General features: G+C 47.6%; 4 protein-coding genes and 1 long non-coding RNA gene across 12 annotated transcripts in view; 3 read left to right on the top strand and 2 right to left on the bottom strand.

Moving 5' to 3' along the window:
- Window positions 1–19,474, bottom strand: part of LOC144094114 (uncharacterized) — a 39,193-nt gene extending 19,719 nt beyond the window's left edge. The window contains exons 1-3 of one of the 2 annotated variants that reach the window (XM_077628032.1): window positions 17,771–19,474; window positions 13,030–13,151; window positions 4,754–4,940 (exon numbers count right to left, since the gene is read on the bottom strand). In XM_077628032.1, the coding sequence (XP_077484158.1) occupies window positions 4,754–4,940; window positions 13,030–13,151; window positions 17,771–19,117 (1,656 nt within the window). In that variant the 5' untranslated portion in view covers window positions 19,118–19,474. The remainder of the gene's footprint in view (window positions 1–4,753; window positions 4,941–13,029; window positions 13,152–17,770) is intronic. The other variant, XM_077628031.1, reaches the window with a different exon arrangement.
- Window positions 19,475–27,311: 7,837 nt separating this feature from the next.
- Window positions 27,312–35,005, top strand: LOC144094113 (E3 ubiquitin-protein ligase RNF180-like). 3 transcript variants are annotated; one of them, XM_077628029.1, is made up of 3 exons: window positions 27,312–27,453; window positions 27,682–27,889; window positions 34,684–35,005. In XM_077628029.1, exons 2-3 carry the CDS (start codon window positions 27,698–27,700, stop codon window positions 34,918–34,920), a joined length of 429 nt encoding a protein of 142 aa, XP_077484155.1. In that variant the 5' UTR covers window positions 27,312–27,453; window positions 27,682–27,697; the 3' UTR covers window positions 34,921–35,005. The 3 variants fall into 3 exon arrangements, with proteins under 3 accessions (XP_077484155.1, XP_077484156.1, XP_077484154.1); XM_077628030.1 differs by having other exon boundaries at window positions 27,358–27,525; XM_077628028.1 differs by having other exon boundaries at window positions 27,358–27,529.
- A 3,214-nt stretch (window positions 35,006–38,219) lies between these two features.
- On the bottom strand, window positions 38,220–54,607 carry LOC144094112 (non-homologous end-joining factor 1-like). Of its 2 annotated transcripts, XM_077628027.1 has the most exons (7): window positions 54,278–54,607; window positions 53,957–54,166; window positions 53,710–53,848; window positions 53,590–53,651; window positions 53,392–53,503; window positions 43,472–43,566; window positions 38,745–38,881 (listed from the first exon to the last, which is right to left on the bottom strand). In XM_077628027.1, the coding sequence occupies exons 1-6, from the start codon at window positions 54,473–54,475 to the stop codon at window positions 43,496–43,498; spliced, it is 792 nt and encodes a 263-aa protein (XP_077484153.1). In that variant the 5' UTR covers window positions 54,476–54,607; the 3' UTR covers window positions 38,745–38,881; window positions 43,472–43,495. The 2 variants fall into 2 exon arrangements, with proteins under 2 accessions (XP_077484152.1, XP_077484153.1); XM_077628026.1 differs by lacking the exon at window positions 43,472–43,566 and having other exon boundaries at window positions 38,220–38,881.
- A 149-nt stretch (window positions 54,608–54,756) lies between these two features.
- Window positions 54,757–89,791, top strand: LOC144094111 (protein Spindly-A-like). Of its 2 annotated transcripts, none has more exons than XM_077628024.1 (9): window positions 54,757–55,071; window positions 55,125–55,204; window positions 60,796–60,966; window positions 69,537–69,776; window positions 74,003–74,158; window positions 77,096–77,317; window positions 86,743–87,064; window positions 89,036–89,346; window positions 89,688–89,791. In XM_077628024.1, the coding sequence occupies exons 1-9, from the start codon at window positions 55,005–55,007 to the stop codon at window positions 89,718–89,720; spliced, it is 1,602 nt and encodes a 533-aa protein (XP_077484150.1). In that variant the 5' UTR covers window positions 54,757–55,004; the 3' UTR covers window positions 89,721–89,791. The 2 variants fall into 2 exon arrangements, with proteins under 2 accessions (XP_077484150.1, XP_077484149.1); XM_077628023.1 differs by having other exon boundaries at window positions 89,036–89,408; window positions 89,688–89,718.
- A 47,090-nt stretch (window positions 89,792–136,881) lies between these two features.
- On the top strand, window positions 136,882–140,370 carry LOC144094110 (uncharacterized). Of its 3 annotated transcripts, none has more exons than XR_013306408.1 (4): window positions 136,882–137,161; window positions 137,951–138,012; window positions 138,366–138,583; window positions 139,944–140,370. It is a non-coding gene; the product is annotated as an uncharacterized LOC144094110 (long non-coding RNA). The 3 variants fall into 3 exon arrangements; XR_013306407.1 differs by having other exon boundaries at window positions 138,857–140,370; XR_013306406.1 differs by having other exon boundaries at window positions 138,366–140,370.
- Window positions 140,371–143,296: the final 2,926 nt, after the last annotated feature.

Genomic DNA, 143,296 nt, shown 5'->3' with positions numbered 1-143,296 from the left:
TGTATTACCGCATGCATGCAGGTATTACCGCCACTGACGTTCCTCTCAAGGGCACACAGCATCTTGGCGCTCTGCCAAGTTTGCCGAGCGAGCCACCCCCACCCTTTCTGGAGCTCCCATCAAAAGATACACGTCGCGATGTTATCAGTGCACAGCTTCTTGGCACGATGACAAGGCCAGCGCTGTGGACAGCGCAGAACGGGGGAACGCATAAAGAAAAGCTAGCGCTTCAAAAAGAAAGTAAATTCTCAACCATCTCAACGATGAAAATGGATCAAGGGGAAGGGGGCTCAGGGTTATCGCCTTGCATTTAGTTGGGGTGAACTTTTTACCCAGTTCACGAACGCACAAATGGGCGGAAACTATGTGCGACAAGGTTGCGCGGCAGCCGCCAAGCAAGCTCCTACCTCCAGCAATTGTGACGACGATAGCGCTTGGTTCCTAAGGCCGTAGGCAACGCTCCCCGCAGATTTAATTGCGCTGTTCTGTTCGCGGTGTTTTAATGCCATTCACTTACAGAGTATTTTATTTTTATCAAAGTCTCGGGCAAATTTTGGTCATAAACACCTTCCGTGCGGCCATAATCCTATTGCTGTATCCGTTAATTCGCCAATAATTGTATGTATGTTTACATTGGGGCAATGGAAGAATTGATAAATCTGAAAAATTTGATTGTTATAAGAGATATATCGTTATAAGTAAATTCCACTGTATAGCAGGAGGTATTTTTCCAGATTTTAGCATGTCAAATTTCCATCTTGTATTATATGCAGATTTAAACAATTTTCAGCCATAATCCGCAGTTCCAGTTTCGTTATTATAGAGCGTCATCACCATCACGTAGGAACTACCTAGCGGTGGCGTAGATCGGTAGTTTCGATTTCGACGACATTTAACAACGCTGACCCGACCTCGCGATGCCCAGGACGATCGAGCCTCCCACGTTACCGGGAAAGCGAAAGTAGTACTCCGCTGCTTTTCAAAGGAAAGTAATCGTAGCTGCCAAAAACATCAGTCTGCCTGTATTGATATGCCATCTAGTTATAAGGCTAAAAATACTACTCTCACCGAAAATGGAGCTTTTATAAGCTAGAATAGTTCAAGACATGAAATACAAATGTTACCACTATGACCCATTTTTGAAAGCAAGCTACGGTACTTCAAAACAGTTTTTTGTCAGTGGATCCAAAAGGCTAGGCAACACCACCATTCACTTTAAAAGAGTAATCGCTGAGTCCTTTTTGATCTCGATGGCACAAGTTTGAACCAACAGGTGCGAAAACTTTTAAATGTAATCTCCTCATCAATATTGCTGTGATTGCCACCAGTGTTTGTGTTTCCTCTTACTAGAGGGCGCTAACGGCGCCCCTCAAAAGGTATATATTCTGCCTGCAGGCAGTAATAAAGGTTTCTTGTTTGGGCCTCCCATGTAGTCAGAAGCAGGATATGACTAACACGGCGGTTGTGGTTGGTATGAATGCCGAGCAGTCCCAAGTCAATGTTATGCATGTCGGAACGCCCAGACTTCAGTCTCCACCACCGTTCACGTTCACAAGCCTAGGAGAATGACCGACACAGATAGCGAAGGCGCAGTCATTCGTATGTTGCTATCTATGTCCGCCGCCGACAAAGTACAGGTGCAGACGTTTTTGTATTGCATGGGGCCTCAAGCACGCAGCCTCTTGTCACTGGGAGCGTCGACATCTGAAACTCTCTTGTTCTCGGAGGTCAAAACTAAGCTAGCGTCTCATTTTGTGCACCCTGTCAATAAAATTTATGAGTCAACGGTTTCACCGCAGAATGCAGCAGTAGGGCGAGTCAATCGATTACTTCTTCACGGAACTTCGTAATCTTGACAAATGCTGGAGGTACAAAAGCCTCGAAGCGGAAGACCGTCTTGTTCGCGATAAGTTTGTCGTTGGATTGCGGGACGAAAAACTGCCAGACCAGTTCTGCCGCTGCACGAAACTCTCGGCGGAAGAAGCCCTATGTCAAGCGCGTCTGCTTGACGCTGCCGAAAAAGAGCGTCTCTCTCCCCCTAGCGTTCGCGAGGGTATAGCGTTCTGACAGCTTGAACGTTGACGCGTCGTGTCGCAGCAAGGTAGCGTCAAGCTCGTCACGCTGTAGCAAACCAATGCGACCAGCTGGGTCAAATTGCACCTACTGTGGCCGCGGTTTCTACCCACGGAAAGAATGCCCCGCACGCAAATAAACGTGCCATTTCTGCAAGAAACAGCGTCACTTCGCAGAAGTTTGCAAGGCCAAGCCCTAGAAAGAGCTTCCGGGTTGTATCGAACTTCACGCGCTCAGTAGGCATCGGGCAAGATACTGACGTACGCGTGAATGGCCACCTTGCGAAATTAAAGATTGATTCGGGAGCAGAAGTTACTGTAGTTTCGCCATCTTTCCCGAGACTGCCACGTGTGTTGGATGAAGCCGGAGACGAGGTATCGGGACCTGGGAATCTCAAGCTATGCATACCGGGATCTTTCTCTGCTACTTTGGAATGGCGCAATAACATGTCTGTCCAGACCTTGTATGTCGTCGAGAACCAGGCAACTCATCTTTTGGGATTATCGGCAATCAAAAACTTGGGCGTCATTCAGTTCTTGGATTTGGTCAAGAGCGTCTCAGAGTCAGCTGTCAGCATTCCCAGTGCCCCAGCGTCAGCGTCTACTTTCCCGGCGTCAGCGTTCCGTCAGCGTTCCCTCGTGAAGATTTTTCGCGGACTTGGGAAAGTGCAAGATGAGTAATACATCCGTCTATATCCTGATGCTTGTCCTTTTTCACCGAGTGTTCCAACGTGAATACCTCTCCTTCTGCTCGAGCACGTCAAGAAGGAGCTGGATGACATGGAAGCTCAGGGGGTCATCCGAAAAGTCAACATGCCAACTGCATGGTGCTCAGGCCTTGTCGTTGTGCCGAAGCCGTCGGGTGAGTGCAGGCTCTGCGTTGACTTGACAAAACTTAACAAGGTCATCCAGCGAGAGCGCTACATTTTGCCGACAGTTGGAAGACACGCAAGATCCACTTCCATCAAATCAAATTAAGTCGTGAGAGTGAAGAACTGACAACGTTCATAACTCCTTTTGGTCGATATTGCTACAGATGCATTCTTTTTGGCATCGCGACAGCGCCTGAGTACAGTAAAACCTCATTGACATGTTCCCGGTCCCATAGAGTTACACTATATTTTTCCCGGTTAATACGTTCCCGGAAAACACAATTTCCCGGCCACTAAGTTAAATTTCGACAAATCGTGGTCGTATAATACGTTTATTTACCAACCGCACATGTGTAAACATACAAGTAGGCCGAACGAGAGGGCACGCGACACGTTTTTTGCGGCAGTCACCCGCCGTGATGGCTTCTCTGCAGTGCCTCTATGCAACGAGGCGAAGCACCACAACACCCCACCCGTTCACTCTTGAACAAGACCAGCGGTCTTGCAAAAACAAGAAGCTGGTCTTGCGTCCTGAACAAGACTCAAGACCAGCGGCGCGTTGCACTACATCCACCCGCGTCCACTGTCTGCAAGGCATCCCCACTTCACATGGGACGCTCAGTACCTGGTGAACCTTTTCCTTTATTCTGTAGTGTTTTTCTTGTTTTCGTTTCCGTTTCTTATTGGCCCTTTTCCAAGTGGTCACACTTGGGACTAGGTCAGCGCCATCGGTCATCGCTGCGGTGAAGAGGTGCTTGCTTCACTTCGGGATTCCAGCCGTCGTGCACACAGACAACGAACCTCAGTTCGTATCCAAAGATTTCACAGAGTTCGCTCGATCTTATGAATTCCGCCGCCATGACACAAGCTGCCCTCGATTCCCTCAAAGTAACGGAGAGGCCGAACGTATGATGCAGACCGTGAAGGACCTGCTTGAAAAAAGCTCCGATCCGTACCTAGCCCTCCTCGCTTATACAGACGCATTTGGCCTTTCGGGCGTCTCTCCAGCACAGTTACTGATGGGACGAAAACTACAAACTCGCCTTCCGGGATAACCTGAACGACTTCTACCGGCATTGCCCAGTCACAAAGAGTTCAAGGCACAGGATTCTACAACCAAGGTGCAGCAGGTGAAGAACTACAACCGCCGTCACAGTGGGAGCCCCCCCCCCCTTGAGTCCGTTAAAACAGGGGGACGATATGTGGATCAAAGGACATCGGTTGCAGTGGTCATGTTCTGAGCCCTGCTCAGCTACCTTGATCGCATGTGGTTGAGACATCTAGCAGCGTCCTAGAGAGGAATCGTCGCCATCTAGTGCCTTTTGCAACTAGCCAGAACATTCCAGAACAGGCAGCAACCTCCACATCGCAGCCTGAGGAGTCTTAGCAAACTTGTGGCATGTCACCTGTGCGATCCTTGCCCGCCCCTTCATTGCCTGAAATCCAGGAGCCGCCTGTTGAACCAAGTTCGCCTCGACCTCAAGAACTGGTGCAAGCGTGATTCAGTCATGTAGTGAGACCACCGCGGCAGTTGCAATTGTAACTATCTCGGGAGAGATGTTGTGGTTGCTGCCTGGGTTTGTGTTTCCTCTTACTAGAGGACGCTAACGGAGCTCCTCAAAAGCTACATATTCTGCCTGCGGGCAGTAATAAAGGCTTCTTGTTTGGGCCTCCCATGTGGTCGCTGTCTTGTCACTCTGCACTCTTGAACAAATACATCCGTCTCCCGAACAGACGTCAACACAGCCAAAAGAACCCAAGAACGGACCGTTAACACTCTGACCCAGTCTACCACTGAATTGGGCTTACCACAGCAGGGGCAGCCACCAGATAAGAGCCGTACTCTGTGCCGCAGTCAGGGTAGAAGTGGACCCAGTTGCCCTTGTTGTCCTTGTAGAATGGATGCTCCTTGGTGGGCAGCAGCACCGATGGGTCTCCGTAGAACAGGTACAACAGTGTGCCGGGGAGGAACGGCTGCTTGGCTTCATCGAAGAAGCTGCACAGAACCAGCAGCTCAACAACATGCACTGAGCCCACCTACCCCAACCTGTCAGCGTATGCAATGCATTTCTCTCTTCAGTGAAACCTGTAAAAAAAAAAATGGCCAATAATTCTGACAGATGCCCTCCAATGACCTTGATGCGCTGCTTAGCCCATGGATAGCGGTGCGCAGTGAGCAAAATGTAAACTTTTGACTGTTACAGGCTGTTTGGAGGAAAAGAAAGGCACAATTAACTGCCTTACTCTAGGCAAACATCTGAACCATGCCATGAGAGATGGACTGAAGGAGGGAGTGAAATGAGGTAGATAGGGGGACACAACATCCTTAGTAGAGAGCGGCCGAAGAATTTTGACCATCTGGGGTACTTTAATGCCCACTGACAGCACACGGGCACATTTTGCATAGGAAACCACTACAGGAGAGGTCTCAAACACACAGCTCACTAGACCATCTCACTCAATGGCCCCGAAGATTTCGACCTTTACTTTCAGAAGCACCTTGGAAGTAACATCTCAATTACTGGTGCATCCACACTGCACCGCTTTCTGACGTGGGCAGGTTGCTGCTTTACTTGCAAACCACCAGATCGACACACTTGCTGAGCAAATTGCACAGCAGTAATCGAACTTCCAACTTTCCCCACCTAGGCTGAACTTTGCTACATGTGAAGTGGCGGAAGAATTGAAATTCTTGCAGGCAGCATGAACGGGATGCTGTCTTCTCACTGCTTTCCATATACTGGCCGGCCCACGGATGTTCGCCAATGGGGTGCACATGGTAAGCTCGGTTTGGGATCTGTGCACTAAAGAATTGAAATACAGAGTGCCCCCTCTACCCCTCCGTTCCCCCGTTTAAGAGGGCCCACTCCATTGCTCGCATGGGCCTGGCACAGCTCATCACATGACCACATATCACCTTTTTGAGTGAGAAAAGCAGGGAACAAAAGCTTCTCCAAGCTCCAATCCAAGCTCACCATTCACAAGTTGTTCTCCAAAGAGGACAAACTGCAAAGTGCTCCTGCAATTGAAAGAGTTGGTGATATGTGGAGTTGACACAAAGGCTATGAGGGGCCCCCTAATTAACAGCTCCGTATTACCATTTCTAGGCATCCTATTAACATGCACTTGCATTGCACAGCACGGCTGGGCTCAAACCTGCAGCTTTGGGGTCACCAGTCAAATGCCAAAGCCACCGAGCGACTACAGCGGGTTGCAATCGAAAGAGCTTTCTTTTTTATTTCGACAGTGTGCCTGCTGGCATAAAGTTTAGAAGACCGAGTTGACGGGCTAGTTGGTATTGCATGGTGAAGGAACAGTGCTAAGTACGGGACAGGAGACAAACATGGTCAGCGCCTGTGCTTGTGCTTCCATGTTTGTCTCCTGTCCCGTACTTACGCTGTTCCTTCACCATGGCATAAAGTATTATTTTCGAATATAGGTACACACTGGGCTCTCGAAGAAAGAGCTGCTCAACTGTCTCAGTGGAGCTACTGTAAGAAGATCGGATAATTGGAGAAAAAAAAAAACCTGGAATTTGACATTTCAAAAAAATCTTTCCCACCGAAGAATCATTGTGGACGTTTTTAGTCCATCATCTGCTGAACCTCAGCTGACAGTTAGTAATCCATGACGGCACACACATCCCCATTTCTTTGGGAGCAGCATGCAAGGCAGGGCACAGATGAGAACAGAGATAGAACACATTTTACTGTTCACATGGCCTCTTTAGGCTGCAGACTAATATAACAAAGGAAAACAGACAATACAGTCAAAACTCGATTTAACGAAACCCGATTTAACGAAAATCTCGATTTAACGAAGGTATCCTAATTCCCCCTCAGACGCCCATAGGGTTCAATGCTTTGACTAACCCGAAATAACGAAACCGATTCCGTGATCTGTCCCGATTTAACGAACCTTTTTTCGAGAAATAAAGGTGAAAAAGTGTTAATTTTTGGTCTATTTTGTAGACAGCACCCCAAAATTTATTGATTGCGAGTCAGCGGTAACAGCGCGGAGCATCTTCATCCCGTCGCTTTTTTCAAACTGTGCGGCGCAAAACGAGTTTTAATTTTGAGTCGAGCTCACGAGATGGCGCCAGCAGTAAAAAAGTTTCGTGCTACATTTCATAGATGGCGCTGTTGCAGGGCGGCGAGCATAGAATACAGGAGTTCGTACTAAATGTAGTGAATGAGTACAAGTATCCTGGGGTGTGGATAAATAACAATGTTGAGTATCTGACAGAGCATGAAAAATATGTAATGAATAAAGCTAGTAGGAATGCAGCTGTCATGAAAAATAGGGCACTGTGGAATTACAATAGGTATGAGGTGGTAAGAGGGATCTGGAAAGGGGTGATGGTCCCTAGCCTGACCTTCGGGAATGCGGTCCTGTGTATGAGGCCAGATGTTCAAGCAAGGCTGGAAATTAGGCAACGGGGAGTAGGGAGGTTAGCTTTGGGAGCACATAGCAATACACCAAATCAGGGGGTACAGGGTGATATGGGATGGGCGTCTTTCGAGAGCAGAGAGGCTAGCAGTAAGATAGCATTTGAGGAACGATTGAGAGGGATGGAGGAAAAGCGGTGGGCTAGGAAAGTTTTCAGATACCTGTATATAAAGAATGTTGATACGAAATGGAGAAAGCGAAATAGAAAATTGACAAGCAAATATCTGGACAGCAGTAAGGGGGCAAATCAGCAATTATCGGTTAAGAAAAAGGTTAAAGGAACAGAGAGAGCTTTGTGGAAAACAGGGATGCTGACGAAATCGGCACTAGAAACATACCGGACCTTTAAACAGGAAATTGTCAAAGAAAATATCTATGATAATTGTAGGGGAAGTTCTTTGTTGTTCGAGGCCAGGACTGGAGTTTTGCGGACTAAGACGTATAGAGTCAGGTACCAGGAGATAGACACTTTGTGCATTGCGCGCGGAGAGGAGGAGGAAACAGCTGAACACTTGATACTTTTCTGTAAAGGGCTTCACCCTACAGTGGAAGGCAGCGGGGCTGACTTACCCAAGGCATTGGGGTTTAGGGATAGTGAAGGGAAAGTGGATTTTAAGAGGTTAGAAGTAACCAAGCGAAGGTTATCTGATTGGTGGCTAAAAGCAAGACAGGAGTAAAATTTCACAAGACATGGCTAGGTGGCTTACATGGCTAGGTGGCTTGAGCCACCGCCCGATGTAAAGGGTTCAGCCGTATCCATCCATCCATCCATGTTTTTTTTTGTGTGTGTTTGTGTGTTGTGCTCTGTGTTCGCTCTTGTGCAGATTTCCCCGTGCCTTCGAACGCACGTCTTTGTCAAGCTCAGCATGTTAGGCCTCCATCAGTCTAGCCTTGCTATCGTGAACGCGGACGTGGTGTGTGCGAGCAAGCGCGCCGCTAACCCTCCTGACTAGCAGATGGAGCCCTGCAAGAAACGAAAAAGGCTTACCCTGGACGAGAAAGCGGACATAATTTGTGCTGTGACAAGTGGACAGAAGAAATGTGACGTGGCTGCATCACATGGCATTCCAGCGAGTACTCTCTCCACAATATTGAAAGGGAAAGATGGCATCCTCCGCGCCACTTCGTCGGGGAATCTCTCGCGCAAAAAAACGCTGAAGACCACTCCTCAAAGCAAAATGGAAGAGGCCCTCTTCGCCTGGTTTATGGATTTGCGGGCGAAGAATAGTATTCCCATGAGTGGAGACCTGCTCCAACAAAAAGCTCGCTCCTTCGCGTGCTTGCTGGGCGACAACGAGTTCAAGGCAAGTCCCGGCTGGCTGTCGCACTTCAAAGATTGACACGGCATCGTCGGGAAAGTGCTTAGCGGTGAAGCGAGCAGCGTAAGCATGGCTGTAGTCGGCGACTGGCAGTCTGAAAACGTGCCCGACATTCTGGGAAAATATGCCCCCAGCGACGTCTACAACGCCGACGAGAGCGGTCTATTCTACCAAATGCTGCCTAAAAAAACACTCGCCCTGAAGGGGCAGGCGTGCCACGGCGGCAAACACAGCAAACAAAGGCTGACTCTTTTGCTGTGCGTCAACATGGACGGCACCGACAAACGAGACCCGCTTGTCATCGGAAAGAGTGCGAGGCCGCGCTGTTTTAAAGGCACCAAAAAGCTTCCTGTGAAGTACGTTGTCAATTCAAAGGCGTGGATGTCGCGTGCCATTTTCGCTACATGGCTGAAGGAATTTGACAGCGACATGTGTCGCCAGAAAAGGAAAGTGTGCCTGTTGCTGGATAACTGCACGGCCCACTACGCTGCAGAGGTCGAGCTGACCAGCGTGGAGCTCCGCTACTTCCCCCCAAACGCAACGTCCGTGGTTCAGCCCTTGGATCAAGGGATAATTAATAGCGTGAAGTGCGCATACAAGCGTCGAGTCGTCGACAGAGTTCTCCTCAACCTGGAGCTGAAGCGCGAGACGAAAATAGATATTTTTATGGCGGTTGAGATGGTGGCGGCGGCTTGGAGAGCATTGAGGCCGTCGATAATTGTCAACTGCTTCAGGACTGCCGGTTTCGGTACACTAGGCCCTGAAACTGCCGAAGCTGGTCCAGACTGCGCGAGCGCCGTGCACGAGGATGAAGATGCCTGGGAACACCTTCGCTCAGTGGATGAAGTGCCCACAGGCATAAGTTTCTCAGACTACGTGAACGCCGACGCAAACGCAGTCACAACGGAAGTTTTGACTGATGCCGATATGTTGCGGCTTGTAGGAAGCGTGGAGGGAGTGACGGCTGAAGACGCTGCCGACGACCCTGCAGGTGCCGACACCAGGTCAGGTGATGGATGCTCTCGATCTGCTGCGACATTTTGCCGGCGCACACGAGGGGATGGAAGACGCGCTGGACGCACTTCAGACCTACGAGAAATCGGTGCGGCCGTTGCTCACAAAGCGCACGCAGGCAAAGATCACCGACTTCTTTGGCGGAAAATAAATTTGTAGTCCCCTCGGGCCTTTCTTGTCGAGTAAGAATTTTTGTTGTTTCTTTTCATACGCGCTAGCGGCACCGGTCGTGGTGTTGGCGCTACCCACTCGAAAGTAGCGCGGGGGGTCATGACGATGACCATACGGACCCCCAAAGATTGCGCTAGTTGTATGATTATCAACTTTGGCGCCAATTAGTCATTAGCTGTGTGGCTTGCCGTCCCGTCGGCGGTATTTAGGGAAGATTGTTGCGCCGCTAGCCGAACCGTCCTTTGGGTCGGTGCTACCGGCGTGAATTCGTCACGCGCGAGTGCGACGAAAAGTGAAAATGGTACGTGCCAACCGATACGACCGCGATAAGCTGGTACGGTTTATGCGGATGCAAAATGCATTATGTTCAATGGGTGCTCAGTCAGGGACTTGACTTTACTACTTTTAAAACGAAAGTACTGTTTAAGCGGGTACGTTTTAACGAGGTTTTACTGTAATCGAATGTATTGAATTATGTGCCCAAGAAATGCCTCATTCAATTTAACGAAATAATTCACGGCTCCCCTCAACTTCGTTAAATCGAGTTTTAACTGTATATTTCATGACTCAAGTATGAATCTTCTTTTCCTGGTAAAGACACAGACAGTGTGCTAACACAGGCATCCGCTTATCTGTTGACGTGGAAAGCTTCGCATATCTCCCCCGCGAGGGATTTGTCCTGACATCTGGGTGAAACTGAGGCTTCTTCAAGGCAAAGTTTGCATCTGCAGATGCAACCGTGGCTGAACCAACTAGCTTCCTGTTTTTCCTTGAAGTGTGTAGGCATGCTCTTGCAGCCACTCTTTGGTACAGCTTCATGCCTGATCTAGTAATTATAACAAGGTCGCAGAATATCAAAGATAACCAATGAACTTTATGCCCGTTTCTTCAGAGGACCAAACTCTTTCAAAAATCCTTTTTTCCACATGCCATTGAGCAATAGAACTGTCTGCCGTTATCTGCTGTTGAATGCACTGATACTGCTACGTTTGAGCACTCAGCAAGGCGCTCCTCCTGTCTCCTGCTTGGGCAGCGGCGCTGCCTGCAGAACTGTGAAATAAATAAATAGATAAAATAAAAACACAATCCTTTCACTTGACAGATTGCTTAGTGCATCCCTTTTGGTAGACGGACTTGCTGTGCTGCCCTGATTGTTCTTTGCATACAGGCTGCTCAGCTTTGTCAGAGCACTAGCATAGGAAACTTGATGCTTCCACTGGCTGCTATCTTCTTGCTTTTGCACGATGTCACACACAAATGGGCTGGTCTTCCAGTTGTTGCAGTTTTTCTTTCCCTGTTGACCTCGATTTCTAGAACTGGAAATTCATCTATGCCCACAAGGAGTCTGGGTGGAAACTGTGCCAGGTCCAGTCGGTGCATTTCATTGGTGAAGCTTTTCTCAGCAAATGGTGGCATAAATGTAGCAGCACTGTGTTCAGGCAATCCTTGGTAATGACACCTTTTTGATTGATTTGGAGTGGTCCGATGTGAAGAACAGAGAGGTCTGTTGGAGCATGGGGCCCACGTCAACAAGCACAATGCTTGGATCATGTCAGCCTTAAACCCAAGGACTATAACGCATGGCTGAGCAGAATTTTCATGCTACTTGGAATTCTCCCAGTGCTTCTTGAAACAAGTCAAATATTCTTCCCGTTTTCACTTGTTCTCCTTCTCATACTGTTTTCAGAAAGCTGCTGCCTTCATACCAGCCAGCCCTTTTACTTACACCTCTCCTCTAGTCTATGCTCAGAAATGAAATTGAAACAAACAAAAAAGTGTGCATCCAGCATGCAGCCACATTCTTGATGGTCATTGAGATCACAATCACCGTAGCCATAGGCTGTGCACTGCTGTGAAGTTCCGAAAAATGTCCCAAACGCACAGGGACGTGCACTGACCACTAACGTCCAGCAGCCCTCTCTTGAGACCTGAATATACGACTTAGGTTAGAAAATAATTGATTTCAATACAAAGAAAAAATGGTGCCTGAAAGGGATATATGCATTGCACAAGGGATGAATCACTGAAAGTGGGCTGGTTGGTGCATGTTCGCAGAAAGGATGCAACTGCCCTAGGACGGGGCAAAGGGAACGAGACACACGTTCCCTTTGTCCTGTCCTAGTGCAGTAACATGATTTCCAATGAACAAGTAGTTAGTCACAACACATCACAAAAAAATTCCAGACAACGCATGGGGCTCAGGGCCTAACAATCTATGTGATGAAAAGGTGGCACCTAAACAGGAAGTCACAGCTGCCAAGGTTATTTTTTGGTTTGCTCTTTCTTTGGTGGTGGCTTTGCATAGACATGTGCAAAGGCTTCTTGCAACTCTATGCAAGCTTTTCTGTTGCATATTTTCCTATTTTCTCGCCCCATTACTTGGGCAGACTTAAGTCATGTTAGCACTGCATGCAGAGCTCAGTACAGAGCTAAATGTTGACCCTTTGCTGTTCTGGCAACAGTGGGCCATACCAGCCTTATTCCTTCCATGTGTGGTGGCGTTAAGAAAGTATGGCGATCCGAAAACTTATTCAGTGACTCCAGCGCTGCGACGCATGGCATCAGCTCAAGTTTGCATCACCGTGCACAGATGCCGCTGGCTCTAGTTACCATTACTATGCACCGAAGGCGCAATGAGCTAATACTAAAACATTTGCTTTACAGACTTGTAATTGTGCAGAAGTTTGTTTGTTCTGGTCAAAGATCATTGATTTCCATGGAAATGGATGTGAGCTGCTCATCAGGCAATACTATAAATCAGGTTAAATTGCACTCCTCTTGCAGCCCACAGTCTAAACTTGCTGGAAGGCATCCCTATATGCCGAGGAGGCGGATCATGTCATTGTTAGTCATCAAAATATCATGTCTGTAGTTCAAGGGCACGCCCAGTTTGTGAAAATGAGCAATCGGACTTGGGCAAGAAATGCAGGGCGCAGAAGAGGTAGGTGACCAATCAGAGCACCGTGACGGGCACCAAAGGGACAGAAACATAGCCAACGGCGAAGAAGAACCAAGGCAGGGCATTGAGGCAAGGAAGAAGAGGCTGTCATTACAAGTCAAAAAGAGAGGCCTTTGTCCAGCAGTGGACTTAATCGAACTGATGACGATGGGAGTTGATGAAGCAGCACTTGCCTCCTTCTGTCAATGTCGAGGAAAATGACGTAGCTCACAGCTTCTGGACTGACATCTGGAGGCCAAAGCCGGCTCTCATCGACTTCATGTACATCAGAAGTGTGGGAAGGGGCAGGGTCATTCTGAAATTGAAGACAGGAGAAAGTGAAACTTAGACATAGAAAAGAGGCCCCAACAAATGCAAGTTGCACTGCTGGCAATGTCCCTTCTTTCACTTGTTGTGCACTGCTCGGCACCAACGTAGTAGCACTTACTAAATGTGTGACAGAGTCAAAAACCCTACAAATTATATTTTTGGTGCAGCCATCTAAAATTATATTGATTTTCACGTACCAAACTTCACCACCCCATCATAAATATCTAGTACACAGAGTGCCAAAAACATAGCATAACAGGTTATCAGCGCACTACAGTAGAATCTCTATACCATCATAGTTGACACGAATTTGTAGAGCTCCATGGCCAGAGTGCACTGTGTACAATGTGCAGAATTCTGGATCTTCCGAACATTCTCTCGTGCCACTACTGCCGATACGAATGCATAAGCTGTGACCGCACCCGCAAGCACTAAGCACTACCTGCGTATCGCTGATGTGGCGACCGCCAGCCGTGCGGTACACATTGTGAGCAGTGAACCACTCCCGTCAGCCAATAAACAGATCTGCTTGAATGCATTTCCACTGCTTCTGTTAACAGATTTTAAGGCGAAACCTTTAATGGCTCATGCTCGCGTCCATCCGTTACGCTCTTCAACTCGATAAGAAAAAAAAATCTGTGCACGATGGGATTCGAGCCACCATCCTTTCGTTTCGCAGCGGAGCATGCTAATGACTACGCTGCTTCCTGCCAACGACCAAGTGCCCTGCGCGGAAAAAGATGAGGCGCGAGGAGCACGCGAAGGAGCGAGCGCAGACAAGGATAAAGACTGGGGGCCGCCGCCGGTGTTCCTTCGGCTCTCCGACTTTGTGTGCTTTCCCTTGGGCGGGACCGCCGTCTTGTTGCAATATGTTTAGGATGCTGGAGTGTTTGCAGAAAGGCATCGAATCAGACGGATGCCTACCAAACGCCCTCCAGTGCCTCCAGCATTTAAGATTGTTACATTCGGGCGCCCGCCCCTCTGCATTAGTAGCGTTGTCGGCAAGGCTCACCTGCCAGAAGTCAGCACTAAGCTTCTTCGGGGTGGTTCCGATCCCTGCGAAAAGGGTCGCTCGCACGCTAACCCCCCTGAGTACCCCGATAAGCGTCGCCTGGATGGATTCTGAGAACCAAGTAAGGGGAGCGAAGGCCCGAGGAACGCCGCAACAGCGAGCGCTGAGCATCTGACGATCGCTCCCAGGCCTAACCGAGTGCGGCTGCACTGGATGGACTCTTGGCGGAGCTAAGAGGCCGCCGCAGTGATCGAGCGGCAGCTAATCCCCAATGGTCGTGTCTAAGTTGGAGAACTAATACGGCCTGGTTCCCGGTAGAAGACGGTCTGCGTGGGAAAACGGCGGCGGATTAGCGGTCATCGTCTGCCAGCCTTCGCAGGCGTCGCCAGGAATGAAGCGACCCTTTCGGCTACTGGAGCTGTCCGTGCGATCTTGTCCAGTGCGTCGGCTGACATCTAAAGAACAGGTGTCAACCCCACGTGGGGACTTTCGGCCCGTTAGAAAACATCTCCCTCCGCCGTCAACGTGGACACGAGGGCAGTGGTGCGTGTTTGTGCGTGATAATACAAGTTTTAGGCCAGTCCCACCCTGGCGGAGACATCCTCAACCAGAGGAATCTGGGGACCAAGAACTGTATAAAACTGGACAGCGAGTGCAGTGAAAATCATGCTCCTCTTGTGTGCTCCATTTTGGGGATGCTCCATTTAGGGATCATCCTCGATGCTCCTTAACCCTCTTTTTGCATCCTCCATTGTGATCATTCCTCCTGTAAATATGTAAATAAACCCACTAGTAACCTTCCTCCCATCATCCAACTCCTTCAACTCGTCAGCCGTCCTGTCCTGGTGGCGGTGGTCGGAGCAAGCGTCGTTCCTGACCTGTGGTCCCATCCAGAGCGACTCCGAGCCCCACATCCAACAAGATTCACATGAGTACTTAATTAACATCTTAACCACACATCAGTGACACAAGCAGCAACACCGCGCTAAAGGCTTTCGCCTCACTGCACTTGAGGTCAACAAAGTGCCCCGCTGAGTTTGTTTTTGTTCGTTTTGGATGGTACGAATTTTGGAATGCACAAATATTTTTCGTGACGAAACATTCGTACATAGAAATTCTACTGTATTCGAATTACATATCTTAGAAAAGATGGCAGTCACCTAGCATTTTCAATCCTTCACTGCCAGACTTCTGTCTCTTGTTTGTCCTCACATAAGTTTCACATTTCAAGTACAACATACACGTATACTGTCCCAAACTCTACCTCACATTTCATAGGATGGCACTTGCTTTCTAAGATATTTCAAGAGATCGGGGGATAGGTATCAAAGTTCTTATATCCCCAAAGTTCCACACAAGCATGGGCTGAAAGGAATAAGCATACACTAGAGTTATAAAGATTCAAAGCTGACAGTGAGATATCATGTGCAGCAACATTATCTGTCAGTAACGTCTCAGCTGTCAAGATGCTTTAAAAAGATACCAAGGCCAAGTACATCCATTTTACATTAGTAAAACTTGACTGTCTGGATTTTGTGGCAAAAGTGATGTTTGCTTAAAAAGGTGCATTTATTGCTGGAAAATAATTTTTTTCCCTCTCTGCTACTCAATTCAAACTCGCGACTTTACGACCAGTAACCACTCTGTATCAGCATTTGAAGTTTGTTTGCAAAAACGGTTGCTGACAGTGACACCTGCATTTCATTTTCCGGTCTTTCATAGCTGATAAAAGCCCAGTTTTTGTAGCAATAGGTACATTACGGTAACATTTCGAGCCTTCAGCATGGTGGCGCCACCACGCTGTCACGTGGTGCGGAGCAGCTGCCGGCGGCGCAGCGCCCCGGCTGATCATGTGGTTGGTAACGTGAACAAGTTCCATTCGGCCAGTTGTAGCTATCGCGTCACTCCAGGTTTAACCAAAGCTAAACCACTGCCAATTTTTTGTGATAGTAGCCCCTTGTCATTGCACTCTAAACATGAATATGCCTATATGGGAGCCTGCCACATGGCAGCTACAGCACAAAACACGAAGCGTTACCTGCTGTCGTGTAGATTTCAGCGCCACTTTCTTGCAAAACTACACCGATCCCGTCGATGACAGGGAAGCCTAACTCAATTCACCATCAATATTTACAAGCATGTTAGCATTGCCTACATGTAGTCTGCTGAAAGCAGCCTGCACGCGCACAACTTTTTTTGCACCTTCTTGGCGGCTGGCGTTGCAGTTCCTTGCACCACAGCGGCACCATGGCTGCACCTGAATCAATCGTCGATGGCGGTGCAGGGGGCACCGTGAATCGAGGGCTTTGGTGCAGTGCACCATGAACCGGTGCAGTGAACCACAGCTGAATTGAATGCAGCTAGTATTACCTGATGAAGATGGCGATGTGCAATGCACAGTGTGGGAGTGCGTTGCAGTTTAACAACAAGCGTGATTGGCTGCGGCGATAGCATAGTGTTCTCGTGCAGTGGCCAGCGAAGCTCACCTGCTCTCGCCGCTGCGTGTTCGAATCCCAGGTGCGGAAATATTTATTTTATTTATTTATGGTTTGTCCAAGGTCACCATCGTGGTCAAGCTTCACACGAACTCGGTGAGCTGGTCTGACCTCACAAAGTAGTGTAAATAGTGAACTGGGACTTATACTCTGTTGCATAGCCAAAGGCACTGCTTCATCAATAATGCCTGTAATGCAGCACGACATGCATTACCAGCAACACTCTTGTACGCATGCTGAATAGTGAAATAGCAAACTCATGTGATGGCTAATACCCCTATTACACGGGCACTTTCAAAGGCTATTGAGTCGAGAGCTTTTGAGATTCTCAATTGCTATCGAATTAGAAGTTGTGCTGCTGCTACAGGGCAAACTCATTCTGTAGGCATGCTAGCAATCAACCAACAAATTTGGCCTGAAAAGGTAAAAACAAAATCTTCAATCGTTAAAGTAATATTAGCTACTCTTGAAATGAGCTTCATTGTCTAGGACATGCACTTTTGAAGAAGCTGGTGTCGGTTGTGTTTGTGTTGCTGGCAACAATGGTACTATGCGTGCTGCAGTGTTTTGTTGCCCAGGCTCTCTTCTTTTCTGCAAAATAAGTTGTATATTTTGAAGTTCCATATTTTTCAAAAATGATACTGCTCCAGTTTTATTCCACTGCACATTGCAGCGGTCGCTCGACGCCCGAGAGTGCATGCAGCCACAGCTCGAAACCTCGATAGAGCTCTGCACCACTATTCCGACTCAGTATACACAGTATGCATTGACGTCACAATGGCTGCCATCTTTGGGTCCAGAAAGCATGGCGGAAGCCTAGTGATTTTCCTAATCCGCTTATTGCCGACTGGTTACTTTTTAAGGCAATGCAGCCCAGGCTAGGCAGGAAGGGGAGACGGTGCTTTGTCTGGGTGCTGTAGGAAGTGGGGGGGGGGGGGGCTTTGAACTGCCTGGTCATGAAGACAACCAGCTTTAAAACTGAATTGTGCAGGAACAAAATGGGCATGCTTTTTTGCTTGAAGCTTTCTTATCCTAAGTAGGAACTGAGTGCAACAAATGCTGCATGATATAGCATGTTATGTAAACTGTTAGTATTACCTCGGAGAAGTGGTCTTCAATCCAGCGCTTTGTGTCATGCTGCGTTCTGTCAATCAGGGCCATTTTGCTTGACAGCTGTGTGCACCCAGATGTGCTGACAGTGGGTTGGTCTTCATGAGGTGGTGGCAAACTCTCCTCACTGTCTTCCTCGGAGGCGCACCTTCTCTTCCTTTCAATGAGAAGACGGGCGTCATTAACACCGCGGCGAGTCTTGCGACTGCCGGCACTCTCGGGTCCTCTCTCTGCACTAGTGCCATTTGGACGACGATGTGGCTGAGAGCCTGGTGTGTGCTGACAGCCACTTCGGGCGCCCCTCCATCTGTTCGACAACCTGCCCCTTTCCGCACCTCTTCCTCTCCATGTCCCCTGGAAACGGGGATGTGGGCCATCTACAGGGCCAGTGGCATTCTGAGATGCCTGGGTGTCAGAGTCTCTCTTGCCATAGTTACTGAACGTGGGTCCATTGCTGGAGCTTGAAAATGCTAGCGTCTGAGATGACGCTCCGACTGGCGGCTGCTCCCGCTGGAAAGTGCTCTGTGGCCCGTGGCTCTTGCCGAACATGTTCCTCTCTTGTTCGCGCTGTCGCAGCGCCTCGAAGTAGCCACGATTTCCATGCGCGCGGTAAGGCGGCGTGTCCCAGACGGGAATCGAGTCAGGGCACGAGTTCTTCGATGGGGTCCGGGGTCGCGCGAGGTTGGGCAAGGGAAGCAGTCCTCCCGAGGGCGGACTCGCTGCATTCGGGGCGCGTTGAAACGGCCCAGAGTGGGCACTGCCGCTATTCGGATTCTGGGGGTGCGCAGGACCGAGGTCGCGACGGGTCGGGTCGTTGTCGCCACTTGCCGCCTTCCAGGGGTTGGAAGTTGTCTTCTTCAGAATAGGCACAAGCTGCCTCTGTTCTTGCGCTGTAGCAGGCACTGCCCTGTAAGGGTTGCGGTCAGGAAACTGCCTCCGCTCTTCCTCAGTGCGATGCAAGCTCGACGAGAAACGAAAATCAGTGTCTGAAGCAGCTTTCACTAAATCGTGAATTTCATAGTCCATATCGACGCTGTGCCTGGCATTACTAGGTGGGCAATAATGCCCAATGTCTCCGGAGTCGGAATCGTAAGATTTCTGGCTCTGAAAATCACCCCGTGGCGGTCGGCGAAAGTAAGTGTCGCTGTAGCTCTCACCGTATGCTGGAGCCTCCTCGGAGGTGTTCTCCCTGAACGTGCTCGTCGAAGGCTTTTCGGCCAATTCATGACGGCGGTAGCCGAAACTGGAAACGTTTGAACGAGGCTGCCAACGCTCATTATTGTTATTGTGAGACCACGGAGAGCGCCTAGTGCTTCTGTACCTGCTGCCCATCATGTCTACGGCAGCTGTCAGTCGCAAGAGCCAGCAGGCCCCAGAACACCGTCCCTGTAGTTGGCTCCGTCGAACACGTTTTTCAAAGAGCGCCTAAACAACCATGTTTTCTTTCTGTCGCTTGGTGCCGTGATGATGGCCGCAGTTGCGTCTCCTGAATACCGTACGTCGCGAAATTAATAAACTATTTAGCTTATCTAGTCTAATATTTATTATTTCAAATTATTGAACAACAAAATGAATTTAGCTAACAGCAAAATGCGACGTTACTGATATAATTTTAAGATTTGAAACTGGTTATCACAAACTATCCAAGCTAGATCGCAAACTAGCGGGCAGTGGGCTTACTCGCCGGCAGGTGCTATGCGAAGCGGTGGCTCCGCGAACGTCGACGATATGTGCTTCTCCAAGAGGCCGAGCGGCGGCGCTAGTGTCGGCTTCAATGTAGCAGCAAGGTAGATGGTAGCAGCAGCGGCCCGCGCGCGCATTTGCCTCTCAGCGGAGCTGCGTTTGTTTGCTGTGGACGTCGTCGCGTGTGTTTTTTCGTGCAGTGTTTTTGTCACGCACAGCATGAAGACATAAGTGTGCTTTTACTGGGACTGAGATATGCCGCGACATCGGCAAAACCACTGTTACGCGCCCGGGTGCCAAACGGGCTACGTGTATGTGAAGGGTGGACAGAAGTTGTCTCTGTTTGGCGTCCCGAAGGACGAAAACAGGCGGAAAGAATGGGAAAAGAACCTCCACAGAGCTGACAAGCCCTTGGACGACACGAGCGCAGTGTGCGAGCTCCATTTCGAGCCGCGTTATGTGCTCAGGGATTATGTGCACGTAATCCAAGGCAAAGAGGTGAGGATAGCTCGTGGGAAGCCGATCCTCCGCGCCGATGCCGTGCCAACCATACTACCCAATTTGCCGACCTACCTAACTAAGAAGCCGACACAAGAGAGGACCGCTCGAAAGAGGAAAAGGTCAGAAACGTCCGACGGACAACCAAAGCCCGCTTTCTGCCCGTTCGATAATGCTGTGGCCGTGCCGTCTTCTCCTACCGAGGACGCAGTTGATACGCAGGAGAACAGCATCGAGCACCAATTCCTGTCGCGAACAAGCCCTCAAAAGTGCCCATCAGCGTTGAAGAATGGTTTCAACACCCCAGCTGGCCATGTAAGTTGCCCCCTATGTGTACTATGTGTTGTGTGCCAAAAGCAGCGGCGTACCGTGCGTGTGTTGGCAACTGTGGACACAAGCTGCATGCGCGCGTATTGACGCTGTGTGTGTGTGTGGGTGCCGGCGGCATGGCTTCAATGTTGTGTGTCAGTATTGTATCATGTTCTTAGTTGTGCAATAAATGAAGTGCAGACACAACAAATGGCGTCGAGGACCGGATTAAGAACGCTCCAAGAACGGCCTGAAGATCACCACATCAAGCGACAGTAACTGGCAGCCCCAAGAAGAGCATTGACAAACACGAAGTGTCAGGCCTAACTCTGCGAGCCCTACGCTGGGCGGGAGAACAATGGCGGCTCAAGCAGCGCTAATCGGTAAGCTCGACAGTTTCGATGACACTGTTGAAGACTGGTCGTCGTATATAGAAAGGGCGGACGAATACTTCGCGCTCAACAGCTTACCGGAAGAGAAGAAGGTAGCGGCTATAATTACAAGCATGGGAGCGAAAACTTACGCTATCCTTCGCAAGCTGACCACGCCGAACAAACCCTCAGAGAAAACGTACGCAGACATTAAAAAGTACCTGGGAGACTACTTTTCACCTGTGCCTCTTGAAATGTCCGAGCGACATCGGTTCTACAAGAGACTTCAGAGAGAAGGCGAGTCTGCTAACGAATATATGGCAGAACTGCGGCGGCTTTCACAGAACTGCAACTTTGGGTCATTTTTGGACCAGGCACTGCGGGATAAATTTGTGTGCGGTCTTCGCTACGTGCAAGTCCAGCAGAGATTGCTAACCGCAAAAAAGGTTACGCTAGAGCACGCCCTTGACGAAGCAGTAGCACATGAACTTGCCGTGAAGGACATCGCCGAATTCAAAAGCAGGGAAGAAGTGCCGGCTTCCGTGGCTCATGTCGAGAAGGAAGCACGACGATGTTACAGGTGTGACCGCAAGGGGCATCCACCGTCGAAATGCAAGTTTCTCACAAGTGCTTGCCACAAGTGCAATAAAGTTGGCCACATTAGTACCGCGTGCAAAAGCAAGTCAAGCGACGCCAATAGAGCACCACGCCGGTCAAGCCTTACTTACAAGAATAGGCAGGCTTCAAAAAGTCAAGTGCATGCCATTGAACAAGACAGTGATGCATTTGAACTTCTGGCACATGTCGACGATGGGAACAAAAGCAGTCCGATCTGGCTGAAGCCACAGATCGATGGGCACACATTGGAAATGGAGATGGACACTGGATCCAAGTATTCTCTTGTGCCAAGAACCACGTACGAAGCGCATCTCTCTCATCTGCCTCTGGAGGGAACTTCAGTACGGTTCAAGACGCTGACTGGTCAAGCTTTCAGCCCTAACGGTGTGGCAACAGCCAATGTCACGTTTGGGAAGTCAACGCAACGCGTGCAGTTCTTTGTAGTCGACACTCCAGGACCTCCGCTCTTTGGAAGAGACTGGATTAATCGTTTCAACCTTCTCGAGCTGAGCAGTGTATTGAGGATCGACAACCAACTGGGGCCACGTGCAGATCAACTGAACAAGATCCTCGCAGAACACAGGGACGTCTTCGATGATAGCATTGGAAAACTCAAGCACATCAAACTGAAACTGCGTCTTCAAAGTGGTGCACAACCGAAGTTCTGCAGGCCACGACAGGTGCCCTATGCCTTGAAGGAGAAAGTGAACACTGAGCTTGAACGGTTGGAAGCAGTCGGCATCGTGACAAAAGTGAATCACAGTGATTGGGCCACGCCCATAGTGCCTGTAGTGAAAGCAAATGGAACTGTCCGCATATGTGGAGACTTCAAAGCCACAATCAACCCTCACTTGGTGGTGGACCAGTATCCCTTACCCCGCATTGAGGACATCTTTGCAAAGTTAGCAGGAGGACAGAAGTTTTCAAAGATAGATCTGAGACAAGCCTACCTACAAATGGAAGTAGACGATGAGTCCAAGCCGCTCTTGACCATCAACACAGAAAAAGGGCTGTATCAGTACAACAGAATGATTTTTGGCATCTCTTCTGTGCCAGCTGTGTGGCAGAGAACAATAGATCAAATCCTGCAGGGAATCCCAATGTGCCATGCTACTCAAGATGACATTCTTGTCACTGGTGAGTCGGAAGATTCTCATCTCAAGAACCTAGAGCTAGTGCTCAGAAGACTGCAAGAGTATGGGCTCAGAGCTAACCTCCAGAAATGTTCGTTCTTTGAAGACTCCGTAACATACTGTGGTTACAAGCTTGATGGAACCGGGTTACACAAGACAGAGGACAAGATCAAGGCAGTGATACGTGCCCCTACACCCAAGTCCACGTCTGAGTTGAGGTCATTCCTTGGCCTTGTGAACTATTACGGGAAGTTTATTCCAGACAGTGCTAATCTTCTCAGACCACTGCATGCACTTCTGGAGAAATCATCACCATGGAAGTGGACAAAAGAATGTGAGGTGGCATTTCAGCAAGCAAAGAAGATTATAGCCTCAGAAACTGTCCTTGTGTACTACAACCCGAACCTGGAAGTACGTCTAGCATGTGATGCTGGCCCCCACGGACTCGGAGCAGTCCTTTCGCACAAAATGCCTAATGGGAGTGAAAGACCCATCGCATTTGCATCTCGAACCTTGAAGGCTTCGGAAAAGCAGTACTCTCAGATAGATAAAGAAGCACTAGCCATTGTCTGGGGTATACAAAAGTTCTATGCATACCTGTATGGAAGACACTTCAAGCTGATCACAGATCATCAGCCCCTGACACGTATCTTTGGCCCAACCAGCAGTGTTCCTGCGATGCAAGCTGCACGCATTCAACGTTATGCCTTGTTTCTAGCTGGGCTCGACTACGAGATACAGTACCGCAAGTCATCGGATAATGCCAATGCAGATACATTGTCACGCCTTCCTCTTCCAGACAGTCCTGAAGATAAACCAGATGAAGCCGAACTTTTCTACCTGAACCAAATGGAGCAACTACCTGTAACAGCTCATCAAGTCAGACAAGCCACAGAGCGTGACCGTCTGCTATCGAGAGTCCGCTACCATGTTTTGAACGGGTGGGACTCGTGCAAACAAGACAACGAAATCCTTCCATTCTACAGGCGTAAAGATGAACTCTCTTTACACCACGGCATCATTGTTTGGGGCATAAGAACAGTCATTCCAGCTGTATTGCGAGAAACAGTCCTCAACGACCTGCACTCTGGACATCAAGGCACTGTGAAAATGAAAGCGCTTGCACGTTCGTTTGTGTGGTGGCCATCTGTTGACACCGATATCGAAGCCATCACTAAGAAATGTGCAGGGTGCTCCAGCGAGAGCAACATGCCACCAAAGGTCTCTCTGCACCCGTGGGAAGTGCCGAGTGGACCATGGCGCAGAGTTCATTTAGACTTTGCAGGGCCATTCCTGGGCAAAATGTTTCTTATCGCTGTTGACTCATTCTCAAAATGGCCTGAAATACATGTGATGAGTTCAACTACGGCAGAGTGCACCGTGGATGCACTGCGCGTTATGTTTGCATCTCACGGCATTCCAGAACGCATTGTCACGGACAATGGTCCTCAATTCACATCGGAAGAGCTTCGGACCTTTCTCATGCAGAATGGTGTGCGACACACATTTAGCGCGCCATATCACCCGGCGACGAACGGTCTCGCTGAAAGGTTCGTGCAGTCCTTCAGGCACAGTATGAAGGCCATGAAAGGAGAGGGATCCATCATCAAGAAGTTGACAAACTTCCTTCTGGCATACCGTACGACACCCCACTGTGCTACTGGTGAGACACCAGCAAACCTTTATCTCGGGCGCGAGCTACGCACTCGACTGGCACTATTACGCCCACAACCCGGTGGACGTACGTATGAGAAACAAGGGTCATCTCAACCAAGTAAGCCTCAGCGCTTCTTTTCTGAGGGGGAAGAAGTTTCTGTGCGCTCCTATAGGGGTACAAGTAAATGGGTGCCCGGAACAATCGCAACCAGAACAGGGCCTCTATCATATGAAGTGGAAGTTGGGGGAACAACCTGGAAACGTCACACTGATCAACTGCGCAAGGGTCACACCGACGACAAACGCCATCTGGATCCGGAACCTGAATTCCTACCCAGTACGCAATCCTCCCCGGACAGCGAGACATTACCTGCTTGCGTTCCAGATGAAAACAAATCTGCATCACCTCGACGTGATCCATGTGTGAGTGCACCAGAAGACAAACTTAATACTCCTCGGGTAGCAGTTCCCGTGAGCCTCCCTGATCCTATCACAGGTCGCCCAGTGAGGGTACGTCGACCACCATCGAAACTGGACTTGTAAAAAAAATTACAAGGGAGGAAGTGTTGTGTGCCAAAAGCAGCGGCGTACCGTGCGTGTGTTGGCAACTGTGGACACAAGCTGCATGCGCGCGTATTGACGCTGTGTGTGTGTGTGTGGGTGCCGGCGGCATGGCTTCAATGTTGTGTGTCAGTATTGTATCATGTTCTTAGTTGTGCAATAAATGAAGTGCAGACACAACACTATGTACTTTCTATTCTCAAATTGCAGCACATTACACCTAGTTTCTTAGTGTTGAACTCTTAATTTTACTGTGCAGCACAGTATGTTTTATTCAACTCTTTCGAATATGTCATGCATGAGTGACTATAGGACTAAATTTGTCTAAAGGGCAGCTGCTTTTCTGCTGTTGGTCTATCATCTTAGGGTTTACGTGGAACATAGGACTTGATTTAGTTGGAGAACATTTAACTGGACGGCATCTGACTTAGCTGAATGATTTCCATCCTTGCTACAACCAGCATGCACTGCTCTGAATGACCTGTTTTGTCTTGGAATTATTCTGCAGGTCACCATGCGGCCGGTAAGGGAAGCCCACAAAATTGATGCTAATAATGTGACACTCAAAGCCATGCCTGGAATCACAGAGTGTCATCTGAACCCAAATGGCTTTGAAAAAATGCGAGTGAGCTACGCTTTTCAACTGTTTGGCCCGAAAGTCCTCCGAGCTTTCCACCTCTACAGGAACGAGCTGGACACGATATTTGGAACCATAAGCGCCACTTGGGAATTCTTCAGGTAACCATACTACCACAAGTTTTTCAGTAGGCATTCCTTAAAGCGAGGATTTGTTAATTTTACCATTTTTGAAGTTTTTGCCTAGCTACATAGCCTTGGCTGCAATTTGAAAGGCCATGTCAACAATACTTAAAGCAATATTGTTTTATGCTCTTTTTTTTTTCAGCAAGATCAGCCAGCTAATATCAGTCATGACGTCACGGTATGCTGCTGAAGCTCTTCGGCCAGACTCCCTGAAGACAAGAACTCTCAAGGAATTCCTATCTTACCTTGACCAGTGGGAAAAACACGTCAAAGGAACAGGAGGGTTTTTAAGTGACTCCACAGCAGTTGGCCTGCGTGTCACTATTTCAAGTACTCTTGAATTGCTTGCGTATTTAACTAAAGTTGGGTACAGGTTTATGATGACGTCAAGGACCAGCCAGGACCCGCTCGAGAATTTCTTTGGAATTGTGAGGCAGGCTTCGGGCAACAATGACCACCCAACTCCAACACAGTTCCTGATCACTGTAAATTGCCTTTCTTTTTACGGTCTAGTTAGGTCAGTCAGTGAAGGAAACTGCGAGGAAGGTACACTGGCCTCCTTACTGGAAGCTGATTCTCTTGAAGCATCAGGCGACAGAAATGAGTGCAGCCAAAGTGTAGCTAGCACTACAGCCACAGAGGCCACAAACGCAGTGCCGCAGCATGGCACGGACCTGCAGCTTTCAAACGACCACAACCAGCACGTGGCCAGAAGCGACTCAAGGCTTACTTACCACATTGCGGGCTATGTTGCGCGGAAGTGTGCTGTCAATGCAAGTACAAAATGCCAAGAATGTATCAAGCTGCTCACTATGACTCCACCAGGCGAAAGTTTCCAACTTGCCCGACTGACGAACTACTGTGACCGAGGAGGTCTCCTCCATCCCTCCAGTCATTTGTACAGGTTTGTGAAGAAGCTGGAGGATCTCTTCACCGAATGTTTCAGTCAGAGCGAGCTACATTCTGATAGCATAATGGATATGCTGGCAGTTGTTCAGAACAGACTTTCGCTCGAAGTCGGTTGCAGTGCACATGCTCCTTCCCTCACAGCAAAAATAATTAGTTTTTATGTTGTCACACGTCTGCATTTCTATGTGAAAGACATTAACAGCGACAAGGCAGGAAAGCGGCAGAGGGCCAAACAGCTCAAGTTGAGCCGTTGCACATAAGATGCTGCGTGACTCATTAGCTGGGTGTTGAACTTTACTTATTTGAAATAAAAGCTTTGTGTGAGCAACAAACAGCCTTATCTTTATTTTATTTACTCTTATATTGCTGTAGACAAGCATGGCACGATTGTTACTGCATGGTGGGTAACATTCTACTGTCACACGTGAAACAACCAACCTAGGTGAAAAAAGAAAATATTTAAGCCATATATGCAATTTCATTTTGGCAAAGCAATTGCAGAAACCTCATAGCATGCCTGCTTTTTTTTTTAGCTTGGCTAGGAGGTATGGGCGCACTGTTTTCTAATTCACGCGGGGATTACCAGACAATCTTCATAAAAATCATTTTGGGTTAGTGCAACACCATATGAAACGGTATATTTGGTCCCCGACACTGTAATTCAAGATTTTTTACTATATATATCTTTTAACGGTTGCTTGATAATTTGGAACATTTTAAGCCCTTTCTGCATAGGCAAAATCCGTTGTCAACGACTTATTTGGTTAAAATGCCTCGCGGTTAGGATAAGTAGCAAGTTGCTGGAGTTGCCCTCGCCTTTTACTCAATGTACTATGGTGGGAAATATGTGGCGTAAAAAAAAACACGCCGATTGCTAAAGAAATGTAAAGACTCTCAAGTGTTTTAAAATTAAAGCCAATAAGTCTGTCGACGGCGTCGAAATGAAATAAACAGAACCGCCAGGAAATAAAAGCTCCAGGCAAAGTTTACATTGAAGTTGCCTGTGGCGCCACCTCTCGGATGCGACGCGGACTGCGTCAGAGGAGCGGGGGAGTAAGCCCACTGCCCCCTTGTAGTACACTGTACCATGGAGCCATGAGTTCTGCGGTCGCCTCTAGAAGGCATTGGTCGCTATTGCCATAGTTGCTGTGGTTGCAATCTGCACCAACAGGTAGTGTAACAGATAGCGTTTTAATGTATATTCGCATTTTCCGTGCCAGTTGTGCATTCATTTAACACCTTGGTGGGTGAGTTTTCTGTTCTTTCAACCAAAACCGGTAATGGGGCTGACCGGGCTGTCATGAGCAGTCGAACGCGGTGGTTCTTGACCAGGGGCCTTTATGTTTCTTTGTGTGCATACGTAATGCATAAAATGAGCTTGCGCGTTGTTTGATTCCAGATGAGACGGCGATGCGATGAGTGACGAGGCAGGCTTTCGCTGCAAGAAATGCCGCCGCTCGCTGTTTAGCAGTAGCCACATGGTTTCGTCCCACGGTGAACCGTGGTCGGGGCATGTGGGCTTTACGTGTCCGATCAACCGAGTCGACACTGTCTGGTATGTTCGAGACGAAAACCTTCCTGACTGGCTGCTGGCGCAACTTGACAACGTGAGTGCAATGGGCCTAACGTCTGCTTGTCATGCCCCTTTGTAGCCGCGTCAGCGCTGAACTTGACCCATTGGCGTCTGGCAAGGCGGAAATTAGGGCGAGTTGGTAAGTGTTCATTTTCGCTCTCAGCGCAACACGAACGGGACACAAGACGAAGGACTAGCACAAACAGGCGCTGACTATCAACTGGTTTTTTATTGAAGAACGAAAAGCGTATAAATACAAACACTGAACTACTTATCAATCAACAAAAGTTATCTGGAAGGCACGTGGGAGGTTAGATAGCTCAATTCCCTCTCGGATAACGTTATGGAAGGGCTGCTGATACATTTTGCGCCGTTGTGGTAAATACAAAAAGCTTCCATAACTTCGCGTGTTAATTTATTATGTCGGAACAGGATGCGCGTGGGGAACACATTGGCATTTTTTGCACCCCCCCCCTTCCACCCCCCTTGCCAAGCCTTTCCAGTGCAAAAAATGCCAATGTGTTCCCGATTACAAGAACACGCGCATCCTGTTCCGACATAACAATAAATTAACACGCGAAGTTATGGAAGCTTTTTATATTTTCCACAACGGCGCAAAATGTATCGGCAGCCCTTCCACAACGTTATCCGAGAGGGAATTGAGCTATCTAACCTCCCACGTGCCTTCCAGATAACTTTTGTTGATTGATAAGTAGTTCAGTGTTTGTATTTATACGCTTTTCGTTCTTCAATAAAAAACCAGTTGATAGTCAGCGCCTGTTTGTGCTAGTCCTTCGTGTTGCGCTGAGAGCGAAAATGAACCATTGGCGTCTGCTGTACACAATACTGCACATCACTGTTTACATTTTTTTTTCTCTCTTAGGCTGAATCTGCTATATTTTCGCAGCTGCAAATACATTGCGGGAAACTTGCTTTTTCTTACTTTTGCTGCTGCTGCTTGTTATTGGGAAGTGGGCCGATATAATTAATTCAACACTGATTGATTTATGTATTAAACCGTAGGTGAGGTTTCAGCACAGCTTGGGCACTACTGTATAGTTCTGTAGGAAGCCTTCTTTATTTCCTTATGCATTCTAATGCAGAAAATTGCATGCTTCAAAAGCTGGTGGCAGCTGAAATATAGTTAAATTGCTTCTGCAACAGTGGTGCAGTAAAGTCTGAGGTAGCTGACCACTATAGGCCAAACAAATCGAGCATGGGACGCCGCGTCCCAAACTACAGAGACAGGCACGCCTTGCACCAGCTCCCAAAACCTAATAATCGTGGTCGGCCAGTCCTATACGTGTGACAGCAATAAGGAGAGAGCTGTGAAGATGTGCAGTATAAAGCTTAAATATCCCCGCCAGCCTCAGGAATGAAAAATGACAACACTAGCAAAGCTGTCATCACTTTTCTCTAAGGTCCAAAGTGATATCATGACACCAAGGTGGCATCACAACCATCAGCCAACGAGGGAAAGTTGCCTCTTCTGACCTTGCTTTCCCTGCTCGTATCTTTTGAGGAAAAAAGGAGGATGTGGGAAAGCATGTAGGTGGGCAGTTATCCGAGCGTGTGGAAACCTTTCGGGCTGACTCACAAAAGGTGTGCACGACTCGCCCACATGAGTGCGAAAAGAGTGAATAAACAAGACTAGCGATGTGCCCAGCAATACACTGTGGCTATACGTGGCCATCCTTACAGGTGTTGTTTGCATAAAGTAGTGACGCTAGTGTTCCAGAGGAGGGTGATCTTACTGCTGTGTTTTGTTCCTTGAATATAGAGCAAAAATAGCTGTCAGGAAATGAAAACAAAATAAGGATAACTGTGACAATTGGGTGAAGCAGCACTAGCACTCGAAGCTAAAAGTTGCTTTAAGCTTCAACAAGGCTGTTTGTTGGGTTACTTGATGTGTCATGACTTTCTTACTGCACTGAAAACATACATGGTTAAGGAAAACATACACAGGGCTGGTGCCAGTCTCGTGCCTGTGTATGTGTTTCCTTATTCTTCTTGTCTCTTAACAAACTATGTTTTCAGTGCGGTCACAAAATAATGCTTTTAGCTATGTTCACCTGGGCCATAGCAGTGGTGCAGTAAAAAATTGGGTGATTTGCTTGCTGTCATATGATAGCCGTGTTGATCTTATTTGTAGCTTCTCATACGTAGCATATTTTTGTTCACTTAGTGCCAGTATAGGTAAACTTGAAAAGGTGGAGCTCAAATTCTTTGAGCATAAGGCAGTTGGGAGTGTTATCCACATACACAAGAAAAAGGAAAACAGAGCAAGTGCCTTCAGTTTTAACTGCATCCTGTCTGACCATTTTACACTAATAAATCAGAAGATGTATGTTTATGCACTAAATTTTAAAATTGCTGATGACATCTCCAAATTTCAGTCAAAAAGATTTAGAGCTAAAATAGGACTTAATAATGGTATAATATTTGTTATAGTAGCTTTAACATGGGAGCGTAACCAGGCATGGGGTGCGGCCTGATCTCGGTAACGGGAACCAACAACGCACTCCTTCACCAGAACAGGATTTGGCCACCCTGGTGTAGTACTTGACCACAACCGCCTATATGATTAACCCAATTAACCCTCGGCCCTCAGTCCCAGCGATGCTGGAGCAACTGACCAAGGCGGCGGTCAGATCTGCTACGCAGCAGTGGGGGATAGGGTGGCTGCAGCTGGCACATGACAAGGTTAATTGGACATATATGGGAGAGGCCTTTGCCGTGCATTAGGAGCTGTCAGGCTGATGATGATGATGACAGTGCCAGTACTTCCCTCTTGGCCATCAAAGTGGTACGTCCCCAGTTCATGTAGCTGTGGCTGCCGTCGGTGCACATTAGAAGCTGCAGTCTATTGCACCTTTGGCATTTTGCGTGCATTCTTTAGAGGTGAGCAGAAGTGTTGAGAGTAAAATGTACTGCTCGATGTGTACCTAATTTGTGCTTTTTGTCTGTCTGCAGTCATTTAACATGCCACTTTTTAAGTATTATTGCTTTATGAAACAAATCGGAAATAAACTTGAGAATAGGACAGCTGTTGTTTTTCCTGCATGGCTGTTGGCAGTGCTGCTTCACTTTAGTCCCGCCATCATGTATCAGTCCTCACTGAGCCTTTGCTTTGCGTAACATATCGTGCCCTCTTATCATGGCATTCCTGGGCACCTTGGAGGTTTTGAATTTAAATAAAATCTGTTTTGTCCCATTTGGAACACTGCCACAAAGCTCGAAAAACTGTAGCAGTTTGTTATGGGTCTGTAGTACACTAGTTACCATCTCATATCATCTGTAATACTCATTCTGTTAGCAGGTTGTGATAATCTCGCACAGCGTTACATGATGCATGTATGTTTCTATCATGTCGAGAGGTTTAGTGCCCCCGGATGATTCTGAACTGTAGCCTCCTTGAACAAAATTCTGAAATATCAAGGTCAGGAAAAAAGTTGTGGTGACCAATCTTAGATGGAGACAAACAAAAAATGTCTACAAGAATGGTGTAAACGCAGTTCTTAATGGCATCATTGTTGCCTGCTGACACTGGAAAAGTGCCAGATTTTTATTCTTAAGATTCCTAAGTATGCAATCATTCCAGTTATTTTTGAGCAGATGGCTCTATTTTTGACATTTTGTGAGCAGCCACTGGGCCGCATTGAATGCCCGCATGCCCGACTACGAGCTGGCAGGCATGATGCCAAGCCTACCCTCAGCAGCAACATAGGCAGGCCGGCTTGCATTTCAGAATCCCCACCCACTCGTTACTTTGCTACTTTGGCGGGCGTGAGATGGTGCTACCGGTACCATCACTGTGAAATGTTGCTTTTTTGGTTCGCCGTCGCTGCAGATGATGGGGATTTCCAGTTAATCCTGACCGAATCGGGCAAGTAGTTGCCAAAAGTACACAACCGCGAGATACAGGCAGAGAATCTTGGACATGACATGAGCATAGCCATGAGGAAACCAAACAAAATAGGCAGTGCAATGAAGCGAAAGCATGCCAAACACGTTCACTTTCATGCGGTCTGTGCTGGTGATAGCTTGCGACAGGCAATGTTGATGTCACATACCGTATTGTGGGAGCTTTCACAGGTGGCCGGTAGGTGCAGCAGGTTAAGAAATTTAAAAGAACGTCTTGCTGGGCAAGTTAGTAACTGTGCATCTTTGGTTACAGGCGCGTAAACAGACATAACACAAGGCAAAACAACGGGACGGAGTGCCACTCACAACTGATTTATTTGAAGGCAACACGGACAAATATATACCATCTTACACGCAAGGAATACTATCATCTTCAAAGTTGATGTGATAGCAAACGAGCGAAAAAATTGTTCTCAGCCTTATACAAAGATATGGACGTGTCACTGATGCACATGCTTCCTTTCTTTGCAATAAAAAAAACTTCGATTAGTTCGCTGGCTTTTGTATATTTGCTTTTTGAAAGAATTCGCGCACCGGAAAAACATGGCTCGCAAGAGCGTGACGGGCAGGACCTTATATGCTTAGGCATATTTGGGCCTTCTTTTTTTCAGCCCCAGAAAAACTCGGAAGCCTTTGCTCTCGTATTGAAAGAGAACAAAAAGAAGAGAGAGGGTGTGGCACCAAACATGGGCGATAGTTCATGAAGTGCGCTGAAGGTGTCGTCGACGAAATTCCCCTCTCGTGCGGCCGCTCTTATATAGGGAAAACTGGGGGCTGCGTTAACGAGTGAATCAGGGAACATGAAAGAAACGTAGAGCAAGATAGAAGGCCCAAATATGCCTAAGCATATAAGGTCCTGTCCGTCACGTTCATGTGATCCATGTTTTTCCGGTGCGTGAATTCTTCCAAAAAGCAAAGATACAAAAGCCAGGGTATTAATCGAAGCATTTTTTATTGCAAAGAAAGGAAGCATGTGCATCAGTGACATGTCCATATCTTTGTATAAGGCTGAGAACAATTTTTTCACTCGTTCGCTATCACATCAACTTTGAAGATGATAGTATTCCTTGCGTGTAAGATGGTATATATTTGTCCGTGTTGTCTTCAAATAAATCAGTTGAGTGGCGCTCCGTCCCGTCATTCTGCCTTGTGTTGTGTCTGTTTTCGCACCTGTAACCAAAGAGGAAGGTTAAGAAACATTCGTTAAAACAACTATGTTCAGCTCATTTCTGTTTCAAGAGAGTCTTGTTTTGGTCACTCTCAGTGCCACAGCTATCATTCGGGCCAGACATTTCAATGGCAAATTTTTTGTTCACTGTCGGTGGTTGTGGTGCTGTGCTGACATGGCAGAGAAGAGTGAGAATGGACTTGGTGCATGTCGGCAATAAAAGATGCTCTAAGTCAGTGGAGCGTTTCTGACTATTCCATGTAAACAGTAGGTATGAGAGCACACACTTTGTGGGATAATTGATAGTGGCTAACTCTTTATTTTTCAAATGTTCTCTTGCAGCACTGCACGAATGGCGTTAAGCGCTGGATGTCATCTTGTGCATGCGTGCCGCAGGTGTAATGCCATTAAGCTTGAAATGTTTGTGTTCTCAATCTTGTGTTCTAAATTATGCTGTTAAACGTGATTTTATAAAGCTCTGTTAGATCAAGAAAGCTCTGCGAGCCAACATAAAGGGCTCACTCTCAGCTCATGTAAGGGCTTTACTAGTTTGCTGAGTTCTCACCAGACACTGGGTGCAGTGGTTATGCTAGCATGGACGGGAGTGCATCGATAGCTCTAAACAGTGAAGCAGTTGTAGAGGTCATTACTGCCAAAGTGTCGCATGGTAATACAGACACTGTGTGTGGTGGCATGCTGATGATCAGCCTATTATGAATGCAGCCAATGTTCTTCTTGATCTGCTGGCTCACACCAGAAACGTAAAAAGCACCGACGGCCTTGGTAAAGTGAGAGACTTGCATAGTGTCACTATTGCGAAACGGGATTGAAAGCAAAGCAGCAAACCTTTCTGTGTGGATATAAATTTTTCATCTACTTGGTGCGTCCTTGCATTTTTTCATTTTTACCAAGCTTCTGATTTAACGAATGCATTTGAAGACCCTCATCTAATGCCTAAAATTGGTTTCAGTCAAGTCAGTTCCTTTGCAAAGCAGCAACTGGTGTAGGTTATGCTGATCATTCTTCAGTTTCTGACTGAAAAAAACAATGACCTTATATGCAGCATACACTTTTGTATACATTTCCTCTTGACTTTAGAAGAGAAAGTTGCAACTGTATCCATGCTAATCCAAGGCTGCGTCAGTATTCATTTGAGTGGATCAGTAAATTATTTTCAAACAACAAAACAATTGCTTTTTCACTGTGTGAATTCTAGTCTACTTGGAATAAGACTAAGGTAAAAACCATAAAACCATTACTGAACAGAAAGGCAGTAGGAAAGTGCTGTCTTTTTCATGAAAAACTTAAGTAAAAGCTGTTGTCTGGCTTCATAATGCTCCATAATATCGCAAGATTTTGCACCCATGCTGTTCTTATCTTGTTCATATTTTCATGTTACATATTTGACTTACTCGACCACATGTGTCATGGCTGTTTGTCTTGGCGGTTGTCCACTAGAACATGCGGTAAACCAGCTGGCCTGATACATAATCTTGTGTCGCTTCTCTGCCTCAGTGGTGTCTAGAATGTAATTTTGCTCTCAAGAAATTAAGTTTGTGGTAGGGAATTTTAAGGACTCATTGTTAGCTAAAGAAATACTCATGAGCTATTGCAGACTTCGAGAACATCATGCACCTAAATAATAAAAAAAAAGCCTCCGAAATGGCTGGGCTGTTCGTGTTTTTTTTTTTTTGTAGCTGTAGACAGCCATTATATTGTTTACTTTTTCTTTCCAGGGCGAGTGGGTCAAAGGGAAGCTCTACTGTCCCAGCTGCACCGCTAGGCTTGGATCGTTTGACTTTGTGACTGGTGCAAAGTGTGACTGTGATGAGTTTGTTCTGCCCCCCATACACATATCCAAGAGCCGCATAGACTGTGAACAGACGCGCAAAGTGGCATCCATTCTGCAGCACATAGTGAAGCCACCGGACAATGTGCTGTTGAGCCACTCTGGTGAACCAAGTGCAAGCTGAGGAATGTGCTAAAGGAACTGGTACTCTCCGATATTACAGCTGTTGTACGGCATGGTGTATTTAATAAAGCTTGTTGATGTTATGATATCTTAAAACAATGACATTTCTTGGAGATGATGTTTCTGAGCGTTGTTATCGGCTGTCACTGATTGGTCTCATCTGAGCTGAGCATTGTTCAAGACCATGCATGCAATTCACCACTTTCAAAATTTGTAGACCCTTCAAAAATATATATTTAGTGGGGTTGTTTGGATGGTAATGTATATATTAAAAGAAAAAAAAGTGCATTGGCAGAACTGTGGTAGAATGGAAGGACAAGTTTAGACAAACTTCCAAGTGTATGTAAATCGTCCAATTAGATTTCTAATCTTTGTGTGCATGATGCGATCGGCTGTCCCTGGGCAAGATAAGAGCCAACACCATGGCAGCAGAAATTTGAGGAAAATAGTTTTTTTTTCGAATTAAGAAGTGCCTTGGCAAGTGTAAATCTCTATTAGTAATCTGTAATGTATGATCTAGTTGTTAATGTATTGAACAATGGATTTTGTTCTCTATTCACCCATGAGCCTCTTCAGAATCTTCCAGAGGCATCTGCTTATAATTATCCTCAGCTGGCAGACATTATCGTCAATCCCAGTGGTATCATTAAGATTGATGACTCATTAAAAAATTCATCAGCTGGGGCTTACGGTATCAATGCTAAAGTTTTAAAGAACACTAAACGCATATGCAGTTTAATTTTGTAACTCATATTTAAGCTGTCACTAACTACTGGATATGTTGCAGCAGACTTGCAGATTGGTGAAATAATTCCTGTAGTATTTAAGAAAGGCAAAAGATCCTAACCAAAAAGTAGCCGGGGCTTAACTCCGCTTAAACTGATGTGTGACTCGAAAGTGCAGTGATGTAAATAGTGACGCCACAAGCATCGCAATGAAATGCAATGAGATGGCCCAAATCTCAAGGCTGTGAAATATTTTTTTGGGGGTGGCCCGGGCCAAATTTTTGGAAATGACCCGGGTCAAATTTGGAGGTCGCCATCGTGTCAGACACGATCAATTACGGTTGGACATCAGTTTTGGTTCAAATCGGCCAAGGTCAAATTTCGGTGGTGGCCTGAGCCAAATATGGAGGGCGCCATCATGCCGGGCATGCTCATTATGGTTGGACTTCAATTTTGGTCCAAATCGTCCAAGGTCAAATTTTTGGGGTTGCCCGAATTTGTAGCTCGCCATCGTGTCGGGCAGGGTCAGTTATGGCTGGTCATTTATTTTGGTCCAGATCGGCTAAGATTAAATTTCGGGGTCGGTCAGGCCAAATCTGGAGGTTACCATCGTGTCGGGCATGCTCAGTTATGATTGGACATCGATTTTGGTCCATGTCCTCCGAGGTCAAATTTCGGGGCTGCCCCGGGCCAAATTCTTGTCACTTGGTGTCACAGTTGCTATGGCAAGGAGCGATGCACAAGCAAAATTTTTTTCTCGGCTCTGACAATTGTATCAGTGCTTTCGCACTAATAATTATCAACCAATTTCCATCTCTTGCATTTGCTCCAAAATCATGGAACATGTTCTCTACTCTAACATAGCTAATTTTTTATCTGTTAATTCCTTTCATCGCAATTGCCATGGTTTTCGCAAAGGATGTTCATGCAGTGCTGTTGTCCTTCCTCACTTGCAATCTTTTGCATACAAGAACATTCCTGTTGATGCTGTGTTTTTGAACTGGGAAAAATCATTTGATGAGGTCCCTCATGGGCACTTAATACTTAAACTTTTAAATTTTAATCTTCATCCATCAGTGTTAGAATGGATTAGGGGGTTCCTTACTAACTTCCAACAATATGTGTACGTAAACTCGCATTCATCCCCAATTTGTCCCGTCCATTCTGGTGTGCCCCATGGAACTATCCCTGGTACTTGTGATCTTCCTAATCTGTATTAAAGACCTACCTCATAGCATTCTGAAAGTCGCCTCTTCGCTGACGATTGTGTCAGTTATCACCCAATAACTAATCACATAGATGCTTCCAGCCTGCAAGAGGGTCTTGACGAAGCAGCAGCATGGTGGCTCATGACGCTCAACGTAAGTAAGGGTTCCCTGCTATCATTCCACTGGTGCCCAACTATGTCGTTCCTATTTATTTTATTAACAATAATCTCGTCACCTTTGCTGACTCCTACAAATGCTTAGGTGTCCATAATTGTAATGATTTAACTTGGACATGCCATGTAAACAATTGCCAACTGAGCTAACTGGTTATTGGTTAACTGTTGTGATGCCTCATTTCTGCAATTGAAGCCCATCGTCCAAGCCTTCTCACCTAGCAGCATCTCAGCCATGCTCTGCCCACCTCTCATGTAATGTGCTGGCTAGGTACCTTCTAGGTGCACTAACTAAATAAATAAATAAATTCATTTTTTCCTTTGTACTCTGAAATTATATGAAATTTCGAACTTCCCTGATCCTGGGGCATTCATTATGATATTCAGCCTGTTTGATATGTGGTATTTGCTTCTCGCCTATTATGGACTGCTGAACAAAAGGCTTGAAGAATTGGACTCTCCAGGGTCGAAGTAAACATTATTATATTATTATTACTTGCGACAAATGACAGCATCAAAGTTAAAATTGTGGTCAGCAGTGATTTGTCGTGGAGCCATGTTTGTCGCTGCCGTCCCCATCTACGAGTCATGTTGGGCCAGCACCAGCAGCTAGAGACTATCAGGGTGAGGTCGAAGATATTTTAGCAGTTACCTTTCTTGCAAAGCGCAAACCACTGCTTACTTTGCAAGTTGACATGGATGTTGTTCTACCCATGCAAGACCACGGCGTAGTAAGAAGTTTGTTTTGACCTCGAAGGAGTGGCATGTGGTGTCATGCATTACTGTCTTGATTGTATGGATTGTGCAGATAAAGTGAGCTGAGAGTGCATGGATACACATTTATCCCCCATCCCAAGTTCACTAGCCGCCGCGGTGGCTGAGTGGTTATGGCGCTCGGCTGCTGGCCCGAAAGACGCGGGTTCGATCCCGGCCGCGGCGGTCGAATTTCGATGGAGGCGAAATTCTAGAGGCCCGTGTACTGTGCGATGTCAGTGCACGGTAAAGAACCCCAGGTGGTCGAAATTTCCGGAGCCCTTCACTACGGCATCTCTCATAGCCTGAGTCGCTTTGGGACGTTAAACCCATATAAACCAAACCAAACCAAGTTCACTGTTTCTGTAGCTGTGCTCATGACTAAGTGGTGATGCTGGAGACATAGGAATGACCAATTATATACTGAAAGCACAAGTCAAGTAGACATCACTTAACTATTTTATTGCAGCACACACACAATGTATATCCCATAATATATATTAAAACATTAAAAAGCTAAAAATTCAGGAATACCAAACTTCACACAACAATACCACAAGGTAAATAAAAGGAATTCATGCATGTTAAGACCATGTTGGCAAGATAAATATTGCATTAGAAGTATAAAAAAAATGCTTCATTGGAAAATTATAGAGAAGCTTCAGGAAAACCGGGACAGTCCATTGAAATGTCCTGAAAAATAGGCTGCCCATTGCCTCGACAGCATAAGCTTCATTAATGCGCTCTCATGTTTGGAGACATCTCTGTATCCAAAATGGGAGACTATAAAGGAAGTATGTGTTGACTCGTCATTCTCCCTGCTCAATGTAGGCTATCATGCACAGCGAAAACAGTATAGATGAAAGTCCACCAAAGGAGATCGATCACTTTCTTGACTCTGACTATAATGTTTGCATACCAATTGCCTTATATGATTTCTTACAGCCTTAGACGCTTTTTGACTTTCTTGATCTTGGGCTCTTCGGGAATGGCTTCTGGAGATGAGGCTTTGCTGTGCAACTGCTGGCGGTTATGTGCTTTGGCTGTCACTGCTGTCGTTTCTTCACCCACACTGTGTGCTGCCTGTTTTTCAGATGCATCAGCTGCAATTAGAACAGTGCACAAAGGGTAACATTAGTAAACCCTGCCTGGAACTCTTACAACAACAGTAAATACTATAAAATTAACACTAGTGCCAGGCAAGGGAGTCAATACAGCGATGTAAAATTTCCCTCCTACTTAGCTGAAAGTTTCCATCTTGCCATTTTTCTAACTGAAATATTGCTACTAGATAAAAAAAAAAAGTGTTTCTTTTGTAAAATCAACATGCTCCACCGGCAGTCACATACATTTCAAAGACTAGAGGTCCTTTAAACTCTCTTATTCCAAAGGAGAATTGGTATTGTCAAATGGAAGCACCGAAAAGTGCCCAGTTGAAAACCTTCAGATCCAAGAGCGGTCATGTTTGTCCCGACTTTAGTGGAGTATCCCTTCAGCTTGAGGTGCTCAACTCATATTGAAATAAATTCACAAAAATGGCACAGTTCCTTAAACACAGTGAAACAACTACTATTTAGTGTCGGCCGCACTAGTGTCTACACATCTTAGTGCTATGCACAGTTTGACAGTTTGGCTGCGTCTTCCTGCTGTAACCGTGCTTTCTTCATTGTTTCAATTTTCCTTTGTGTTGCCTGTCTTTTGTACTATAATGCTTTGTAAATTAAATTGTGAATTGCAAGGTTTCAAGTCTCCGAGGGGCACATGGGCTATGAGGGACACCATAGCGGAGGGCTCTGAATTAATTTCGGCCACCTGTGGTTCTTTAACGTGCACCGAGATCACACAGCACGCAGGTGTGTTAACATTTTGCCTCCACTGAAATATGGCTGCCATGGATAGGATTGAACCTGCAACCTTGAGATCGGCAACTGGATGCCAAAGCCACTGGGCCACCGTGGACATCACTCAAGTTGTGAACTCGCACTTTTTATTCGGCACATTTTCTGATTTCAGGCATATGTACGTACGTCCCTGAAGCCTGCTTTGTGGCAGGCGGCCCACCTGCCCACGGGGTTGTGGGCAACCTGCCAGGTGTGTACACCTAACAGGCCTTCACCAGGGTGAAGGCCTTCAAGATAAATGCTTTCAAGGTAAAGGCCTCCATTGTAAATGCCTTCTGGGTAAAGCCCTTTAGGTACAAGGCCATTAGTGTAAAGGCCTTTAGGTCGAAGGATGCTTTTGCATTCACAGCACGTGAGGACCTTAAGTGCCCACCGTAACTAGTGTTGCTACACGACATTCTGTGCCTAGTCATGCTACAACTGTCTGCAATTTTTTTTATTCAGTAGTGTACGGAACCACGAAATGAGCCAAATTACAAGAGCACAGCTGATATTTCTAGAAATGTTAAAATACTGACAAAAGCACCCAGGAATCCTGGTGGATCTTGTTAAAAGTTTCAGAGAGCATGGATGCAATTTCCTAACTGAACGAACACTTGTTTGAAAGTGTCATTCTCAGAGTTCAAAGGAGCTTTGGTATGCCTGTCTGGAATAGTTGTTCCAGCTGAACAGAGCTTCAAAATTTTGTTGCCCTGTTCACAAGCAGCGCAATACAGTAGACTTGTAATAATTCAAACTCGTATAATTCATACTTCCGATTAATGCAAACAAATTTCAAAATTTTGGTAGGCTGGCTATACTTTCAATGTATTTCAAGCGGCTTAATTCGTACCAAGATTTCCCTTAAATTCAGCTAATCCAAACTTTTTATTTTGCTCTCGCGGCACGTAAAGGAGCGGTGACTGAGGCCAAATACGTCAGGTTTGCAGCATTGCGTGAGTTGAAAATTCGGCCCCTTCGAGCGGTTAACCCGGAAGGGGAGGGGGGGCGTGTTGATCAGAGTGACCCCGTCGCCGCGTAGTTTCGTTTTCTGAGCTTCGCTACCAGCCTGACCAGCCTGTGATGATTGCGGTTATGCTTCAGTAAGCCAAGCCCAGCTGTGGGCTGGTCTGGATGCTAATTGGCGCAAATTTGCGTTCCCTTTGCTTCCGTCCGCATGGTCCTGTGTGTCCATAATGCGTGCTGTAATCATGAGCTGCTTGTTGTGTGGTGAAGCCTCCTTACATGGCCACCATCACTGGCAAGGCAACTCCACCGCTACTGTGTCGCACCTGTGGAAGAGGCCGGAGCAGTTCTGCTTTGCTATTCCTGACAGTGGGCACGTCCGACTTGCGAGAAATAGTCGCTGCTGCGCAGTTTTCTCAAGCAGACGACCAGTACCTATTTTTTTCAATAAAATTTGCTGCAGTGCGAAATTGTCTATGAAAGCCATTTGTAGCCATTCAACTGTTCGACCTGGGATAATTCGGACCTTGTTTCCAGTCCTTTGAGATCTTGATTAATGTGGTTTTACTCTATTAGGAAACGAGTGCATTACTGATAACTTTTTTCAACCATACTTGAGTAAACACACCACTGCCTTTTACCCGTATTTAATTGTTGTGCAATAGGTTTTAGCTACATTTGCTTAGAGAAATAGATCCAAAATACTATTTGTATACACGGATATCCATAAAGCAAATCGCATTTAGTTTTGGACCACATAAAGGTGCACTTCTTGTAATTCCAACAAAAAACTCTGGTCCCTTGCAGTTCAAATCAACAAGAGTCCACTGTATAAGTAATGCCATACTCTTACAGTGTTGGTCAGGAACAAAGGGTTGGTTTCAGACATTTAGCATACACTGCACAGCCATACACCATCTGCAACTTTGCATGACATATTGGTATGGTGGCTCAATAACTATGAGCCCAAACAATACTTCATCCACTGAGGAAAAAAAACCTCACTTATTAACCCTGAACAGTTAATAAGGCCAATGTAAAGTTCTGTTGCAGGCAGCCTGCGGCCCAGAGCTTGACTTTGCATCTGTTTTGCATGCAGTAAACCGATCAAACTCCTTTTGCTTTGGCTGCTATGTTCCCTTGTCTTCATATTGTTGACGAGACAGAAGACTGCTTCGACTGTTGCATGCGAATGAAGGAAAGAAAGAAGCCCTCGATCAAGTGCCAATAAAACAGGAAGCATAACTGCATTGTGTGATTTCGTCAAGTGACACCAGAAATCAGCACAGTTGTCCACAGCCCACAAACTGGGCTGCCACACACTGCAACCGTTATTAACCGTTCAGGGCAAAGTTAGGCTTTGCCCAGTGGGTGAGGTATTGTTTGGGCTCACAGTTATTGAGCCTCCATACCAATATGGCATGCGAGTTTGCAGATGGTGTGCGGCTATGTAGTGTATGCTGAATGCTTGAAACCAATCTTTGTTCTTGAGAACATGATGGCAAGACATCTCAGTGGCGAGGCTAGTTTGCCAAGCTGTCTTTGGCGCTGCCTCGCTTACCCACTCCTGTGCCATGTTCTACGCAGAGGCTTCTTTACATCTGGAAAGTGCTTTTCATAGGGAAGTTAAGTCAGTCGAAATGTTTTGGTTTAACACTCCAGTCTGCCACTTCTTGCTATAGTTGCTGCTACTAGACCTGCCTAGTAAGTAGGTATCACGAAAATGCAATAGGTCGTGTAGGTAGGTGTCTGCACTTGGTGCACATGACTCTTTGTGGATACTATGATCAACATAAAAACTAAGGTTGTCTGGCTGCATGCCTGAACACATGACAGCATTAAGACACTATATGCATTGGTCAACACGCAAGTGTATTTCTGTAATTATTAGCACTGACACTTAATACCTGTGAAGAAAAAGAAGCTTTTACATAAGATACTTTCCGCCATATTCATCTTGGCACTTCAAAGAGCTGATCGTTGCTACCTTTCTTTTCGATGTCATATGCCTTTTGCACTGTGTCTGCTTTTGTATTACATGTGTGTTCTATATGAACACACATGTAATGAATGTATGAACGGCAGATGGCTTATATGAATTTAACGTTATGCCATTCGGCTTGTGCAATGCTCCGGCCACGTTCGAATGCATGATTGACACCGTACTCCGCGGGTTGAAATGGAAAACTTGCCTCTGCTACCTGGACGACATCGTAATTTTCTCCTCGAGTTTTTCTGAGCACCTCGCCCGCCTCGATGAAGTTCTAAGTGCTCTTTCCGCGGCCGGACTTCAGTTAAACACAAAGAAGTGTTGCTTTGCTTCCACTTCTATCAAAGTTCTCGGACACGTTGTTAGTTGCAGAGGCATAAAACCAGATCCTGATAAAGTTGCAGCAGTACTGCATTTTCCCCACCCCACACGGATTAAAGACCTGTGCAGTTTTCTAGGACTCGCCTCATACTTTCATCGTTTCATCCGAGGTTTCGCATCCATTGCCGCACCTTTGCATCAGCTTCTTGGAGTCAGCACGCCCTTCGTTTGGTCTGAGGCCTGCGAGGCCGCCTTTACTTCTCTAAAGCAGGCTCTCACATCTGATACGATACTGGCTCATTTTGATGACCGCTTCAACGATTTTGCACACTGACGCCAGTGGACACGACATTGGTGCCGTTCTTCTGCAGCGCCAGCAATCTTCAACTGAGCGCGTGATTGCTTACGCAAGTCGTACCCTGACTGCAGCGGAGCAGAACTACACGATCACTGAACAAGAGTGTCTTGCAGTTGTCTGGGCCGTTCAGAAATTTCGCCCCTATTTGTACGGTCGTCAGTTCACCATTGTAACTGACCATCATGCGCTGTGCTGGTTGTCGTCACAGAAGAACTTGTCTGGGCGCCTCGGCCGCTGGATTCTCCGCCTCCAGGAGTATGATTTCACAGTCACCTACAAATCGGGAAAAAAACACAAAGACGCCGATGCGCTCTCTCGTTGCCCCCTCGCCTCCGCAGAACCTCTGTGCTCTCCTCCTGTTGCTTCATCGCTCCCAACTACTAATTCCATCGATACCCACGCCTCGACGGCCGCAGCCATTGATCTGGTGCCTGCTCCCGCTCTTGGCGATCTCGCTTCAGCACAGCGGGCCGACCCTTACTGCCGGACTCTCAATGAATGCCTGAGTGGTGCTATGCAGCCTCCAAATGCCCGCCTCCGACGCCAACTCAACTGTTTCAAGCTGGTTGACGGCACCCTTCTTTGGCACAATCATAGCCCCCTGGGTCACGCCTGGGTGCCTGTCATTCCCCATTCTCTTCGCCGTGAGGTTTTGCAGGCGCTTCATGACGACCCCGTGGCCGGCCACTTGGGATTCCAGAAAACATATGACCGTATAAAGCGCCGTTTCTTTTGGCCTGGTCTCTCCACCTCTGTCGCCAAATATATTGCATCTTGCATCCCTTGCCAACGGCGCAAACGCTCCACGTCTCCTCCTGCTGGCCTTCTACAACCTCTTCCCTGTCCTTTCTCACCCTTCGAAGTCGTTGGTATCGACCTGTACGGTCCCTTGCCACTAACCTCATCGGGCAACTGCTGGATCGTCACAGCCGTTGACCACTTAACACGGTACGCTGAAACAGCCCCCGTTCCGTCTGGCTCTGCCTCCGAAATCGCCCATTTCTTCCTCAACGCCATTCTTCTGCGCCATGGAGCCCCACGTGTCCTTATCAGTGACCGCGGCAAGTCATTCCTCTCCAGCATCCTTGCCGAAGTTCTTCATGCTTCCCGGACCGCCCATAAAACAACTTCAGCCTATCACCCCCAGACCAATGGGCTCACCGAACGGTTTCACCGCACCTTGTCAGATATGCTGTATATGTACATTCACCCCGCCCACACCAACTGGGACGCCATGCTCCCCTCTGTAACCTTTGCCTACAATACCCCGCTTTTTCTTGTGTTCGGTCGCCCCCCTACCTTCACTCTCGAAGCATCTTTCTTCTCTGCCCCCACAACCTCTTCCGGCCTTTCCTATGACGAATTTACTTCCTGTCTTGCCTACTGTTGCACCATTGCCCGCCTGAACACTGACGCCTGCCAAGCCTCCCGGAAAACAACCTATGACTTCAAACACCGTGGAGTGCGTTTCTTCCCTGGTACTGAAGTGTTGCTGTGGACTCCTATGCGTACTCCCGGATTGTGCGAAAAATTTCTCAGCCGCTTTATTGGTCCGTACACTGTACTCGAACAAACGTCCCCCGTGAACTATCGCGTTGCTCCTGTCCATCCTGCCCATGACCGGCGTTGTCGCGGTGAAGAGATTGTTCATGTGTCGCGCTTAAGCCCTTCACCCGTCGCCCTACTTCCCTCTAACGTGCGCCCGGGACGGTCGCTTTCGCCCATAGGGGGAGAAAGTGTGAGCACAGTGCGTGACCCTCGTCTTCATCTGTGAATATTCCTCATCATCTCGCATCTTCGTCTTTTGAGGAGTGGCCGCCATATTTGCCAGCGGGAATAAAGAGCTCGCTTGGTCCACAGTCTCACAATATACATTTCCCATGCATTTCACTTAGCTTTGTATACCCCTCACATCAATTAACTACTGTATGTTATTATTTTTTCCCATTGTTTTCATTTATGCAATTATTCTTTCTTTGTTTTGATGTGTTCTTGTTGTTGGCACAAATATCTTGATTTTGCTACCCCTTACATAACGCCCTTCGGGCCTTTAAGGGAAAAATAATTGAAATGAAATAAATCGGCTATCTATATTCTTTAAATTACAATTGCCTTTGAGCTGGCAGACCCGCTGACAAGTAGTTTGCAATATGGAATTTCAACGTAATTTCAAATTGGATGACTGGTTCTTGATTTAAAAAAAATGTTCGCACTGCATGCAAAGCGTTTGTAGAAATTGGCTTGGTTGAGTGCTTATGCTTGTATTCCATATTTTGTTGTTAAAGCAAATTTTTTTTCTGGATTGTTTTATTATTTCCTGCACTACCATTTTGTTGTATAATGCCATGTTTGTGTACATGTTCTCATCTTCACCCTCTTTTTTTGCCCCAATGTATGTTTTTATAGCTCTAGCGCTCCCTTTGTAATGCCCTCTGTGCCAAGAGTTGGAATAAATAAGTAAATTAAGGGGACACTGCGGACTGTATATAAAGCCGGCCTATATTGTTAGAATAGTGCCTTGGCCTAATGACAAAGATGCTACTTTCACTGAAAACAGAGCTTTTATAAGCTAGAAAAGGCCGAAATATGAAATACTAGTGTTTCCAACCACTGCAAGTTTTCAAAAGCAAACTGTGGTGCACAAAGGAGTTTTTTTTTTTGCGTGGATTTCTGGGTCTAGCCTACGTCATTCTCTTTGAAACTGTGATCACAGAGTCCTTTTTGAGTCTTGACATCACGAGTTTGATTTGAGTGGCAGAATTTGGATTTTCTCAGCAATAAATGCGTCTTTTACTGAAAGGCAAACATCAACGAAGCCAAAAATAACCACAGAATCTATAACTTCTGTTGGATGGAGTTGTCCATACTGTCTTTGCAAGGAACATGCAAACATCTTACAGGACTGAGCAGATGCACAAAACGACCACTGGCTTCAACAAGAACAGCTGAAGAATTATTTTATACTGAAGACAGTTTCTGGAGGTACCTCTGGAGATGGTAACATCAAATCAGCTAACTCTCTTAACCTATACGAATTTCAGCCTCCAGACATGCACAGATTTAAGTGAGCCTTTGTAACTTCTTTGCAGACATCCACAGTAAATTATCTTTTTTTTTTCCCTTCAAGGAAGAGTGCTTTCATTTTTATGAGTCTGTACTACAGAGTATGTGCAATGTAGCTTAAGAGAACTTGTTGGGCTAGTCGGTAATTAATCATTGTAATTTAAAGGCGCTAAAAACCACACACACACACGATGCACTCTATCCCGTTTTCTTCTCTCTCTCGTGTGTTTCTGTGGTTTCTGGCACCTTTAAATTACAATGCACAATGTGTGTGATACAATGTCACACAATGATGTCATGCTCAAAAGGGGATCCTAGACCCAATGTCAGAATATAAAATCAAGATATTAGTGATGGATTGGTTTTTCTTTTTTTAAAGGGGCACCAATAAATTTGCAGTATGCCTGGGATGTTAAAGCACGCCGATTCACGGATGTTGTCCGGCAAGAATTTTTTTAATGCGCTTTGTAGAAGCCGAGTTATCTGTAGTCAAAGTTTGAATTTCAGCGTCTTCGCGCCTTTCCTTCTCCTCTCGTCAGTTTTTGCACACTGAAAAGTTGGCGCTCCTTTGCCGGCCCCATCTCTGGAGGCAGGGCTTCCTGAACTACCGGATCTACGCGGCTTATTGGACGCGGCCACGGTTGCTGCCCGACGTCTGAAGGAATCTAACCAGTAACCAGCTTTGAACTGGTATACGTAGTAGTGGTGCGACGAAGGAGTGTGTGAGCGAGAAATAGTCGCCAAAAAGGGCTCGCCAACTTTCGCATGATTGTGGGTTCTCTGCTGCGAGTAGAAGTACATAGGGAAGTGCACCTAAAGTTTGCACTAGCACCGCCTCTCCTCTGGCGGTCATTTCCGAACTTCTCTCCGGGCACGTCGCTGGCGGAGTGCATTGAGTGAACAACATCTCGACTGGTACGACCGACGTGTGCTGCTTGCAGCTGCTCGCAGCTGCTGGCACTCTCTCTTTCATCGTGAGCGGGAGCTGCCCTGCTCGCAGGTGCACAAAAGAGGGGTTGCCACTCTTTGTGAGTCATGGCTGGAATTCCGCCACGCCACGTTGAAAGAGTGGAGAAACTTATTGTTGTGTCGAGGGCTGCCACAATAGTTCTCTGAACACCAATGGCCAAGAGCTGCCAGTGGAATTCTACTGACTTCCTGGCTATGTCCTAGATTCTTGGAAAAAAAATTAATATTGGTAAATTGTAAGGTACTGTAATAAAAATATTGAAGGTAATGGTTCATCCTTTTATTGTGCAGCAAAGTCTTTTAAAAGTTTTCCATCGCTCGCATAGAGCAGTTGACGATACCAAAAACATTAATAATAAAAGAAAATGCAAGCCTGTAGATGCGAGATTGTTATAGTCAAATCTTGCAATATATGAAGAAATGCGTTCATACACTATTTCCAGTTCAAAAATGCTTTTGTCTGGAGTTGATGAGTTGCACTAACGAAACTATTTTTTTTTTTTGCCAGTAAAGCCCTCCGCCCGTCAGGTAACGCAAAAAATTATTTTGGAGACTGACATCAACAGCCGCGTTATGCAGATGTGTGTGAGACAAGGTATTGTTCCGACGCGTGATGCCCGGCTCAATTTCCGAAGTTACTTTACTATCTTTAAAAAATTTCTAAAAATAAAAGCAGTCAAAATGTTTGCTTGCGCATGAATGAGCATTTGCATATGAGCGACGGCTCTTAATATACATTGTTTGGGGATGTGAGTGCGCTGTGATCAGCATTAAATAAATATACCAACCGTTCATCTCAGTGGTAGTGATTAACCAAACTAGAGCATTTTTCCGTTAGCCATAAGCGAGCAGCTGGTAGGTGCATTTTGTGCGTGTTTTCGTTTTTCTCTTCAGCCTCGCGTATTGCCATATGGGCACAGTTGACCGGGCACCGGTCTGCCCGGTCAACCGCGAGGAGTCAGCTGGATAGGGCGCTTTTCACAGGACGGTCGGGGAACATGGTCGTTGGAGGTCGACGCTTTTCTGGGAGCTGCAGCGACTACGTCCGAAGCTAAGTGCTTTTGGTATTTGCGCTAGTATACATGCGTTCGGGCGGTAGTTTTAGACCGAGTTAAGGGTAGGGAGGCCAGTGGAGGTGTGTGAGAATAATTTTTGGCGAGCTTTTGCGTTGCGCAGTGCCGAGGGCTATCAGCATAGGAATTTTGGCGGGCTTTCACAAGGTGTAGTCGGCCGGACGATGGGTCGGCAAGCTAGGAAAGTTAAGGTGGACGGGGACGGGGAGTTAGTACAGTGCCAGGAGTGCGACCGTTGGTGTCATTTAGATGAGACTGGGTTCAGGAGCTTAGCCGAGGCGGATGAGGCTAGCTTCATGTGTAAGATGTGTAAGCGGTTTGAGGACGCTGTTCATACGTTAAAAGGGGAATGGGAAGCTGGGTTTAATGCACTTAGTGCGGACCTGAAGGTAGAACGAGAGGCACGGATTAAGCTGGAAGCTCAGGTCGCCGATTTGATTAAAAAGGAGGAGGATAATGCCGCCCTGTTGAAGCGAATTGTGGGCGAGATGAAAGAAGAGCGGGAAAAGTGGACCCAGCTAGAAAAACAGGTTGAAGCGCTCAGGTCGCGGCCGGCTGGGCACCCCAGTTCGGAGAAGTGTCAGGTGGGGGGCGAGGCTCGTCGATCCTATAGTGCTTTAGCGCAGCGAGCATTGAGTGAGAAAAATGAGAAAGAGATGAAAGAGGTTAAAGCGGGCATGGAGACTCGCGACAATAGTACAGCGGCAGGAGAGTTAGCTAGAGCGACCCGGAGGCCAACAGATGGAGTTAGGAAGCGAACGGTTAGGGCGCAGGAGGGTTCTGGTGGTCAGGGACTCGAACGTAGCGAAGGTTGAGGGAGGTTCTGACGGCAGTGAAGGCAGACAGGTGGGTGCAGGTGGAGGCTCAGTCGGGGAAGTGCATGGTGGATGCAATGGCCAGAGCCCGGGAGGTGGTGGTGGGCAGCATGGATGGCGAACACCTTGTCGTCATCCATGCTGGTCTCAATGATGTGCTGCAGGGGAGGAGCCAGAATCTTGAGACGCAGTTGGAGGTGGGGATGCGTAGGCTTAGAGAGGCCTCTGAGAGTGTGCATGTGACCATATGCACAATCCCAGAGGTCCAGAGGTCCAGAGGCAGGCTCGCGAAACGGAAAGGAGGGTCGTTGAGGCGAACCGTGTAATTAGGCTATTGAGTCGACGACTAAGATACGGGGTGATGGAAGTCAACAGGGAAGTGTACGAGGTTAGGCCCCACCCTTCTACACAGGATGGCATCCACTACGGTGGTGCCACTGGCAAGAGGGTGGGTAGTAGGATAGGTCGCCAGGCAACAGCTTTTTTGGGGGGACCCAGAGCTCTGAAGGAACCAGTGTAGAGAAGGAAGAATTAAGATCAAAGGGACAATGGAACCATAGGGGAAGAAAGAGACGCAAGCGCCAGGGCCAAGTTAATTCAGATATAGGTTTCATTAACATGCAAGGTGGCAGGAATAGACTGAAATGGGAGGAAATAGAAGAACAGTTAAGGCAGGAGGAATTAATGGTATATGGTTTAGTGGAAACACATCTTAGAGACATGGAGCAACCACCCTGTAACCCAGACTACGCATGGGAATATTGCAATAGAACAGAGGGTAGCAGAAAGGGAGGTGGAATTGGGGCATTCATTCATAAAAGTATGAATTTTCAAAGGGTTAGACTGGGATGCAGGGAACATTTATGGCTAAAAGGAACAGTGGCAGGCAAGCAAACACTCCTTGGCTTTGTATACCTGTGGACAGGGGCTAATGCCAAAGAGGAAAACAGGAAAATGTTAGAATGTATTGCAAGTGACATTGATGAGCTAGGAGGACAGGGCGAGATAATTATATTAGGCGACATAAATGCACACATAGAAGACCTGGATGGGTACACGGATTCGAGGGAAAGAATACTGCAGGACATGTGTGACAGGCTTGATTTAGTTGTATGCAACAGCACCGAGAAGTGTGAAGGGCTCATAACATGGGAGGCGGGGAGTCTGCACTCGACGATAGATTATGCACTAATGTCACAGAGGATGTATAATTGATTAGGGGTAATGAACATAGATGAAGATGGTTCCAGAAGTCTAGGTAGTGACCACAAGCGTATCAAGTAGAGCTTCAGAAGAAAAAGCAATATAGGACTGAAGCGAGATAAACAATCAGGGGGGAATTTTTACTCAGAAAAGCAATTGGAAGCAGCAGCCAAACAAATCGAGAAAGTAATTTTTGAGGATAGTGAAACAGAATGGACATATACCAAATTAACTCGATTACTGGAGCTAGAGCTAGCTAAGGTGCGAGTAAAGCTAAAAGGGAAAAGATGCAAACCCAAAAGTTGGTGGGATGAGGAGGTCAAGAGGGCAATAGAGAAGCGCCAGGAAGCGTCCAGGGAACACAGATATTCTAAGAAGAGGGGGGAACCAAAACCCGAAGTAGACAGAAAATGGGATACCTTCATAAAGTGTAGAAGGGAATCATCCTATTTGATTAATGAGAAAATTAGAAGAAAGGGTGCCCAATGGATGTCAAAAGTAAATAAAAAAGATAGAAAAGCAGCTCAAAAATTCTGGAAGCATCTAAATGCAATGAGTAATAAGACTAGGCTAGAACAAAGGTTTATTGCTACAGATCAGGGTATTCGACTAGAAGGCGATGAAGCGATAAAACACATAGGAACAGGGATGACAGAAAAATTTAAACAAAGAAATGTTGCACATAATTTATCGAAGGAGGATAGACCGGTTACTGCAATAGCTTCATTTGAGCAAAGAGAGTGGAAAAGGGCAGAGAAGAAGGTTCCTAGTGGCACATCAACAGGACCAGATGGTATTCCGATTATGTTAATAAAGAAGCTAGGACCAAAATCCAATCAAACAATAATACAGGTAGTGAATAGAATGATAGTGAATGGGAAAGTCCCCGATGAATGGCGATTAGGTAGAATGAACATGATATATAAGGGAAAGGGGGACAAAGCAGACGTAAGTAACTATCGTCCCATAACAGTGACATCTGTGGTTTACAGGGTGGTGATGCAGATTATAAAGGATAGACTGCAGGCTTGGGTGGAGAACGAGGGGGTGTTAGGGGAACTACAGAACGGGTTCTGGAAACAAAGGAGGTTGGAGGACAATCTATTTTCATTGACACAGTGTATAGAAATTGCGGAAAAGGAACATAAGCCCTTGTGGCTAGCATTTCTGGATATTAGGGGAGCCTATGACAACGTTACTCAGGAGCATTTGTGGGACATACTGGGCAAATTGGATGTGGAAAATGGAGTAATTAATCTTTTAAAAGATATATATAGAGGTAACAGAGTGCTCATAAAATGGGAAAAAAATGTATCAGGGCCTGTAGAGATACAGCGGGGGCTTAGGCAAGGATGTCCTCTGTTCCATTTGTTGTTCATGTTGTACCTGCAAGGGTTGGAGACCAAGCTAGAGGGGAGCGGACTAGGCTTCAACCTATCTTTTCTCAAGCAAGGGGAATGGATTAAACAGACATTACCGGGACTAATATACGCGGACGATATAGTGATAATGGCTGACAACAAGGAAGACCTGCAGAAGTTGTTAGACATATGCAGTACAGAGGGAGATAGATTAGGCTTCAAGTATAGTAAGGAAAAATCTGCAGTCATGATATTTAATGAAGAGGGCGGCGAGCATAGAATACAGGAGTTCATGCTAAAAGTAGTGAATGAGTACAAGTATCTTGGGGTGTGGATAAATAACAGTGCTGAGTATCTGACAGAGCATGAAAAATATGTAATGAATAAAGCTAGTAGGAATGCAGCTGTCATGAAAAATAGGGCACTGTGGAATTACAATAGCTATGAGGTGGTAAGAGGGATCTGGAAAGGGGTGATGGTCCCTAGCCTGACCTTCGGTAATGCAGTCCTGTGTATGAGGCCAGATGTTCAAGCAAGGCTAGAAATTAAACAACAGGGAGTAGGGAGGTTAGCTTTGGGAGCACATGGCAATATACCAAATCAGGGGGTACAGGGTGATATGGGATGGGCGTCTTTCGAGAGCAGAGAGGCTAGCTGTAAGATAGCATTTGAGGAACGATTGAGAAAGATGGAGGAAAAGCAGTGGGCTAGGAAAGTTTTCAGATACACGTATATAAAGAATGTTGACACGAAATGGAGAAAGCGAACTAGAAAATTGACAAGCAAATATCTGGACAGCAGTAAGGGGGCAAATCAGCAATTATCGGTTAAGAAAAAGGTTGAAGAAACAGAGAGAGCTCTGTGGAAAACAGGGATGCTGACGAAATCGGCACTGGGAACATACCGGACCTTTAAACAGGAAATTGTCAAAGAAAATATTTATGATAACTGTAGGGGAAGCTCTTTGTTGTTTGAGGCCAGGACTGGAGTTTTGCGGACTAAGACATATAGAGTCAGGTACCATGAGATAGACCCTTTGTGCTTTGCGTGCGGAAAGGAGGAGGAAACGGCTGAACACTTGATACTTTTCTGTAAAGGGCTTCACCCTACAGTGGAAAGCAGCGGGGCTGACTTACCCAAGGCATTGGGGTTTAGGGATAGTGAAGGGAAAGTGGATTTTAAGAGGTTAGAAATAACCAAGCGAAGGTTATCTGATTGGTGGCTAAAAGCAAGACAGGAGTAAAATTTCACAAGACATTGCTAGGTGGCTTGAGTCACCGCTCGATTTAAAGGGTTCAGCCGTATCCATCCATCCATCCATCCATCCATCCATCCATCCATCCATCCATCCATCCATCCATCCATCCATCCATCCATCCATCCATCCATCCATGCAGCGCCCTCCTGCGAAGCTGTGGTACCCTATTATTTGGCTCGTGTGTTCATGATAACACAATGCAGTGATTGAGCGAGTTGGTGTGCTCTCCTCGGAAGGTGTCACCGAGCCCCTTTAAGAGACAATTTTTCAAGAACAATTGTGGGCCATTTTATTTCCTGAGCAACGAACTGCACCGATTGAGTACTTGGGGAATGATATGACAATGGCTGACGTACGTGATTTTTGTTGGCTCGAAGCAGATACATCTTGGTATACCTTCATTATTTTTTCAACTTCAGCACCAGAAAATGCATTGATATGCAGACTGCTGAAACGTTTCTTCAAAACCTGAAAATCAAAGCATTACGATAGTATTTAAAAACCTTACAGCATATACATGTATGCTCAAACGAGTCCGTATTGTATCTCTATACCTCAGTCAGCTCTGTGTCCTCCATAAATCCGTCCTCATCGAAAGGCGACGTACGAAGATTTTCTGAAATTTTCAAAACGCCGAGTCAGACATATTTATAGCATGTCAATTGATCGCTTACTTTTGGACAATCTTGCGCCTGATGCATTCAGGTCCGATATTTCGGCATCTTTCTTGCTGAGCAAAGCGAACAGGCGTTCTCTTTGTTCTTGTAAAGCCGCTAGCATGACCAGCATTGGCAGCGTGACGTGCGAATAAAACTAGAGAAAGAAGTCACGGGCGCAGAAGAAGAGGCGCCATTTATCCGCTGACAGTAACAACAAAATACACGCTTTGACCTCGGATAAGAATGCACATCTCGAGCTCACCTGATCACTACCAAGTGCAGTCATCCTGAAGGTCCAGCGGAATCTCACTTCACCTATTGACATATTCAAGGAGATCTCCAAAGAAGCCGAATCAACGACCGCTGTCAGCTCAGGCGAGTTTTTCGAACTGCCATCTATCGCGGCTGACAGCCCCTGAGAGAGCTGCCGCACAAGGCTTTCCGTTACAACCTCGATAGATGGGTTCAGGTCCTAAAAGGGAAACAAAAACAGGTCAATATAATTTATTTTTCTGCTCGCGCAATTAAAACGGTTGCCGATCAAATGCAAACGCAGCGCATCGCAGCGATATAACCGACTTGCCTTGCACCTGCCTTGAAGAACGTCTTCTTCGAGAATTTCTTGATACAGACACATGAAATCAGTCACCATAATTCTGACAGATGTTGGCGTTGTAATGAGCTTGATGTGACCAGAAAAACTATCACAGCAGAAACTTCTCCATGGTTTTGAAAACGCTTCGTCTAGACTAGCAGCAGCAGACGCTCCCGTCACATCCATCTTTGTGGATTTGGATTCACAGAGCCGCCTGTGCAATCCACCACAGTCATGCTAAAGTTGGAAAGATGCTAGAGTCACGGCGTTACTCGTGCTCTAAGGGCTCAGTGCAAACAGCCCGAGTATCCCTGGATTTAAATTTAAAGAAAAAAATGAGGCAATATGGTCGATAACGGTGGTTATCGCAGCACGCCGCAGCATGCAAGCGCAGCGTCGGTTACACAAGACTTGGCTTGTTCTTTGTACAGTAAGACAAGGCGTAGCCATTCGTAGTCGCGACCGCACGATTTAAATGCTAAACGTCGCTGCGCCGTCGATACCGCTACGTTTGTTACCAGCAGTTGACGGACGTGTGGCGAAAGCATTGAACAACAGGCATACTTATTTTGTGATCGGTTAGTCACGGACGACGAGGATGGCATCGATCTATTAGCTGTCACGGATCTGACATTATCACCTTGTGTTTCGTCATATTCATACTGTTTCTACATAGTTCCGCATACCCATTTGAAAAAAAAAAAAAGGACTCAAAATGGACGAGGACTTGCACCTTAAAGTCTTGAAACTGGAGAAAGACTTGGAGCAGGCTATCAAAATAGGTAGCAGAATGACCTTCTTTTGGGCTTGAACTAATGCTGTGCGTTTGTTGCAGGCAATGACTTCCTAGTCAACAACGCGCAGCTGGAAGCAGAGCTAGACGACACGCATAAACGATATGTCGTCAGGGTTGAGGTATGTCCAATTTTTTCTCTGCCGCAGGTTTGCAATTCTATTAGTGGCCTCTGGGCTTATTACAGAAATTGGACAAGATACCTAAGCACCGCCTCAAGGGTATGGCACGACAGCGTTAATGGGTCAGTGCTCATATACGCGGAATTGGTCACTCTCAACTTTGCCTTCATAGATCCCTGGCAGTCCTCAGACCAACCCTTGCGCAGTGGTGCAGTGTTGAACGATGCGCTACTGCCTTTCGATGGCAGGTGCTGCCACCGGTGCGGCTTGTACAAGCCAGGTTGCGCTTCTCAAGCAACCGCTCGCGACCAGTCATTAATTTATCTGCCACCTGCCACGGTAGGTAGTTTGCTTACAATCCGATGGACGGTTTGTGATGTCGCCACAAGGTAACGTGACCTAGGTGGCCCACCTGCCTCCTAGGTGGGCCATCTAGGTTGCTTCTCTCAGGATTTTTCATGGAATTTTCGCTCACGGTCAACGATGCCATCAACGGACACCGACTTTTCGGCGGCACGAGCTCCTTAACACTATCGCCTTAAAATGTTGCCTCTACAAATGTGTGATGCACATTATAAAAAGCGTTATATTAAAAATGTGGAGCAGCACCTTCTTGACTAGGGCTGAGAATGGTTGTCGTTACCTATGATAATTCTACTTCTTCCCCCATTGCTTTCCCATGCGGTGCACCTGCAGTGCGACATTTTGTGTGAGGATTTTACTTCGGACAGAGCGAAGTTGGACCCTGGCACCCTGCCATGGTAGAAGCGAAAGGGGACGAAAGGGCTATGCAGTGGTATAATGAGCTCGCTGCCAGCAATCATGGAGTCCATGTTTCCGCTGCGTTGCGTCGCTGTTCTCCTATTTCGTCATCAGAGAGTCCATCTAGAGTTCGAATCGTAGCATCGGGAAAAAGTTTTTCAACTTCCAATCCAAATTTCTTAGCAATAAATGCACCTTTCGCTGCCGGACAAGAGGCAACAAAGCCACAAAATGCCGAACTATCAGATTTTACTAACAAAAAAAAGTTTGATAGCATTGTCCTCAATGTTCCTTTAAGCAGAAAAAAGCCAAGTAAACACTTTGCAGCTGTCTGCATAGCAAGCTGTAGAAGAAAGCTAGCAGCATGTACTGAAATCGGGCACTACATCACCCATGGAATCAAAGCAACTGCATCAGCTTCATAGCAGGCTAACTAAAGCAAAGGTGGTGTGGTAAATCGGCTTGAAGGAGTGAAGGTGTAGACACCCTTCAATTGTTCATAGTTTGCACCAGTGTCACTGTGGCCGCCGTGGTTTGGGCAAGAAGCACTGCAAAAACTTGGATGTTCTTACGTGATTGCGTGTACAACTCGTTCCGCCGAAAGGGTGCCGTTGCCTTGACCTGGCATTGTTCCAACAGTCGCCAAACATGTCAGAAAAATTATGAAGGCCTTGTATGGTGTGTATGAGTCAGCGGTGTCATATGTCGTGCACAGCAATGACATACTTAATTCAGAGGGGGTGTAGTATGTTGGTAATCGAAATACAACATAACAGAAGCACCGGATATAACAAAGAATGGTGTAGTATGTCATAACCGAATATGGTGTAGTATATCGTAGCTGAAAATATGGATATAACGAAAGCACCGGATGTGACGAATAAGGGTGTAGTATGTCGTAACTGAAAAAAATGGAATATGCGCGCTATTGCGTCAGCTCTTAACTGGTGCCTAAGCGTCTCCCAATTTTTTTCTAATGTGCTTATCATCACGTGCTCCAGCCTATAATGTCGCGAGATCAAATGGAATCTACACCTGCAGGAATACTGCTTTGAAGTGGAGCACAAGTCAGGAACGACACATCTGAATGCTGATGCACTCAGCCGCACAGCTGCCGTGGCAGCTATAGATGAGTTTGTCCCTGTAGTCGACCCCGCCGAATTACGCACAGAGCAGTGCAAAGATCCTGACCTGAAGCGAATAATCGAAAGCTTAGAGGGCGCACCGTATCACCCCGAACAGCTAGGTTATTTCATTGGCAAAGACGGCACCCTGTGTCGGCGCACGAGGCCAACCAGGAAAGGGAGACCAGAGAAAACCGCTTGGGAGAGAGTTGTCATACCTCGGTCGTGGACAGAAAGGGTTCTTCGCGCGTTTCACGATGCGCCATGCGCCGGTCATTTTGGCGTAGCGAAGACACGCAGGCGTGTGGAGCGTTTGTACTTTTGGAGTGGCATGCGACAGGATGTTAGAGACTACTGTGCGAAGTGTCATTCCTGTCTCGAAAGAAAAACACCCAAGGGTCGAAGACCAGCTCCAATTCAGCCGTTCCCTGAGGTTTCGGCTCCCTTCGAGCGGACAGGTATGGACATAATGGGCCCATTGCCCACGACCACTTCCGGAAACAGGTACATTTTAGTATTTGTCGATCACCTTTCAAAATATGCGGAAGCGGTAGCACTCCCAGATCAGAAGGCAGACACGGTTGCAAGAGCATTTGTCGAACAGATCGTGCTCCGACATGGACCCCCGAGGCAACTCTTGACAGATCGGGGAACGAACTTCGTGTCGCAGCTAATGAGTAGAGTTTGCGAGCTGCTTAAGATCGCTAAGAAGCAGACAACACCGTACCATCCGGCTTGCAACGGCGCGGTGGAGCGACTGAACCAAACCGTGGCCGGGTTCCTGTCGCATTTTGTTTCGCGCGACCAGCGGGACTGGGACTTGTGGCTCCCGTATGCAATGTTTGCCTACAATTCCGCAGCACACGAGAGCACGGGCGAATCGCCATTCCTTCTTCTCTACGGCCGAGACCCGGACCAGCCTAGTGAGGTGCCAGAGGGCCCCCGTCGTGTCCCATACGCTTCACTGGATGACTATAAGGTTGAGCTAGAATCGCGCTTGCAAGTGGCAAGGGACATCGCAAAGGAGGCCTTAAAGAAAGCGGCGAAGCGCAGGAAGGAGGTGCACGATCGCAGTGCTAGAGACGTGCCGTTTGATGTGGGGGACAGCGTGTACATTGAAAACTGCCAAAGGCAGATTGGGCTAGCTCGTAAGTTCCAGATGAAGTGGAGAGGACCGTGCGAGGTTGTCGAGAAGCTTTCTCCGGTAAACTTCAGAGTCCGAGATGTGAACCGGCGCTTGATAAGGATACACGCAAATCGCCTCAAGTCGGCACCGGTTCAGTATTCACGAAATGAGGAAAGGGAAAGCGCGGATTTTGATGGGGACAGAAGTGAAGCGGAGCGCGCAGATAGTTCGCAAGAAACGCCCTCTCCTGCATTTGTTCGGCAGGCGCCAGAGGTGACGGCCGGAATGCCACCGGATTTACTTCATGCATTGCTAGAAGAAGAAGAAGCGCGCGAGGTTGCCGCGCAGATAACGCCAGGAGAGGCTCCTGCCACGAGCCCTCGCGAGTCTCCAAGCAGACTTACTTGGTATGACTCATGAAGGCCGATATCTGCTGCGAAATCGGAAAGCTAAGTCGGACTAATGGCGTAAACAGAGCGGAGTTGTGAACTGGTTAGAATTGTGTAATGCCGCAGCTCATAACATTGCTATGTGCTTATGTGTTAAGATATCGGAGTTGGTAGTTAAACCTTTCTGTCATTAAGTAACACCTTCACAGGAGAGCATGCGGAGCGCATGCAGAACCTGCCCTACTTCCTTTCGTTATCTATATTTTTGTCTGTGCCGTGATCGTGCTAGAAGTGGGAGCTCCTTTGTAACTGTGGTAAATTTATTTCGTCCAGTTTGGACTAGAAAGGAGAGGCTTGGGTGCTGAGTTTCATGTTTATCTGTAAAAGAAGATCAGCGCTGCCCCTGGAGACGCCAGTTATGACAGCTGAGGCATATGGTGTTGAGCAGTGGTGTTGAGTGCAGCGAAAAGTGTTTTGTCGGAGGCACCGTGCGAGGCGATTCAGAAAGAGAAGCGGAGCTGCATGGACTCAAATGTTCGGAGAACATTCTTCTGGAGGGTGAGCGAGTGTGATGTTCCTTGTGTGTGCTACGAGGGTCCGCATTCGACGGCGCGGCGTAGACGGAGCCCCCAGTGGCAGCAAAAGCACTCAAGGGAAAGCAATTCAGCTGGAAGAGAGGAGATCGGCGACAGCCGGTCTCGTTTCTGGAAGCAGCCAGCACACATGTTTCTACTGTATATGGCTGCAAGCAACTTGAGTGGGATAGCTTTCGGGCCTGCCGCCATGGACCGCACGGAGAAGACCCAGGTGACAGCTGCGTCCAATTACCGAGCCATACTCTTTGAGAGTGAACGACCAAAACGAAGGGGTTTAAGCACAACCGGACCCCCTTTCCATAGTGTCGGCACGTGTCGAACGCCGCGGCCGCGGGGAGACGGGCGTTATCTTCCCCAATTGCCGTGACCGTGCCGGGGACAAAGGGCCTCGTTTCGGCGGGCCTGGCCCCGTGACAAGACGGCGGGCATCATCACCAACACTCCCGAGCACATCCTAGGACAAGGGACCACTTTCCCGGCCTTTTAGTGACCTCACGTTCCGGCCTTGAGTGGCGAGTGTCATTTGATGGAGAACGGAGGTCGGTGACCCGCGGGAACCGTGAGCGGGCCAGAGACCGTCTACCACAGCCGACGCTACCTCGACGACAACCTTCTTTCCCTCGGACTCAACACGTGACGGGGGCGAGACCATAAGTGCGGTGGTGTGTTTGTGCGCTCAAGTGAAAGCCCTAGGCCCCTCCCACTCCGGCGTGGGCGTCCTCAACCTAGGGAATGTGGGGAATAAGAAGGATATAAAAATCGACAAGGAGTACGGAAGAAAAAACGCTCAGGTCGACATTGTTCGCCAAGGGGGCCTTCAGCGCCGAAGCCCGACGGCGTGCAGCTTCTGCCAGCAACCGTTCGAGCTCAACTCCGGAGCCCCTCCATCGTCCCCATGAAGCCGTCGGCACGTAAGCTCGGACACCCCAGCCTCTGATGTATAATCATAATTGTGTATAATTATTGAATATATCTGTTTGTTTAAACTGAGCCATACGGTGTCTCTTTGCCTCTCCGTCCCGTGTGGACCTGCACATTATGGGGGGTCGTCACAAGTGCCTTAAAATGGCAAAAATACCCACCCACTCTGGCACATGAAGTAGGTCAGTTTTAAATATGTTCATTCCTTCGCCTCTTGATGTAGGAGTATGTCTATTCAAATCGAAATTTCAACTGTGATTCAAATGTGACTTCGCAGTAATGCAAGGCTTAGGTTTTGCTAGGTCATCTGACAGCATACTTTTGATATCTGTGCCAGCTGATATGACGGCGAAATACAGCCATGTTGGTCATTGGCCTGAAAAGAATGCGTAAAGCTGGTTGGGTTCCACTGTGGTCAAGCTGGGTTGCATGCACAGTATTTATTCCCTTGAAACCGTGACAGTCGCTGGGCGCTGGAGCTGCAAACTAATGTTGTCACTGCTGAGAAATATGCAGTGAAGTGCAGTTTGCTTATGGTGCGACTAGTCATTGTTTTGTGATTAGCAATGACATCAGTACAGTCTGTGTCACTGTCATACTCACGGTACTACTACTGTGTTGAGTGCCGATGCTTTGCTTTAGCACTGCCAGAAATGATCTCTTTTCTTTGCAGGCTCTTCAGCAGGAGCTGCACAGCACGCGGATGAAGTTAGAATGCGCCACAGAGACGGCGAAAGGACTCTCTGCCGAGCTGGACCATGCCAAGGATCAGATTGCGAAAACAAGGAAGGAATGTTCTCTGCATCAAGCTGCCGTGAAAAGGCTTGAAGCTACTCTTGCTGAGGTGCGACCGTATGTTTGTGGTTTGCTTTGAGCTGTTAGAAATGCACAGCAGTCATAAAGTTGCCAAGTCACTTTGCATGATTGGGCCACTAAAGCTCTGCAGAAAAGAGAAAAATATAGAAAACTGGGATAGTTGAACGTAGTGGATAGTTATTGAATGCAGGCAATTTGGAAATTGCACTGATGGACAAAGGTGCAGTCAAGCAATGCTTGTGTTCTGTGCCTTCTTCTGTCTTCACTTCACTTCACTTTATTTCCTTAAAGACCCTCGTGTGAGGGTATTACATAAGGGGTGGGACACATATAGATTAACAACAGAAAAAGTACACAGAAATTGAACGAGTTATAAAAAAAAAAATGATTATCGTGATGCAAGCAAACGCGTAATTTGGTTAAGAAACATAGTTTGGCATGTGATGGCAGCAAGATCATGGGGAAGGCCGTTCCAGTCGCTAGCAGTCCGGGGAAAGAATGATGAAGAAAAAGTTGTTGTGCGTGCTCGTGGCCGAGATACCTGCTGCTGATGTCCGGTGCGAAGAGAAAAGCGTGGTGGGGGAGGGCAGAAATAGGGTTCCTGTGATAGCTCGGAATAAAAGAATTTATGAAATAGGGATAAACTAGCAATGTGGCGACGAAGTGCAAGAGTAAGTAAATTGGACTGCGATTTCAGAGCTGATATGCTGATATCAAAAGAGTATGCGGAATGAATTAATCTAGTTGCCCTATTTTGAACTGATTCAAGTGAGTTAGTAAGGTATACTTGTTTCGGAGACCTGATGGGCGATGCGTATTCTAATTTTGATCGAACTAGTGATTTGTATGCGAGTAGCTTAACATGCTGGGGGGCAGAGTGGAGATGACGCTTTAAGAAGCCAAGCGTTTTGTTAGCAGATGAAATAATGTTCGCGATATGGCTATTCCACGTGAGGTCATGACTAAGATGAACACCGAGATATTTATATGATTGGACAGGGTCGATAGGAACGTTAGAGATAGAGTAGGGGAACAGGAGAGGATTACTGCGACGGTGGAAAGATATATACTTGCATTTGTTTATATTAAGTGTCATTAGCCAGTCGTTGCACCAGTTTTGTACCAGATTTAGGTTATTTTGTAGGGATTGCTGGTTAACGGAGTCAGTAACTGCTTTGTAAATAACGCAATCGTCGGCAAACATCCGAATGTGGCAATCTAATTTCTGAGGTAGGTCGTTAATATAAATTAGAAACAAAAGAGGCCCTAGGACGGATCCTTGGGGCACCCCTGAGGAAACTGGTAATAAGTTAGGCATTTGATTATTAATGACGACTGATTGGGAACGGTGAGTCAAAAATCCTTTTATCCATGCTAGTATGTCAGGATGCAAGCTTAGGCAGGAAAGTTTCAGAAATAGGCAGTTGTGGGGTACCTTGTCAAAAGCCCTAGCAAAGTCGAGGAAGATTGCGTCGGTTTGGAGGTTAGCGTCAAGGTTGGCATGCAGGTCATGAACGAAGATAGCCTCTCTCTAACATAGTTGACAACCCCTCACCCTTACTAAGCTACGCAGAAATTACGGAGTACTATAAGATCACAAGAAGGGAATATCCTCTTCCTCACAAAACCCTAAGTAAATATGAAGAGCACATAATCAGGCGACTACAAACTAATACTCTGCCCAATCCTTACCTAATGAGTAAATGGTACCCAGAAACCTACAATTCGTCCTGCCCCTTCTGTGGAGCAGTTGGCACACTCTTTCACGCGGTTTGGGAATGTCAAAAAAACCCAGACTTGGACAGCAATCCCGATCCGACTCATGAGCGCTGGGAGGCAACCCTTCATAGCCACAGCCCACTCGACCAGAAATTGCTGGTTGAGAGGGGCCGGATTATGATGGCGACCAATGGGTTCTCGTACTGAACCCACCCAGTTTTTGTGCTCTGAATAAATGTTTTTCCTCCTCCTCACAGGAGTATCCTTTACGAAATCCGTGTTGTGATGAATGGAAGAAATTATTTGAGTCCAGAAACTGCATTGTTAAAGAGTAAATGACGTGTTTCATGAGCTTGCAGGGTATGCTGGTTAGTGATATGGGGCGGTAGTTAAGTGGCGAATCTTTTTTACCCGACTTGTGGACTGGAACGACCTTCCCCACTTTCCAGTCGTGGGGTATGATACCCGTTGAAATGGACTGCGCGAACAGTAAGCATAAGAACTTGGCAGATGCATGGCGAGTGTTCTTTAGGACTTTTGTGTTAATTCCATCAATGCCGGTGGATGAAGAAAGTTTTAATTTATCTATTAGAAGGGATATGCCGGTTTCTGCGAACGTAACGGATGGCATTGCAGTTTTGGGGTCATTGGTTGTCATGAGGGGGGGTGGTTCTTGTTCTTTAGTGAATACAGATGCGAAGGCAGAATTAAATATGTTAGCGCACTCACCGTCCGAAATAACACGTCCAGAATTGTCAGTCAGGGTAACAACGCGCGAAGATTGGGGATTTAAAAGCTGCCAGAATTTAGTCGGGTTATTTGTAAGTATATTTGGCAAGTCGATATGATAAAAGGAACGTTTAGCGTTTTTTAGTGCGACCAAATACGCCTTTTCAGCACCGTAATATTTTTCCCACGCGCAGTCTGCTCTGCTCAGTTTGGCATTTCTGAAGAGGCGTTTATTTTTATTTTCTAATCTTCCAAGAGTCTTGGTGAGCCATGGTTTGTGGTGGTTAGTGCGGAAGCTGCATTTGGGGATATATTTGTTAGTCAATTCATTCATTTTGTGTTTAAACACTGACCAGTTTGTGTGGATGTCTTGTTCGTCAAATGATTCCTGATAAGATGGAAAAAAGGCCTCCAATTCCACGTTGAAGGCCTCATAGTTTCCTTTGTTGTAAAGAGAACATATTGGAAATGTGAGGCATTGTTGTTTTATTTCAACCTTAATCTCAGAGTACATCTTGGCTAGCTGTCAGTCCCTTTAAAGCAAATCGACGACCATGGTATGCTACTAAGCAAGGGTGTGTGGCTTGCAGTGGACTGATATTTATTTATTTGTTTATATACATCTGTATTTATTCATTCATTTGCTTGTTCAGAGTACCCCCAGATCCATCGATGTGAGGGTATAGCAATAAGGGTAGCACAAGCACAGAAATATCTGTACTACAAATCTCTTTAAGAATAGTCGGAATCAAGCTGCAGAAAGAAATTATATTGTTACAAGTGGACGAATCATGAACGAAGAAGTGGCGGTGCGCGGAACGACGACGACGTTGACAGTTGGTAGCTGGGCGCTCGGTTCTGAGCTGAGTGCTGGCCTTCTCAGAGCAGCCGCCTTATAGACTTACCGCCGTAACATCTTTTGGTGGAGGTCGCGGGTTCGAGCCGACATGCCGACGACCCGACGAGACGACGAGACGACGGGCCGAACCAGCGAGATGACTACCGACCCGGCCCCTCCGTCTGCGCCTGCCACGCCAACTGTCGTCGTAGCCCACCCTCGCGACCCGGGCACATTCTGCGGTACAGATGGCGTGTACGTCGAGGACTGGCTCTCGCTTATGAGCGTGTTAGCCAGCACAACAGGTGGGACGCCACGCTGATGCTGGCCAATGTAATATTTTATCTCGCCGGCACCGCACGCGTCTGGTTCGAAACCCACGAAGAAGAGATTGCCATGTGGGATGCCTGCAAGCAAAAGCTCCGCGACCTGTTTGGAAAACCAGTTGGCCGTCAGCTTGCTGCCAAAAAAGAACTTGCAGCTCGCGCCCAAACGGCCACTGAATCATATATTACATACATTCAGGACGTCTTGGCACTGTGCCGAAAGGTCGATCCCAACATGACCGAAGACGATAAAGTAGGCCACATTCTTAAAGGCATTGCCGACGATGCCTTCCACCTTCTTCTATGCCGGAACTGCTCTACGGTTGACTCCGTTCTGCAGGTGTGTCGACGCTTCGAGCAGGCCGAGCACCGGCGCATTGCACACCGCTTCGACCGCCTGCATAACACAGCTGCCAGTTCCACGTGCGAGGATCTGCCGACACTAAGGCAGCCTTCCAACCCCGACAACGTGACTCGCATCGTGCGCCGTGAACTGGAGGCGCTGGCTCCTGTTACGCCCAATGCGCCCTTGTCGGACAACACCCTGGCCACAATATCCCTTATTCAAGCTGTCGTCCGCCAGGAGGTCGCCAACTTGGGCATGCCCTCCAGCCATCGTCCCGTCGAACCTCGGAGTGCGAGCCCCATCTCTCCCGTGGTCGCTACTGCTACGGCCCGCAACACCTTCGTCCCACGTTACACAAGGTATCGCAATCCGGATGAGTGGCGTACCGCCAGGTTGCTCGACACAAGCTCTCCGCCTCCCAAGAGGCTCAAAAACACCGCTACGATGGCCTGCACCGTGATGTGCGATACCCTGCTGGATCTCTCGTCCTGCTGTGGCTCCCATCCCGTCGTGTGGGGTTATGTGAAAAACTTCTGCTGCGCTACACAGGTCCTTATCGTGTATTACGGGCAGTGACCGACGTAACGTATGAAATCACGCCGCTGCACCCAAAGTTGACGTCCGCTCCACTGAAGTCCGAAGTCGTTCATGTAGCTCGCCTCAAGCCCTATCACCCACCATCGACATCGCACGCCTAACACGCACCGGGACGTTGCCTTCAGCCGAGGGGGATAGTGTTACAAGTGGACGAATCATGAACGAAGAAGTGGCGGTGCGCGGAACGACGACGACGTTGACAGTTGGTAGCTGGGCGCTCGGTTCTGAGCTGAGTGCTGGCCTTCTCAGAGCAGCCGCCTTATAGACTTACCGCCGTAACATCCCCGTAACAATATAATGAATACAAAATAAACAAGGTACAAGCAAAGTTGTAAAAAGAAAGCAAGAATAGTATAAGGTGCAAACAAAAAAAGAAATAATCAGTTTGGAACAAAATAACAAGGTACAAAATAAGAAGCCAGGTTACAAAAAGGATGCAAGATCCGAACCAATGGCATGGTGCAAAACAAGCTATGTAGAAGAAAAAGATGAGTCAAACAAGAGAGTACAATGTAAAATAAACCGTAATTTATGGCAGTAATTAAGATGGAAAAACCAAGATTAGATAGTTGTGTGTAAGAGTATGAAGTCTTGGAACAAGTCCCTGCTGGCACTGAAGCCTGGACTCCATGTACGCGAAAACTCACGCGAACGCGAAGGCGACGGCGGCAAGCGACGAGCGACGCCGTCGCGCGAAGCAAAATGCATGTGTCGCTTGCCGTGTCGCTCGGATCTGCACCCACAGAAAATTTCGCTCGTCGCCCGGAAGTCCCCCACGCGACTGGCCAATCAGAGCCCCCCAAAGCCGTTTCCGGTTTGTCCACGGTTTCTCACGGGCACATCTCACGAAACCCTACCAGCCCGTCGTCTTGGTCATCGCCACCGCCGAGAAAATATTTGGTTTTGTAGCTGAGAGGCAGACCCGCACGATTTAAATAATTAAAACAATCTACTTGTTGGGTGCGGAGGGCTAGCAGCATTTGGAGCGGGCTACGCGAGCGGGCGTACTGCAGGGAGAGATTCGTGTCGAGCCGCGGGTACCGGCGCTCGATCCACCGTGCCGCTGCGCTCCAACTGTGCAGAAACACTCGCGGCGCGCATTCTCAGTGGTATATTATAGTTTGCTCACTTACAATCAGGTTGCGGTGACAGTTTATGGGAGTGTTTTTACTAAGCAGGAGTGCACAGGCACCGAACGAAAGCACACCTTCCCCGTGATGTGACTTCGTCTCCGCAAGCACGCCTTTGGCTATCTCCACTGCCGCTACACCACTGCCGTAGAGGAAATATTCCTTTGGCCCTGACTATGAGGCACACTCACAAAATTTTAAGAGAGAGAACAGGTTACGGGCGTGTTTCTAAGCTTGAGTCCGCAAGGCACGGAGTCCGCTGCGCACGTCGCGGGTTCGCGTCGCCTGCCGCCTTCGCTTGCATGGAGGTTGCCCACAAGCGACGGAGCGAACGCCAGCCGTCGCCGCCGCCGTCGCGTTCGCGTGAGTTTTCGCGTACATGGAGTCCAGGCTTGATAGTGTAAACACTGATACATACTGACAGCAGTAAAAAAACTTAGAGCTGAAGTGCAGAGATCATCATGTCTTGTTACGAGTGGCCTGAAGAAGTACCGTATTTACTCGCGTAATGAACCCACCTTTTTTCAACATAGATTGACATAAATTTAGGGGGTGGGTTCATTACGCGGGAAAAAAATTTTCGAAATTTTTGAGAAGGTCGAAATTTCATGTCACATTGAGGAAAATCGCGGTCACAACCTTACCTTTATAGTACAAACACGTACGCGATGAATGTGAATAAAAATACATTTTTATTCACAAGCCTCTGGCTACTTAAGACCTCACTCGGTCTCGCTATCTGAGTCACTTCGACTAATGTCGCTTGCCACATCGTCAGCATCGGCGTCGGCCCACAGTGCGTCGTCTTCAGTGCCGTCAAGGCTGTTTGAGATGCCGGTCTTTTTGAAGCTATGGATGATGACCTCAGTGGATATCATGCTCCACGCTTCTAGGACCCATCGGCACAGCATGTCGATGGTGGGCCTCCTGATCTTGCCTGCGGGAGTCAGGTCGTGGTTCCCCGCGGCCATCCACTCAGCATAGAGCCGCCGCACGTTGTCCTTGAAGGGCTTATTCACTGACACATCAAGGGGCTGCAGCAGTGATGTAAGGCCACCTGGGATGACAGCGAGGTCCGTGTGCAACTCGGTCATTCGGCGGCGGACATTTTTTTCGAGATGACCGCGGAAGCTGTCGAGAACAAGCAGCGATGGCAGAAGCAGTGCTCCGGGCCCCCGTCCCCAGACTGTTTTCAGCCAGTCGGACATCAGATCAGCCGACATCCACCCCTTCTCATGTGCGCGAACGTGGATACCAGCCGGAAGAGCTCCCTTTGGCAGAGTTTTTCTCTTGAAGATAACGAACGGAGGCAGCTTCCTGCCGTCCGCTGTTATCGCCAACATCACGGTACACCGCTGCTTCTCAGCGCCCGTCGTCTTCACCAGCACACTTTTAGAACCTTTGGTATCGACCGTGCTGTTTCTTGGCATGTCGAAGCAGATAGGCGTCTGGTCCGCGTTCCCGATCTGCGAGAGCAGAAACTTTTTCTCCTCACGGACACGAATAACAAAGCGGTGGAAATCACGCACTTTGTCGTCGCAATCCGCCGGCAGCCGTTGGCATAACGTTGTGCGCCTTCTGAGGCACAGCCCGTTCCGTCGCATGAAACGCGTCGTCCAGCCAAAACTGGCCTTAAATTCATTTGCGGGAATGCCATGGCCTCTTGCAGTGGCCCGCGCGTGATTCTGTATGAGCTCATGGGACACGGCACATCCTTCATTGCGGAGCCTCTTGACATAATTCAAGACTTCTTCCACGCGAGGAAACTTGCCCTGCTTCGGCCCTCGAAAGGCGCGGCGATCTTTCTTCGTCGCTCTCAGTTCGTCCTGCTGGTTCCTCCAGTAGCGCACACGCACGGGGTCCACACTGAAATGCCGTCCAGCCGCACGGTTTCCATGCTCTAAGGCATGCTCCACAACCTTGAGTTTGAAAGCTGCCGTGTAACTAGCGTAACGCCCCATCACACAACGCACAGCACGCACGAAATAACGCCAAGGCCGTAGCGCGCACTCAACTCCAACAGCAACAAAGCGAAGTGCTAGCGAAATGGCGACCAGCGCCGTTGAAGTGCGTTTGCTGGCGTTTGTCTTTACTTCGCACTGCCGCCGCAGCGCAGGCATGGCGCTATAAGCAGAGGTTTCGTTTTCGATTTCATGGAAGCGACATTTCGGCGACGGAAAAAAAAAAAATTCATTTCTCGTCTAAGAAAGTGGGGGGTGGGTTCATTACGCGAGTGGGTTCATTACGCGAGTAAATACGGTATTGCTCAAGCAGAGCTTGTTAGGAATAATTCTTATTGCCCAACATCTTGAGGGTAACAGGGCATAGCTGTAGAAATTAAGGCTGGAAAGCAGTTTAGGCAGCCCAAGTTTCCTTGCAGTGTGTTCCCTCTATTATGTTATTACTGCACAACCAATATAGTCTTCTTTCGGAAAATAGCTGTGGTTTCTGTGTTGTATGTGTGTGTGAAGCATCCACCCCCCAGCATCCCTGGTGGACCCGAGTGGACCAGGCCTGGTGGGTACCTGGAAGGTGCCTCGCCTGGGGCACCCTCCGGTGGGTGCACATCCAGGCCACCCACCCATGCACCAACCAACCTCAGCCCTCCATCTGGCTCCACCAGCCTGAAGGCTGTCGCAAAATCCATTTCGCAGACACAGTGGGAAGATGACAAAAGTAAAAGTGAAATATGTACAACCAATGCTGCTAATGCAGATTTGTTGCATCACATCGGTTCGCTTGCATATCTTTTTGCTTTTATGCATTTCGTTACTTGCTGAAGAACAATGGAAAGGACTTTTGGGTTTCGCTCAAGCATCTAGTCTGATGTCTTTACAATGGTAATGCTCTCGTGCATTTTTTTCGACCTTGATTATTATGTACTTTGACCTTCCTGGTTTTACCCTTTCGTAGAACGAAGGTGAACTGTCGCACGAGGCTTGCTTGGCAGAGAAGACCAAGCTCCAGAACCAAGTGCGCCGCCTTGAAGAGCAACTTTATGAGAGCCACCAAGCAAATGAGCGTCTGCGAGCTCACGAGGCCAGCTTGGGCACGAGCACGCTTGGTGAGAGCCCACACTCCTCTCAAGGCATGCGGGAGCAAGAACTGCACCTTCTTGTTGAAGAGCTGCAAGCTGAAAGAGCCGACGTGAAGGTGAGTGCTTGTGCTCAGATGTGGACACCAGGGGGCAACTCAATCACTAAGGCAGGAGTCTGAACATGAACATGCCTACATGAGAGTAAGAAAGGAGTAAGCAGTCTTTCTCTGGCACACTTTCCTTTATAAAAGGGGAGTGCACTCAAGCATAGCTCAGTCCCTTTCTACTTCTTTCCATTTAGGGTGTATTAGTCCTCTCCTCCTGGTCTTAAACCACAGGTTGTCTAAACTTCACAAAAAGGGGCCACTTGAGGTGGAAGGTTTCGTTTGCCATCACGTTGTGTTTTCTTAAAGGGACACTGTGGAGGAATTGAAGTTGGCTTGTTTGGATAGAATAGCAGCTCCTGATCACAAAAACGCCACTCTTCCTGAAAACAAAGCTCTTGTAACGTAGAAAATAGCAAGAACCAAAATACAGGCACCGACGCCACAGGCCAATCTCGCAAGTACTAGCATGATGACTTCCTAGGACGCCACCTTGGAGGAATTTTCCTTACTTCATGGAATCCACGAATATCTGAGGCTGGCAAAGAAAGGTTGCGCACCGCTAACCGTCAGAAATCACGGAGTCTGCGTTTACGTCACGTTTTACGTCACTCCATTCTGTGACGTCATAGGAGTTGCCGTGTTGCATAAGAGTTCCTCGAGTTTGAATCAGAGCGGCGGGAAAAATTTTTTCAACTTCGAATCCAAATTTCTTTGAAATAAATGCATCTTTCGCTCCCGGACAAGTGTCAACAAAGCCATGAAATGCCGAACTATCAGATTTTGCTAACAAAAAAAAAAAATTAATAGAGTTCTCCTCAGTGTCCCTTTAAAGTAAGTTTGATGCCTGCCTCAGTAGGTGAAACAGCAGTTGACTAGTTCGAGTTAATGCTACATGCAGTATGAATAATTTGAGTTTGAAGAGTAGCAAAAAATTCGTCTGTATTGTGCACGTTTTGCATGAAAGGGAGTCTTTTTAACGCACTTGTTATTGATGCTTGTGTCACTTGGTGATCGCGTGACATCGAATCTGTGTTGAGAAGTGGGTCCGGCTGTTCTTCTCTCGCCATCGGTGTGCACTGGAAGTGGTGCACCTTTAGTCCTGCACCACTTGTCAGCAATGGAGCGTATCCTTATTGTACATCTGGCCATTACAGATTTCAGAAAATCCTGCTTGACGTTTTGAGCGCACCGCAATTGACCTTTGTGGCCCATTTCTCACACAATAGTATACTAGTCTGAAGCAATTTGAAGATTACTATTTAAGTGCTTAAGTGTATAGTTTATTTTTAGTTAAAAACCATAGTAAATACATGAACTTGCTTCCTCTTTCTGCCATTTTTAGTGAAGAGTAAGTGACATCACACTAGGGAGAATTTACGGGGCCTGTTTGGCTGAAGTGACCACGATGACCTTCAAATTGCAGTAGACTGTACTGCGAGCAGTTGCGTGATCAACATTGCTTTAGACCACATCTGGCAGTAAGCACACTATGCAGGCTGGAATAGTGGCATTATACAAAGCATGTGCTGTTGATTTTGTTCCAGTGCCACGAAAATGTGACGTCATATCCCTCCTTGTATTTACTTCTACTCTGTTCACACAACTTATATTTGTGGACGTTTGACTAGTTTGGTTTGATTAAATGTTGTAGACCTTAGGTGTTCTGATATTCTAGGATAACATTTTCTATATGTGCTCTGAATGAGAAATCGAGAGAGCAGTTCCCATTACTCACTATGAGCCACATCCCCAGTGGGCATAGCTTCCAATATCTTCCGCCTAAAATGAGGAAAGAGGGCTAAAACTGTCTCCTTTGAAGGGGCAGCTACTGAGTAATGGAGTTTCAATGGGCTGCAACTCGAGTAGTCACACTGCATTGTTAAAGGCAACATTTTAAAGGGGCACTGAGGATAGTTCCATCCAGTCTTTGTTCTAAGTAAAAATCAATTTTCTGGCTCTGGCTACGTTGGCGTCAACGTCTCCGCAAAACAATGTGCTTGATATATTTTTCCTCCATGCGAGCAGGTACAAAATGGACACCGACTTCCAGCAGAAAACGAAAATCGGAACCAGAAAAGCCATGTGCTGATATGGAAACAAGGCAGCGGCGCACTTCAAAGCTTGGTGTTACTTAAAAAAGCGCCAGCGATAATAGAGGGGCTTTAGGGAACACCTGCCACAGCACGTGCCTTGTGCCATTGTGCCAGTGCTCACCTGCCCACCGGGTGGCTTACTTGCCAAGGTGTAGCTGGTGGTAACCAGACCAGAACCTGGGGCGCTGCACCACTGCTCACCTGCGCCAGTGCTTACCTGCCATGCTGCAGCGGCACAAGGGAGTGGCAGGTGTTACCATGTCGCCCTGAAAGAACACGCACACCAACAACCACCTTAACCTAGTAGAGCAGCGCAGCACCGAAACACATCATGCTAGCGCACATATCCGCATTTGGCCTAATTACCCAAATTGACTGACATTTTTTTTTCAGCTTTTCTGGCTCATACAACTCTGTTTTTAGTGTCTGTCATTAGAATGCGGTAAATCTACTGGTACGGGCCAACTTGAATTTGGCCTTAATGTCCCTTTGATGGTTGCAGAAGAGGCGGATGCTGACGTTGAAATTGTCAACTGTTCCTTTTGTGTGCATTGTCAGGCCACAAAAGCAAGCAAGTTGTGAGTTTTGGCACAGATTGCTTTGGCGCGAGGCATTTTGTGAGAATCTTTGTTAGTTTTGGTGCCTGAAACATCAGTATTTGTCAGTCGTTTTTAGCGGATTTGTTTGCGCATTGAATACTCTGCATTGGCCCTCTTGATCTTCTTCATGGCTTCTGCAGTGCGTTCAAACTCTAAGAGTGCGGAAAGAGCAGCTATAGTGTGACCTCAGGGCAGCAGTGCTAGCGGTAAAACTTTCCATTGTGGCCAGCATCTTTGCTGCTCAAACTTCACTTCAAGAAAGAACGGCTGGCAAATTAATTTTCAGTTTTTGGTTCAGATTGTTGCATCAGTTTAACTCCTTTCTGCCTTGCACTATTAGCACCTGCTTTGTTGTGATGCCAGTACACAGAATACCGGTATTCTTAGGAGCAATATTTTCACTACTCCAGCAGAAATATTTGTGTTTTGTGCATCGATTCCGACTGCATGTGTGAATGTTTAAAATGCAGCCAGCTAGCAGGAATTTACACATGTTCAGAAATATTTGAAGTATTGTTTGTAAAGGGAGAAATTTGCTTGTCCTCAAAGGCACCATCTTGCAAACACCAGTTCAGGGCGACTGGCATGCTTTTGGAGCTAAATAAGAAGCCACCAAGGTGTAGCTAAGTGGTGCCCCTGTCACAGGGCTGTTTGCAGCTCTCACTGAACTCTGTGTGCATTATAGGGCTCTTTAAATGATACTGAACTAAGGTTTTACTACATGGTTCAACTCAAGCCGCCGTGGTAGCTCAGTGGTTATGATGCTTGGCCGCTGTCCCGAAAGATGTGGATTTGACCCCGGATGTGATTACCGCATTTAAGTGAAGGCGAAGTTCTAGTGGAGCCTGTACTGTGCGATGTCAGTGCACATTAAAGAACCCCAGGTGGTTGAAATTATCTGGAGCCCTGAGCTGCTTTGGGACGTTAGATCACGTAAAACCAAACCAACATGGTTCAACTCAATTCTCAATGATGCTGACTGCTTGCTCATGACACACATATAGATGCATCTGAAGCGTCAAACTGCAGATTAAAATCCTTTTTTTTTTGTTACTGCAAAAGCAGTGTAAATTACAATTTTTCAGTGCTTTTTAATGTGCTTGCAGAGTGGCGAAACTGAGCACCCAAAATATGTGTGCACTCACAAAGGAGCATCACTGGCACAGTCACATGCTTAGAGTCATCCACAATATGCATCAAATCTTGCTGTTCGATTTTTCTTACTTGCCTCAAAAATACACCAGTGGTGACCTAGTGGTTTGGGGATCAGCCCTGCACAAGGGAGGTGTGGGTTTTGCTCCGCAGTGCTGCTGGGTACCCACTAGTGAAACAATAGGTACAAGCTTTCTCCTTGCCTGGTGCTTGGCTTGATTGGAGTGAAACCACACCTTGAGTAGACGAAACGTCATCTTTTTAACGATTGGTTGGCGCTTGAATATTTTCCGCCATGAACATACCCGACCAGACGGGTTTCCGTCGAACCCTGGATTTCAAGGTAACTTGCTACTTTAGGGGTTGTGACTGTACATTTTTTTTTCTGCAGAGGGAAAGGGACAGTCTTTTCGTTCGCCTGGATACTGCGGAAGACAGGTTGAGAGCCACCTTGGACGACCTGTCTGCGCAGAAGACCCTGACACAGAATCAAGAAGATGAGTGCATGCAACTTCGTGCTCAGTTGGAGAGCCTGCAGATGGATCAGGCAAGTTATCATCCATCCTCAGCATAACTACGTCCACTGCAGGGCAAAGGCCTCTCCCATGTCCCTCCAGTTATCCCTGCCCTGTGACTGCTGTAGCTGTGTTATCCCTGCAGTCTTCCTTACCTTATCTCCTCCTTGCTGGCCCCTGCTATGCTTGCCTTCTGTTGGAAGCCACTGTGCCACCCCCTAAGAATCATTTGACATCTGTTCTCTGCATTACATGCCCTTACCATGCCCATTTTCTCTTCCTGATTTCAGGTAGGGTATTGTTAACCGGCGTTTGTTCCCTGGTCAGCGTAGTTCTTCCTACTGTCGACTTGGAGCCATTGCTTTCACTGTTTGAAACCACTGTTTAAAAGAAAATGTAATTGTACAGTTAATTTGGTAATGGACAATGTTTTGGGAGAGATACTGAGAGCAACTCACATTTTTGTTCTTAGTGGTATTTGAGCTTTGTCTATATTGATATTCTTACCAGCAAAAGGCATACTATAGAATGTCGCTAATTTTGAACCCGTTGGACGGTGCAAATATTCGAATTAACCAGGTTTTCGAATTTTCCAAAACTGAAGTGAAACAAAAAAGGCAACCACAAAATGTTCAACGAACCACTTGTGGCACTTGTGGTCACTACTATTGCACTCAACAAGGCTTTGGTCGACTACCTACAGCACCGGAGCGGCTCAGTAGTTATGGTGCTCGGCTGGTGACCCGAAAGACATGGATCCGATCCCGGCCGCGGCGGTTGCATTTCGATGGAAGCATAATGCTAGAGTCTCGTGTACTGTGTGATGTCGAAGCCCATTACAGAACCCCAGCTGGTCAAGTTATCCGGAACCTTGACTGCGGCGTTCTTGATAACCTGAGTCGCTTTGAGACCTTAAACCAAGCTTATATCTGGGGCTCATCTATACACTCGTCCTGGTCGCTACGTCACTGCCGGTAGCTCAAAATTCGGTCAGTCTGGTTTCAACATTCCCAGAGCATGGTTGTTCATCTCTTTCAACATAACTTGATTACCAGCAAAGTATTTTGCATTTTGCTGGCACTAAACGTGGCAGCTGCCAAAGTCAGGTTAGTGGCACATGCATGTGGGCCATGTGGCCAGTGCGAGCGTTGTGTGGTGTGTATTTTGCATCGGCAAATTTGGCATGGCGCGCAGTGGGTATGAAATAAGTACAAAATATGCTTTGTGTTGATGCCGGCGTGGCTTGATTATGTCTGATGCTGTCGAGTAGTGGTCAGGCGCCCAAGAGATGCAGAAGATCGCTTTGCCTTGCCTGGTGTCATCGCGCTGCACTTTTTTGTATCACTTCAGAGTCGAGCTGTTTAATGCGGGTTCGCATGCCTATTATAAGTGGTGCGACATTTCGTTACCAGTCAAACTAGGGTGTTCCTGATTTTGCGGTGGACCCGGCCATTGCTGCGTAGTACGCCAGGTTTTCTAATTAACTGGATCAGCACCAGTTTCCGGTTTGATTATAAAATATGGACCGCAGAAATTGTACGAACTTTCCAGGATTTTGAGTGAGCTGAGATCTAATTACAGACATCTTACTGTATTGAATTGCTGAGGAATTTAGGGCTTAAAACGGAATATTCTTTTCCCACTACTTCATTCAAACTTGTGATGATGATAATGATGATGATGTCGGGAATATTCAGGACTCTGTGATCGTTGACCTGAAATGGATTGTGCATGGTCCAGCCCCAGAGATCCAGATCCAAAAAACATTCACATCATCACGTCTTGCTTATGAAAGCCCCGTTTTCAGTGACAGTAGGCTCTTTGTCATTAAGATGCTGTAATCTTAATGCTGTAATTTTTCTTATGCTGCTGCCCTCTTCAGAAGTGTTTGTTTTATGATTGAAGAAAGGGAGGGATAGTGTGGTACAGATTCGATACACAGAGCTAATTTTGATTCTTCTTAACGTGAAAATTGGAATAATTCGAACCAACATAGTTGTGGCCAACGCCCATATAAGTCTATGGCATTGGGCTCTCGTTAATTCGCAAGCAACTGGGCTTTCACAGGTTAATTTGGACAGGCTTCCGACTGAAAGCTGGGGTGAGGTATCAATGGCACAGTGAGTGCTTGTTCAAATATCCTGCATCATGTCAGATATCGCATCAGCTGTCTAGGCACCTCTGACGTGCGTGCATGGAACGCCAGGCGTGACAATGTTTGAAGGGTTCCGTGACCAAAAACTTCGGTTTTCTCTTTTTGAAGTTTCATTGCAAACCTTGGCAGTGGCGGCCTGGTTGCTCTTTGACCAGCGAGCTGAGTACAGTACTGTGCAGTTACGGCGCTGATTGGCGTGTCGTTGGTACTTTCATTTCCTCGCCTGAAGGTTTCTCATCATTCCGGCATCTACTTCCTTGTTTCCATCCCTGTGGTACTTCCAAAATCCTGTTGCACACTGCTGGCAGTTAGTGTAGTGGCGCCTCTTCATACACACTTGTGAGGATGCTGCACTCCTGCCTTGTCTCAGTGTGAAGGAGGTTGCGGAAGTCTTTACATATTGAATCAGTTTTGACATTCCCGACACTGCACAATCAGTAAAGGATCTTATGGAACTGTGAAAAATCGTTGCCACTCAGCTCTCATCAATCTGAACTGCAACAGCCGCGAAAATTGTGCTCAGCTTGTGATAAGTTACAGGGTAAAACTGCTACTGACACAACAAACAATAACTGTACATGAAAACTAATATTCGTTGAACAGTAACTGATAGTGCATGACAAAGCAACCACACACAGTAAAATGTTTCGTGCTAACACTCGCCATTGGCGATGGGATAGGCAGAGCAAGTTCATTTTCTGCTATGAGGCAGTAATTACTGATTGGCATCATTACCATGCAAATGTGTACTACTTCCTTATTTGAAATCCTGGGGATCGCACTAGCATTTTGTTACATGCTTACCTGGTTGCAGCTGGACCCCAAGCGGCGAGGGAACTCGCTCTTCTCCGAGGTGGAGGACCGGCGCCTCAAGCAGGAGCAGGAGCTGCTCTCCCTGCGTACGCGCTACCGTGCTCTGGAGGAGCAGAAGCAGTTTCTGCAGGAGCAACTGCGCCAAAGCCGCAACCAGACGGCCATGATTCTGGCCATGGGCTCGGGCAGCAAGGCGGATGCTCGCCAGTTGCGACTACTGCAGGTGAGTATGCGGTCTTAGGCATAGTAGAAGCGCGAAAAAAACACACACACACACACACACAAAAGAGGAAGAACTAGACACCAAGAGACATGCACGCACGCTGCAGTGTCTGTGCGTGTCTCTCGGTGTCTAGTTCTTATTTTGTGTGTGTGTTCTTTTTTTTTGCGCTGCTACTATGCCTAAAACAAGTATTCAACTCGCCCAAGAGCTCGTTTTACTGAGCATGCACTCTTTTCTGTGCTGCAACAGAGCAATAAAGAAAGAAGGAAGGAACGGAACACCCACAGGGCTTGCAATCTTTTCTCAGTGGTACAGCTGTTAGTGGACTCTGGAAGGGGCGCTCAGTAAATGCGTGGTATACTTGAAGTGGGACGCCGCTTTATGAATATCCTCTGACAAGACCTTTAGTGCGATACCACTACTAGGAGCACTTTCCGAATTCGGGCATACGTATGCATGTCTCTGAAGCCTACTCTGAGGCAGGCGGCCCACCTGCCCACCGGGTTGTGGGTAACCTGTCAGGTGCGTACATCTGGCAAGCCTTCAAGACTTTTTTTAATGCGAAAGCATTAGATGGCTATGTCCCGTGTTTCGTGTCAGCAAAAGCTTCTTCGCACGATTGTGTCGTTCTATAAACATATATGTGCAAAAGTTTGGTTGCGTTAGAGAGTGTGGGATGAGATCTCTGTGGGAAAAATTTGGTCGTTGTGGTATAATTGGGTAATTAATTAAATGCAAGAAATGCACTTGGATGTCAAAATAGCCATGGACGTTGATATAAAGTATGGACGTCAAAACAGTCATGGACATGACAATCTGGTTGCCATGGTTACTGAGCGCTGAGCTCTTGGAAACATGCAGTGTCGGGATGCATTGTGCGACGGCGCGATGGAAAAAACCCGCATTCTTTTGATGATGTCACCGCTTGGTACCGAAAAAATGAAAAATGGATCAGGGCCACGTAAACGTTACCTTTCCTCAAAACACATGCTTTTGCATTCCTGCATGTAAGCAGACTTAAGTTCCCTCAATTTTTTTCAAGGCCTTTACCGTTACCCTAAAGGTCCTAAAGGTAAATGCCTTTAGGGAAAAAGCCTTTATGGTAAATGTCTTCTGGGTAGAGGCCTTTTGGTCATCAGCATCATCAGCACAAGGATGCTGAACTAAGCAAGTTGGAGAGGATGCGTGTTTGTTGTGAGACAGCGCTTGTCCATGTTCCCTAGCTTCCATCCCGTTCTTTCATGCTGTTCTTTTTCCGGACATGCATCATCATCAGCCTGATTATGTACATTCATTGCAGGACAAAGGCCTCTCCCATGGTTCTCGAACTAACCCTGTTCTGTGCCAGCTGCGGTCGCCGTGTCCCTGCAAACTTCTTAATCTCATCCGCCCTCCTAAGTTTCTGCTGCCCCCGCTGCACTTGCCTTCTCTTGTAATCCAGTCCGTTACCCTTAACGACCATCGGTTATCTTGCCTTCGCATTACATGCTCTGCCCAAGCTCATTTCTTCTTGATTTCGACGAGGCATTTAGGTAGGAGGCATTTATGGGAAAGGCCTTTAGGTTACAGGCACAGCTGAACTCCTTTCAACTCTCTTCAATGAAAGTAGTCTGTATTTCAAAGGAGATGCGCCTAATGTCTCATGACAGTCCTTAAAGGAAGGTAGTATGAACAATTCCTGCATCTCCCTTGAAGGGTGAATGGAGTACTCTTGTTTCTAATGTCCTTTACTTCAGAGCAAGTAAATAAGCTTTTTCTTCTGTAATTTTATCATTGCTAGTAATAATATTAGTTTCTATCGCATAAAGTTGCCACCTAGCCTCTACTTCTGCATCACAAACTTCTGGGTCTTATCAGCGGCAGCAATGAGCTTGTGCTTCGGTGGCACAAACGGCAGGGTCCTCTCTGGCTCCATCTCTGAGTGAGCTGCAGTATTCGTTCGCTCGGCACAGCTGGTCTTGACGGGAGCGCACGCGCGCTCCCCTTGCTCTCGTCCCCTCACTCCTGCCTCGCTTGGTTACACTGACGGCGACGCAGCTCAACCCATGGACGAGCGCTTAGGAGCTGCACTCTAATAGAGGCAGAGGAAAGATTTGCTTCTTATGTTCATCATTTTGCCCATGTGGTACGTTACGCTGGGAGCTGGTAGATGACAATTGCTGGCGGCACTCGGTATGACCACACATGTGTTGTCCTGTGCTCCGGGCTCCGCCTGAAACTTTGAACATGTAATACCAGCAGTGCTAACTAGTCTTGTGCGCTTGGTGTTCGCATCAGAAAGGACAAAAATTGGAGGGGATACTTAAGCTCACCTAAAGGTATGATGTGGTAGTGTAATTAATTTCTATACATCCGGAAAGTCATTCTCTATGTGTGTAGATCCCTGGCAGTCCTCATACCCCTCCTGGTGCAGTGGTGCCACAGTTAAGTGGAGCCACATTTAAGTGATGCGCCACTGCCCTGCGATGGTAGGTGATCCCAGCGGTAGGCTTTGTGTGGCCCAGGTCGCTCTTTCCCGAGCGACCAGTCATTAGTTTAACTGCTACCTGCCACGGTGGGCAGTTTGCTCACTATCCGGTGGACAGGATGTGATGACGCTACAAGATCACATGACCTAGGTGGCCCACCTAGGTTACTTGGGCACCACCGGCAAGGCAACTGGCACTGAGCACAAGCTTTGCAAAAGCAGCACACTTCCTCTCGCATGGCAACTTGGTAATGGCACTACAGACCGTGCAGTTCCTCACGGGACAAAGTTTAGCAATTCGTATTTGTGAACATTGTTCATAGTGGTTGAGGGACAAGGAAGAGTTCAACCTAAACTATCAAGGAGACAAGGGGCTGGAACTGGGCTAGTTGTTTGCAAACCATAGTTTTTGTAGCAGTTGAAACAGTGTGATGACACAAAATGACTCTGTTTGAGGAGACACTCATGCCGGAGATGGATGAACAAAAGAAGGGCATTTTATTTTGGCTATCCTCTTTAACCGCTGCACCGCCAGGATTGCTACCTGCCCAGCTTGGACAACAGGCACCCTTGCGGTACAGATTCCTTTCCCAGAGAACGGTTTAAATACATTACACTTGCTGCACAAAGTCGCCATCGTAAGTCAGTCAGTTTCTAGCCTTCTGCACCGTTGAGGATCTTTGCAAGGCCTGCATGGAATTGCTGCAATTTTCAGCGCCTCTGTAGTATGGGGTCCCCTCTTGAGGGGCTATAGGTGACTCTGGAGAGTTGGCCTGTGCCTGCTGATTATCCTGTCCATCTATAGGTGCCGCAGATGGTGACTGGCTCATGGCATTGGCATTAGATGGTGGTCGGCTCATGGAGGCTGCAAGGTTAAGGTCGGGCTCAAAGGCTTCAGCGGTTTTATGTGAGGTGCTGTCTTTTCCTGCAGTGATGCTGGCCATCCTCTGTTCAAACCTGACAGGAGAGCAGTGTTACAAAGCTCTCCACATTTGCTTTGGGGCCTGGCATCTTCTGACGTCGTCTCCCACATGTAGCTGTGGGAGCAGGCTGCCGTCATTTCAAGTTCAGATATGCTCATGAGGTGTTGCAGTTGGGCGACTCTTGAAGTTGGGCAGCCTGTCGCGAAGCAGTCTGCCCTTGAGAGGTTACTCTGGGTGCATATCCAGCTTCCAGAGGAGGTTTTCACGCAGTAGTTAGACAGTCTCAACCACGAGTCCTTATTTGCATGCTTCGTCTTCTTCAGCACTCACTCAAAAACTTCCCTTTTCCTTGACAGACCCTTTTCTGCCAACCTGCATGAGCTTGGAAACCTTGAGCTGAAAATTGTGCAAACAAAGTTGCGTTCATTGGAAAATGCTTTGAGCTCTCGCGATGTGAACTGCAGTTGTCTGCTGGTACAAACGTTCATGGTAATCTCATGACTGGTGAACATTATTGGTAGCTTCTCAACCACAGCTTAGTTAGTTAATTGGGGTAAGTTCTCTACCTTCGGGCAATTTGAGAATTCACAACAAGCTTCTAGGTAGTGCGCGCCACCATGTTGGAGTACAGTGAAAGCTCGTTAATTCAAACCTCACTAATTCAAATTTCTGGATAATTCGAACTAGGTATATGACTTGGCCTGTCCACGTTGTATTGGAGGGTATGTAAAACATAGCCTGTTAATTTGAACCTGAATGAGTTGTGCCACCGATAATTCGAACTACGCGCCGCCGCGCCTGGGCGGCCTGCGAACGTGGTGAACCAAGGAATGGTCCAGCGAGGCTGCGGCACCTCTTTGAAGGAGATGTGGAGAGGGCAAAAATGGTGCGCGAGGTCATTGATCATAAGGTCATGGTGGTGTGATAATGGATAAACAAGTAAGGGTGGGAATCAGACGCATCACAGCATCTGCAGCACTCTGAATCCAAAACCACGTGGTCGTGCTGGAAACCGCGACTTCCGCGAAACGAACAATTTGGAATTCTGCAGAGGTTTATCTGTGTCTCAGTTTTCCAGTGCCCTTTGTGCTACGTCAGAAGGCAGGAAAATCGTGCAGCATACATGTGGCTGTACTGGCTATTTTTGGTTTTCAACCTAAAAGGTCGCATAACCTCCGCGACTCGCAGCTGTGAATTTGTGAATCACGGAGGTTGCAAAAATGCAGCAGCTGCTGGATGGTTGCATGCTGGTCGATTTCCCAGCCTTTCGACCTCGTGCGCAAGTTTGGGTGTCCCAATCGCCGCCTGCCTCTTCAGTTTTAAAGACGAAGTACAAGCCTTCCGATAAATTTGGGATTTAGAACAGAAGATGGTGGCCGTTGCCCTTTGGAAAAAAGCCAGGAGATGACGGAATAGTTTAGAACAATAAAATAGGGTAATTTCACTATCTGACGGCTTCCTAATTGCAGAGTGCCCCATATTGTGTTAGTTTGAACTTCAGTTAATTCTAACTGCGTCGGCGTCCTCGTGGAGTTCAAATTAATGAGCTTTTACTGTATATCCGTACCTATTCACTGCCATGCTTGCTCTGGCACTGGTACTTAAAAACACAGCTCTAGCAAACAACGGACGAGAACACATAACAGTGCAGTTTTGTGTCCTCTCTGTTATAGTCTGTTGCCTGCCAGCACTGTGCTTTTCAGAACGTTCCTTAACCAACTTGCCCTGCAACACACCTTGCTCTGGCACTGGTCTTGAAAAGCAAAGGTTCAGAGGGCTAATGACAAGCAAACCGGTGGCATGCACCACATCGAGCAACCAGCTCCCCGATTTGAGCATTCATGACAGGCCGGAACATGACCAACCATGCGTGTGCCTTGCGTTTGCTTGTGCCCAAATGTCCTTTGTGCAGTCGATGCAGCATTTCCCTGCAAAGGCTTGGAACTATCACTCTGCAACATTGTAGGACTACTTGCAGGATGGTTCAGATGAGAAAAGGCAAGCTCTCAAGTCTGGATCATTTGTTGCAACTGAACAAAACTGTTCCTTCATTTTGTCCCTGACGATGCAAGCTAGCACACCCATAGCTGAATGGCTTTTTCTGTGTCAGGCTTGTCCGTGGGCGCCCCTTGGATCCTGGACAAAGTATTGGCCAATACCAGCCCCTTTCTCGGGACATACTAAAAGTGACATCAGTCTGCATCAGTCTCTGGTAATGTCGCTGTAGTCTTGATGATATTTCACTCGTACCCTTGTTTGCTGTTTGCCAGAAGTGGCTTGTGGGCTGTTCCAATAATGACCCTACAACCAACAATACAGTCACAAAACCATTAGTGCCGCCGCGGTGGCTCAGTGGTTATGGCGCTTGGCTGCTGACCCGAAAGACGCGGTTTCGATCCCGGCCGCAGTGGTTGAGATTCAGTGGAGGCGAAATTCTAGAGGCCCTTGTACTATGCGATGTCAATGCATGTTAAAGAACCCCGGGTGTTTGAAATTATCCGGAGCCTTCCACTACAACATCTCTCATAGCCTGAGTCACTTTGTGACTTTAAATCCGTATAAATGAAAGCGCATCTGCACTAACTTTTCTATCTGTGCATACTTAGTTTCTACAGTTGAGAGCACTCGTGATGCGTGAACCGTAGGACACCAGTCACTGGCATGTAGTTGTAGCAGTGTGGCTCCAGCGGCAAAACTCGATGCATCAGCTGACAGCCCTGTTGATATTGGAGGATCAAAGATGGCAAGCACAGGGCCTGGCATCACTGTCTGGATTGGGGCTTCCCATTCCTTCTTGTGGGCCGGCTCTCTCAGAAGGGCATTGTCTAGCTTTATCAAGGACATCAGGGCTTGAGTTTTTCGTGAGAGGTATGTAGAAGCAAAAATGTTCTCAGGGGTGGCAGAGGCAAGGCGTACATCTCTGTGCCACTGATAATTGGCCAGCATGTATCAGGATGCCTTTTTGTCTCTACTCAAGACCATGCGAAAGACGATGTGACGTGTTGTCTTCGGAAGCTAATAAAAATAATTTCCAAGGGATGACATGGGCAAGGTGTGCCAAAATGTTAGCTTCTTTATTTGCACACGTAGGTGGGGTTTGAAAAATCTCACTTCAGTTACTCCTTAAAATGTAACTTAAGAAAACTTAAGATGTACTATTTTTTACCAAGAGAAAGAGAAGAGCAAAGTGTGCAGGTTTGCAGTCATGGGTTTGCAAAGCGACTATGAGTGGCATTATACATGTTAAGAAAACAATGATTATTTGGCCAAGCATTGCATGGTGTTACGCCAGCTAAACATTCTTGGCATGCATCAGCAGAGTTCTTGCTCAGAGAACAAATCATGCTTTGTTTGATGTGACTAGGCCTTTTTTCCATGAAGATGGTTTTCATTCCTGTACTTTTTATGTACTCTAATTGCCCTGTAGCTGAACTACTGTAATTTTTACTTTCAAACAGGAGGTCCCCTGGACAGTTTTTACTTTGGGACCTCCTCCTGTGACTGATAACCCCACGTGGCGAATATATTACACATCAAAATAGACAGTTATGAATGGGTGAGTGAGTGAGCAGTGAGAGAATGAGTGAGTGAAAGAAAGGAAAAGAAAAGAAAGAAAGAAAGACTGGTGGCACAAGTTAACATTTTGCTGATGCTATTGACACTGCTACAGGCACATTGGAAACAAACCTGTCCAAGTCTACCATGGGGAGAAGTGCAAGAACTTCTGTTTATAGCAGAGAAGCGCAATAGAACTGTATTTACGAAAGTTTGGACCCAGACCATGGGGTGTGCAAAGTTGAGTTGCCAAGTGAAGGTATTGGATGTGGAGGATGTGTTCTGGTCATATACATGAGTGGAGCGAAGGGATACGACCTGTGGAACCAGGAAGATCTCGTTGTTGTGAGCTGAAATGTTGCGCTTGGCGAGAACTTCTTTTCGTGTAAGTTATGGGGGTTATTCTTGTGGATAATTATCAGTGGGCTAGGCACGGTAGTCACTGTCTAGCACCTCCGTGCCAGCCCTGACCCCCGAATGTGCGGTGTGATGAGTTGCCACCATGGTGCGTTCAATCCTGAGGGGACAAACATGAGTCCTTTCCTTGGAGGAATGTGCGTTGGTTTCAAGCAGATATACAATGCAACGCAAGAAGCATCCACCTGAGCAAGTAGGTGTTCCCCTTGGGTGCTAGGTGACGAACTATAAAAGGGGCCGAGCACACATGAAAAGAGAGAGAAACAATGAGCTCACCTCACATGGCTCTGCGGTCATGACTCGCGGCAGTCAGTCATGCACAATGGCCGGGCAGTTTGGTGACTGCAGTGATCTCCTAGGCAGACATGTGATCCATATGTTTGCATGGCTACCACCAAAAAAGAAGATGCTCGGGAGAAGCAGTTATGTTTCAAGCGATAGTTAGTGCGTCTCTGCAGTTCCGAGAAGGGAAAAAGGGAGGGTCTGTGACATCATGGAGGCCTGAAAGGTAGAGGGGCGGTAATGCGCGCCGTTTGGGAGAATTGCAAGCACCCTTCCTATGCAACATCACGTGACAATTGCGCATGGCCGTTTTATTTTTATTTTCACAATGCTGCAGACCTTCATTTGAGTCCATGCAGGGAGGGCAGGAAAAATACATTCACTCAATACAAGAGCAGCTACATCGTAAAACACAGAACAATAAAATTGTCTAATGTAGTACATATATCTAAAATAGCTCACAGAGTGCCTTGTCAAAATCAACAGCCAATATCACTCGTGGAGGCAGGGCGTTCCATTCGTCAATCTTTCGCGGAAAAAAAGAAAATTTAAAAGCGTTAGTATGCGTGAAGTATGGTGCTAAAGTGTGATCATGATGACGACGAGTTCTACGTGTTTCTGAAAACTGCACATAGGGGATTGGAGAAATGCCTAGTTTTCCATGAATTAGTTGGTGAAGGAAGGATAGGCGGGCTATCTTGCATCTGACGTGGAGTGGTTTGATATCCTTTGCTGCCATTAACGAAGATGGGGAAATCAGCTCTATTGTACCTATTAAATGTAACACTTACTGCACGTCTCTGTATCTTTTCTAATTCTCTTATGTCTTTTTTTATGGGGGTCCCAAGCGATGGCGGCATATTCGAGTTTTGGTCTTATAAGCGTATTGTAGGCTAATAGTTTGCAGCTGCTAGGTGTGCCCCTAAGTTTATGGCAAAGAAAACCAAGTTTACATAAAGCTGAGGATTTAATGTGGTCTATATGGTCATTCCATTTTAGTTGCGAGTTTATTACAACACCAAGATACTTATACCTTGGCACTTTAACTGAAATGCCATTAATGCAATAGTTGAAGGAAACAGATTTTTATTCCTTATTATACGCAAGAACACAGTCTTCTGAGTATCTATTTCCATGCCCCATTTTTCACTTCAGGAAATGACACTAAGCAGAGCATTATCTAAATGTTCCTGGTCAGAAACGTAGAGATACTGGAGTATCTTCCGTATCTGGCCAGGAACCAGTATCTGACCAGTGTCTGGGAATACACGTGAATCCCCTGTCCCCTGCGGGAGATACTCCGGTATCTCTCAGGGGATTCATGTGTAATCCCAGAATGTTTACCCAAGTTGTTGAACCCATTGCTGGAGCATGTTACAGCAGCATTGTCACAGCCATCTTTGAAGTTAGAAGTAGCCAAACCAAGCGAATGGATGGATGGGACAATATTGTCACTGGGAGTTGGTGGGCCGCGGGGAGCGGGAGCAGGGCCGAGAAATTAAACTTGGTTGAGGTATACTCATATCATGCCTCCAGTCACAATGGAGCTTCCTTTTGGCTGCTTCCTCATCAGACTGCCGTCATGTTGTCTGCTGCCATTTTCACTGATGTCTCAAAACCTGTCGTAAAAGTACAATTTCTTGCACATATGGGAATGGACAGATTTAAAGATTAAGTATTGTAATTTGGCTTCACTTTTATTAACGTCCTCTGCTGAAAAGCCATGGCACGTTATATCTCTTAACACCATTTGCTCAATTTGTCGGTTTTTACTGTTGCAGGAGTCTATGGCTTCTGCTACTGCAGAGATTCAGCGCCTCGCTGGTGCCCTGGTGCGACAGAGTAGTGAGCTGCAAACCTTGCCGGATGATGCGGCTGCTGATGGAAACCCCCTGGCCGGACTTCTCAAGATGGAGCGGCGTCGGGTGCAGGCTCTAGAGGAAGAACGAGCGGTGATGCTGAAGTCCATTGCTGAACGCCAGCTCCGCGAAGACCGCCTCCTCAGGGAGACTCATGCAGCCACTCGGAAGGCCGAAGCTATCGAAGCTCAACTTTTGAAAGCTGCGATTCGCAAGAGTTCAGAAGAGCAGGCTTCGTCCACTGGTGAGGGACCAGACATTTTTTAAATCATTTCAAATTTGCAGCATTTTTTTGTGGTAATAAGATACTATCCAGTTTGGAGCACTTTGGACTAGTGGAATGCCAAATTAGGGGCAGTCGGGAGCACTAAAATTTCCCACTTAAATGCAGCTCTTTGGGACAATGAAGCACTGATTTAGAAGCACTCTGGAGCACATAGCTTTTAATTTCCTCAGGTCGCAGCATCATAATAAGAAAATGGGGAACTCTGTTTAGTTTATAAATCTCTTGCCTTGGCAAACGGCACTGGAAAAGTTTGAGCATGATGTGAAGCTGTGCTACACTGTTACATTTGTCGGTAAGGGCAAAAAGAATAAAAGGTTGGTCAGATTCATGCTGCACAGTGGAAGATGAGATACATTTGTGAAATATTTCACACAGTACTTGGTTGAAGGGCATGTAGAGTTGAACCCCATTACAAAAAACACGGCTGTAATGGACAATCAGGCATAAGAGTAATTTTTCGCAACTTGATAGGCCACTGTATCCCTCCCATGAAGTGGATCTCTTTTGTTGTAGACGCTTCATATGGAAGACATTCAGTAATAATTTCATTGCATATTTATTGCATTGAGCTGCATGAGCACCGCGACACTATCCTGCTTCAGGTTCCATGTGTTGACTTTATTTGGAGTCAACATTTCTTCAGTCAGCGAGATTGCTGAGTGTGGGGGGGTGTCGACTTATAACCAGCAATGCGCAACGATGCAACCCGGAAACGAGAAGTGCATTAGCGATGCATCTGAGCTGCTACACTCATGTATCACTATAATGGTCAGGAAGGAGCACAAATGGAGGGCAAATCCACCCTAATGGGTTGTTCATGAACGTAACAGGCACAGCAGTTGCTCAATAGTTATGGTGTTTAGCTGCTGTGCACAAGGACACAGGATCAAACCTCAGGTGTGGCAGCTGCATTTTGATGGATGCAAAACCTAAAGTCGCCCGTGTGCCGTGTGATATTAGCTGCACAGTGAGGATCTCCAGATGGTCGCAATTTATTCGGAGCCCTCCACTATGGTGCTTCTTTCTCTTTTCCTCTTTTCATGCTCTTTTTTATCTGTTCTGTCTTGGTGCGGTTTACTATCCACCATGTAGCAGGAATTCTCACTCTTTCCAGCCTCAGGGAACTCCTGTAGCTTTCTAAAATTGTTGAGGAGCCGCCCTTCCTGCTTAACATGTACGCAAAATAGAGTGTGCAAATGCATGAGCCTCAATGAATGCCCTAGTTCAAAAAATATGACTGGCTGTACAGTCAAATAGTCTCCTATGAGCAATTACAGTATCATTTCCAAAATGAAGTGAGGAATGGTTCCACGGAGCCCAATTCAGGAACCCCTGGCCTAGAATGAGTCAGTTACTGCACCTTTCCTTTCCCTATAATCATATTCTTTTTTAAAGGGATAGCGTTATGGCCCCCGTTCTAAAGAAAATCCGGCGGCATCAGTTTCATCGTTGGTGGTAGTGTTGTGAGCAAAGAACAGGCAGCCCACCTGCCACCTAGGTCACGTGACCTTGTGGCTTCATCAAAAACTGCCCATCATGGCAGGCAGCGGTCAATTAATGATTGGGCGCGAGAGGTTGCTCGGGGAGAGCAACCTAGGTCTCACAAGCTCCATTGGTGGCTGTGTTTGAAACAGCCACCTGCCGGGGCAATGGTGCATCGCTTAACCGTGGCACCAGTGCACCAGGAGTGGTATGAAGACCCCATGATCTGTGAAGGTAAAGTAGAGAATGACCAATTCACTATATATGGGTATGTAGGCAGAACCTTGGCGAAGTGATACGCAAAGAGGGCCTCAGGCTGCGTAGGGGACACATTAGCACTATCGCATGTTACCCTAAAGACGGAGCTTAAGTGTCCTCTCAAGCTTTTTCTTTTCTTGACACTCACTGTCTTTGACATCAGTATCTGCTGTCTCTTTTTCTTTGAAGATGTGCAAGGAAAGAGGGAAGTCCATGAACACCTGGGTATTGTTGAAAAGAAGCCACCAGTGTTGCGGGAAGTCACACCCGTGCAAGCAAATGTGCAGGCTGCTACTGTTAACACGACTGACAGCGCTTCCAGTGCTGGCAGCCTTCCTGAGGACTCTGCTCAAAATATGGGCACTAAAGAAAGCAAAACTGTCAGAACTAAGGTCACATTTGAAGAGGACAACGCCAGAGAAAATGCTGAACTCACCTCTGATGCAGCGGGCAGTACCAAGAGAGGCCCCAAGCTTCGTGGCACACTCCTCAAGCCCAAGGTGCAGCTGCCGAACCCTGGCAAAGTTGTTGCTGAAGTCCCAGAGTGCAAACAGCAGTGATGGTTCTTTTATTTCATCTTTGAAATCTTTTATTGTGCCACTTTTTAATGTGTTTTTATTTTGCTTTTTCTCAGTGACAATTCATCAGACTAATCTGGTGACTTAAGGTCTCGCTTTACTTTGTATATCAATTTACACTTTCGTGCACTTATGTGGCATCATTTTAAACCTTGATTTTACTTTGTAGACAATGTCAAATATGTGTCAATTTGCAGTGGCTGTCCTTGATGGTGTATTTATAATGAATGTTGTACTAAAAGCATTGCTTTGTTTTATTTCAGGGTGGATGTCGGGATCAACTGGTGAAAATCTAAGAAAAGAATGATTTTTTACAAAACCACATTTAGATTGTTGTGTTAGGTGTTTTTAATTACATCCTAAAAAATGTATGCTGCAAATGACCCACAAGGCAAAGCTTGGTTAGCCTTGGTTAATCTTGATTGCAAGTCCAGGTTAGTCTGCTTGTCTGGCTAGTTGTCATGTAGTTCGTCACGCGATTGATCATGTGACCAGTCACGTGGTTGGTCATGTGGTGTGGCGCGACCACGGTGGGAATGCGACCACGGCGAAGCTGCGAGTTCGTGGCCACTGTAGCTTTTGCTACAAAACAATCAGCTTTTAAACGTGATAACTGCACTTTTGCATTGCCGCTCATGGCAAGTTGAAGGGGCTCTGAAACACCTTCTGAGGAGAGCATATGAACCCACTCAGTCACTGCATTGTGTTGCCATGAATACTTCTACCTCAAACAATACACCTCTACTCGTAGCAGAGAACCCGTAATCATGCGCGAAAGTTGCCGAGTCATTCCCAGCGACTCTTTCATGCTTACCTTTCCTCCGTCATTGGCGCCTGCATATACAAGTTGGGAGATGGCTATTGGTTAGATTCTTTGAGACCTAAGGCAGCTACCATGCCCGCAGCCAGTAAGGTGCATAGCTCCGGCAGCTCAGGAAGCTGCCACGGAAACAGCGTCTAGAATACAATGGAGGTATGATTGACTGGGGACTTCATGTGCATCGGGCAGAGGAGAAATGCTAGCTCGAATTCACCATTCAGCCGTTAATTATTTTGGCACTTTTGAACGAGGATCGTGGGTAAGTTTCATTTGGCACAAAATCGCCAAGACGTGGCCCTGGCATGTGATATATACGAATCTCTCACATGAACTTGGGTTATTATAACTGATACTGGATGAAAAATGAACAGAATACAGTTCTATATGCAAGCCTCCCTTAGAAAAACTAAACTGCAAAGAAACACGAAGAACCAAAACCATTCCCTTTAGGTAAAACTTAAGTTCCCCTTTTAATTTCTATCTTTTTTCTTGAGGCGAAAAGCTTCACTACCCTATGTAAAGCAGTCATCGCGTAGGCCGGAGAATGATCTTGAATGACCTTCAGCCTAACCACCTTAGCCGTGTATGGCCATATGTGGCACAGTTATGGTGTCAAACCCTTGAATCCTGACCTTGAACTCTGACCTTGGCCTGTGCCTTTTAGTTGACCTTTTACATTGGGTGACCTTTGGGCTGACCTTTGACCATAAGAACATCCGATGGGGTGATGGGAATCCACGTGATGACATCTGATGGAAGTGTCATAAGACCATGTGATACCACGTCATTACCACGTTGTCCTGTAAGTATATAGTGAACGGCTGTTGCGAGCGTGTAGCGGAGCGGCCATGGACGAGCCTTAGATGCTTACCAAGCATACTTGCTTTCCGTTGAATTCCATGGTTAGGCAAGTTAAGCCACTGCCAATTTTTTTGGAATGGGTCCAAGGCAATTTTTTGCGTCTGCTTGCATGTAAACGGAACGAGTGAACACTTTTCGGTTGAAATCTGTAGGCCTTGGAGTTGTAGGTAGGCCGCAAGAATAATTGGTGCCTTTTGAAGCCTGGCTCGAAGCTGTGGACGCCTAACTCCGGATGCCCAGATGCAGATGTTGTCCGCATTGATTGAGAGTTGCGCCTACTGTGGTAGTAAATCGACAAGCCCGACAAGTGTAAGACTGAAGGCTTATTGCTGCACCCTGTGCGACTCCACGGGAAGTGAAATGAGATGATGATGGGCCATTCTCAGCCAGCACAAAAAGGTATCTGTTGGATAAATAACTGCGTATCCAGCAGAATACACGACCACCAATTTTGGCAACTTGCAGAGCGCCCAACACAGCCAGGTGAGTTACGTTGTCATCTGTGCCTTTTATATAGAAATGAAAATTCGTTGTTGGGGAAAGGAAATGGCGCAGTATCGGTCTCTCATCTCGGACACCTGAACCGCGCCGTAAGGGAAAAAAATAAAGGAGGGACTGAAAGAAGAAAGGAAGGGAGAGGTGCCGTAGTGGAGGTATCCGGAATAATGTCTACCAACTGAGGATATTTAACGTGCACTGACATCGCACAGCGCACGAGCGCCTTTGCGTTTCGCCTCCATCGAAACGCGGCCGCTGAGGCCGGGTTCGAACCCGGGTACACCGGATCAGTAGCCGAGCGCCCTAACCACTGAGCCACCGCGGCGGGTCCTTTTATATCCAGGAACACATAAAGGGACCCGCCGCGGTGGCTCAGAGGTTGGAGCGCTCGGCTACTGATTATGTCCAGGAACAATGCCTGAGTCAAACGCTTCAAATGTTTTTGGAGCTGGACGGATGACACCAGGTTGAACACATTGTCAACTGAAGAGCGTCCACGTTGAAACCCGGACATTATAGCTGGATATATACGGTAGCGCTCCAGGTACCACTCAATACACGCAAGCACAATCCTTTCCAGTACTTTGCCGACGCAGCTAGCCAATGCAGTTGATCGGCGTGATGTCGGGTCAAGAGGCCGTTGGCCTGGTGTCGGGGGGCAGAACAAGACGACTGGGATTCCACTTGTCTGGAACTGTACCCTCATTACATGATTTGTTGCAATATTAAAAAAAAATGCGTCCAGCTCCGTCTCCAAGGTTTGCGAGAGCAGAGTATGGCGCACCGCCGGGTCCCGGCGATGATAACCGTCTGCAACAAGCCAGCGCAGCGTAAACTTCCTCCACAGAGAAAGGAAGGTTCATCCGTGAATCCCGAGAAGCGGGAACATCGCTGCAGATCGGTCGATGGGTTTCCTACCCTAGCGCAGAAATCATTGGATACCTCGCCACGTCGTTGGTAGAGTGCGAGAGTCTTTAATAGGTGCAGCTGTTGTGGGAAGTTCGAAGGCCACGAACGACATTACAGGTGCTTGAGAAATAATTTCGAGGATCAGGAATTTCGCAGAATGACCCAACGTTATGCCTAGAGGGCTTGAATTCCGTGCCGAATTTTCTTTTGATGAGCCTCGCATCTTTGAGGTAGAGGCGCGACTGCGTCAGTTTCTACGCTCTGCCCTCCGTCGCAATGATCCAGGGCGCTGTAATCCGCCTTTTTCGCGACTGCGCATGCGCCCATCCCCTGGCGGCGGTGTCGCGAAACATTGGAAGGGTAGCGCTCCACTCGAGACCGGCCGTGGATGTGGTAACAAACCGGCTTCCTACGTAGGGTGCGTTGCTGCAGCCGTCGGGCGTTCAGCGCGACGTATTTCGCGATACCTACGAAATGTATTGCATAGTACGGCTGCAATGGCCAATATGTAAAGGGAAGCAAACTCGGATTTTTTCGCTTTCCGAGCGCTTCCCGGGACAGCCTTCGACGCAAAGCGTGGATAAAAGCAGTTCGCTGGCTCGACGATCGTGGCCGCCCTTGGGCACCGTCAAGACTGCGGGAATCACTTTTGTGACAGGTACGGACGAGGTACTGCGGTTAAATGCGTGTGCAGTCTATCACAAAAGGTTCTATTCATGGCCAGGAAGGCCTCGAATGTCACCGCGGCATTTAGACTTCGTTCCGACGCTTTTTGCTTTCTCAAGCAAGAAGGCCGTATGGGCAAGTGCTGTGAGCCGCTTTCAACGCGCGATGGAGCGGGCAACGAAAAAGTAGCTACGACAGCATTCGCGCATGGTGCTAAAATTTTGTCATAATCTCCTACAGAAATTTCCTTGTTTATGCCACTACACCCTGGCCATCCCCCCGTGTGGGTATGTGCCATGTATTAAGAGGCAGAAGAAGAAGAAGGTGCGTTATGCGTGTGTTCGAATCATATCCATGATGAAGACATCTGCGTGGTATCGCCGGAATGGATCAATGTGCGCCTCTCGCGCTCGTCTTTATGGACGCGCATGCTTGTTTAACCTATGCAGCGGTGTGCTGTGGGAAAATACAGTGAAGTGCTAGCAGAGCTGCTTTGTTGCGAGTACGCTTGTGCTTTTATAGCTCGTGTAGCTATTCTGCAGCGCTTCAGCGCTTAGAACACTACGATTGCGTGAAGACTGTACTGCCCCTTTCATGATGCTTACAGTACTACAGCTCACGAACGTCCAACCTTACTGATCGGGAATACATTCTGAACATTATGATCGATATGTAGCATTCATCATCTGATCGGCATGTACCTTCAGTCTCTAGCGGCTGGTCCTTGCTCAGCTGATGTCGCATCGCATCGGATGATCGAGATACTGAAAATTTGCTCTTCGGTGGGCACTGCAGCCTGCCTCGTACTTCGCACCCTCAGCCATCAGTCAATCCTAGAAGTCCTCCAGGTACCAGGTGCTGCCCAGGACACGCCGTCGTCGACAGATTCCAACAAAACGTGCTCCGGAGCGGCACTCAGTCCGGCCGGGCTGGGCGCGCAGTACCCTACCAGTGAGCTTCCATCGTTGTACGCGAGGTGGCAGCACAGGAAAATGAAAAAAGGCGGATTCCATATCAAACTGTGTACTTTTGCATCGGGGTGAAGGAGCACGTCGCGTTTCCAAAGGCTTCTTGAATTTTCTCTTCCAAACCTGTGGAGAAGCTTTCTCTGCGAGCATCTTCTAAACGCTGACCAATCGATGCGTCACATATGTGTGGCAGAGGTGTATGCGGAAAGGGCATTAATGATCAATTATGTACGCATGTGGTCGCTGCCGTGTATTTCTATGTCCTAAAACCACCGGATGCTTCTGGTAAGGCATCGAGAAATGAAAGCCAAGTCAGGACAGCTGCTGTAAGTCGCCCTTCGAGTATATATCGGGGTGCCGTCATTTAGACACTGAAGGTTACGGTCAGAGGCGAAGGACACAAGCTTTCTTCCCCTAAGGTTCATTCTAACGCCTCCCCACATGATGTGGTGAACTTTAAAAGTTGCCTAGGATGATCCAAAGACCAGGTGTAACCGCCATCAAGTCATTCAATCGTGCGGCGTCAAATTGACTGGATGGCGACTTATACGCACCCACAAGCGTAATCTTGAGATTCAGGTGGTAAAAATTATTCCGGAGCCCTCCACCACGGCACCTCTTTCTTTCCTTCTTTCTTCTTTCACTCTCACCTTCCTCCCTGCCCTCATGGCGCGGTTCGGGCGTCCACCGTGATACGTGAGACATTTACTACGCCATTTCCTTTCCCCAAAAGAATTTTTTTTGCTTATCTTCACTGTTTGGCAAACGTACTGGTTATCGTTATTGAAAAATCGTTATTGAGAAAGCCTCAAGTGGATCGCGCTCCGCTGTGTGGCTGGCTTTAATCACGGCATAAAAGGCAAAACGCTACCTAGAAGGAGCTGTGATGCCGAATGGCTTCTTGACTGCATGCTTGTCAGACTGGCAAGCCCACGAGAGTACAAGTGTCTGAATGCGCTCACGATGCTACCGCTAACACGCACGAGCCGCCTTGCGCTTCAGGGCATTCCTAGCAAATATGGCTTTAATGCTGTTGCTCTTGTAGCAATCCAAAATCATATGCAAACAAGAGATGGCCACTGGAAATTCGACACGCTAATCTTCGACGAAATTAAATGAAAGCAATGTTATGACTTCAACTAATCTACATACACAGTCGACAGCTTCATCGACTACAATGGGGTAGTCAGCGGGAACGCGAAAGAGCATGACGACCATTCGTTTGTTTTTATGTTCGTGCCAATGTTCGAAGGCTGGGTGCAGCCAATGGCCAGATTCGCAACCAAAAGCACAGCTCCTGCACGCGTCTTGGCGGCAGCGGTGCTTGAGGCCGTGGTGCGGCCTCACAAGTACGGAGAAACTGTTCATCATTATCAGCCTTACTACGCCCACTGCAGGGCAAATGCCTCTGAAAAGTTAGGTGTCTACACTCCTTTAAGTTCAACCCATTTCGTTAGGCCCGACGTTTCAGCCCTATAGTTTAGTATCAGTGCAGTAGCACTACTAAACAGCTTAAAACTGAAAATTGGTTTTTGAGGAAAGGAAATGGCGCAGTAACTCTCTCTCATATCTCGGTAGATACCGGAACTGCGCCTTTGCCATCGCACAGCACACAGGTGCCATTTCCGTTTCGCCTCAGTAATCACGCGCGCAACCTGTACACACTTCTTATTGCGTAAGTAGTTTGTGTATATTACCGCTCCCCCTATCCTCTCTTCCTGTCCCCTCACCTCTTTCATTTCATTTCTCCATTCTGCCTGCTATCCTTTATTTCCGCTGGCCCAGCTGAGGTGCTTCAGTACCGAAGGCAGATGCCCGGCGCTAGCAAAAATCTTTTCCTTCCTTATTATTATTACTATTTTAATAAACCACTGCTACTACTATTTTCGCCTCCATGCGAAACGCAGCTGCCCTGGTCGGGATCGAACCCGGGTACACCGGCTCAGTATACGGGCTCCCTACTAGGCGCATTTTCCGATTTCGGGCATGCGTATACGGATGCCCGAAAGCATGCGCTTTGTGTCAGGTGGCCCACCTGCCCATCGGGAAGGGGGGAATCTGACAGGTGTGCACACCCGGCAGCCCTTCACTAGGCCTAGGGCAGGTGCGTTGTTTTGCGAGCATTGCGAGCGCGCTTACCGAGTTTTTGGAGAAATTTTGATTGGCGCTCTTACAGTGCCATAGCTACTTCCTCTGCCTCGCTTATCGAGCTAGCGTGAAAGGTTGTGGCGTTAACGAGGGCTGGCTTTGGAGTGGCCATACATGCCAAATATGCTCCGCCTTTTGATGTGTTGAGCTGCAGCCACATAGACTGCTCGTGGTTCGTTGTACTGTTTCTCAAGGGCCTGCGCTCTTGCTTTCCTGCGGGCGTCGTGTGAGAAAGGGGCCACAACATAATTCTTCCTCTCTGTCCCCGTTGAATACATAAATGGCTTAAATGTAAATGAAAAGCTGTTCTTTTCAGAGTTCTGCTGAGTGCGGCGGCCTGACGGCGGCCGGCTGTTGTTCGCCGCATGTGGTTCATACAGCACGGCGAGGGCGCGCCGGCGTCCGCTGCGCTGTGGCTGATCGCCCGAAGTTCGCTCCATGTTGCCGCGTGTTTGCTTTTCATGCTGCGTTCTCCCTCCACTCCCGGCCCGCTCTTATGCAAGGCCCTCGCTGTAGTCCTTATATTTTACGCGACAGCGCAAAGAGCTCGTTCAGCTGATTACCCGGCGCCGCCCGTCGTCAATCGGGAAAAAAAATCCCAGAATTCCTGAGAGTATAGAGAAGAGATTAGGCGGATTTGAGGTTCGAACCCAGGCCCTATACGTGATGGGCGCGCACACAACGCTTAGACCACGAATGATCTTTTTTTCTTTATTGCATGGGAATAGTGCCGAAAAGAAATAATCTACCCATGCTTACGTCACAAAACACGAGGCCACCTAAGCACGACCTCACCTTACAAAACATCAAAATCTGGGAGGCACACACATGCATCCAGATAGGGGAGTCAGCTAGGCGGCTCTTGCAGCGCAGCATATACTCCCCACACCAATTAAGGCGCATTGCCCACGACACAAAGATTTCGACGACCGTGGTAATTCGGCGTGGCGGTCCATCATGCGGCTTTTCCAGACTAAATAGTCCCAGCAATATGAAGAGATTATATGGCATAACACAGTTTTTCTCCGCACGCAAAATACGGATGCTGTTGGGTGTGATGTGAATGTCCTTCCTAATTGTTCGTTGTAATATGTACCGGAATAACATAGCATCAGTGCACAGAATAAAACAATGGTCAATTGTCTCTGTATTGCACAGGCGGCAATTCACCGTCCTTGGCACAAGCCTCTCCTTAGTATGAAGCCATCCATGCCTTCACTGGCAGCGTAGATATGTGCTGTTTAAAGAAGAATGTTTTTGCAGCAGAAAAAATGCACATTCGCCTAACACGTTTTGAAACACTGGCGTCAAGGAACTCCAGAAAAGATTGCCGATACAAAGGTACAAGAAACAAATACTCTGTAAGTGCCTGAGTCAGCTGCCTTCTGGAGAGGCTATACAGGTAGTCGAAAGAAAAGCGCACAATGAGGAAATTGACGGTGTCAGCAACTTAATTCTTTAAATATCCCCATAAAGGCCCCTCACGAGTGTGTCCAGTCGGTGCGAATAGAAAAGGAAAATGAGCAATGAGACGCCTGATAAGCACAGCTACTAAAAAAGGGTGGTTTGTTGATTTGAAAAAGAAAAAAACGCGAAACAAGCTGATGCACGAATAAGCGAACAAACTCTAGAGAAAGAAATAGGTTATTGCGACACATTGGTTCGCATTGGGAACGCCATACGAAGGCAGCAAAATTTTATGCACCAGCTGCACTTTATTCTTTCGCACAATTGAGAACCTGCAGCACATAGGCAAGTTTTGCGAATAAAAAAATGTTGCAGACTGGAGTCTGAGCAAGCGCTGACAGGTTCCTACCCATCCAAGCCTGGGTTTGTCACCTCATGGAGATTACCTGTGAATCAAAGTAGGCTCCACTGTTGCGAATTTGCTGAAGAGGAGCCCCTAGGCACTGAAGGGTCCCGTTGTCTCAGCTTATGCCACCAAAGTGACTTGGTGTTGTACCCCATAGACCCAACCTGAACCCCTTGGATTTATCTATATTAAGAGCCGCACCTGATACCTCACAAAACTGTTCAGTCAAATGCAATGCCTCAAGCACACTCTTTTTGTCAGAAAAAATAAAAGTGCAACATCATCTGCATAGGCTAAAATCTTAATTTCACTTGCGCCATGGAAGAACCACGGATAGTTGCGTTGCTATTAATACTGAGGCAAAGGGGTTCAAGATATAGGGCAAACAACAAAGGCGATAATAGACAGCCTTGGGGAACAGAAGAACTTCAATGGAATAGGCTTGCCTAGCTCTTGGTTAGCAATTATCCTTGTATAGGACTCCTTATAGAACAGTTAGGTCCCTAAGCAAAGCATATCCAATATTTGCATGATCTAAGGCCGCAAACAAGAAATCGTGACGAACTTTATCAAAGGCCTTGGCAAGGTCAATCTGAATTAGAGCTTGTCCAATCTCATCTGATACGGTCACCGCTACTGAACGTGCAATATGAATATGGGTTTGGATGCTGCGGCCTCTGATACCGTAGGCTTGATGCGTGCCTATTAAGTGAGCGACAACTAGCTGCAGACGATTGCAAAGAACCTTTGCAAAAAGTTTGTATTCTACATTACACAGGGAAATTGGACGATATCCCTTAACTGTTTTCAAGCGATTTGTATCTGTACTTTTTGAATTGTTATAGTATGTCCAGAATGGAAAGTGGGGGACAAAAACCAACATCGTAAGAAGCCTCGAAAACGTCCATCAAAACAGGCGCTAGGCAATCGGAAAACATTTTATAGAACTGAATTCGCTAGTAATACCACCTGGTCCAGTAGATTTCTGAGCCGTCAGTTCAAACAGGGCAGATTTAATTTCGTCCAAAGTGATAGGCCCCTCCACTACAGCCCGGTGCACATCGTGAAATCGAGGAAAGGCTTCGAATAAGCGACTATAATCTGATCTCACATATACGCCCGCACATCCCCAAAACAGCTTTCGATAATAGTCAAAGAATGCATCAATAATACTAGGACCATCTCTGTATGCGCAACCACCATGGATTTTCGATATTTCATTAGCAAGACCAGTCTGCCGTTTGTCACTCAGGGCCCGACGAGATGCTTGCCCATCCAGAAACCTACGGGACCTATACCTTATCAAGGCCCCTTGTATTTTTCAAATTCAAACTGCTGAAGCTCTGCTTTTAGGGCAGTGATATCTCCTACGTAGGCGCCTGGGCAAATCTTAACTCATGTACCTCAACCAAAGAACGGCCGAGCTCTCGAAAGTGTTGTCTCTTCAAAAACGAGATTCTTGCTGAGGCTTAAATAGACAAGTTTTTTTTGTATCTTGTTTATATAAGTCCCACTTTTGCAAAACTGAGAGATCACCGCGTGACAATGTGTACTTCAAGTAAGTACGTACAGCACGTTTGAAGATTCCATCTGAGAGCAGACAACTATTCAACTTCCACAGCTCCCATCCAAGATGGAGTATGCGCCGACTTTACCTCCCTATCTGAAGAGACATCTTGCAGTGATCACTGAAGAATATGGGCCGCACCCAATAATCAAAAACGCTGGATAACATGTCTGCTGAAACGTAAATCCTGTCAAGCCGAGCACTAGAGGAGCACTGATAATGAGTGAAATGGATGTGGTGTCCCTTATCCTGCCCAACATCCACCAGGTTGTATTCGCATGCCAAATCAGTGAGTAAAGAAGCACTAGGGTGATATCGCTTACTTAGCACTGTTCGGTCTTCATCCCTACAAACACAATTGAAATCACTCAACAGCATAAGTTTACGATCCGTGGACAAATGGTCGATTAATGATAGGAAAAATAGCCTTCTATCACTCTGCTTTACAGGGGCATAAATGCAAACAATTCGCCACTGTGCACCCGAAATTGCAAGGTCGCAGCAGATAAGTAGCCCGCCATCATCTGTGCGATACGACACGGCAGTAATCCCCAGTGTGTTGGCAATGGGAATAGCACGCACCCTCCCGATAAGCCTCTCCAGTGACTAACGATAACACTGAATTCTGACAAAAAAAGGCTCGAGAGCAGCATCGCAGGACAGCTTGGTGTCCTGGAAGGCTGCCGCATTCACACCCCATTTCTTTAAAAGATGCCGTAACTGTTGTTGCCTTCCACGGTTACGCGAACCCTTAATGTTAAGGATAGTGACTTGAAATGCTGTGACGCCCGCCATTATTGAACGCCATCCCCTGTACGAATGGTCACGAATTGTCGTTGGTTCAAGCAGGTAAGAGGGGTACCTAGTGAACGCATTGAGGCGTGTATGACTTAGTAACGTGTATTTGGGATGTGTACTGATGTTTAAAAAAAATAAAATATGGTGATAATGACAACATTCTTATGGCGCAAGGGCATCCGTGGTTAAAGAGCGCCATGAACACAAGGTATTTTCTACTCAAGGCGGCGCCAAGGACCCATTTCCCAAGCATTTCACCCTCAATAAGCCGAGCAGCAGGTAGGCGAAAGGTTGTGCCTTATGTGTCACCGGTGGGTACCCAGTGGCACTGGGGATCGAACCCGCACCTCCCGCATGCGAGGCGGATGCTCGAACGACTAGGCCACCGCTGTGGTCTACATATGCTAATATGCTGATTACTCTTAAAAATTGCCCGGAGTGAAAAGGCAGTCTAATGCATGGTGCTTCATTGTACTGAAACAAATGATGTGTATATTTATTTATTTCCACAATACTGCAGACCTTCATTTGAGTCCAGGCAGAGAGGGCAGAAAAATACATTCACTCAACACAAAAACAGTTACATCGTAAAACACAGAACAATAAAATTGTGCAATGTAGTACATATATTTAAAATAGCTCACAGAGTGCCTTGTCAAAATCAACAGCCGTTATCACCTGTAGAGGCAGGGCGTTCCATTCGTCAATCGTTTGTGGAAAAAAAGAAAATTTAAAAGTGTTAGTATGCGCGAAGTATGGTGCTAAGGTGTGATCATGATGACGACGAGTTCTACGCGTTTCTGAAAACTGCACATAGGGGACTGGAGAAATGCCTAGTTTTCCATGGATTAGCTGGTGAAGGAAGGATGTATGTAATGACGTAGTATGTCGTGCAATATAACCTAGATAGTGATTGGTAATCGGCAATGTGATCGGTAATATTGATTGCAATCAATGACGTTATAGCTAATGTGATTGTGTATTGGTAATTGGTGAGAAATTAGAAAAGGAATGAAAAGAGGAAAAAGGAGGATAAGGCGCTATCGCGTCTACACTTAAGTCTAAGCTTAAGCTTCGTCCTAGTTTTTGCCGTTGCCCTTTCTCAATGTGGTTCTTAAAAATTGCCTTTGTCCTCGGGCGTCGCTTCTTCGCGACACCCGAAGATACACTCGTACGATCCACTCGTACGTTCGCCTTTGGGTGCGTGTGCGGGCTTCACCCCTTTGCACCTGCAGGCAATACTACCGTAGCTGCCTTCGCTCCATAGTCGGCAGATGTGTGTCGTCGGGAGCAATTTCTACGCGATAGCGTATACAGCCCGTTCGGTCGAAAAATCGTCGGTACCGCGTGTCGGAAATAATCCGCGGTTGCGTAAAAAAGATCGTATCATGGTAATTGGTGGCTCTAGTGATTAATTATTGATGGAGTGTGATAGGCGATCAGAAATCATTGCAATTAATTTATCAATGAAATAAAAAAAATTGGAAAAGAGGGTTAAAAGGTGTCAAAATGCCCTGAATGGAATGCCAATGCTTGCAGATACTAAGTATGGGTGTATATCATCGTCCTAATAAAGGAATATTCGAAAAAATTGTTCTAAAGAGTCGCATCAACATCAGATTAGGAACCAAATGGCGTACGCTATCGCGTCAACTCATAAACGCAGCACAGGAGTCCTTCAACATTTTGTCTCTCTGTTCTGCAACACCCTCTTCGTTATTGCATTCATCGCAGTGTAATTCAGGCGATAATCGAGCAGCAGTTATTTCACTTTTCGGGGTCTTCGTGGACGCCGTTCCAACAAATTACTGTGCTAACACCCGTCTCACTCACCTATTAAACAATGTGCGATGTGGAGATGAAGACGAAAAAGTGCGAAAGCACTTTCGTCTTCATCTCGAGCTACCAATAAACCCAAATTACTACTCTTTTGTGATGTGAAATGATGCGACAAAAAATAAACACATCTCTTCGTTACATTTGAGTGGGACAAATAATCAGACTAATCAATTCTCGTTTAATCTTCATAGAGATGGCAAAATACTTAATGCGTTACGGTAGTGCCTGTTAGAACTAACGAATACGAGAATTTGTCTCTATATTGGATAACACCCAGACACACAGTTCAATTTTTTTCTTCAGGGCCAGACACACAGCTCAAAATATTTTTCAGGGCCCAGTACCTCTGAGCCGATAGCGGTGTATTTTTTTTACATTTTAGGTGTTACTATTTTTTCATTTTACAAACACAAGTATAAGACATCCTTTTTTGCAGTTTTTGCTTTTGTACAGCATGTATACGTAATTTACCTTGGGGAGGTGCATACACAACAAACACTATAAACACCTAAACACAATGAACAATTTACATATGTCTGCGAGCATGCTGAGATGAAATTTACATATGAGAATAGGATCCGCCAGGGCCCGCATATTTTTTGTCGGCATCACTAGCACCATTGATATGTACACATACATAGTGCATGTACATATATTGATAAATTTGGATATTGATGAATGTTGAATAGGATCCGCCAAGTGCCGCACATTTTTTTGTCGGCATCACTAGCGCCATTAATATGATCATACGCATTGTGCACATATATTGATAAATTTGGATATCGATGGCTATTGATACTGATGAATTTGGACATAAGCATGTTACATACGCTAGAGCACCACACTGACGCATGTACAATGTAATATATACATGCGTACACCGCTATAGGCTCAGAGGTACACCAACCTGGGTCGCCATCACCAGCTTCCCATTAGTGATCCACCGTTTCAGATGCACGCCTTCCACTGGGTCGTGCTCTGTTGGCCTCCGAATGCTTTACGCACCCGGCCGTGGACCGGGCCGATGAATTGTGTGTTACTTCGGGTACATATATGCGGCGGGTTTTCTGTACATACTAGGGGCTTGGAGCAGCTCTTCCAAGAAATTAGCTGTGCTTTAAACTTTGGTTAACCCCGGTAAGAAGCGAAAGACTCCTTTGCATGGCTACGCTCACAAACGCCACACACGCTGCCGAACGGATAGTCTTAAAGCATCGACGAAATGCCCGATGCCCGATGGGGCAGTTGCCGCCTGCCACGCTGGGCAGATTGTGGTGACGTCACTAGGCCACATGACCTGCCCCGTGACACTACTTGACACCTGTCACGTGACTGCACTGACGCTGCCCTCTTGAGAACCTAGCGTAGTGAAGCTTTCGCTTCAAAATGCAAATAAAATAGCAGAACGTTTAGCATGCTTGAGCGCGGAATATCATGAACTAGCACTGTTACGGTGGGCATTTAAGGTCGTTACGTGCTAAAGCCATTTGGCCTAAAGACCTTGACCCGTAATGAATATACCATAAAGGCATTTACCCTAAAGACCGTTGGGTAAAGACCTGGGCGAAGGCCTAGTGAAGGACTGCCGGGTGTGCACACCTGGCAGGTTGCCCACAACGCGGTGGGCAGGCGGGCTGCCTGACACAAAGCAGGCTTTCGGGCATACGTATACGTTTTCCCGAAATCGGAAAATGCGCCTGGTAGGGCACTCGGCTACTGATGAGGAATTCCCGGGTTCTAACCCAACCGCGGCGGCTATGTTTCGAATGGAGGCGAAAAAATTGGCAGTGGCTTAGCTCCGCTATGCCAGGATACACATAGCGGGAGATTCGTTTCCCTGGCTGAGCTAGTTGTTGTCACTGTATGTTCAGCAATGAGAGACATTACGCCAGCTGATTAGACGCCGGATTTGAACGAAGGGAATGCGAGGTGAAATTAAAAGTTCAGCCACATCGTTCAAAACTGGCAAAGCAGGCGGTAAGGGTGGATACAGATACCCATGGCTTACGCTGTGCAGTGGAATTTTCTGCTTGACCAGAAAGCCCTTGCACGTTCCACAAACACTCGCCAGCCTCATGCGACCATTCTGGAAATGCCAAACGCAAACTGTCATACACTGGATTATTCACTGGTGTCAAGTCCCTTTGGTGCTTCAGTCTGTCGCACACACTACACATGTGTCCAAACGGATTGTTCACAAAGTCTGCTTCAAATGTCGGGTCGCCGATGCACTTTCGGAAACTCGAATGGTGAGATCAGTCACACGACGGGCCTTCACATCCACTTCGGTTGGTTCCCGTTGACTGACGCCTTCCGTCAGGGACTCCGGAACTTTTTTGGGAGTGGGGGGGCAAGCCTGGTCGTGTTTCTATGTCGTATTTACTTATGTATTTATTTTTGTGTCAATATTTTATAATTATAATATTCTATTGTTATTTATTTATGTTACATTTCATTAATGATAATGTTAATATTATCATTAATTAATATTATTATTAATTTATTGAGTAATTTCAACAGTATTAAATTTTAGATATTTGCATTCTTGCTTATTCTGCATTATCATGCACTTTAAAAATGGTTTGAAATTTCTGAAGTTTCCAAACCATGCGCAAACTAAGCAAATGACGCGTTCGAAACGAAAAACGAACGGGTGCGAAAGCTGAAAAAAGTCTTTTATTTGTCTCTGCATTCGCTCCCACAGTAAGGTAAAGCTTAGGCACTAAGTACAAGAATATTCCCACGCATTGATGAGCTTCGTGGCTGGTATGACAAGGGGGTGTCGGGCAGGAGAGGATATCAAAGGAGGCCAATAGTTGCTCTTCGTTCTGCCGTTCTGGACACGAACTCTTTCATAATGACATCCAGTTGCAGGTCCACAGCTCTCCTTTTGTGCACGTGCAGCAGGAGAAGGTGCGTCAGCCTCCTCTGCGTCATTCGATTGCGCAAAAATGTTTTTACTCGCCTCAGGGCACTGAAAGAGCGCTCTCCTGAAGCAGCTGACGCAGGTACAGAGAACACGAGTTGCAGGTACCGTACAACTTGATCCATCATTTCACGCATGTCTGCAGACTTCCCTTGTAGAATTTGCAAAACGCGTTCGCTTGCGGCCGGGCCCTGGTCACGCAGGAGCGTTGGGAGAAGCACGAGTTGCGCTGAAAGTCTACTGGTGTCAAAATCTGCAGCGTGTGCTCCTAAAAGCTCATTTAAGTCGTGTGCCGCGAAGTTTCGACCTCCAGCAGCGTCAGTCAGAATGCGCTCCAGACTAATCAGCTGCTCCATGCCAGGCTGTTCGAACCGCCTTCGGATCTCGCTGGTAATCCAATCGATAGCGGCAAAAAACTATTTTCTATGTAATGACTTGCAGTCAAGCGCTGCAGGCTCCTGAGGCTTGTCTGTGAATTGAATCCTTCTCGGCGGCTGCGAGACTCGGGGCACTCGAGGCTCCTTTAGCCCTAACTGTGTTGCTCTTGAGTGCGTCCGCTGCCATAGGACGCCAAAAGCTGTCACAAAGAGCCTCTGCTGCCTCTTTTGCTCCTGCAGCGCGATAAACTGGGCGTTGAAGCATCCTCGCTAGCTCCTCGCATGGGCCAAATAGGGCTATAGAAAGGTTGATGCCCAATAAAGTTTCGAACTTCCCCAATACTTTCTCATATCCTTTCAGTGCTGTCTTGCTGGGGCCAATGAGAGAGCTTTTAACTTGTACCAGTTCCTGCAATGTCGCCTGCACCCTTTCATAGTTCTCGATAAACCTTTCCATTGATTTCACTCTTACTGTCCACCTCGTTGGACACAATGGTAGCGAAGTGTTCGGCCTCGAACAATCCTGCTCATTGGCATCATTACCCGGAGGAAGGACAGCGTTCGAATAAACAGTCTTCCTGTTTTTAGATTCGAGTATTGCATGGGAAACATCCTTTACAATGTTCAGAGCATCGCCGACAACCTCGCAGTTCCTTGCGACCTCCTGGAGTGCCAAGTCTAGACAGTGGTTACTGCAGTGTACAAATATTGACCGCGGTTCAGAGTCCGTGATCCTTTTCTGCACGCCGGTAAGTCTGCCTGCCATATTCGCGGCCCCATCAAAACAGTGCCCCCTTAGGTTATGGAAGTCCAGACCTAAACGCAAAATCATGTCCTTCACGGCTCTATACAAGGTCTCAGCTCTACTGTCTGGTGCATTGTACATGCCAAGAAATTCCTCACGAACTTCCAGTGTAATCCCATCTACCCACCGCACACAAAATGTGAATTGCTCATTCTCTGTTACATCGGTAGTGCCGTCAGCGATTATCCCATAGAAGGGAATACATCTGACGTCTCTTATGATGCCCCGCTGAACGCTGTGAGCCATAATTTCTATGAGCTCGTTCTGTATGTCGCTGCTCAGCCATCTATCTCGCTGCTCCATCCATCTCTTCAAAGCAGGCACGTCTTGTGATCGTTCACCTAGCAGATCAAGAAGGTTTCCGTCATCCTTTGTTTGCCCTTGCAAAGCTTGGCCTGTGCGGCATAAGTAGCGGACTGAGCTTACTATAGCGCACAGTGCCTGCCTGGCTTCCTCTTGCTGTCTGCTGCTGTGTTGAGATAATAGCTGCACTACGTGCATTCCTTTTTCTCTCGACAGTTGGCGACTTGCGGAGACGCAGTGAAATTGGCTCTTCTCGTGGCACTGAAATTTTTCGATAGCCTTTTTCCAGTTATTGAAACCAGCGCGAATAAAACATGGTTCCACTCCTGCAACGTTTCCTCCTCTTTCTTTGAAGGCTATGAGGCACACAGTGCAAAAGACGACGTCGCGCTCATAGTCGTACGACAACCATGTGAATTTCTGGAACCATGCATATTTACAGGACCTTCCGGTTTGGTTGCTTGGAAATTTGTAGCCCTTGGGAGGCAGTGATGGGACATCCTGGGGCGAGTCGTCGCGTCTTGCGGTTTCCACCGGAGCGCAGGCGCCGGAATTCGATGTAGTCCAGTCCAAGTCTGTTGTGAAGGAGGGCTCTCCATCTAGTACAACCTCTGCTGGGTTCTCTGCAATAAGTGAGATAAAAGGAATTCTTAGCCGACCACTGTATGGATCTTTTATTTTTATTATCCCTTCAAAGAAATAGTAAGAGAAGTTAAAAAAATGCATCAAGCGCTAAATGTTCATGAACTGCTCATGAAGAGCATGGTATAAACAAAAATATTGCAAAGACGTACCGTTAATACTTGTTGCTCCTATCGCACGGTCAGCTGGCTGACTTTCGTGAGAATCGTTTCCCGCTGCCAGCCCGAAGACAAATACAAAGGGGCATTAGAAACATATCAATAAACAAAATGGCGACAAAAATGTGGCGCAATATACCTTGTGAACCCTCAATTCTAAGGCATAAACGCTTCTGTGCCGGCACGAAGAAGTTGTCGATCTTCTTTTGAGACCCCGGCATCTTCCGAGGCAACGGCATTGTAAATCTGCAGTTAAATCAGCAGGCAGGCGCACGATAAAAAAAAAATGCTTCCACTTGGGCGCACGCTGTACACAAACAAACGAAAAAGAAGCGGAGCTACGCGCACAGCAGCCCGCCGCTGCCCGCGCGCCGCTGTAAAAAAAAAAAAAAGGTGCAATAAAAATGAAACGCGCCACTGTTAAGCCCCCTAGGCTAGCGTAATTTTTTTTTCTCTTTAGTCCCGCGCCTCCTCTCCAGTGCGGGCGTTCTACACTGTGCGCGCGCACACGTGAGCGTAAAGGAACAAACAACCACAAACAGAAAGCGCAACCGCGTGGAAGCGTAGCGTGCTGGCACTGCTGGCCTCTGTGTCCAGGCTACATTCCAACCAGCATTCAATCAGAATGAACAACCAAAATTGTTGGTTACTACGTGTTTTCAACCCTTTCTCAAGGTAAAAGAAAAATAGAAGAACAAAATTCCTTTTCTACGCCCGGGGCGCGTCTCTGCGCCTACACGCACGTGCGCTTCCCACGTTCGAGTCAATGGAAAGAGGAGGGGGGGGGGGGGCGCAAAGCCAGCAGACCCCACCCATGTCAACCACGCTCCACGGTAATTGCATCCCCACTTGGTCAAAGTGCAGATATGGCGGCTGTCTGAGGTTGTACGCTCCTCGTAGAGCATCTGTCGACGGCTGCGTATTGGCATGGCGGTGCGGCGCCCCTGACCCTCGCGAGCTGATCTCTTCGTACACTCTTCGTTGTTACTCGCTCGTCTGGTGGAGACATTGCGGTCGGGTGTGATGAATGACATCGGACCTTGTCTCTACAACCTCATCTTCTCCCTTGCGTCTTTTCCGTTCCCCTGTTCCCAGAAGAGCACGTCCCGCCACCACCGTAGGGTCAACAACCTGTTTTGTCCCCAAGAATGGGTCTCTGGCTAGCCGACGGAACAGCGGCGCTCGCATGCGACGTTTTTTCCGACGATGTTCGCGCGGCAGAAAACGTCGTGGCGGCGCGACGCCCGGCCGGAGATACATGGAGCGAAAAAGCGGCAGCCCGCCGCCGCGTATCTCAGCGTGAAAGCAATGTGATCAACAAGTGGCAAATACCATTGAGCGAGCAGCTCTTTGAGAGCAGCGACGCTGACTCCTTATTCAGATTAACGAAATTGTTCATTTAGACACCACTGTACTGATTGCAGCACGCGTGCATAGATATCAACAAGGTTTTGCGCGCTCGAATGCGTGCGGTCGCGTACCTTTCGATGCCCGCTCAGCCGTGGCTACCATCGGCTGCGGTTTTCTTCGGCACCTTCGCTTCAGGGAGGAAAAGTGGTCATTTCGATCCAACATTCGGCCGTGTTCTCCAAAAAAAGTGACATTTCATGTCTCGTGAAGCGTTTATTTTCACGATAATAACATTTCCGTGCAATAAACACAGCAGTGCCCGTCGGCCATGGCGGCCATGTTGGTGGCGGCGGCAGCGGAGGCGGCCAAACCGGAAGAGCGGGCTTTCTGCGCTGCTATTGGCTTGCTTCGGCTGCCGCTTCCGGTCAAGCCGGACGCCGCGCGTCAATATCTGGCGGGGCTAGAAGGGCGGCGGCGGGCGTTTTTTTCGAGGCCGGGCGTCAAATGCGCGCCGTCGGGCGAAAATCGCCCAGAAAACGCTCCATGTATCCCGGCCTTAAAGCGCGTCGCCTCGCGCCCGCAAAAACTGGCGCCACGTGCATTCCAATGCCCACGTAGCGAACTTAAAATAGCCTCTCAAGGTCCTTCGGTATCATCAACAAATATAGAAATCTTTTACCTGTCTGGCTTAAAACATTCCTGTACTATTTGCTTATAGAATCTCGACTCCAGTATTGTTTGTTAGTTTGGTGCACCTCGACAAAACAGAATACTACTTCATTCCTCTTTGTAAAAAAAAAAAAAAGGCGATTCGTGCCATTTAGTGTTTAAGAACTGAAGATCACACGTTGCATTACTTAGTAGATTCTAAAATACTTCGTTTAGAAGACATAATTTTACTTCGAACTGCTGTGTTTGTTTCCAAAGAAATAAAGTCAAACTTGAATTATTTCAATACAAAATTCATTAAACATGACGCATACTCCCTCAGACTCACACGCCCTCATACTCATACTCAGACTCATACTCCTTCAGTTTTTAATCAAACTCCCGTTCATTACACCTTATCTCAGGATTTTAAAACTATTCGTTCCTTTAAAAGTATTATTAGACCACCTTCTTTCAACTGTTTGTACTTGACATTTGTTTTAATAATTCCTATTTGCTCGACGCATTATGTTTGATATACCTGGCACTATGGTTCTTTGTTATTTTTTGCATTATTCAAGAAAAATTTCTCTTTTAATAAATGCCTTGGTTTCTATTTTAAATTGATACCTGTATCTTTCTTTTAAGCATTGCCCGCAGTGCTGCTGCTGCTGCAGTAAACGTATCTCTGCACTTGATATTTCCACCGGGTGGTGCACGAAAGCACCCGATGTCAGAAGCCCCGTGTCAAATGCCCCGCGCCGAATGCCCCGCTGCATTTGCCCCGTTTTCAAAAGCCCCGAGTTCAGAAGCCACTGGCACGATTGCCCCTTTTCAAATGCCCCTTTTAGTGTGTATAGGCCGTCGGCGAGGATGGTGTTTTGATTGGGAAGTGGTGGCTTTTGTGTATTCAATGGCTTTGATGATGGCCACAGCCTCGGCCTCAAAGTTAGAGCTGTATTCAGAAAGTTTAAATAGTTCATACTGTGTGATTCGATTCTCTTTTTGTGAGAACGTTATATGCTAGGCCACAGCATGCCTCTGTTTTCGATCCGTCGGTGTAAATATGCAGGTCTGATGGTGTAAGGGGCCCGGAAGAGTAGTTGATTTTGATGCGTTGCGTTGGGTGGGTGAGGTGGAGGTCCGTTTTCGTGGTGATGACTGAAGGGGGGATAGTGAGGGTGTCGTTTGTAAAGGAAGGGTTGTTATTAAGGGCGTTGAAAAGTGCGTTTTATCTTTCGAATATTGTGAACGGTGGGTACGTTTGCAAGTATTGGGAGGGCTATGTTAGGTGTTATTCTGAAGGCTTTGGTGATTCTGAGGGAAGCGTTGGATAGTTTGTAGTTTCCTGCGCACTTGTGATGTTTGTTTGTACCAGACTTGGAGTACAGAATGAAGCGTTCAGTCGCCCTGGTGTAAACGTCCTTTAGGTGTTTTGGTGCCATACCTCAAGTGTGTCCTGTGAATCGGCTGAGGTTAATTGTTAGTGTTGAGATTTTTTCTTGGATTCGTTGTGAGATAGGAAAGGAGAGTTTAGTATATTTAACTTTTTCAATATATCGAGGATATATTGTTTTTTTTCGGGGGGGGGGGAGGTTACATTTGTTTCCTATGATGGGAATTTGGCATTTGTGTGTGCTGAATGATATTTGTTTGTTTGTTGGCCATCTCTGTACTATGTCAATATTCTTTAAAATTATAAAGCACTAAAACTTCAGCACTTATCGAAAATTCGATTTCAGCGTAAGCGGTCGGAAAGTGAGGAGGGGGCGGCGCCCCCCCCCCCCCCCCCCTGGATAAATGTTGGGGGGGCGACCGCCCCCCCCCCCCCCCCCCCCCTGTTCCGGAGTCCCTGCCTTCCGTAGGCCCCACCTTGGCGGCTATTCGGCGTCTGTTACGCTCGGCAGTCTGGCGTCTCCCTTTTGGCAAGGCGTTCCTCTCTCTGTTCGGGCGTCTCCACTGCTCTCTCCGTTTTCTGACGCTCATTCTCTCTTTGTTGAGTAGCCAACTGCTAGGCGACAGCCTCAGGATCAGAAAAGTTAATGTTCTCATGTCTATACCTCCGTATAGTAGCGACTGGGCTCTCCTCCTGTGCATACATGTCAAGCGTTGCGATGCAGCCGCCGATTAGCCTACACCTCCGCCTTTTATACGCAATGCTGCGCACGCGACGATCCGGTGTTCGGGTGATAGAGCGGCGTGCGGCGAGGCGGTGGTGACGAACGCGGTGCAGCTGTGTGGTCTCTCTGGTTACGATAGTATCGGCGCATGCGCAGAACTGCTCATCCGCATGACGTCACATTCAGCTTCGACGGTGGAGCGGGCGCGCGGCAGCGGCGACGACGAAGCGCGCGGCGCATCCACTGCTCCTCTCCGGTTGCCATGGTAACGGCGCATGCGCACAACTTTCCTCTCCCATGTACGGCGAAATGCTCGACTGGTAGCCTAGTGTAGCTCCCGCTAAAAAATGAAGACTGGCTTTTACGGAAAGGAAATGGCGCCGTATCCGTCTCACATATCGGCTGACACCTGAACCGCGCCGTAGGAGGAGGATGAGGAGGAGGAGGAGGAAAGGAAAGGAAGTTAACCAGACAAATAGCCGGTTTGCTACCCTGCACGGGAGGAAAGGGGCGAGGGGAGAAAAAGATGAAGGAGAAAATACAGCTGCAGGAAATTAAAGTCACTATGTAAAGTCACAGCATTCAGTCAAGTCATAGCCTATCGTGCAGGCCAGAAGTTTTCAAAAAGCGGAGCAGTAACTTGGAGGACTTCAACGCCGACGACCGCCGCGGCCAGTGGCCGAGAATCTTTGTTTCCGTCACCGGGCGCAGGACTAGATGCTCCAGTGCACGGCAGAGATACTGTCTTTCGGCGCTGTAGGCAGGGCGTTCGCAATGAATGTGGGCTATTGTCTCATCACACCCGCAGATGGCACATGCAGGGCTGTCAGCCATACATATTAAAAGGAGTACTGCTTGGTGAAAGCTACACCAAGCCACAGGCGACACAACAAAGTTGCTTCACGTCGTGGTAGGCCGGATGGAAGCCGAAACTTCAGATCTGGGTCTAAGGTTTTTAAACGCGAATGCGAGAATTGGCTTGAATTCCATGCGGCAAGCGTGATGTCCCGCGACAGTGTTCTAAGCCTACCCTCTGCTTCGGCTCTCGAGATGGGGATGCAGACACAATCACCTTCATGGTGAGCAGTTCGCGCGGTGCTTGCTTGCGATGCCGCTGTGTCCTGGCAGCCATTGGTAAACAATATCTTGCCCTTTGTTGATGGCTGTGTAGTAGTAATAACTTTATTCATAGAATATATGGCTGGGTCTCGGTGTAGAGGCACTCTTTACATCTTTTGATGTGGTCTGTGGCTCTTGTGGCAGGGTTGGAGCCCCTAGTCCAGGGCCCCACTGAGTCTTGCCGCCAGGTAGGCTTTCCGGACCAGTCCTGCCTGGACCGCCGGATCCTCGCTGGAAAGCATCCTCTCCCACTGCTCCGCACTCGGGATTCTGTTTATTGCAGCCGCATTTGTTCTGTTTTCACACCACGTTATATGAATTAACGTGGCTTTGTCCTCGCACCACGGGCATTTGCTGCTATATAGCCCTGGGTGGATCTTACTTAGTATGTTTAGATTTGGGAAAGTTCCCGTTTGTAGCTCTCTCCAATAGACCGCTTCCTGCTGGTGGAGATTTTTGTGAGGTGGGGGATATTTGGTGGCTGTGTGGTGGAGCTCTCCGATTTCGGCGACGAGCTGTTCATGGGACCCGTGGCCAAGAGCAGAGTGTAACGCTTGGAGGGCTGCCTTTGAATCAGTGAAAACAGACCATTGCTGGGGTGTTTCTTCCTGATAGGCTCAATGGAGACACGAATAGCAGTAAGTTCTGCACCAGTCGATGAAGTCCGGTGTGGTGTTTTCACTTTCTTAAGTATGGTCCTTACGGGGTTGACTACGGAGCCCGAGGAACTGGAAGGGGTCACTGAGCCATCGGTGTTGACGTGCAGTCGGTGTTCGTGTTTCTCATGCAAATTTTCTAGAGTTGTCTGTTTTAGTGCTGCCGTCGATAAATCAGCCTTCTTTTTGATGCCCGGTATGGAAAGAAGCACACGAGGTTGATGCAGACTCCATAATGGAGAAGACGGTCTAGAGGCTGGTGTAAATTGGGTTGGTAGGAAGTCGCGATGGGCATCAATAATTTTCGCAAACGATGTGCTCGGCCGGTTAGCAGGAAAACTGGCAAGATGGTGCGTGGGAATCCGAGAGAGGTGACGAATATGCGCTCTCAAGGTTCCGATTGTGACATAGGCAGTCACTGGATTCTCCTGAGCGATGAGTACTGTTGCGGCTGTAGACGCGCATTTTGGCAGTCCTAGGCACGTCCGCAGAGCTTGAGCCTGAACACCTTGCAGACACCGTATGCTCGTTTTTCCTCAGGTTTCCTAGTGCAGGGATACTGCACTGAAGGAATCCCATGATTAATGCGGTGTACAGCTGGAGCATCGACTGTACTGATGCTCCCCACGACTTCTTTCCGAGAAAGGAGAGAACATGAACGATCGATGTCATTAGCCTTTTCATGTACGAGAAATTTGGGCGCCATGTTAGATTACGAACGATGATTACTCCGAGGAAGCGATGGCTTCTTTCATAGGGTATTGTTGACCCATATATGCGTACGGGGTAATGGGACATGCTCTTGCGTGTAAAGGCAACAACGGAACATTTTTCAGTAGAAATATCTAGGCCTTGCAGACGGAGTTAAGCAGCAAGAAGGCTTGCCGCCTTTTGAAGCCTTGCTCGAACTTGTGGTCGCGTGACTCCTGATGCCCAGATACAAATATCGTCCGCGTAGACTGCGACTCTCGCCCACTGTGGTAGTACATCGACAAGTCCGACAAGTGCGATTGAAAAGCGTTGGGCCGAGTACTCCACCCTGTGGGACCCCACGGGAAGTGTAATGTGAAGATGTTGGTCCGTCCTCAGTCTGCATAAATAGTGATCGGTTGGATAGATAACTGCGTATCCAGCAGAACATGCGACCACCAAGTTCTGCAGCTTCCAGAGAGTCCAAAATAGCTTGATGAGTGATGTTATCATATGCCCCTTTAACATCCAGAAACAACGCCGCGGTCAAGCGCTTCAGATGCTTCTGATGTTGAACTGGTGACACCAGGTCAATCATGCTATCAATACAAGAACGTCCTCGCCGAAACCCGGACATCACATCTGGATATATTTGATAGCGCTCCAGATACCACTAAATTCGCGTAAGTACCATCCTTTCCACGAGTTTACCCACGCAACTAGCCAATGTGATTGGTCGGTACGATGCTAGGTCAAGCGGCGATTTTCCAGGTTTAAGGACTGGAACCAGGCGACTTGATTTCCACGCGTCCGGAACTGTACCCGCGCACCATGATGAGTTGAAGTGGTCTAAAAGAACACGTCGAGCCTCCTGACCAAAGTTTGCAAGTGCAGAGTATGTTACTCTATCGGGCCCCGGCGATGAAGACCGTCTGCAACCGGCCAAGGCGGCGTCTTCTTCCATGGAGAAGAGAAGGTGCATTCGCGAATGCCTAGATCTAGGCACTTCGCAGCAATTCAGAGTTGGGGATTGGTTCCTGCGACCTGCTATTCTTGCGCAAAAATATTCACCAATTTACGCTTCGCTACGCTCTTGGTTAAGTGCGAGAGACTTGAATGGTTGGAGCTGCTGAGGAGATGTTTGCAAACCACGCACCAGACTCCAGGTGCGTGAGAGAGGATTTCGAGGATCCAGTGATTCACACAATTCTTTCCAACGGTCAGCCTGCAAGATTTGAATTCTGCGCTGAATTTTCTTCTGTGTGCGCCTTGCATCCCTTAAGTCGTGCAGCGACTTTGTGCGCATGTATCTTCTCTGTCTCTTCGTCGAAGTGATCGGGGGCGCTGCAGCTCCACATCGAAGTCTGTGAACTTTGGCATTGGAGTGAAGAAGCATCTCGCGTGTTTCATAGCCTCCTTGATGCGCTCTTCAATGCATGTTGTAAATATCTTCTATGCAGGCTTCTTCCATAAAGGTTTTAAACAAAGACCAGTCTATTCGCTGCAAACGTTTGGCAGATCTGCATCCAGCGAGACCAGGAACAATAATATATGTAGGGATGTGGTCACTTCCATGCGTTTCTACGTCGGCAAACCATTGGACGCGTCTCGCAAGGCACCGAGACACAAATGCCAAGTCCAGACAACTACCGTAAGACAGCCCGCGAATGTACGTTGGAGAACCGTCGTTAAGGCATTGTAGGTCGTGGCCAGATGCGAAACAGACAAGACTTCTTCCTTTCGAATTCATCCGGATGCCTCCCCACATGGCGTGATGCGCATTAAAGTCACCAGTGACAATCCAAGGCCCAGGTATTACAGCCAACAAGTACCTCAGTCTGTCGGCGTCAAATCTTGTTGTTGGAGATAAGTACGCGCCCAGAAGCGCAAACGTCAGGGTGCGCTTTTTCACCGTTACACAGACGTACTGGTTATGGCTGTGAGGGGGTGCCGTATGGCGCACATAAGTAAGCGCCCTTCGAATGTAGAGGATGACCTTGCTATTTCCCCTGTGCGTGGAGGATGCAAACGCTTCATAGCCAGAAATTCGGATGGGAATTTGTAAATTGGACTCACAAATCACAAGGATTGGAAATCTGTGTTTATAGACGTATTCGCGAATGTCTGAAATGCGGGAATTGAGCCCGCTGGAAAATGGATGCTTCTCTGACTTGGCTTTGAAATGTTAACGCTGGGAGAGTCATTGTGTCTGCTACTGGAAAGCTGAAAGAGCTGGATTTAGCGCGTCCAGTACCTGCAATGCATTCCGTGCTGCTGGCGAGTGAAAGCTAGACAGCATCACACGCATGGCGTTCATAAGAGACCTCAAGATGGCGAACACCTGCACTCCCTCACCTAGAGCTCAATCTCTGCCTTGGGCTCGCTAGGCTGTAGGCGTGGGACAGTGGGGGCGTGGTGCCTGCTCAGACACCAAGGTCGAGCGTGGCTTCGGCAATGGTGGCCATGTCACCTCTGAAGCACTCGTTCCGGCTTCACGAGTCACCGGGCTCACATTGCTCGGTGGAGGGGGAGGACAAGCAGCAGGAGCGATGGGGGCTTCCCTGTTGCTGTCGGCCTTTCGTCTAGCATATCGTCGACGACGCGAACGACGCCGACGCACCGTAGCTGTGGCCTCTCTGTGCGTTGAATGGTCTCGTACCATTTGCTTCAACACCGCCCGTTCTTTCTTCAGGCAAGGACAGACTTGCGAAGAAGCGTCATGAGGGCCACGGCAGCTGGGGCACTTCGGCGTGTTGTAAGAAGGACGCAACGTCGTCATTTGGATGATCGTCGACATGAGGCAGCATGGCATCGAGTGTTGTCGTCACCTGACGTCCATAAACAACGACAAACGGTGTCATGTTGGTTGTTTCCTGTACGGCTATATTGTATGCGAACGTGACGTAGGGTAGGACCTCGTCCCAGGTTTTATGTTCAACGTCAACATACATTGAAAGCATGTCTACAAGCGTCTTGTAGATTGGTATGACTGAGAATTAGGATATGGTGCAGGAGCTCACAGGAAAAGGCAGCTCCTCGGTCCGTAATCAAAACTTGTAGATCACCATAGCGTAATATAATTTGATGAAGAACTGTGATATCGAACTGTTGGAGTCGAAGGCTACATCATGAGAGGCGCCAGGAGGGATCCTTGAGGTTGGTCAGCCAGCATAGTGCGTGATGATCGGTCACTACTTTGAAAGAGCGGCCATAAAGGTATGGCCTTAACTTCGAAACTGCCCACACGATGGCGAGGCATTATTTTTCAGAGGCAGAGTAGTTTGCTTCTGTCTTCGATAATGCGAGGCTTGCATAGGGGATGACACGTGGTTGGCACCGCTGAACTTGAACTAGGACAGCGCCCAAACCAACGTTGCTTGCATCGGTGTGGACCTTGTGTCTGCAAGTTCATCAAAATGCACCAGCACAGGGGGTGACTGCAGACAGCGTTGAAGCTCTCGAAACGCCATCTGCTGTGGTGGTTACCACGTGAACGGTACATGCGCCTTTGTCAGATCAGTAAGGGGTGAGGCAATTTTAGAGAAATTCTCCACCGGTAACACACGCACCATCCGAAGAACCGACGAACTTCCTTCTGATCACACGGCGGTGGAAAATGGGCAATAGCGGATGTTTTCGCGGGATCCGGAAGGACTCCTTCGTAGTTCATGACATGGCCTAAAAACTTTAACTCTTCGTATGCAAAATGGAATTCTTCGGCTTTTAGAGTAAAGCCTGATGACGTTTGGACTGCAATACGTCCTCGAAGCGACGCAGGTGCTCCTCGAAAGACGGGGCAAAAATGATGACGTCGTCCTGGTAGACCAGACAAGTTTCCCACTTCAAATCCACAAGAACGGTATCTATGAGCCTTCGGAATGTCGCCGCTGCCGAACAAAGGCCAAATGGCATCACCTGAAACTCGTACAGGCCGTCTGAAGTGATGAATGCCGTTTTTTTTGCGGTCCCTCTCGTCTACCTCAATTTGCCAATATCCAGACTTCAGGTCCACAGAGGAGAAATATCTAGTGTTGTATAAGCGATCCAAGGCGTCGTCAATTGTGGGTAGCGGGTACACATCCGTTTTAGTGATGTTGTTTAATCGCCGTCCTTTTTCTTCAAAAGCACGACAGGTGCGGCCCACGGGCTCCTAGAATGTCGAGTAACGTCGTTGGTGAGCATTTCTTTCACTTGTGTGCTGATAGCTTCACGTTATTTAGTGGACACTCGATAAGGTGACTGCCAGAGTGGTGGGACATTTTCATCTGTAATAATGCGATGTTTCCCAAGATCCGTCGGTCCGATGCATGACGACGACGCGAAGGCACCACGGTAGTGACCGAGCAGTTCCTGCACTTTGTCTCGCTGCTCGAGCGACAGGTTTTTTTTTCAAGCGATGTTTATTGCCTCAGGGCATAAAGGTTATGCAATGAGAGATGATTAAGATGCTTAACTAAATGAAAAAAGGTGGGCTGACCTAATGAAATCAAGTAGTGAACGATGATATGGACCCTGTGTCCAGGCAATATAGGAATCCGGATTGTCCGGTGAGAGACCCACCGCCGCCAGGTGGCGAATTCTCGTCGGCCTCAGCGCCAGGCAAACCCACAACAGATGGTGCATATCCGCCTCACCGTCTCAAATCTTGCAGACTGGACACCCGGGGCGGGGATACAAATCTTTGAAATGCGGCCACTTGGTGTCACAGCCGGAGTTAGGGCAACAAGCGACAGGGTTGGGTTAATGCCTCCCTGAACACCAGTAGGTCCACCAGGTTCAGTTGTTGAAGGAGTCGTTAAACTGTGCAGACACCTAGTTTCACTACGAGCGTCACTATATGCCACAGTCGTCCCCTCGTTAATGTGCTGGTGTTCGTTGCTGAAATTTGTGAGAAGAACGTTGACCTTCCTATCCCTGGCGACGGAAAGTCCTCTGCCCAGAAGCAACATCTGCTTGCTTTCCACGACACCCTCGATTTGCCGTATGTTCTTTGAGCCCACGGTTATCATTACGCTGGAACATGGAGGCACGGTCACGTGTTCGTCTAGAATGTGCAGCGCCGCTGGGAGAGCATTATCGATGGGTATGGCCTTCTCGGTCGAGAACTTGACGGACTGCGATTGCAGATCAACCACAGCACCGTATTCAGTCAAAAAGTTCATGCCGATAATGACGTCCCGGGAGCACTCGGCTAGCACTACGAACGTTACCAGGAATGTTTGGCCTAGCACGGTTACCAGCGACGTGCACGTTCTCGTTGATGTGACCAAATGGCCTCCTGCAGAACGCATCTGTGGGCCATCCCAAGCGGTTGTGACCTTTTTTAGTGCTGCAGCAAATTTTCCATTGAGCACAGAATAATCGGCGCCAGTATCCACCAGCCGCTTACATAGGCGCCATCGACCGAAATCTCTAAGTCGGCTGTTGCTATCGTCTTACTTTGGGGATGTCGAGGCATTCGGTCTCGGCTGCAGTGCGCCGAAGGAGTCCGGCATCCAGGAAAGGCGTCGTGGCCACGGAGAGGTACGTGAGGACATCGGCTTGTTTTGAGGCTCTTTGGCTTATCAGTTGTCGGTACGGCTAGGGAATTCGGCATTGTGTGTGAACTGTCTCTCGCCGGTGGAAGTTCTTGCGCATTTTGTCGTTGAGCAGCCGATGCCGCATCTAGTTACCCCTACGGGGACTCCGCGATCGGTCTCATCCTGGGGAACTGTAGTGACGCGGAGATGGTGATCGAGAGAAGAGGCGCTGTACTGAGTCCGCGATCTCCTGCGGTCGTTCTCCACACGTCGGAAGGGGACAGCTGACGGGGAATACCCGAAGGCCCATCTCCTTGTATGGGCAGCGGCGCCAAACATGTCTAGCCTCACCGCAATGGAAGCACAGCGGCTGATTGTCTGGCGCTCTCCACATATCCGTTCGGCGCCGTCCTAGGCGCTGTGGAGAATTCGGCTTGAGAGGGTGACTCCGTGCAGCGGCGGAGGCAGGTGCGTCATAACGCGGGTTCAGCTGGGACGGAATGAAACGACGTGTGACGGTGGCGTAGCTGAGATTAGGGTGCTGCGGCTGCACCGGGCCTGGGAGAGGTAGTGGTGTGCTCGTAATTAAACCTTGTTGCACCTCCTCGCGAACAACATCAGCAAGTGTGGCAATCTGAGGCTGTACCTTAGCCGGAAAGAGCTTTGCCAGTTCTCGCACGATGGATCGAATAATCTCACGTAGAGATTCTGCCGAGTTCATCATGGCTCCCTTTGCAGTGGCCGCGTGCATCGATACTGTTGTGCGGTCGTACTGTCGGGCCCTCATGTCAAGAGACTTTTCGATAGAGCTCGCCTCCATTACGAACTCAGTTACAGTCACTGGAGGATTTCGAACCAGGCCGGGAAACAGCTTCTTAACCCCTTTCATCAGGAAGCTTACTTTCCTCTCCTCCGACATGCTTGGGTCCGCACGTCGGAAGAGTCGCTTCATTTCTTCGGCGTTAACCATCACACTATCATTGGGGAATTGATGTCGGGCCCGCAAAAGCAGGTCAGCTTTCTCCTTGCGTAACGTGCTGTCCTTGAAAACTTGGACGATTTCGGTTTTCAAGGTACCCCACGTTCGAAGGCCAGATTCACTGTTGATGAACCAGGTCCTCGCGTAGTCTTCGAGGGCGAAATAAACATTACGCATCTTGCAGTCAGCGCCTCAGCCATTGTAGATGGCCACCCGGTCGTACTGGTCCAGTAAGTCTTCGGCGTGCTCGTTGGGCTGGTCGTGAAAATGCGGTGGCTCTCGCCGGTGGTGGAGCAGGACCGGCGGAACTGTAGCTGGAGGATTCATTGGGGTAGCCCTTCGTGGTAGATTAGAAGCAGGGAGTAGCCCAAATGCGCGAGGCAGGCCTTGCAATCGGCGACTGCCCTTGTGGTCTGGCGTGTCTACCTTAGGTATTTGTCCGGGGCTTGAACTGCGGTTTGAATAGAGCGTACGGTACATGAACGAGCACCCAGCACCTCCACCGGATGTCACGGCGTTAAGCGGCCGAGAGTCAGCAGCGGCGTAGCCCTGGACGAGCACTTCTACAACACTTCTTTCTCCGGTTCTTGATAGGCGCGTTCGTCTGCACGAGCGCTAGCGTTAATATATATAAAAAAATTACAGCCATTTAGATAAAAATGGCTGCCTCCCAAACAGGATGTGTGTTTCAGACCAAACCTTTCGACTCAAGATGTATACTTTTACAGCTGAAAGAAGCAATCATCGACAAATCTAGAGGCTATCCGACCAGGGAAAATCCAGCATTAGACTTCAAAGGTGCATTTCACAGTATCAAACATGATATCATGCTCAAATATTTACAAGACTAATTGTGGTGCAAGGCAATATTATTGCATCAAAGAATTTCTCTCGAAACGAAGAGTTAGGCTCAGTTTTGGAGAAGTAAAGTCGGAGTTCACTCGGCTGGACAGTGGGGGCGCACCGCAGGGGGCAGAGCTGTCCACTTTCCTCTTCAACATTACGCTATTAGGACTACCGAGTAGGCTGGACAGCATACAGGGTGTCAAGCACGCGCTCTATGCTGACGACATTACCATTTGTACCTCCGAATGGTCCATTGGAAGCATGCAGGAAAGACTACAAGTGCGGCGGATACCGTGCAAGAATACGCCAATAGCGGCGGACACCAATGCGCACCCAACAAATCAGAGTTACTAATATTTGGGAAGAAAGGAGGCTCTGACCCTGCTGTATAGTATTTTTAAGGGGGGGGGGAGTGCAAATTAAACAGGTGTCACTTGCAAAAACTTAGGTCCGTTATTAGACGCCAAGGGCAACAACAGGGAAGGGAATAGGCGATTGCAGGCAACAACTGAGCAAGTGGCGAGGATGATTAGCAGGGTATCAAACGTCAAGCATCGAAAAAGAAAAGAAACCATAAAGTTAATGTGGCCTTTATTGTGAGTAGTATGGCTTACACAGCAACTTATCTGAAAGAAAAGAGAGAACAAGCTGGACGTCATAATGCGATAAGTATATAAAAAAGCATTTGGTATCCCCGTCAACACAGGAACAGAAAAACTGCTACACATGGCCATTCACAATACTGTAGATGAAAATTACTGAACGCCATTCCATATTGCAAAGGATACGGCGGTCAGGAAGCAGGACAGGAAGGGACGTACACGATAGACTAGGGCTCTCATGCATTTGGTCAACGAAAGACAGAGGGGACTTGGGAAATCAGCTTAGAAGCAAGATCGAGGTGAAGCCCATTCTGAGAAATATGCACTCCGAATATCATAAGAAAAGAAGGCAGTCTAAAGCGAACGCCATCAAGAGAACATGGGGCGCGATGGAAGAGTCAATTTACGTGGATGCGGCAGGACCGGTCAACGGGATATGAACGATAGCATGCACGAATTCGCAAGGGAAATTAGTTAACCGGGCAGCAATTCGATGCCAGAGAATCGCCCAGGCTGAGGTAGCGGAGATATTTTTGGCGATGGTTTGCAGGAAGGTCTCGTGTGTAATTACGGACACTCACACTTCATGTCGTAACTGTACAAGAGGAAGGATTGGTAAACACGCAAACAGAATAGTCAGAACTAAAGAAGATACAGACTTTAAATCCACATACATATGGACTTCACGACACTCTGGGGATGTTGGAAACGAAGCCGCTCACGCCGCTGACCGTGCGCTATTACAACGGCTCCCCCGACATTCGCAGGAACATAATTATCCTGAACCACTATTAAGCCAAAGGATTTACTCCAACATTTGAGATTACCGAGGAAAGTGTACGCCGAACCGCACAAAAATCATAACAGGAGGCAAGGGGTCATTTTTAAAGAAATTGCAATCGAATACTTATCTAAATCCTGTCAAATTCAGCTGTATGTTTCCAAATTCGTACGATCCGCATTGCGCCTTCTGCGGTGAAATGGCTGACTTATACCACATGGTATCGGTATACCAGAACTTGAAACCCAGCTACACCAAGAATCAAATAACCCAACAACTGAGGACTGAGAGGCGGCGCTGTCCAGCTCACATTCGGACAACCAGCTTTCGCTGGTGAACGTGGCAAGAGCGGCGGCAAAAGTCAATGGGTGCCTGGAATGAGGGCCCACCCAAACATTCTATGCTTTAAACGTCTCTCTCTCTCTCTCTCTCTCTCTCTCTCTCTCTCTCTATCTATCTCTCTCTCTCTCTCTCTCTCTCTCACACACACACACACACACACACACACACACACACACACACACACACACACACACACACACACACACACACACACACACACACACACACACACACACACACACACACACACACACACACACACACACACACACACGCACACGCACGCACACACACGCACGCACACGCACACGCACGCACACGCGCGCACGCACACACACGCACACACTCTCTCTCTCTCTTTGGCGGTACAGCTATCGTTTGGTGGTTGAAACCGAAACCGAAACAGAATGACAGAAAAATTCGATTATAAATTATTTGGCGGTCGTAGGCGAATACCACATGGCGATTCATGCATAATAGTGTTTTCCACATCACTATACAGATGGAAACATGCCACCAAAATTAGGTGTCCATACTCCTTTAAGCTAAGGACAGCACAATGAGCTAAGGATAGAAAATTGGAGGGGACACATAAGCACCACCTTAACGATATGACGCGATAGCGTTCATGAGCGTTAATGCCCATCTATGCGGAATTCCTCATTCTCAACTTTACATACAAATGTCCGTAGCACTCACACCACTTCTTGCGCGATGAGAGATGTTGCCCCCGGTGGTTCTTGAGCGACCCGAGAAACTCTTCCCGAGCAATCTCTTGCGATCAACCATTATAACTGCCGCCTGTCAGTGCAGTTAGTTTTCTCACCTTCCAGTTGGTAGGTTGTGAAGACTCCACGAGGTCACGTAACTTAGGTTGCGCTATGCGTGCTAACCCATGCTAACTGCCTTGAACTCTAAATTGAGTCCTGCATTCCTGCGCTATGTACTCAAACACGTGAAATGGGCAAAAGGTGAGACCGGAGAAACTCACTCTTCCGAACACTGCAGTCCCTCGCTGGGTGCTGCTGGTCCCCCCTCTCTGGCCGCTAGCGATCAGCTGTTGCCTGCCGTCCGGCGTCGTCGACTGTCGCCGCTTTTCCTGACGGGCCCTCGCGTCCCGGGTCCACTGCCGTGGTCCGTAACGCCGTCTCTGCTGCTTTGGCCCCTTCGTCAGCGTCCACTCATCTCCGCCTGCACCTAGTCCTCCCGGGCCACCGATGCTTGGCTTGTTGCCGGAATGCCGCCCCTTTCTTGCCATCTCTCCTTCCCGTAACAACGAATACACGCCTTGTAACAAGCTCCGCCCCTTTGCCACGGTAACGGTTTCTCGTTGCGGGATTCGATTTTAGAACAGAGCCCTGGTAGCTCAATATGTTGCCGGAACATTGCTCTCCAGCACGGAGTTTCTCCAGCACGAAGTTTCTCCAGCACGGAGTTTCTTCAACAGGGAGTTTCTAATGTTTTATCGCAATCTTGTCACAACGTCGATAATGTCCTCTTGAAGTCACATTCGCCGAAATCGGCATGCAACGTTACCGCAAAGTTGTTGCATCAGTGCTGGACTGTTTCAGCCGTGTTTAATTAAGTTTTTGGAAACATAAAACAACATTCCCTCAGCATGCATGCATGCGGCATGCGCACTTTTAATATTTTGTTCCCGCCTTTCATAGTTCGTCCAACCAAAGCTGGTAAGAATGGCAGTGCTTAAACAGACAAAAAAAGTCTATAAACCGACTTGTAAGACTTTTTATTGTTCCTTGAAGCTTGACCCCAGAAGCATGGAAGGTATTTCTGGCCTATACTCTGCACCGCTGCAACCTGCCCGAGTCCCTCCTGAGTGCAGCTCAAGTTTTGCAAAGTAAAAAAAAGAAAGGTTAAGCTTTTAACTAGGAGATCTGATGGATAATATTTGCGAGAACAAAAATGTTCTGCCAGATTTTGTGTGCCATCACTGACGCCATACATGCAATGAAGGGTGCGAAACGTGAAACATAGATGAATTTTATGTTCCTTTCAGTGTAGTGCTGTGCCTGCGGGAAGAATAGAATAAACTCGTATCCGCAACGAAAGCACGGTATAATTGAGAGCCATCAGTGCACATCGCTTGCTTTTGAACCTTCTGTTGTTCCGGGACCACATCTGCAAATGATACTGTGCATAAAATAGGAAAACATGCACAAGGAGAGGTAAACTTTGGAATTATTAGTTCACAATACTATCACGCTGCAACTGCCCTAAATGTTCCATAGCTGCTGTTCAGAACTTCAGACAAAGGCCCGCTGTTGGCAAAGTTTGATATGTCAGAGTACGTGCTGCTAGTTGTGCCCCTCCAGCACAATAGAATTAGAAATTTTTACGAATAGAAACTTGACTGCTCATTGGGTTGCCACTGCTGCGAGTAAGGAACATAGCAATAGGAATTTAAGGGATCTTATTGAGATATAGCCTATGTGGACCAAATAATACCCAGCAATCGAGGCGCGGAATGACAAAAATAATAAAGCGCAAAAAGGACAAACGAGGAAGGGAGGCAAAACACATTATTAGTGGGTTCAGTATAAAAGCTCCTGACTTGAGTCCGCTCACGACAAGAAGACCGCCACGGCGTTTCAGAGAACTCTCTGTCGCACTTGAGCAATTTATTAGCAATTGCTTCCTCTTCCAGCTCAGTCGAGCCACATGGTTCTTTTAAGCTTTACACTCCGAAGTTGTGAGCAGCGTAGAAGGGCCGTAAAAAAAAATAGGGGAGTACTCCCTAGCTGAGCCCATTGGCGAGAGACGGGTGAGTCCGGTATTTTGCACGTCACCGGCGAAAACGGACTGTACGAAATTAGCAGTCATGACTGAGTGCGAGCAGAATTTCGGCCCAGAAATGCTGCTGGCTGCAGGTGGAATAGACACGGCCAAAATACTTAAACAACAATCTAATGGTACTACCGACCAAGTGGCGCGGGGATCAGACAGCTAATGAAATGTGGTCTAAACATCATAATATTCGCCCATTTGCCGAAGAAAGTGACGTCAGCAGACCGGAAAATTTCCTTACCTTGAGTAGCCGCCGCGGTGGCTGAGTGGTTACGGCGCTCGGCTGCTGGCCCGAAAGACGCGGGTTCGATCCCGGCCGCGGCGGTCGAATTTCGATGGAGGCGAAATTCTGGAGGCCCGTGTACTGTGCAATGTGAGTTCACGTTAGAGAACCCCAGCTGGTCGAAATTTCCGGAAATTCCCTTCACTACGGCGTCTCTCATAGCCTGAGTCACTTTGGGACGTTAAACCCCCATAAACCAAACCTTACCTTGAGAAAACGACGTCACTTCCAGAAAAGGAGTCAACAACTCTCAATGCTATTGTAGTGACGAAACATTATTTTTCCCTGTTTTTTTTTTCTATTTCAGCAAAGCTTATTCGAAGTAGAGCGCTTATTCTGCAGCGGAGGGCAGGACTGTGAAATATGCAATCATTATGCTGGACTGCTGCTTGCACTCTCTGAGCAGGCATTGGTCTGTAAATCCTATGTCGTATTCTCATTACATAAAGAGTAGCGCGCGCTTTCACGCCTCCAGAACAATTTTTCCCTTCTGTCCTCGTTTGTAGAATCCTCGTGATATAATATTGGTGTGCTGCATGCATTAAAGTGGCACTTCACATGGCATCTCTTTATTCTCGCGTGCTATGTGGTTACGTCTGTTGCCCAACTGAAGTGCCTGCAAAATTATATATTCGGATAAAACAAGTCTGCATGAAACTCCGCTCACATTCAGGATCCCTCCACTGATTTCTTCCAATACAAAAAAAGTAGTCTGTTGTTAAAACTTGTCTTCCTACCCAAACACGAAGGTAATCACAAGAAAATAATTATAAGCTCCAAAATGTTGGTCCTTCGCGCGTTTTATGAAGTCAAACATTGAAAAACTGATTTTATTTGCTCTTGTGATTGACTAGCGGAGTAATACAGGGCGCCGAGAACCAAGCCCCGTGTCACCAATGCCTTTTTTATGTGGCATCCTACTATATAGACTTCAAAACAGAGACTTCGTGCTGCACATTAAAAATCAGTAGTGAAACCAGCTTCCCTGGTTCCTAGGAAGCAGGCTGCCGACTACCAGCAATGCGAGGGACTGTCGTATCGTACATACATGGCCATTTAACACAGTTGCGTGTTTTAATCCCTGCGTGCGCTTCAGGACATAAGATCCGCTTATTTACCGCACTCTTTCGGTTTCCAGTGGTGTTCGTACCTTCATTCGGATACGCCGGATGATAAATGGGTTTTAGTAGAGTAAGCGCTTATTCCACCAGGCTTGAAATATTGGCCTCTAAAAAGAGTTTTCCTCCTCCAGGTTTCTCCCAGAATTTTTTAAGCTTTCGAGTGCTCAAAGTTTTTTAATAAAAAAATCTCTCTGCAGGAAAGAACACGGTTCCAAAAAAAAAATGATTGAAATGCTCAAGTATTTTGTAGACAGCATTTAAAATAACTAAAAAATGAGCGCGAATATGATATTTTCAGAACTGCAGCAGAGGATGAACCTGCTAGCAGCAGTCGGCATAAACATCGTCATCAAATTCAATTTCCAGTTGGTAAAAAGACTGCTAGTAAGCTGTTCCTGGTCTCCTTGAACACAACTCGGACGTTGAGCGCATCTGCCTCACGATTGAACAACACCGTCACTAGGGTTATCTGATGGTAAGTCATCCTAAGGACGGGGATGCGGGGTCACTTACTGCATGGAGCTCTCGATTACATGGTCAACCTAATGGTCTCAGTGGTGTGATCCTACTGATCCAACACTATATTAGGCCTGGGCGAGAGAGGCGCGTTCGTCTCTATCACAGTTCTTCAGCGCGGATAATTAGGACTTCTTAGGTTTGCAAGCTACAGCTTCATATGAGCCTTCCTTTTTTCTTGCAGTCCAAGAATATTGCATTCGCCTCAAGCTTCATGAGAAAAATGGGAGGGAACACTTGAGATTCGCCTTATGGGGATGACGCAATAGCGTATTTTATTTATTTCATAATACTGCAGGCCACTGCTTGGCCCAAGCAGGAGTGAACATATAATGATACATAACCAAAAGAATAAAGTTATTCACTATTAGCAGCACACGGAGACCAAAAGAATAAAACCAAAAGAATAAATTTATACAATGTTAGCAGCGCACGGATACCAAAAGAATAAACCAGACAATAAACTTATACAATATCAGCAGCACACGTATACAAAACATACATATAATCAATATTAGCAGGTAAATAGACGATTTAACGCATCAGAAAAATTTTGCGAGGAAAAAACAGATTCCGGTAGCGAATTCCAATCTTGCACTGGCTTAATGCCCATATATTCAGTATGTAATTCTCAACTTTGCATACATAGATCCCTGGGAGTCCTCATACTCCTCCTGGCGGTGTGGTTAAGTGATGCATCACTGCCCAGCGATCCCAGCTGCTCCGAGCGATGGGGCTTGTGCGGTCCACGTTGCTCTTTCCGAGCGACCAATCATTAATTTAGCTGCTACCTGGCACGGTGGGCAGTAGTTAGCTCACTATTCGGGGGCAGGTTGTCATGACGCCGCAAGGTCACGTGGCCTAAATGGCCACTTGCCTCCTAGGTTGCTCTATGCGGGTCATCTGCCAGAGCCATCCTCGTGATTTTTAGCTCTTAAGGCTGATGCCGACAACGCCGACACCGGATTTTATAGTGAACAGGGGCCTTTAGCGCCATCGCGTTAATAATATTGCCACAGAAGACAAGGCGACACTGCAATGACGGACAGATTTCGGCAGCTAGCCAGCGCGATACTCTTCAACGCCTTCACTTTCATGCACAACCTGAGAACACCAGGTGACATTATTCTGTCTCTCCCCTCGCCAAAAAGAATAAGAAATATAAGAGCGGGGCTGTAGCATGAGCGATGGAATGAAATTAAAAAAGGCCAGCACAAGAATCGAATGGACAAGGAAGGCGGGCGAAGGCGTCCCACGCTACAACTATTCGAACGCAGAGCGTACTGCACATTACCGCGTGAAGTACGGTTTCATGCGGACTATGTGCACGACCTCAGACGGGGGTGGGCGACGCTGAGGTTGCACTGTCCCGTGTGGAGGAACTTCGCAGGTCACGTCCGTGACATAACGCAAATGTCTGTAAGGTCGAAGCTAACGGCATATCAGTTTTTCAGAAAACCCTTGGCGGCATGCCGTGGTCCACACACAAACTTCGTAACCGGGATGATATGTGACGTGGCGATGAGGGAGGTTGTAGCGGCGCGAATCTGTGCCCTGCTGCCTCTGAATGTGAATACGGGCCTTTCACGTGCATCTTCGGCGCGCTGAGCGAACTGCTCGGCGTCTGGCGTGAGCGGGTGATCATCAGTGCTGCATGGAAGCAAGGCATCCGACATTGTCTGAACGTCGCATCCGTAGACCAGACGAAGTGGTGTAAAGTGGGTCGTGTCTTGGGTGGCAGTTTTGTAGGCTTATGTGACGTACGGGAGAATATTTTCCCAGCTTTTGTCCTGCGAGTCTATGCACATTGCGATCATGTTGGCGATTGTTCTCTTGAGCCTGTCTGTGAGCTCGTTCGTCTGTGGATGATAGGCATTGGTTTGGCGATGGTCGCTGTGACTGTGCTCAAACACGTCGTGCCGAGAGCTGCGCCGTAAATGCTGTGCCTCGATCCGTGATTACGCGGGATGGTGCGCCATGACGCAGCACGATTTGCTGCATTAAAAACTGGGCGATCTCAGATGACGTGCCACGCTGCACCGCAATAGCCTCCGCATACCTTGCTAAATAGTCGGTTGCGACTATAGTCCATTTGTGACCGGTCTATGACGCAGGAAATGTCCAGAAGATCGATGCAGACTTGGTCAAACGGAGTCCGAGGCTGTTCAATGGGTGTTAGCAAAACCTCGGACTTGAGAGGGGGTGCCTTACGACGTGGGCACTCGCGGCAGCCTCTGACGTAACGTTGGACGGCGTCAGAAAGTTTGGGCCAATGATACGCGTGATGTACGCGTGCAAGTGTGCGTGTAAAGCCCAAGTGGCTGGAAGTGGCCGGAAGCGTTGCACACTTTTCTTGTTTCTAGGAACAGGAAAATCGGGGACAGTGGCAGTTTTCTCGGGGTCAGGTTTAACGCCGTTGGCACTCACAAGATGACCGAGAAAACCTCAACTCTTTGTACCCACTGTGGCACTTCTCGGTCCTGAGCGTTAAGTCGCCCGACCGGAGGGCATCTAATACTGTTCTCAATCGTTCAAGGGGTTTGTTCAGCAAAGGTATCGAAAAAGACGACATCATCCAGAAAAACCAAACAAGCTTGCCAATTGAGTCTAGCGAGAACTGTATACATCATGCGCTGGAAAGTTGCCAGCGCTCAACATAGCCCAAAGGCGGCACTTTAAATTCGTGCAGTTCGTCGGGGGTAACGCGAGCCGTTTTTTCGGGGCCCCGCTCTTCGACCTCTCTGTGCCAGTACCCGCTCTTTAACTAAATTGAGAAGTACGGGGCGCGGCGAAGTCTGTCGAGCGAGTCGTCGATACGAGGCTGCGGGTAGTAGTCTTTTTTTAGTGATGTTGTTCAGCTTTCGATAATGAACGCAGAAGCGGCTGTTGGAAGGTTTAATGATTCCATCTGAAAGCATCTCCTTCACCTGCGTCTGGATCACCTCACGCTCCTTCGGTGAGATACGGTACGGCTGCTGGCGGATCGGGCGCGCATCGCTGGGCGTAATGATGCGGTGCCTCAGAAGACCCGTTTGCCGTACTTGAAACGAATACGTGAAACAGGTAGTGTATTCGAGTAGGAGGGCACGTAGTTGTCGTTGTTGAGTCGCCGAGAGGTCCGGAATGTTGTCAAGACCGTCAAGGGACGGACGAAACACTCAGAAATCTCCGCTAAGAAGCCGGGGAATGCGATGGCAGTAGCCCGAAAAAGATGCCGAGGTTCGTTATTGAAGTTATTCTCCAAGATCTCAGACCAGCTTTCGCGGAGATGGATGAGTTTTCGTGCTGAGCAGATTCCGTGGGGGAGCAAAAGGGTTGCCTTCTGCGACCGCTGCCCCTTGACGTAGCCCGTCGTAGTGAACACCCACAAAAACACTGGCGCGTGGCGGAATCGAAACGCTCTCGGCGGAAATTGGAAGGGCGGCGAGGTGTTGAAGAACTTCGGCGTAAACAGCAGCTTTCTCAGTCGAAAATGTGACAGCGTGCTTTCGGAGGTCGATAATAGCTCCATACCCCCGGTGAAAATCAACGCCAAAGATACAGTCACGGGAGCGGTCAGGTAGAACTAGGCAGCTGACAACAAATGTGGTGCTGCGAATTCAGGCTTTTGCCATGCTCATGCATAGCGAAGTTGTATGTTCGCCAGCCTTGCGATTCTGCGTGCCATAAGATGTCAGCATTACGTTTTTAAGAAGTGCCGCTAACTTTCCGCTTAAAATCGAGAAATCATCGCTACTTTGCACCAACGCGCTAACCTTATAGCCGTCGAGAGGCACCGGTATATGCAACGAGAATAGATTTCCGGGTTCAGGAAGTGCAGTTGATGTCTTAAGTCGCAGTCGGCTGCTGTTCGCGCTGTCGGGGCTCTTCTTCGCATCGATTGCCAGCGTCATCGCTCACGGAGGTCGCTCTCTTTAGGTTTCCCGGCGGGTGCTTGGAACTGTTGCTGTGCCATCCAGGTGGAGCTTTGGGGATGTGGCGAAGGTAGGCGTGGAGACGGAGATCGGGTCTTCCGGAGGAAAACTGCCTCCATGCGCTGCTGGGCCACGTAATCCTCGATATCCCGGGGCTGTTGACCTAATGGTGGGCAGGGCATGAAGACGGGAAGCCCCTGCAGCCTAAGCTGCTGATATGGGTACTGGCGATACAGATGATCGGGTTCCCCGCAGTGAAAGCACAGACTCCGCCGATTTCGGGCACGCCAGAGGTCCGTCTTCCGCTGGGGTGGTCGTCGATTTTCGAAGTACGTGTCGAGGTTTCCGGAAAAGAGTGAGCCTTGATTGGACGGAGGAAACGGCGCCGAAGAGGGCGCACGACTTCGCAAGGCTTCAGCGTACGTTGGCCGACGGTACTTTGTGGGAAAAGGCGTCGGGTCAGCGGAGGATAACGAAGGCCTAAATGCTTGAACCTCTTAGCGGACAAGGCTAGCGAGAGAGCCGGCCGTCGGCTGTGGAGCACCGAAAAGCGTCTGGAGCTCTTAGAGAACAACGTAGCGGATCAGCTTGCGGATATCAGGGTTAGCCCCGAAGGCAGGAAACGGCTCTGTAACCGAAGCGGTGACTACCGGCCTGACGTGGGTGGTAGACCGCCGTAGGAGCATCTTCTCCATTGTGACCGCTTCCGTAACCAGCTCAGAAACAGTCCTTGATGGACTGCGCACCAGGCCAGTGAACAGTTGCTCTTTAAAGCCGCACGTGAGGTGGCGCTCATTTTCTCTACGGGCATGGCCGGGTAAGCTCGCCGGAAACGCCGGGCCTTGTCATCTACGCACATGGATAGTCTCGTTCGGCATCTGAATGCGAGACTGCAAAGCTCGTTCAACCCGTTCTCGACGATCCGTGCTGATTAGGTCTCCAGCAGTGGTCGGCGGAACACGCGCCATGATGTTAAGGCGTGCTCTCGATTCTCGTATCAGGCACGAGCGCCACCATCCAGGCTAAAGAAGACGTTTCTAAGCTTGCCGGCGTTAGCTACTGGTATAATGAGGCGACCCGTTCAAACTCGACAAGCCAGTCATCGAAGTCTTAGAGCTGACTGCCTTGGACTGGTTTGGGCAGTCGCCGATTCTGTAAGACGTAGGAGGCCGCAGCTCGCGTGACAGGTCGATGGGTGGGTGCCATGGTAAACTCCAAAGGCCCGTGCTCGGGAGGTAGGCCTTTGTTTCTCCAGCTAGCACGGTGCACAGGGGTGTCGACTAGAAAAGAACTGGAGTCAGGGGTACCCGGAGGAGTATGGGACATATGCGGATATTTTTACTCAGCGCCTGCAAAAACATATGTCACGGAAGACAGGGCGACAGTTCTCTGACAGAATTCGGCGGATAGCCATCGCAGTACAATTCAACGTACTGACTTTCATGCGCCGCCTGAGAAGAGCAGGTGGCAACATTATTCAGGCAAGCATCGGCTGTACTGTCCTGGTGCCTCAAGAAGTGGTCTCGTGACCGTAGTTGCGAGAGTTGAGAGAGGAGGGCGCAATTCAACCGGGTTTATGACGGCATCCATAGTAGGGGGTTGCGAGAATTGTAGCAGTCCTTTAGCGCAGTAGCACTCATCAACAGCAGGAGCCTGACTACGCTCATTGTATAGTAAAGGCCTCTCCCAAAGCTCTCCAATTAACCATGTCCTGTGCCAGATGCGGCAACCCAATCCCCGCAAACTTCTTAATCTCATACGCTCACCTAACCTTCTGCCGTCCCCTGCCCCCCGCTTCCTCTCCTTGGAATTCAGTCCGTTAGCCTCAAGGTCAATCGGTTATCTTGGCTTCGCAGTACATGCCCTGCATGAGCCAATTTCTTCCATTTGAATTCGACTACGATGCCGTTAACCCGTCTTTGATCCCTGACTCACCCTGTCCCCTTCTTTGCTCTTAACTTTACACCTATAACTTTTTAACGCAATAACTTTAAATGCCGCGTTACGCAAAAAATCGGGCGTCGGCATTGTCGGCGTTGTGAGCGATAAACGGGGTGCCGTAGGGTGGCGCAGGCAGCACCGCCCGCTGAAGAAACCTAGGTGCGAAACCTAATTCACGTTATCTCGTGGGTCATCGCAACCCACTCATCGGATTGTGAAAAACTAACCACACTGGCAGGTGGCAATTAAATAAATCGTTGAAGACGAGAGGTTGCTCGGGAAGAGCAACTCGGGACATACAAGACCCACCGGAGGCAGCACCTGCCATCTCAGGGTACTGCCGCATCCCTTACCCGCTGCACCATTGCGCAAGAAGTGAAATGAGAACTCCTAGGGACACATGAATGTAAAGTTGAGAATGAAGAATGACGCATATATGGGCATTAAGTCATTAACACTTTAGCGTCATATCCTTAACTTGGAGCTATCCTTAGCTCGCTGGGCTCTACTAAACTTAAGTTGAACCCCTTTCGTTAGGCGCCAATTTCAGCCCCTTAGCTTATTAGTGGGGCAGTAGCACCACTCGGCACATTCTCCTATTTCAGGCATGCGTACCTACGTCTTTGAAGCCTGCTTTTGATCAGGCGTTTCAGCTGCCCACTGGGAAGTGGGCAGCCTGTTTCGAAACGGACCATGTTCAGCTCGGTACCCACGGTGGCGCAAATCACCGTCAGCCGCGGTGTTTTTTGGTTAAATGTTATGGGCCAAAGCCAGGCAATAAAGAAAAAAAGTAAGTGGGCAACCTACGAGGTGTGTAAAGCAGGCAGTGCTTCACTAGGCCGTCATCCAGGCCTACGCAACAGCCTTTTGGTTGAAGGCCTTTACGGTAAATTCCTTCCGGGACAAGACCTTTAGGTCAAATGCCTTAGCCCGTAATAACGTTAAGTGCCCACCGTAACAGTGCGGCTGCACGATATTCCTCGCTTAGCCATGCTCAGCCACCTGCTATATTTTAATCGTTTTGGAAATGCTGCTTCAAGCCCCTGGTCTGTTCAGAAAACCCGCCGCATATATGTACCCGAAGTAACACATGAACTATCGGCCCGATCCACGGCCGGGTGCGTAAAGCATTCGGAGGCCAACAGAGCACGACCCAGTGGAAGGCGTGCATCTGAAACGATGGATCACAAATGGGAAGCCAGTGATGGTGACCCGGGTTGGTGGAGGTCAGGGTAGGGTGGGTGTACCTCTGAGCCGATAGCGGCGTACGCATGTGTATATTACATTGTACATGCGTCAGTGTGGTGCTGTAGTGCATGTAACGTGCTTATGTGCAAATTCGTTCAGTAATAAAATACCTATCAATATCCAAATTTATCAATATATTTACACTATGTATGTGTACATATTAATGGTGCTACAATACAATACAATATTTATTCTGCCAATCGGCACATTTTCCTATTTCAGGCATGCGTACCTACGTCCCTGAAGCCTGCTTTTGAAGCCTGCTTTTCACGAAAATGCACAAAGTTGTTACTGTAAATAGCAGTGAAAGAGAAATGTATAAGGATGACTGAAGAAAAAATAAAAATTAAGTGCTTCTTAACAGTCTTTTTATCTTTTGTTTAGTGTTCGGTAATTTGTTAAATATTGCGGGAACATAATATTGTCGCGTTCGTTTTCCACATTTTTTGAAGTCTTAGGGATTATGAAAGGATCCTTTGGCCTTAGGCAACGGGTTGGTGTGTATAGTGTTTTAAAATCATTGTTCCAAAAGTGGTTAATTGTAACAGTTTCGACCATAAGAGACTTAAAGGAGGGTATATTCAAAAGCTTAAACACATCTGTGTCTTTCTTAGGGCATAAATAATATGCCATTGACAACAGCAAAGAACGTAAAATTGAATTAACTATTGAGCTCCATCTGAGTGTGCAGTGACCATACACAATCAAACCATAACGCATAATACAGTAAACTAAGGCATGAACGATTGTTTTTCGTACAGAAATTGGCATTAGGCATCGGGTATTGTACAACATACAAGAAACCGCGCGCATTTTTTTTTACAGAGGTGGGACAAATGAGAATTCCATAAAAGATCACTGTCAAAAAACAACCCAAGATATTTAACAGAAGATGAATATTGAACAGGTTGACAAGCGCATACATTACAGTCAGATGTGTGTAAGAATATTGGCTTCATTGGTACAATTTTTTTTCATTGGACTATGGAAGCACACAAGTCGCGTTTTAGTAAGGTTAATGCCGATTAGATTAGTCGCAAACCAGTCCATGGCTCTGCTTACATTATTCTGTAATGAGCTAAGTGCATCATAGTAATTAGTTGTGCAAGATACAAGTACAGTGTCATCGGCGTATTGATACACATGATCACCTAATACATTCGACAGATCGTTCACATAAATGTTAAAGAGCAGGGGGTTTTATATAGAGGCCTGGGGCACTCCAGAATAAATGCAAGCAAAATCACTGAAACTGTTCCCCACTTTTACACACTGTCGTCTATCATGCAGAAAGTTAGATAATATGTTCAAAAATGATCCACGAAGCCCGAGCAGAGACAGTTTTTGCAGTAGAATGTCGTAACAGACAGTGTGAAACGCCTCAGAGGCGTCCAAAAAGAGAACACATGCTACCCGATTGCGATCTAAGGTTGAATTTAGCAGATCAGAGAAAGCTTCTAAGAGTGTTTGGGTACCTCTCCCCTGCATAAATCCGTACTGATTTGATGATAATACATTATGTTTATCTAGAAAGTGCGTTCTTGTATGAGCCATGTGTTTTTCTAGTATTTGCGCTATACAGGGGATTACCGAGATAGGCCTGGGCCCGAATTACGGAACTCGCTCTAAAGTTGTAGAGCGTTACGTCAAAATGACGACAGCATGACGACAAGGCTAGACGTCAACGCGTGACGGAACGCGGAATCAACCAATGGCTAGTAGGGTGCCGCCCCGGAAGAGTTTATTTTCACGACAAGAGGCCAATTTGCACGGCAAGGGGCCGTATGCTAACTTTTTTATAAGAATACGCAGTGAATAAAATAAACATTGTTTTATTCTTTCATAAAAGTGTATTTCACTCTCACTGTCATGAAGTAAAACAAGAAGGACATTCACTTTTGCAAATAACTGCTTTCGTGGGTAAGTTTTGTTGCCATGAGGGCGCGCTGGCAGATGTAAACACTGAACATGGCGGCCTTCTAAAAAACAGCTGATCCCACGGCTAGTTCCTGCTTTTTTAGGCGTCGTCTGAAATCAAGGTTCTATTTGGTTGTCCAAAGTGAGCGGATAACAATTATCGAAGCCAGTGAAGGTCACGGGCCTCCAGAAAGGAACCTGCACGAAACGTCGGGCCCGAAAATCGACGAAGACAACTTGAGGTAAGCCTGTGTTATTGGTTTAAAGATGCCACATGCCAAGCATATGATTTGGGTTCTGTTTCTTTCACTTTAGCAAATACAAGGCGTCCACGAAGCACGGCTTGTTGGATAAAATCAACTTTTTTGGCTTCATAAACGTCTGGCACAAATGATTCAGTTGGGAAGGAGCAAGAACCAAGCAAGGCGGTTGGGCGCACGCTAACAACCTTGCTCGTTTTCGGTCGTTCTTGGCTGTGCTATAAGTTGCTGCAGCGCAGCACACGCATATGTTCCTGTAAAAACATATTAGCCCGAACTCAGAGCAAAGGTTTTTCCCTGTTATTCCCTGCTTTCGAAAAGCGGAACAGAAACTATTCCCTGTTTGTTTTCCCCGCTGTGTTCGCTGCTGCAATTCTCTAAGCGGGAATTATAGTCTCGAAATGGCGCCAACTCGAAGAATGCCTAGCGAGCAAGAGCTAATCGTAATAGAGTCTATGAAGAGCCATCCGCTCTTGGCCCGGGCTTCTGCCGACCTAACAAACTCATACACAGCTGTTGAAAAGCGCGAGCTATGGATCCAGCTTGCGTCGATTCTCAACAACAAGGGGTCGGCCGTTTAAAAACATGATGTCTTTGCCTTGCGCCTTGCTAGCACTGTTTATTCCATCTGTGGTGTATTTTAGTCTCGGAGGAGGTGCAGGAATGCATAGACAAGTGGTTGAGCATTATTGATTGCTTCTCTTTTGCTAGTGCTCTTTTAGTTTCATGGTTTGCCAGTACCAATCAGCCGCACCTTTTACCCTGTTACAGCAGAGGAGATGAACGGGGAGCCTCAGCAAGTTGTCGACAAGACACACGGAGCCCCACAGACCGTGAGTTGGCTTTCCATTATTCAAGCTCCATACTACCCTTTCTGGCAGCTGATTGAAAGTAATAGCACTATACTCTCTGGCAGCATTTGCAGCAGTAGCCAAAATACTGCAGAGGTTCTACAGTACACACAAAACTATCTCTCTCTGGCTTTGCCACGCAGTGCAGAATGTTTATTTCTCTTGCAGTGAGGCTGTGACATCTCCTAGCAGTCTAGCAAATGTGCAAATGAAATATGCTACTACAATGCTGCCCAAGATTGCTGTCCTGTATATTTATGTCAAGTCCTCTAACACATTTTACCAAATGTTTTGCGTATTCCACCACGTGATGAGCACATTTTCTTTCCCGACAGCTACACCGGTGCCCTCGCCGCAGCCCTCACAGCAGCACACACCAGAGCCCCCACTGCAGCCCTCAACGCGTGCCACGCCTAGCCTTCTTGGGAAGCGACGGCGAGACGATGGGGCCAATAAGGTGCTGCGCCAGATGCTGTATGAATCGCATCGCTTGGATTCCCTTACTGACTCCCGGAACCGCCAGGACGCTGCTTTTCAGCAAAGCATGCTGGAGGTGTGTACTCGCTGCGCACACTGCACTTTGAAGAGTCGAAGCCGTCACCTGAAGCATAAATATCAGTGCTCTCTTTTGAGCACCTCTACTTCTGTTTTGACGCCTCTTGTGGGAGGTGGTTGGGACAGCTGAGTTTATGAAACTGACACGAGTCTTCTACAGCCATTCTTTGTCCAAAATATCTCAGAACCTGAAATTTTACATAAAGCTTAAGCGAGATCTCAAAATTGGTTGTCAGTAATAATTTGTAATTGGAAGTATTTTTACATGCAGGCCATATGGGAGGTGACAGATGCTGTGCAGGCGTCAAATGGTCAGCAAGAGCTGCTCATCCAGAATGTGAACCTACTGACGCTAATCTTACAAAAGCAGCTTGAGCCACCTGCACCACATTGAATTGTTCATATTTATGTCATTATTTGCTTGTTTTTATTTTTATGAAAGAACCTCTTCATATGTTTATATTTATTCAAGAACATTATTTACTTCTCTGCCAGGTGCAGACTCATTGAACTATTTTTAGTTTGCTTGTTAAAATTTCTGTTTTATGTGTTTGTTTATTTACATTGTCTGCTTCTCTGTCAGGTTTCTGTTTTTGTATTTATTCAAGATCATCTCTGTCATGTGCCATAGCATCATTCTTTTTATTTCTTGTAAGCTCTGCAGGCCCGGATGCTTCACACTGTTTATTTTCTTCCAGTTATGTAATTTAAGCTCTGCCAGGTGTGAAAGCCTCCTATACTCATTTATTTTCCATTCCTTTCAAATGTTTACCTGCAGCTGTGGCAGGTGCACAAGGTGCAATTTCTAGTGCTTGTTTTCTTTCATTGCAATATGTGGGCAAGTGCAATATGTGGGGCAAAGTTGTTCTGAAGTGACTGTAGTTATGAAGGGCATCATAATATGGGGATTCTGGATAAATTTTGAACACTTCGATTTTGTGTCTGTTAAGGTTGTTTGCATGTTCCTGAGTCGTTTTTTTTTTCGCATTACTTTTCCTGCTTTTCCGTAAAGTGTCCATTGTGTGCATTGTAACATGTTCTATCCTCAGTAGACCCGAGGAAAAATGAGGCTTGCCAGCATTCGTCCAAAGTCGCTTCTGAACTAGTGTTGAAAGCAGGCAAAAAAAAATTTGGCGGATGCTTGAGCTCCGCCTTTAAAGGTATGATGCAACAATGTTAATATCTCTCGTTTGTGGATCCCTTTACAACTTCAAACGCAGCCATTTTGGCACCATCGTCTGTGATACTCGTGTGTCTTTTACACGTAACATGATTTTTTTAGTCCAGTAAAATCTACGAAGAGCAATGTCTTGTGTAGCACTTGCTGTGCATTCCACCAGTTATGCAATGTGTTTCAGAAAACTGCAAACCAGGGCTGCATCGGGCCTACAAGTCTGCACAACATGCCAAACCTGTGATTACTAGCATTCAAGCTGGCAGTCAAGATGAAGCTTTTTTTTTAAGGGGCAAACAGCGTGTAAGACTTAGACGGAAAGCAAAGAAAACATAGGACGAGTGCTCATCCTGTGTTTCCTGTGCTTTCCGGCTATGTCTTTCGCACTGTTCGCCTTAAAAATGTACAGCCAACTCGCCCGTTTGGCCAGAGTGTAAGATACAACTGTTATTGTGCAATCTCTGCGCAGCACTCGACAAGGCATATGCAAATCACTGTTGATGCTGCATGCTTTTGTTTCCCTGCTGTGTGTTACAGTTGGCAAACTAGTATGAACAGCTGTGGCGAAAAAAATTATTGTGACCAATGAATAAACGTGGTGCAAAAACAAACTCTTTACTGGTTCCTAGCAGTCTCCACACCACACTTTTCCCTCGTGGACATTCATCAAACACATAGTTACAGCAAGCAACTGTTTGCCTAAGTGGGCAGGTCGACGTAAGCAACGGCGAAAGACGGTGTACAAGGATGCATTTCACTTGTTGGATGAGCTGTTTCGGCGTGTATTTCGACTTGAGAAGAAGAAAGTGCAGTAGCTGTGCGGCAAGCTTGCTGATGCACTGAAAGGCGTACTGGTGACCACTGCCGGTGGCGCAGCAGTTGGTGTGTGCACTTCATATCTTGACACTGGAGGCTTTCAAGCACACGTAAGAAAAAGTAATTTACAAATGCTGGAATGTGGCTACCAGTGGCCAAGGGCATCATATCACACAGGGGCTCACGCACTAACAGAGGGCAATGGCACTGCCCGTAGCAAGAGTGGCTACGACAACTCGCCACGCCAGCACGGCGAGTCATTGCAGCCACAGCTGCCAGATGGTCTAGGGCTTAGTGCCGGTGGTGCTGCTGTTGCCGCTGCTGCTGCCGCTGCTGCTGTCGCCGCACCATCTGCAGGTGTGCTTGCCTCTGCGGACAGGTTGTGCCAAAGAGGCCAATTATACGGTCTCGCATGGCTCTACCACGCAGGTAGGTCATGCGGGATCCTGTCCCCGCCAAGTACCCGGCAAGCAGAGGTGGTCCATTGTTGTCAGGGTCATCAGTAGTGTCGTCTTCGTCTGCAGCCAGGGCTTCTTCAAGACAGATGTTGTGCAACGCAGCACACGCTGCAATGATGACCACCGCCCGCTCCGGCTCGTAGTGGAGTGTCCGGTACCTTTGAAGGCACCGTAAGCGGCTTTTGAGAACACCAATGCAGCGTTCCACAACACATCGCATTGAGGCATGTGCTGCGTTGTACTGCCCTTCTGCAGTGTTTGCACCAGGATGCCCTGACATTGGTGTGAGCAGCCACGGCTCCAGTGGATATCCACTGTCTCCTGCACGACCAAAATTTGCAGTGAAGTGTGTTGTTGCCTATGTAATAAATGATTCATATCAAGCAGCTCAAAGCCAGTATGCTGAACCAGAATTCATAGGCATGCAGAATATTCATGACTAAGGGGTACCTCTGTAAGCACAGCCTTCTAGGTTAATGATGTACTGTGATATCTTACACGACAATAACGATGTGCACACCTCTTCTGCCTTGATGTTTTATGCTTGAAATACGATTCACTTTATAACAATGTTTCTTGTGCCTCTGCACCAGCAGTAACAGTAAATACACAAAAATAAATAGGATACATCATATTGTTGCATGTCATCCATGTTATAACCCGCCTCTTTTAGGTATGAGCCACTGCTGTAGCTTAATACGTGCTGTCGAAGTGCTGCTTACCCAGAAGAAACTCTCCATCCTCCAGCAGCCCGTGCTCCACCTTCCGACGCAGCCGTGAGTAGCGCCAAGAAAAGGCATCGTGACAAGACCCCGGGCAGCGAGGGTCGACCGCAAGGATCTTCATGTCTGCGTCGCAGATCTGCGAGAAACACAGGCAGACAATCTTGGACGTGAACTTCCACTGTCGAGGTCGCGGCTTTCGAACCCATGCGGTCAGAAAGCCAGTCTACTCACGATCATGGTGTTCATCGCATAGTATCCTTTGCGGCTCCAGAATGCTGCCCGGTTTGCTGGGTCTCCCCGCGGCGCTTTTATGGCAATCAGCGTGCCGTCGACGCAGCCGACGACGCCTGGGATGGTGCCGCGGGGAAGGAAGGTCGCCTTCGCTGCCGCTTTTTCCTCAGGGTGCGCCGGGAAACGCACCCATCCCTTCTGTGCGCCGACTTTGCAGATGGCCTCAGCCACACGCCGCACGCACTTGCTCACCGTCGGTTGTGCGAGGCCGACGGTCTGCTCGTTGCCGACGCACACTTGAAAGCCCCCGGAGGCAAGAAAACGGAGAGCGCACAGCACCTGCCGCCGCACCGACAAAGCGCTCGTCCGTACGCCTCGCAGTTCGTCTGCAAGTTAGCCGCACAACCACTCCACTTTCTCCTTATCGAGTCGAAATAACCGACGGAACAGCTCGTCCGGCAAGTCATACGCGTCCTCGTACACCGTCCTTCGTCATTGCTGGCGCCGACGTTGCCGCCTCCGCCACCAATAAACAGCAGACGACGCCGCCGCCATTTTCCCTCTAAAACTCTGTAGACCGACTCTTCGCGGTCGCAAAAAACAGTCTAAAACCGCGGGCATAATTAGGTGTTCAACGTCATGCGTTTTTTCTTGTCCGTGACGCCATTGCAGCTTCCCGTGACGCAACTTTTCAAAATGGCGCCGGCGACCAATAGGAGCGGGCATTTTAGAGCGCTCTCAATTGTAGAGCGGTCGGAGCGAGTTCCGTAATCTGGGCCCTGTAATGTTCTATATCTTTGCGCGCACCTTGCTTCTGAAGTGGAACTACAATAGCGTTTTTCATTTCAATTGGGATCGCGCCAGTACCCAGAATATGAGTCACAGCAGAGAGTAGCACATGCTTAATTGCGGCGAAGTTGCAGCTCCCTGACTGATATCTTGTCAAAGCCAGGTGATTTGTTCTTAAGGTTAAACATAATAGACATGAGTTCGTCAAGCGAGAATAAAGGATGATATGCTGAATCTAGCACACTCTTAGTTAAAGTACACGCAGGCGGTCGCTGCGGTATTGATCCCGAAATGCTAGAAAAAAACTGATTAAATAGGTTTGCCACAGTGATGTCATCTGCAGAAAAATACGATGAAAGGCTTTGTTTAGGAGCGGAAACATTGTTCCCTTTAAGACTGTTGATAAGAGACCGAGTTTTCTTAATGTCATGCCTGGCTTCTTGAAATTTTTTTCTAAAATGATTGCGTTTAGCCAGTCTAATAATTGCGTTTACCTTGTTTCTGGCGTATTTATATTT

This window comes from Amblyomma americanum, chromosome 6, assembly GCF_052857255.1.
Source record: "Amblyomma americanum isolate KBUSLIRL-KWMA chromosome 6, ASM5285725v1, whole genome shotgun sequence".
Lineage (NCBI taxonomy): Eukaryota > Metazoa > Arthropoda > Arachnida > Ixodida > Ixodidae > Amblyomma > Amblyomma americanum.
This window is presented reverse-complemented; position numbering and strand designations above follow the sequence as displayed.

Coding starts and splice junctions, on each gene's coding strand:
- LOC144094113 (XM_077628029.1), top strand. CDS start 27,698: ATGAGTGACGAGGCAGGCTTTCGCTGCAAGAAATGCCGCCGCTCGCTG. Junction 27,890..34,683: donor TGCTGGCGCAACTTGACAAC/GTGAGTGCAATG, acceptor TTTTCTTTCCAG/GGCGAGTGGGTCAAAGGGAA.
- LOC144094112 (XM_077628026.1), bottom strand. CDS start 54,475: ATGGATGTGACGGGAGCGTCTGCTGCTGCTAGTCTAGACGAAGCGTTT. Junction 53,849..53,956: donor CTGCACTTGGTAGTGATCAG/GTGAGCTCGAGA, acceptor TTCTTTCTCTAG/TTTTATTCGCACGTCACGCT. Junction 53,504..53,589: donor AGGACACAGAGCTGACTGAG/GTATAGAGATAC, acceptor TTTGATTTTCAG/GTTTTGAAGAAACGTTTCAG.
- LOC144094111 (XM_077628023.1), top strand. CDS start 55,005: ATGGACGAGGACTTGCACCTTAAAGTCTTGAAACTGGAGAAAGACTTG. Junction 55,072..55,124: donor GGAGCAGGCTATCAAAATAG/GTAGCAGAATGA, acceptor CGTTTGTTGCAG/GCAATGACTTCCTAGTCAAC. Junction 74,159..77,095: donor AGAGCCTGCAGATGGATCAG/GCAAGTTATCAT, acceptor ACCTGGTTGCAG/CTGGACCCCAAGCGGCGAGG.